The 120,845-nt window shown below is 45.9% G+C and overlaps 3 protein-coding genes, 1 long non-coding RNA gene and 1 pseudogene across 7 annotated transcripts; 2 read left to right on the plus strand and 3 right to left on the minus strand.

Annotated features, from left to right (window-relative positions):
* The first annotated feature begins 3,441 nt into the window (after positions 1-3,441).
* On the plus strand, positions 3,442-9,749 carry TOMM5 (translocase of outer mitochondrial membrane 5). The gene is made up of 2 exons (XM_044265326.1): positions 3,442-3,653; positions 7,594-9,749. The coding sequence occupies exons 1-2, from the start codon at positions 3,533-3,535 to the stop codon at positions 7,626-7,628; spliced, it is 156 nt and encodes a 51-aa protein (XP_044121261.1). The 5' UTR covers positions 3,442-3,532; the 3' UTR covers positions 7,629-9,749.
* A 10,840-nt stretch (positions 9,750-20,589) lies between these two features.
* On the plus strand, positions 20,590-78,731 carry FBXO10 (F-box protein 10). Of its 3 annotated transcripts, XM_044265327.1 has the most exons (12): positions 20,595-20,663; positions 23,479-23,597; positions 52,585-53,175; positions 56,100-56,933; positions 61,255-61,404; positions 63,662-63,798; positions 68,077-68,147; positions 69,885-70,037; positions 71,210-71,479; positions 73,191-73,504; positions 74,607-74,788; positions 77,139-78,731. In XM_044265327.1, exons 2-12 carry the CDS (start codon positions 23,523-23,525, stop codon positions 77,311-77,313), a joined length of 2,952 nt encoding a protein of 983 aa, XP_044121262.1. In that variant the 5' UTR covers positions 20,595-20,663; positions 23,479-23,522; the 3' UTR covers positions 77,314-78,731. The 3 variants fall into 3 exon arrangements, with proteins under 3 accessions (XP_044121263.1, XP_044121262.1, XP_044121264.1); XM_044265328.1 differs by lacking the exon at positions 23,479-23,597 and having other exon boundaries at positions 20,590-20,663; XM_044265329.1 differs by lacking the exon at positions 61,255-61,404.
* On the minus strand, positions 77,475-92,312 carry LOC122917452. The gene is made up of 3 exons (XR_006386394.1): positions 92,158-92,312; positions 79,215-79,288; positions 77,475-77,530 (listed from the first exon to the last, which is right to left on the minus strand). It is a non-coding gene; the product is annotated as an uncharacterized LOC122917452 (long non-coding RNA).
* A 3,426-nt stretch (positions 92,313-95,738) lies between these two features.
* On the minus strand, positions 95,739-111,926 carry POLR1E (RNA polymerase I subunit E). 2 transcript variants are annotated; one of them, XM_044265330.1, is made up of 12 exons: positions 111,764-111,926; positions 111,092-111,195; positions 109,425-109,501; positions 107,231-107,316; positions 106,526-106,584; positions 105,618-105,762; positions 102,541-102,648; positions 101,841-101,937; positions 99,526-99,659; positions 98,528-98,609; positions 97,643-97,774; positions 95,739-96,216 (listed from the first exon to the last, which is right to left on the minus strand). In XM_044265330.1, the coding sequence occupies exons 1-12, from the start codon at positions 111,837-111,839 to the stop codon at positions 96,057-96,059; spliced, it is 1,260 nt and encodes a 419-aa protein (XP_044121265.1). In that variant the 5' UTR covers positions 111,840-111,926; the 3' UTR covers positions 95,739-96,056. The 2 variants fall into 2 exon arrangements, with proteins under 2 accessions (XP_044121265.1, XP_044121266.1); XM_044265331.1 differs by lacking the exons at positions 109,425-109,501; positions 111,092-111,195; positions 111,764-111,926 and adding an exon at positions 106,986-107,011 and having other exon boundaries at positions 106,526-106,621; positions 107,212-107,269.
* A 4,798-nt stretch (positions 111,927-116,724) lies between these two features.
* On the minus strand, positions 116,725-116,813 carry LOC122917838 (annotated as a pseudogene).
* Positions 116,814-120,845: the final 4,032 nt, after the last annotated feature.

The following is a 120,845-nucleotide window of genomic DNA, read 5'->3' on the forward strand; positions in this document are numbered from 1 at the left end:
ATACTGTCTGGTAAGTCGAGGCAAAGGAAATAACTCCTAAATCTCTCCTGGGATCAAAGTGGAAAACAAGACAGGCTATGACATCAGCTACCATTTCCTCTATGATCAGACTGCAAATATCAATGTTAAATTATGTGTGCCTACTTTTCATTTTTGCCTTTCATGGCACAACCATAGGGAATCCGTTGCTTCTAACCTTTTAGCAAGGTGATGAAGGAAGAACAGGAAAGATGAACACATATTTTCAGCATTTTTGAGTTTCAAGTGATTTTAAAGATTAGACCCAATCCCCTCGTTATTCCAATGAGGAAAAAAAAAAAAAACGAAGAGTCCAGGCTGTGGCACAGCTCACCCCAGTGCTAACTTCCTGAAGTGTGTGATTCCCAGTTGCCACACCTAAATGGAGGGCCAGTGAACAATACCACCACCTACAGGTCGTAAAAGGAGGGGCACCCAACAAAGAAAGAAAGGAGCCTAAGCTCGTTTAATGAGTTTCCTCCATTACCGGTGGAGAAGCCACGCAAGGGGAGGACGGTTGATCGGGATGAACATTTCTGGAGCAGAAAGAGTTCACCGGGACGCCTGGGTGGCTCAGTTGGTTGGACGACTGCCTTCGGCTCAGGGCGTGATCCTGGAGTCCCGGGATCGAGTCCCGCATCAGGCTCCCAGCTCCATGGGGAGTCTGCTTCGCTCTCTGACCTTCTCCTCGCTCGTGCTCTCTCTCACTGTCTCTCTCTCTCTCAAATAAATAAATAAAATCTTTAAAAAAAAAGAAAGAGTTCACCCTCCCAGATTGTATCCAGAATCAGTTCCTCACCTCAACACCGACTTCTCCTTATTTCTATCCGCTACCTTCCTGTCTCTCTACAGGTAGGCTGGCAAGCACCACACCTTTCAAAGAAAATTGTTAGGAGAAAAATGTTGACCTTTAACAGGTCAGTTATTTGCCCCCCATCACCTGTCCAGTCAACAAGTGCTGCTTTATACAACATTGGATGAATGAAGTCCAAGTGCTAAAAATTGGATCTTTTTACCAAGATAAATGATTTTTTTGTGAATTTCTCCCCTCATTGGTTCCCTGTGAATGCAAGCAAGTTACTCAAAAGCATCTCAGTAAAGAAAAAAACAGCAGTTCTATATGAGAACTGTTTATCTAAACTTTGTCAGCATCGGGATCTTGGTTACTGGAATCACTTAAGAACTCATTCCTTTCCATTTTGCCTCACTGTTCAGGTGGATGAGATATGCCTTATGGTTACATTCTTCCTACTGCTGGCTACATGCTGGCTGTTTCGATGTCTGATCACACTTGATCATATTTTGACATCCACACACTCCAGACCAAAATGCCCTAGATGACACAATTAGAATTCAAAATGCTTAGACTGCTAGAACTGAACCGGACTTTCAAGAGCATTTAATCAGGGGCACCTGGGTGGCTCAGTCATTACAGCTGCCTTCAGCTCAGGTCATGATCTCAGGGTCCTGGGATGGAGCCCCACATTGGGCTCCCTGCCCTGCGGGAAGCCCGCTTCTCCCTCTCCCACTCCCTCTGCTTCTGTTCCCTCTCTCACCATGTCTCTCTGTGTCAAATAAATAAATAAAACCATTTTTTAAAAAGTGCATTTAATCATGTCTTCTCCCTTTATGACTAAAGAAATGGAGTTGTACTGGAACAGAGATGCATCCCTGGTCACATGGCTTGAGAATGGCAGTGCCAAATCTGAAAGCTATGTCTCCAGTCTTCCTGTCCAGGTTCTTTCCATGGCCCCTGCTGCCTTCCAGTGTCAGTGCAGTACTCTCCAAGTGTTGAATAGAGGATGCTCCTTGGGAACAGCCCATTCCATTCCAGAGCTGCTTCTAGTATTCCACTGCATGAATTATAGATAGAAGAGATTACCAAAGCCTGAATAAGCAGATGAGTTCTCTTTCTTGCCCCAACGTCTTGCATTCTGTCAGTTAGGAAGGTGGGCAGCAGTACTTTAGTTATCAGTTATTGCAGTAAATGACTGTTCTAAGTCATCCAAACCCACTGTTGCTATGCAGTATGTAGTCAGGAAGGCACATTCTGGGTTTTGCTTCTTGTTTTTTAGAGAGTGGGAGAAGGGAGGTGGGTAGAAGAGAAGGGAGAGAGAGAATCTCAAGCAGGTTCCAGGCCCAGCATGGAACTGAAGGCAGGGCTTAATCCAGCAACATCGAAATCATGATCTGAGCCAAAATCAACAGTCGGACACACTTAACTGGCTGAGCCACCCAGACGCCCAGGTACATTCTGGTCTTGAATTATGTGAGCAATTCAGTCATCTGGTTTGTGTCTAAAAATTCTATATGGCTAGTTGGCGTGCAAAATTTGGAGCTGCACTGTTTTGATGATTCTGTGACCGGAAATCTGATTGTACTAAACCTCTACCTCTTGACTCCAGTGATGCCCATCCAGGCAGGCACTAATGGTTAAAAGACTAACAGAGGAGCAGTGGCGTGCAGGGGAAAGAGAGTGCATCTTGGCATTATAATTATCTGCATTAGAACCCTGCCTCTGCCCATCACTAGCAGAATGACTGTAAGCAGTACACTTGGTTTCTCAGCCCCCTCTCATCTGTAAAATGCTGAAAGGAGCTCAACTTGTTTTTTAGATACTGTATTACTGGGCCTATCTATAAGGATCGGTTAATGCCAGAAATGAGAATACAATAATAATATGGAGTTTAAAACTTTCTTATGTCTGGGTCCCACAAATCTAAATACAAAGCCCTACCGTAGGGGTGCCTGGCTGGCTCGGTCAGTATATGAGACTCTTGATCTCAGGGTCCTGAGTTCAAGCCCCAGGTAGGGCATAGAGTATATATGTGTGTATATATATTTATATAAATTAGAATGGGGATGACAATAACATTAAAAAAAAAAACCTACTGCATATAATCACAAGCAAGTTTCATCATCTTCATCCTTTTGTGTTAACTTTTGGAAAATTTTCAAACATGTTCAAAATAAAAAGACTAGGATAATTAAAATGATATATTAGTCAACAGTTTAAGCAATTTTCAACACTTTGGTAATACCGTTTCATTTCCCTTCCTCAACACTTTTTTCCCCCTAAGGTATTTTAAAGTATATTTGGGCAAGTTGTTTTAAAGCTCTCTGTGTTTCAGCTTTGTCATCTAGGAAATGAAGGTTTGAATATCTAACTCGTGCACAGAACGGTAGCTATTGTTATTTATGGTGTTGTCTTCGAGCATCACCCCGTCCAAGGCGTAAAAGCATTTTGCAGCTACCGCGCCCTGCTCAAGACAAAGCTTACTCAGCAACAGCCTGGAGGAACCGGAGTCCTGCGTGGCTGAGACTACGACGCCCCCTTCAGGCAGCCCGCTGCAGAACCTCTGGGACGAATGAGGATTGTCCCTCGCAGCTCCCCGTCGCCGCGCGCGAAAACGACGGGCGGGAACAGGAAATGGGATGGGGCCGGTTCCGGGTGCCTGGCAGCCTCTGAGGAGAGCGGAGCGTGGCAACTGGAAGCCGGGGAGGCAAAGCTGAGATGTTCCGGATCGAGGGCCTTGCGCCGAAGTTGGACCCCGAGGAGATGAAACGGAAGATGCGCGAGGATGTGCTCTCGTCCATACGGAACTTCCTCATCTATGTGGCCCTGCTGCGAGTCAGTGAGTGTCCTTCTAGGCTGCGGTCAGGAGACCCGCGGGGAGCTCGCGGACGCCACCCACCCAACTCTGGTTCTCTGGGGGCCCGCGAGCTGAGCTAGTTGAGTCGTCGCGGGGAGAGTGGGAGATGGGGATCGAGATCAGCGGGCGCAGGCGCGACTTAGGGTCTGCGGGTCAGGGTCAGAAGTACACGCGGTGGCCGGGACTGCGAGGGTGATCATCCCGCCTCGCCCTGCGGTAAGACCGTTTGAATTAAAAGAGCCTCAGGGTTTATTATCCCCTCCCCTGCACTCCCCTCGGCTTCCCTCCCGAGCAGCTCCCCCGTTTTGCCGCCCGAAGCTGAGAGCTAGAGTAGAGAAATGGCTGGCTCAAGGTCATTCAGCGATTCAGTGAATGTTCTTGGTATGGAATCCAGAGCTCTTAATACCAAGTTTCCTTCCTTCAGTGCTGATCCCTCTGAAATGCAAGGTTTGCCTCTTTTGCTTACTTGTACAGAGGGTGAAGTAAATAGTTGTTTCTTACCTTTTTTTTTTTTTTTTTGAAGGAATGAGAAGAAAAGTAGGAGGCTGTAGGATTAATAATAATAGCTGAAGGTTTATTTGAATTTACGTTTGGCAGAAGCTTATTTGCGTTAGCTGGTCTTGACGGTAACGCTTTGAGGGAGGCCGGGCTTAGCATTCTGTATTTTTTTTTTTTGCGAATGAGAATTCACCTTTCAAAGGGGGTCTTAACACAAAATATCAGCGTTTAAAGGGACACTGAATATTAGAGAGGGGTGCAGCTTTGTAGGTCACTTCTGTAGTTTTACTGATACAAATCTCAGAAGTGACTGTACCCCAGTCCCCGATTCTCCGTTCAGTACTCTTTTCATTGCACCTTGCAGTGTATTACTGACAAGTCTGGGTGGAGAGGCAGGGATGGTCGAAATAAAGGAAGGCCATACCAAGGTCATCCCGTAGAAGGCTCAAATTGGGCCTAGGCCAGAGCTCACTGAAGCCTGGTACCCCGTCCCTGACTATGGTATTACCCTGCGTCCCCAGGAGAGGGAGCCCTGCTGAACAGAAACACCAATCCTCCTTCAATGGCTTTTTGCAACTCCCAGCTTACTTTCTCCTCTTCCTTTTTTGTTGACTTAGCTGCCAGTAAAATATTTACTTTTTTCCAATCTTTGTACCTGATATGAATTGATTTTCTTAAAAAAAATAAAAACCAAACATACAGAATACTGTCCCACATTACCACTTTTAAAATGACGATATAATTCACATAGTATACAGTTCACCAGTTTAAAGTGTACAGTTCAACCTAAGTGTCTCTTGATAAGTGGGAAAAGAAGATGCGGTGTGTATATACAATGGAATATTACTTAGGCATAAAAATCTTGCCATTTGCAACAACATGGATGAACCTATAGGCTATTAAGCTGAGTGAAATAAGTCAGAGAGAGATGAATACCATATGATTCCACTTATATATGGAATCTTCAAAAACAAAATAGAAACAGAGTGATAACCAGACAACAGACTGGTGATTGCCAGTGGGGAGTAGAGTGGGTGATATTGAAATAGGGGAAAAGGTTTAAAAGGTACAGACTTCCAGTTGTGAGAGAAATAAGTCATGAGTGCAATGTGCAGCATAGAGAATATAGACAATACTGTATTAACTTTGTGTGGTAGCTAAACTTACTGTGGGGATCGTTTTAAAAATATTGAATCCCTAGGACATATACCTGAAACTAGTAGGATACTGTATGTCAATTATACTTTATTTAAAAGAAGAAAAATTTTAAAAATGAAGAGCATGTGATTTAGTGATTCTTAGTATAGTCAGAGTTAATGCATTTTAGAACATTCTCTTTACCTACAAAGTGGACACCAAGCCCATTAGCTGTCATTCCCCATTTTCCCCTTCATTTTCCCTTGGCAACCACTAATCTACTTTTTCTTTATGGATTTGCCTATTCTGGACATTTCATGTAAAAGGAATTGTAGAATATATGACCTTCTCTGTCTGGCTTGTTTCACTTTGCATTATGTTTTCAAGGTTCATCCATACTGTACCATGTGTCAGTATTTCCTTTTTATTGCCAAGTAATTCCATTGTGTGGATGTGCCACATTTTGTTTATCCATTCATTTGATGGGTGTTACCGTTTTTCATCTGATAAGAATTAGAAATATCTGGACATACTTCTGCTTTGTCAGCTTTCAGCAGATCTCAGTATCTTCAGTTCAATGTCAACAGTATGTTTCATTGCTTTAGTATGTGTATTGAGAAAGGGGATCCTTCTGGCAGCTTTTTTGGTCTCGGCCCCTTTTATTATCTAATTTTTAAAATTGTGGTAAACTACATGGAACAAAATTTATCTTAACTATTTTAAGTGTACAGTTCGGTGGTATTAAATACATTTGTAATGTTGTACAACCATCACCACCATCCATCTCCAGAGCGCTTTATCTTGTAACACGAAACTTTATGATTTTGACATCTCTTAAGGCTCTCATGGAAGTAAAATCAAATAGTACTTGTCTTTTTGTAACTGGCTTGTTTCACTTTGCATAGGGTCCTGAGGTTCATCCATGTCATAGCATATGTCAGAATCTCCTTCGTTTTTAAGGCTGAATAATATTCCATCGCATACCACATTTTGCTTATCCATTCATCCATCTTTGGATCCGGATTGTTTCTACATTTTAGCTACTGTGAATAATGCTGCTATAACATGAATATGCAGGTACCTCTATTTTTTATTTTTTGAGGACCCACCATGCTGTGATCCATAGCAGCTGTACCATTTTACATTCCCACTAGCAGTGCACCAGGGTTCCAGTTTTTCCACATTCTTTCCAACAGTTTGTTAGTAGCCATCCTAATGGATGTTAGGTGGTATCTCATTGTAGTTTTAATTTGCATTATCTTAGTGATTAGTGATAGCACTTTCAAACAGACAGTAATAACACTTCATTAGATCCCTATGACAATATTTTTGTTTTCTAGCCATTTGTTTGTACCCTACTAGATCCTTATAAGAACTAAAGTAGGCCTGTATCATAATGTGATTTGGATTGCATAAGTGATACATAGCTAATTAGTGGGTGAACCAAAATCTGTGTCTAGCTCTTCTGCTTCCCCAGTGCAGCGCTGTTTTCTCCCACCCTCTGCTTTTCTCAAATATGTGGGTTTTTCTTTCTTTTTTTTTAATTTTTTAATAAACATATAATGTATTATTAGCCCCAGGGGTACAGGTCTGTGAATTGCCAGGCTTACACACTTCACAGCACTCACCATAGCACATACCATCCCCAGTGTCCATGACCCCACCACCCTCTCCTGATCCCCCTCCCCCCGGCAACCCTCAGTTTGTTTTGTGAGATTATGGGTTTTTCTTTTTAATTATTTATTTGAGGGGCAGGATGCAGAAGGAGAGGGAGAGAGAATCCCAAGCATACTCTGCTGAGCAGGGAGCGTGATGCAGGGCTCAATCTCATGACCCTGAGCTCATGACCTGAGCTGAAATCAGGAGTTGGACATTCTACTGACCTGAACCCAGGCACCCCTTAAATATGTTTAAAAAGGTGAAAAAATGCCAGTTTGTTTCTCCTAGCATTTTGTTTCTTTGACAGTTAAATCACCCAAAGTAAAAAATATGATCTCTTGAAGGAGGATTGAATTTACTCTTAGTGGTCCTAAGAGAGAGAACTACCTAAAGGAAAGATTGTATATGGTGTAAGAATGAACCTTAGAATAGTCAGAGTTTCATGACACTGGAAAGACAGTGAGTCTCTTTTGCTAAGTTATGCAGGGAGAGGCTTGGCCGTAATTTGGAGTCATTTTAAAAATGTAGTGAACTAAACCTGTAAGACACCCCCCCCCCGTCTTATAAATTCCGTAATGTAAACTTATAGGCTAATAGATCTGAAATTCTGGGTTTATTTTTCTTTCAGCACCTTTTATCCTAAAGAAATTGGACAGCATATGAAGATGGGCACCACATGTGAATGCATGATATGAGGAACCCAGTTACAATTTCTACTCCTATCTACAAATGAATAGGCCCAGAAATGTGTAAGAGACTCTTGGATTGAATGGACATAAAAATTCTACTTGTTAAGAACAAGTTCGGCTCTGGTGACTGACCTTCATAGCTAAAATTTAAAACTACTTGGGAAGTAAAGACATCTTGGGTCATAATACACCCTTATGCCTGTGATGTTCAGCCTCTGTGAATGTTGATATAATTGTAAGTAATGTCAAAGTCCATTTTCTAGCAAGTATTAATTATAAGGGAATTATGTGTACAATAGCACTGTCTTGTTAGTCATTTCTGTTTACCTTTTTACTTCTGTCTGGAGTATGTATGTTGAAGAATTCCTTATGATTAGTTTTGTTTTACAGAAACCAGCACACAGCCCCAACAACACTTGAGCACAGGACTATCAGTCTATATTTTTAATTAAAGTAGCGACTAAGGAAAAAATTGGGATTTTATTTCTCTTAACCTGCTTTTTGCTGCAGACCTCTTTAATATTATAATTATTACCAACTACATTAAATTGAGTTCCTCTTGTTTTGGACTGAAGGATTGACTGACATTATTTTATTGTTAAGCAGTCTTTGTGAAGGGCGGCATTGCTCCGTGATGCTGGGAATCCATCTGTACCACCACCAAAGGAAAAAGTGCTGTTTTATGTCCATTCTCTAAGTTTATTGGGGGAAGAGGACAGTCCTTAACATTCTTCCTGGATACAACTGCAGTCACCTCTTTTTAGCTAATTGTATCGGTATTTACCTTCACGTCTCTGAATAGCATGATTGTATTGTTACAGTATGATTTTATGATTTTTCTTTTTAGACATTGCCTACTGATTTCTCCATGTGTGGAGGGATTAGGACTCTTTCCTTACCTACGTCATTCTTACTGTTTTTCATTTCTTCTTCCTTCCGATGTACTTAGTGTGCTTTTGTGTGAATCAATTTCATGATGACTCTAAATGCTGTTTGTTTTCTTTTCCTGTACATAGTTTTGTTTTTCCTTGGCTTCGTTTTCTATAAGCTTAAACTAAATCAACTAGACCCTTTGCCATATATCTAAATTGATCACAGTGTTCAGTTTCACTAGGCCTCCTGTTTCATCTTGGCAAATAAGTCTTTCCTGGAGCTTTCTGACCTGTCCCAGTTTGGACTGTGGTCTCCTATGCCTTAGGTGTAGTGCTGTGTTCTGTGATCTCCACTGACCGGCCATTCCAGGAATTCCTTTTCCTCTTCTCTCATGTTGGATCTCTTTTTTTCTGCATCTTGTTTACTTTATCTCACATCCGGAATGCATTTGAGTCTCTGTATTGAGTACAGTACCTCTGCCCATAACTGCCTAGCATCCCCAATCCAGAGAACCCTCTATTTTACCCTTTTCAGAAAATAAATGTCTGATTTGGGGAGGGAGGTGGGCAAAAGAGGCTGCTTAGTTAGCAACATAGAGTTGCAGAGAGCATTATGAATACTTAAATCTTCCACCAGTCCTTATTGTAGTGTCTACCCCTTTGCTCCTACTTCCAAAAGTAGTGGAAGACGCCAGTTCCTGAACCTTATAGGGATTCTCTGATGTAAGTTGGGTTGTTTGCTTTTCTACTGCTGACTCAAGATGTTTTCTTGGAGCTACCATGTTAATTAATTGTCCATCTGCTTTCCCGCTTCTAGCTTTTTGCTGCTATTGTCTCCTTTCTTTTCCCATTCTTTTAGATTTATGCCTTAAGACAAAAATCTTTGCTGTCATTTAACGGAATTTCAGGAGGCAGTGGAAGCAGATGATCTACCATCTTTACCCAAATAGCATGTATTTTTACCCTGTGATGCTGTATTTCATTTTGGTAATTTTATATTCATTCCTGTCCTAAGGAGGTTTGTTATATAGCACCATGGTCACAGTTACTGGCTCTAAAGACAAGCAGATGTGATTTTGTGTCTTGATTCCAACATGTAGGAGATGAATGACTTTCAGCAACTGAACCTCTGTATCTTATTTTCTTCACCTGTAAAATTAGCGTGGGGGGAACATTTATCTACTTCAGAATGTGTAAGGATAAAGTAAAAGAATACAAGTGGAGCCATGAGTGCAGTGCCTGACATTTGGTAAATGCTATTTATTGTGGGTTTTTTTTTAAGATCTTATTTATTTATTTGACAGATTATAAGTAGGCAGAGAGGCAGGCAGAGACAGAGAGAGGGGGAAACAGGCTCCCCGCTGAGCAGAGAGCCCAATGTGGGGCTCGAACCCAGGACCCTGGGATCATGACCTGAGCCGAAGGCAGAAGCTTTAACACACTGAGCCACCCAGGCTCCCCAAATGCTGTTAATTGTTAATGGTTAGTGTTGGGTAGAAGGTGATTAGAAGTGATTTGTGCTAGCATTCACTGCATTAGTAGGTTTCATTTATATTTTCAGATGTTGTGAGATAGCATGTTAATATTCTAACTGTATACAGACTTCAACATTAGCAAACACTTAAACTCACTAATAATTGTTAATTTTACAGATGAGGAGTTTGAGACTCTGGAAGATTTGGTAGCTGATAAATAGTAGCTGTCCAAGATTTAGGGGCTTTTAATTTTTTATGTATTGTATCCTATCTTTAAGTGCTTTTCTTGGGTTATATGATTGTTATCCTGGATTCTAGCATATGTTCAGGCTAGAATAAGGGAAAATGTGATGGTGCAGTTTTTATTGCTGAGTTTTTAAAATTCAGGAGGGGGGTGTCTAATACTTGTAATAAACAATTTGGACACAGTACATCAGAAAACATTTGGCCATGTGTATATATTTGGTTTGAATGTGTAATGTGAAATAGTAAAGAACCATAGCAGATTTGAGGTTTGTAAACTTAAAATGGAGCATAGAAAGAAATGCAGATAATTGAGAAAATGCTAACCCACAAACAGGTTTTGTAGAGGGGTCTGATCGTAGAATCTTGCTCCTTAATTAGGTTAGTGTTCTTCCTGTTGCCACTGAGTTTCATTTTTTTTTTTTTTAAGATTTTATTTATTTATTTGAGTGAGAGAGAGATCACAAGTAGTCAGAGAGGCAGGTGGGGATGGGGGGGCCGCAGGCTCCCTGCTGAGCAGAGAGCCCAATTCTGGGCTCGATCCCAGTTCCCTCAGATAATGACCTGAGCCGAAGGCAGAGGCTTAATGCACTGAGCCACACAAGCACCCTGAGTTTCATTTTTTAAACTGCTTAATCATTGTTCTTTGAAGTTCTTCGGAGAAGTAAGCTAGCATTTCAGTTACAGTATATTCAGTAGTTTACAGCTGGGCAAACTTGGGCCTAGATTTCGAAGGAAGAACAAGTGTAGGAACGTGAACGTTTAGGGATGCCTGGGTGTCTCACTTGGGTGTCTGTCTTCAGTGCAGGTCATGATCCCATGGTCCTGGGATCGAGTTCTGCTTCAGGCTCCTTGCTTGGCGGGGAGCCTGCTTCTCCTTCTGCCTGCTCGTCTGCTGCTCCCTCTCCTAGTGTGTGCTTGCTCGCTCTCTTTCTCTCTCTGTCTGAAAAATAAATAAAATCCTTTAAAAAAAACTTTTAAAAAAAGCAGGGGGAATGTGAACTTCCCCCCTCCTTTGCTCAACTAAGCATATCTCTTTACCTATAAGATCAGGCACCAGAGTGTTGTAGATAGGACAGCTAGACATTTTGACCTTCTGTGAAAGGTCAGATGGTAAACACTACAGACTTTGTGAGCTCTGCGCTCTGTCAACTCTTTTTGCAGTGTGAAGGCAGCCATAAAAATATGTAAACCAGTGCAGCTTTGCACTGTCAGCAGCCAAAACTCTTAGTTGCTGGGGGAATGAGTACCTTTGTCCTAAAGCTGAGATCTGGGTCATTTACCACAACATCCACTGTAGTCTTTTTGAATCCTCACCCCTCCCCACTTACCAAGCCATTCTCTGCTGTCTTTCATAGTTAAATGCCTCAGTAAAGTGGTTTATTTTCATATCCTTTCTCTGGTGATCTCTTGAACCCAATCCCAATAGGTTTACATCCCCAGTGATCCTCTGAAACTGCTCTTGTCAAGGTTAACACTGACCTGTCTCACTCTGTCTGTAGCACACAACACACTGGCCTTGCAGACCTTCCAGAACACTAGTTTCCTCACTTTTCCTCTCTCCCCCCTTTCTATCCCACTTATCCTCTCTTCTTCAGATTCTTTTGTAGGACCTCTTTATGTCTAACATAAAGGACCCTAGGCTTCATTCCTCAGAATTCTTTCTTTCTCTCTCTCTCTTTTTTTTTTAAACTGTATCTCCTGCTTAAAATTCTCTAATGGCTTCCTATCTCACTTAGAGGAAAAGCCACAATCGTTCTGGGTGTCCACAGGTTCTGTACAATCTGGTCCTCATTGTATCTCTAAAATCGTCTTTAATGACTCTTCCCTCCTTCACTGCATTCCAGCTACACTGGCCTTGCTTCCTCAAACAAACTAGACATGCTGCCTCTGGGCCTTTGCACTGTTTTCTCTGTCTGGAATGCTCTTCCCTTAGATTTTCAAGTGTCTCACTTCCTCTCTTTCAGGTCTCTGCTTAATGGCATTTTTTTCAGTGAGAACTTTCCCAACTCCTTTATAAGTTACAGGATGTTTCATCTTACGAAAATCCAGCAAGTTGTATACTTAAGATATGTGATTTTTCCATAGTCACTATTTCAAAAACTTTTTATTTATTTATTTATTTATTTATTAAGATTTTATTTATTTATTTGTTAGATTGAGAGAGAGAGAGAGAGAGCGAGTACAAGCACAGGCAGACAGAGGCAGAGGGAGAAGCAGGCTCCCTGCCAAGCAAGGAGCCCAATGCGGGACTCGATCCCAGGACCCTGAGATCATGACCTGAGCTGAAGGCAGCTGCTTAACCCACTGAGCCACCCAGGCGTCCCAAAAAAACTTTTTTTTAAATTATAACCTCTCCAGGAATGCGTAGCCCCTCCTTTATTTTTCTTAGTGGCACTTAACATATTTTTCCTTATTTATTTTGTTAGTTATCTGTCTCCCTTCATTTAATATATGTTTGTTGAGGATAGGGATTTCATCGGTTATGTTCACTGTAGTATCTTAGTACCTAGAAGACCGCCTGGCACCTCATAGGCACTCTATGTTCTTTAAATAATAGAATTAGAGTGGAGAAGTTTTTAAGTAGCTATGGGAAGTGTGAGAGCAAGCTAACAAGAAAGAGCTAAACTTGTCAGATGAGATTAGTACCCCAATTAAGATAGGGGATTATGCCTTTGCAGTGCCTGAATGTGGGCTTTTTGTCTAGCACTAATCTGCTGTCCAGAGCCAGGCGTGGAGAAGGTAGAGAGGTGGGTTCGTCCAGGTTTGGGGCTCGCCACATGGCTGAGGTGAAATGACAGGGTCAGGGAGGGATTGAAATAATGCACAAGAACATCTAAAGGGATCAGCAGGAAACGGTGGGAAGGAGCTGATGGACAGAAGAAAAATAGTGCTGCTGAGCTCAACTGCAGAAGTGGGAGTGGCAGAGCAGTAGCCCTAAAGCCCTCTGTATGCCCCAGATGTCTTTTCTCTACTTTCCATGGAGGTAAAGGGTCCTGTTCTGCAAAATAAGATCCATTCATTTTGTTTTTGTTTGTTTTCTGAAGGGAGAAATCTCACCAGTGTGTGGCTTTTCAGGCTGCTGGCACAAGAGATGGTATATTAGAGTTTGTTGGTTTCACGACTAAGTATGTATGGCATGGTCTGACTAGGACCACATCTGACATCTACCACAACTTACTCTCCCCCAATTTATATGTTCATTTAGGAGGAAAGAAAATCTCCAAGTGCAAATATGTTCATGATACGAGGAGACTGAAGACTAATTTTTATGGGACAGTGCGGAAACATGGAGACTCCTACTGCAGGTGTTACAGGAATGGGGAGTTTACAAGATGCTTTTCTTCGCAGAAATCAAATTGCATTGCCTGTGATCATTTGAGCTGATGGGAGAGAAGCAATACATAGATAATTTAAAATAATAAAAATATTGCAAAAATGGTTTAAGAAATGTGGTAGATAAGAATTAGAGCAGGGGGGACGCCTGGGTGGCTCAGTTGGTTAAGCAGCTGCCTTCAGCTCAGGTCATCATCCCAGCGTCCTGGGATCGAGTCCCACATCGGGCTCCTTGGTCAGCAGGGAGCCTGCTTCTCCCTCTGCCTGCCATTCTGTCTGCCTGTACTCGCTCTCTCTCCCTCTTTCTCTCTGACAAATAAATAAAATCTTAAAAAAAAAAAAAAAGAATTAGAGCAGGGGAATGTAGGAAATGATCAGATGAATTGCTCATCTTCATATTTGTAAAATTCAGCTTTTATGTAACTTCAGTATACTTCTGAGTACAACTTAATAGGCTTACTATTGCAACTTTACATCTGTTAAAATTTATACTCAATTTTCATAATAACCATTGTTTTCAAGCAAATAAGAATCTTCACTGAGCATGAAAGTGCAAATAAGATTTTAAGCCTACTGAATCTAAAAAGTTATTAATAAAATATTGTTACTAGCTTAGTGAAATAATGATTGCTATTAAAATGTTGAGGGAAAAGGCATTGAGTTCAACATCTTATTTTTCTTCTTTATGTTAGCCTACACTTCTCTTAGCAAGCACTCTTTTTTTTTTTAAAGATTTTATTTACTTATTTATTTGTCAGGAAGAGAAAGAGAGAAAGCACACAAGCAGGCAGAGAGGCAGGCTACCTGTGGAGCAAGGAACCCAATGCGGGATTGGATCCCAGGATCCTGGGATCGTGACCTGAGCCGAAGGCAGCGGCTTAACCCACTGAGCCACCCAGGTGTCCCAGCAAACACTCTTAACTAAACTTTTTAAGTTTTAAACTTTTTAAACTTTTTAAATATTATTTATTTCCTTCTTCCTGATTTGTGTCTAAAAAAGATGGTAAAGTAACACATTTTTAATACTTGTGTGTTGGGACTCTTAAGGTAAATGTCTTCCTGTTCATGAGGAACTGATCTGTTCACGTGCAGTTTTAAGAGTAAATGTGTGCCGGGTGTCAGATACCTGGGAATCAAAGGATGCATACTAAGAATGTTTGGAAGGATTTTCATACACAGGTACCTCTTGGTGGTGGGCTTCCTGCCACAGGAGAGGCTGAAGTATAACAGGAAAGAACACTGGTAGTGAGTATGTTCTGTAAGGCAATGCCAGGCATTGTGTACAAAGGTGCTTTCCAAAACAAGCTCCATACCAAATCACATGGGAAGCTTAAAAAAAAAAAATCTACTGAATTAGAATTGGCTGTGGATGGAGCCCAGGAATCTATTTTTTTAAAAGCATTCAGGTGATTTCATTGGTCCAGGATCTGCTTTGGGTAACACATAAGTGAGTTGACCTTAAGGCCTCTTCCAATTCTGAAATTCTGGACTGATTTAGGAATAAGAGTCAAAAGTGAAAACAAAAACAATTTTAGGTTGCATTTGTAAATGACAACATTAAGGTCTCCAGATGTGACAGAAGCTTCAAGAGTTGCCAGCTTGCCAGAGTCGAGTTTGGTAGAGTACTAGAGATGACTAGAAAGCCTGCCAGGAGAGAAGCGGTTGAAAGAATTCTAGGTATTTAGCCTTGAGAAGACCTAACGGGGAGTCTGATTGCTGTTCTTTTAAACGAAAAGTGTATTGTCAAAAGACTTGTTTGGGCAGGCAGATTAGGATAAAGGTTTGGAAACTAAGAAGGATTCTTTCTCGAAGTCCCTAACAGCTACTGTGACCAAGGTGGGCTGGGTCACAGACAGGACTCTTCATTGGAAGCGAGTAAGAATCTGAACGTGGGTACTCTATAGCAGGAATTGCCACTATGGGGAAAAGGTTTCTGTTGTCTTTTTCTCTCTTCCTGAAAGACTACTTGAATACAAGTGCTATCTCACGTTTTTCTGTCCCACATAGAATCTTTACAAAGAAGGGGCTGAATAAATGACTGCTGGATTGGAGGTGGAAAAATTAGGAGCTTGGGGTGCCTGGGTGGCTCAGTGGGTTAAGCCGCTGCCTTCGGCTCAGGTCATGATCTCAGGGTCCTGGGATCGAGTCCCGCATCAGGCTCTCTGCTCAGCAGGGAGCCTGCTTCCCTCTCTCTCTCTGCCTGCCTCTCCATCTATTTGTGATTTCTCTCTGTCAAATAAATAAAATCTTAAAAAAAAAAAATTAGGAGCTTTCTGGGCAATACCTCTTGTATAGGCCTCAGAAAAATAATTCCCATTCTGTTTGGTGGAGGTGTTCGCATTTACAGATTTTATTCAGTGACTACAGAGGAGCAGGCAGGCACTGGTTGCTGAGTGATGAAGAAGGGAATTCAGTCATGGTACATGTCCTTAAGAAGCTTACAGTCTATCAGGGGAAGCAGACATTACCTAATTTCATCAATAATTGCATATTTTATAAACTGCTGCAGGCTGATGCGGCGGTAATTGTGAGAACTTGAAATAGGGGAGCCCTGACCTGTTGGGCTGGGGAGGAGGCCGGGAGTGCTCCCTGAGGAAGTGATTCATCAAGTAAGATTGGATGACTAGCAATTGGCCAGATAAAAGAATGGGGAGACTTTGAAAAAGTATTAAAGCCTGTTTAAGGAAGAAAGAAGGCCAGTGTGACCCAAGTGTGTTGAGCATAGAGGAGTCAGAAAACCTGCAGTCCTTTCAGAAACTCCTGTTTATTTTATTCTCACACTTTAGTCTTAAGAGAGAGATCACACCCTGACATCTGCTGGCTAATGTATATACTGCAGTTGCAAATTACACCAGAACAACCATCATTAACCTATTTTCTTGAAGTCTACAGTAAGAAATGAAAATAAAGCACCACGTCTTTTCCCTGTTCTGCATTATGCACATCGCATAGGAGACAACACAGTTGGTGACTTACAGTCTACTTGCATGAACTCAGTATTACGGATACACAAAGGTGGTGCCACTTGCCTTGTACAAGTTCACGAACACATAGAAATCACGTATATAAAAGTTGAATAGACTTGTTACTGAGATGAAAAAACATTACAAAATCACTTTGTCTTATAAACCCACTATCTGATGAAATGGTTTATGAAACATTCTCAAACTGTTATCTTCACAAATAAAACACAGCTGGCTTTAATGCAGTAAGCATTCTAAGGCTAAAGATGGGCTTTAAGCGTGTCTGATAATTTTCATTTTTTTCCCAGCCACATTAGTAATAGTATGTTCATTTTCCACTTACATCTATAAAGGACAAAAAACGCAAAAAAAAAAAAAAAACAATATTACATAAGCAGCTCTATTGACAATGATACTGCTGCATTTCAAACTTGTGCTGGCAGCTGGCTCACCACGCAGTCGTTTGAAATGTCCATTAATCAACTGGCATTAAAAAGGATAAACTTGGTGGGCGCCTGGGTGGCTCAGTGGGTTAAGCAGGTGCCTTTGGCTCAGGTCATGATCTCAGGGTCCTGGGATCGAGTCCCGCATCAGGCTCTCTGCTCAGTAGGGAGCCTGCTTCCTCCTCTCTCTCTTTCTCTGCCCGCCTCTCTGCCTACTTGTGATCTCTGTCAAATAAATAAATAAAATCTTTAAAAAAAAAAAAAAAAGGATAAACTTGGTGAACAAAGGGTGATTGAACAATATCAGTATGTAAGGTAAAAAAACCGGGTTGTTGGAGGGTAAGATTTATGTGTTAGGAAGGAGCACTAGCATCAGGAGTTAAAAGTCCTAGGTAATAGCTTCAGTTCTGCTCTTAATTATATGACTATATGAGTCAGATTTTTTTTTTTTAAACTTGAAACACCCAAATCCAGTTCAGGTAGATTTGGAGAGAAAAAGAACTCAATGAAAGGATTATAGATATTTAGCATCATCAGGAGGCCTGGAGAATCGGGCTCAGAGACTAGGCACCTGGAACATCACCCATGGTTACTTGGTCACTCAACACAGTCTGGTGCAGTGAAGATGCCACCATCTTTGCTGAGGATTAGCTGCCACCACCTAACCAAAGCCACAGGCCCAGAACCCTGCAGTTTTACGACAACCAGTGCTGCTGTAAGAACTTCATCTTGCTGTGTTTGCCATGCTTACCAAAGAGAATTATGCCAGGTCTCCACTTTGCTGTCTCTGGCACCCCATTCATAGTCCAGGGAATATTTGTAGTGTCAGGGTCACATGGAGAGGCAGAGAAAATACCTGGGTCTCAGCCTTTATAGTGAAAGGCATGCTCTGATTCCTACCCAGCAAGCTTGAAGATGGGGAATTCCCAAATGTAGGGAGTTCAGATAACCGGGCGTCCGAAAAGGAGGATACATCTACTACATTGACCCTGGACAAATCACACAGCCTTACTTTTATGTAAAGTCAGGTCAGTGAAGTTGACATGGCTGAGGAAATGCTATATGTTTACCTATTCATTTTACAATAATTACCAACTATGCTGGGCTGCAAAGGTGAACACATCCTCTCTAGTCTTACGGAGAGAGAAGTCAGGAGACCAGCAAGTGGGAGGACAGAGGCATACACAAAAGAGGTGCAGGCAGAAAGAAGGGAGAGCCCAACTGCAGTTTGCAAATGATGTTCTTTTATTTAAGTACTTCAATTTAAAATCATTTTCCACATTACAAGTGAGTCTTGTGCCATTAATGGTGGACAGCACACTCTTGGGGAGAGCTGCTCTTGCACTCTTGAAGGGCTTAGCTGTTCTATAGAAACACCAAAACAATGTTAGCTGGCACAAATGCAGAAAGTCAGGCTTTTTGATTGCTTATTGACATATATCTAGGCTGCCAGTTTCATACAATGGGACAGTTTTCAAAGGATTAAATGTGTCATAGCTTCGCCAGTCATCAATAAGATAAATCATCCAGCTCACCGTAGCAGGAACCACCCCTGTTCTGATCTGACCCAAGTCAGAGTGCTCTTTCTACTCTATCTGGCTACTATGTGTACAGCTTTGTATCTTTGCTCAAAAGAAATTGTTGGCTTTAGGTTTAGGGTGTTCTTTTTGTTTGTTTCAATTTATAAAGGAAAGCGGCTGCATGGTCACTTAGACCTCATCCAGAATCTGTAATACCAAATTCATCATGTGGTAATAACAGATGGAACACATTTTTATAAAATACATTCTATAGAACCAGGAGAGAGATCAATGGGACCAAAGAGTCAGCTCAGTCCAGTGCAAAAATTTTGTTTTCACAGGATTCTCAAGTTAGATTTCTATAGCTAACATTCTCTTACGAAATCCAGGGGTCTATGGGGAGCCTGGGTGGCTCAGTCCATTAAGTATTTGACTCTTTTGATATTAGCTTGGGTCGTGATTTCAGGGCCATCAGTTCAAGCCCTGCGTTAAAAAATTAATTAAAATCCAAGGGTCTATATCCAACTGCTTGTTTGATCACTTCATTTTGGTGATCCAGGTATCTTACATTTAACAAATGCAAAATTGATTTCTGGATCTCCCACCTCCAAATATGTTCCCCTTACTGTAGTTAACCATTTCAGTAAATAGCAGCTCCATGGGCCCACATCAAACCGGTTTGATTCTACCTCAAAAAAAGTATCTCAAATCCATTTCTCTATCTTCACTACCAATACCCCAGTCCAGGTCTTAACCCTGCTTCCGCTCTTTTGTCTATTATCCACACAGTAGCTGGCAGTTTTTAAAAAAAAGTTATCAAACCCCTCTCCACCACTTCAATGGCTTCCTTTTACATAAAATTTTTAAATCCTTATCATGGCCTACTAAGTGCTGCATGATCTGGCACCTACCTACTTCAACTTCAATTACAGTGTTCTCTTAATACAATAAGCTTCAGATAAACTGGACATCTTCAATTTACCCAAAAAGCAATCTTCTTTCCTCTGCCCTGCCTTGCCTTACTCACCCCTCACCCCCCCCACCCCCCACTAAAAACCTTCACTCAGGCTTTCTGTGCCTCTTTTCCATCTGGCTCACTCCTTAACCTTCCTCTGAGAAATCTTTCCTGACCAACCTCATCTTGCCCCATAATTTAAAATCAGGGTTCCTTTGGTGAACTTAGCATTTTAAATACACTTTTTAAAAATGATAGTGATTAATGACTACCTTATCCACTCAAGAACTCAAGAATTAATTTTAGGAGGACAGGAACCATAGAATCATTCATTTCTGTGCCCATAATAATCAACACTGGCACCAAAAACTAACACCTGTGCAACATTTACTGTGTGCCAGGCATTGCGTTAAACACTATACAAATAATTTATTTTTTAAAGATTTTTTAAATTTATTCATGAGAGAGGCAGAAGCAGCCCCCCCACTCCGCCCCGCAGAGCAGGGAGCCCAAGTGGACTGGATCCCAGGACCCTGGGATTATGACCTGAGCAGAAGGGAGACGCTTAACCGACAGAACAACCAGGCGCCCCACATATAATAATTTAATATAAACTCCCAATAGATTGCCTGGCCTACAGCAGGCGGTCAGTTTGTTGAATGTGCTCCTGCGTGCACACCCACGAGTTGCTCACCACCTCCTGGGGCAGCCCATTACCCTGACAGATAACTGGTGACTGGAAGAGTCTTCTTGGTATTGACCCCCGCATACCTCCCTGCAAATTCCGCCCACTGATTCTATTTCTGCCCTTCTGGGGCCACGCACGCACTGGAAGCCGTAACCGTCCTTTCCACAAGCTCGACTTGGCAGCATCCGAAGCGTCTCCCTGGCGTCTCCCTCTCGCTCCCCTCCCCGCCCCCTCCCTGCAGAGACTCCGGGTTCCTCCTTCCCTCTGAGGTGGTCTGGGAGCGTCGCCCCGGCCGCCCGCCCCGGCTCCCGGCATCCCCCGCCTCGCGCGTCACGTGACGGCGCCCGCCCGCAAGAGCCCCGCAGCTGTCCGCCCCCGGGCGGGGCTCGCGGCGCCTCCGCCCGCCTCCTGGCCGCGCGCCGCAGTCCTCGCGTCTCCGCTCGGCTGCGCTTCGGCTCCCTCTCTCGCGGCCCCGTACGGTTGTGGGCGAGCGCCCCGGAGAGCCCCCGGAGAGGTAAGCGGCGGTCGGCTACCGGAGGCTGACGGCGAAGTTATTCCGCTCGCGTCCGCGGGATGCCCGGGGCCCCGAGCAGGGGGCGGCCTGGGCTCCTGGAGGCTGCCTGTGGGGGGGACGTGGGGCGCTTTCAGAGGCGACTCGCCGAAGAGGCGCCTCTCGGTCCTGGCGGAGGCTGAGCACCTGGCTCTGGTGGGACCGGGAGAGGGTGCCCTCAGGTTGCCCGCGGCCCGGCGCTCCCGCACTCTCCTGGCACCTGGAGCCTCTGCCGCGCCGGTGGAGAGCTGTGCCTCGTTTTCCCAGCCCGTAAAACGAGCCGGCCAGGAAAGTGGAGCTCCGCGGTTGCCTTCAGCCTTGAGGTTTTACGAGTGTGCAAGTGAAGTCACAGAGGAGGAAGCAGTTTTCTGGGGGTGGGAAGAGCCTTCGCCCAGAAAGGCAGGGGCATCTGGGGCCGGGCACCTATTAAGCGTCCTGTGTATTCTGTGCAAATCGCAAGTCTCTGAGTCTGTTTCTCCAGGTGGTAACACCTGGAGAGTGTTAACACCTGCCTTGCCTCCCTCATCAGACTACACTGGAGTTCAAGGGGGAAAGCCATTTGAAGAGCCGAACTCTGAAGTCAGTTAGACCTGAGTTCAAGTCCTAGTTCTGCCACTTGCCAGCTGTGTGACCTTGAGCCACACAAAACCCTCATCTGTTAAAAGTAGATAATAATAGTACTTAGCTCATGAGGTTGCTGTGAGGTTCACTGCAAAGGGCTTAGCACAGTGTCTGGCACCAAAGTGCTCAATTATTCATATACTGTTCAATTTATTTGGTAAGCTAGAGAGAGCTTCACACGAGGGGTGTTTAGAATAATCACACTGTAGTTTGTATATATTTAGTCCTAAAAAGAGTACTGTTTGGGTTCCGCACAAAAGAGGCCAAGTGGGATCGTTTTCCCTTTTCTCTTTTTGGGCCCCCTTTGCCTTCTCATTTACAACTGGCATGTGAACCTGTTGTTCCTACCAAATGAGTCAGGCAGGATGGGAACATTCATGTACTGGAGCAGATGGGTATCGGATTCCCTCTGAGGGGAAAGAAAAGTGCCAGGCATGTGCTGCCACCAAGAAAAGCACAGTACAGTGATTGACTGTTCAAGTAGGAAGACGCCTGGGAAACTGTCTAATCCAGCTGTCTCATTTTGCACATGGAGAAACTGGACCCAGAATGAGGACAGGACTTGAATTCTCAGTGCTGGACAGAATGTTGGCACTGGGTGGTAGAAAGAACACATACTGTTAACCAGACTCTGTGCTTTCCTTATTTCTTTGTTAATTCATTTATTCAGCAAGTATTTATGGAGACCTACTGTGTGCTTGTACACCTACTAGGAGCAAGAGGAGAAATCTATTTATCTCCCTCTGCTGGTTCTCAGTACATTTTATAATAATAATAAGTTCTGTCTCCCAGTGAGCTTTCCTCTTAGCAGCTGGCCCCAAGGGACAGAACCACACAGAGAGGTCTGAATTATTTCATGATCAGTCACGGAGGTCCCTGAGCCCTTGTTGAAGCCTCTAGAAACTGAAGAAAATGCTGCTTTGTCAGGGATTTTTAGAAAAGGATTTCCTTCTGGCCTGGAGTACTTGGATTTCTTTGTCTTTCTGGTTTCAGGCCTCTTATTGTTTTTAGATTTCTGAAAAGAGCCACCCTCGCCACACTGCCTTCGTTTTGGTTTCCATGGTTATCAGATGAATTGTTTTTATGATAGCACAAGTAGCTGTTAAGTAATACATGGTCAAGCAGTCCCCAGTTCACTATGGATTTCTGTTTCTGGTGGTGGTCCTCTGTTCTTTGGGTTGTTTTTTTTTTTTTTTTTTCTTCAGTGCAGTGCATTCATACTATTCCTTCCTTCTTTTCCCCTCCTTCATTCTTTCCTTTAACAAACATATATATATTCATGCCATAGCCAAGAGGAGTGGGGCCAAGTAGAAACAGATAAAGACAAAGACCCTGGTTTAGGGAACTCGGAATCTTTGGAGGGATAGTCAGGGCATTACCATCTGCAAGAGCAGATCCGAGCTTCTGATAAAGGTGCAGACAAGGATCCAGGGAGAGCACTCAGAGGTGGGAGGGCGGGTCCTGGGCAACCAAGAAGACATCACATAGTAGGCGCCCCTGGGTGGCTCAATCAGTTAAGTGTCTGCCTCTTCATTTCTGCTCAGGTCTTGATCTCAGGGTCGTAAGTTCAAGCCCCACGTTGGGGTCCATGCTGGGCATGGAGACTACTTTTAGAAAAAGAGAGAAGATATCACATGTTAAGATGTTCTTCAAGAAAGATGTAAAAGAAACAAGTTCCCTTTACATGTCTCAGTCACATAGTAATAATAGACGGTAGGAGAAGCATATGTTCTTTCAGTTTGCCTTAATGAATGAACCTTAAGTCACCTATCATGGGCTTTTAAATGACTGCTAATTTCTCTCAGTACCCTCCTTCTGTTAGCTTAGGGTGATGTATTACTTTCCTACTCATAAACATGGTGTTGTGTGTATAAACGTAGATAGTAGAGACATTTGATTAAGATTTTGTCAATTTCAGATGTTTAACCTGTATGTCTCATTTCACCAGTTGGGTCTAATGTAGTCAGAGTCTTCTTTACTTTTCCAAGTAATCTCCGAAGTCCTTTAACGCCCTCTTTGGTGAGAATTCCAGTGTCTCCCACTTCCAAGCTCCCCTGGGGCTTAAACAATCCAAAGAAGTCAATCTGACTTCCACTCTCCAAAGGAGAGAGAACTCCAGGGTCTGGGCAGTCCACCCACATTGTTATTTCTGACACAGCTACATGGTATCACTATTGAAGAGCTATCCTGCACGCTCCAAGGATGTGCGGTCTCTGCTGCTCAGCGCCCTTATTGGACCAGGTTCCTGCCAGCTTGATCCCATGCTTGGATTCCAAGGTTAGAGCTTTTATAGTTTGTGCTCCCATGCTTAGCCATTTTCCCCTAAAGCACCGCACTCTGGGCAGTGTGTTGAGCTTGTCCTCCAGTGAGTACTCTTTGGGGGGATTTGGGGGTCTTTTGTGCTAGTAGCCTTGGTCAGGGTCACTGCAGACCCCTCAGGAGATTACCCTATTGTCAAACCTTTCATCAGGGTTTGGAGGCTCAGTCCATCCCCGACCCTAACCCAAGGCATTTTGGCAAATTTGTTCTACTTCCTCTCCAGGATTCTGCCTACCAAGAATTCTCAAATGGCAGATAGCTACCCTAGAACTTTGGATGCCTATTCAGCTTTTCATATAGAAGAAGGATCCTCTGGTGTCTCTTGGCAAAGCACATATCTGTTCCCAGGAGACTTTCTCCACCCCTAATCCCAAGAAAAGGAGACACTATTGCAAATTTAAATGGCATGTACTCTGTTAGGGATATAGGGCTAGGTTTTAATTTTAAAATGAAATTCCCTCAACTTTTTTAAGAATCAAACAATAGTTGGTATGTGTATTTCATTGTCTTTATTTATTTGATATAGTGCTGGACAGTTGGAGCATGAGCTGGAGCATGAGCCGCCGCCACCCCCCACCCCACCCCACTCCCCCATCCCCCCTCCCCACAGCTCAAGTCGGGGGAGGGGCAGATGGAGAAGTAGACTTCCCCCTGAGCAGGGAAGCCTGACACAAGGCTATCCCAGGAACCCGGAATCATGACCCGAGCCACCGAGCCGCCCCCTCATTGTCTTTAATTTAAACTTTCAAAAAATGAGGTATAACAGTGCATGCAAAGACACCTCACAAATGGTTGCATAGTTTAACAATTCTAAGAGAAATATACGTGGAACCACCACCATGCCAAGAAGTGGAGCATTGCCAGTATTCAGTAGCAACCCTCCTTCCCAGAAGCCACTACCTTGACTTACATGATAATCATTTGTTTCTCTTTGTAGTTTTGTCACCTATATTTGCATCCCTAAAGAGTATAATTTTACTAGTTTCTTTTTTTAACTTCATACATAGAATCAGACTGTGTGCGCTTTGTGTTGGCTTTCTTTTGCTTTGTGTGCTGCATCCATGAGGTTACCATGCTTATTTTCATTGCTGTTTCATGATATATGTCACAATATACTTATTTGTCCCATAGTTTACAGATACTTGTGTTGCTTATAGCTTCTGACTACCAAGAACAGAACAGCAGAGAACATCCTTAGACATTTTCTGTTGTCTTTGTGAAACTTCTGTAGGTAATAAGTGTCGGAGTGGAATTGCTTTGCTAGATAATGCCAGTTTTCTGAGTGATTGTAACCATTTACTCTCCTACCAGCAGTATGTCAGAGTTCCAGTTGCTTTCATCCTTGCAAATACTCAGTATTATCCATTTAAACTCTTCTCGTGGGTCTGTAGTAGCTTTTGTGATTTTACTTTTCTTTTCCTTGGTTACTACTAATGTTGGGCACTAATTGATTAATTGGATATCCTCTTTTCCCAAATTGCCTATTCAGTCTTTTGCCTGTTTATCAGCTTTTCTTATGGATTTGTTGGAGTTCTTTAGTCTAGTATAGTATAGTATAGTATAGTATAGTATTCTCTACATTCCATTGAGATACATTCTTTTTTGTTGTTGTTTAAGATTTTATTTATTTATTTGACAGAAAGAAACACAGCGAGAGAGGGAACACAAGCAGGGGGAGTGGGAGAGGGAGAAGCAGGCTTCCCACTGAGCAGACAGCCCTGATGCGGGGCGCAATCCCAGGACCATGAGATCACGACCTGAGCCGAAGGCAGGAAGGCAGTCGCTTAACGACTAAGCCACCCAGGTGTCCTGAGATACATTCTTTTCTTTTCACTCCACCCAGATACAGCTCCAGGATTCTGGTTGGTCACAATTTCTGGGAAAATTTACAAGAGGAAGGGTAGTGGAACAAACTACAATCCTGCTGCCACAGCCAGTGCAAAAAAATGTAACTACTGTTCATTACCTTCTTCATCTGCCATCTATTCTAGTTTCCTTTCTTTGTCCCTTTAATGTTCGGAGAGTGCAGTGATAAAGCCACCTGGTTCTGGAAGTTCGTTGTGTTTTGTTGTGTTATTTTTGATGACAGATTCAATATTTTTAATGGTTCTGATGGTTTTTAATTTCTTCTTTAGTTTTACTAAGTGATATTTTTCCAGGAGTTGGCCCCTTTAAAGGTTTCACATTTATTTATATAAAATTGTTTGTAATATTCCTTGTTATTAAGTCTGCGACATCTGTAGTGATGTGCCCCTTTTCGTTAGTTTCATTTTTACGTTTTCTCCCTTTTACTCTTCCTTAGTTTCAGTAGCATTTCCTTTCACCGAAACAACTTTTGTCTTCATTGATATTCTCTATAGTAAGCTGGTTTTCTATTTCATTAAGATCTGCTCTTTTATTTTTTTCATTCTACTTTTCTTAAAAATATTTTTATTTTTATTTATTTTTAAGATATTATTTATTTAGGAGCACCTGAGTGGCTCAGCGGGCTGGGCCTCTGCCTTCGGTTCAGGTTATAATTCCAGGCACCAGGGATCGAGCCTCACATTGGGCTCCCTGCTCAGTGGGGGCTCTGCTTCTCCCTCTCCCTCTGCCCCTCCTCCCTGTGTTCCCTCTCTGTCTCACTCTCTCAAATAAATAAAGTATTTATTATATAAATTATAATTTATTTATTTACTTATTTGAGAGAGTGAGCAAGAGAGAAAGCAGGAGCAGGGGAGCAGTAGGTCCAAAGAGAAGCAAGCCCCCTGCTGAGCAGGGAGCCTGTTGTGTGGCTCCATCCCAGGACCATGGGGTCATGACCTGAGCTGAGGACTTATTAATTAACCCACCAGGCCACCCAGGTGCCCTTCATTTGTATCCTTTTGATTCTTTCCATTTAAGGCTACACATTTTCGGGGCGCCTAGGTGGCTCAGTAAAGCCTCGGCCTTCAGCTCAGGTCATGATCCCAGAGTCCTGGGATGGAGCCCCGAATCTGGCTCTCTGCTCAGTGGGGGGAGCCTGCTTCCCTTCCTCTCTCTGCCTGCCTCTTTGCCTACTTGTGATCTCTATCTATCAAATAAATAAATAATCTTAAAAAAAAAAAAAAGGCTACACATTTTCCTGCAAACACTGCTTAGTAGGTGCTCATAAGTTTTGATATGTGGTATTTTAGCCATTTATTTCTAAATATTTTCTAATTTCCATTGTGATTTCCTCTTTGACTCAGAGTATCTTAGAAGTGTGTTTAATTTTCAAACATATGAGTATTTCCTAGTTATCTTTTATTATGGTCCATGAGCTTGTTCTATATAATTTTAATCCTTTGAAATTTGTTGAAATTTTTATTAAGGCTTTGTTTATGGTCCATTTTTATAAATGTTGCATGTGTGCTTGAAAATAATGTGACTTCTGCAGTTACTGGATTCAGTGTTCTGTATCCCATTTGGTCAGATTTATTAATTCACATCTTCTGGGTTTATTTTTGCCTATTCTAGCTATTACAAAGAGAAATGTGTTAAAATATCCTAAGTTTATGAATTTCCTTATTTCACCTTCTGTTTTTTTGCTATCTTTGAGCCATATTAAGTGTATACAAATATAAACTTGTTATATTTTCCTGGTGAATTAACCTTTTATCATTATAAGGTTGCCCTTTTCATCTCTAAAGAATGGTGGATTTTTTTTGTTTGGTTGGTTGATTAAGGAGTTGGGGGAGGCCTTAAACTCTATTTTATCTGATACCAATGTGACTACACCGTTCGTTTTTGGTTAATCTATGCTAGGTATCTTTTCTCCCATCCTTTCAGTTTTATTCTTTTTGTGCTGTGTGTTTTAAATATGTCTTTTATAAATAGCATGTGAATTTTGCTTTTTTTTTTTTTAAAGATTTTATTTATTTGACAGACAGAGATCACAAGTAGGCAGAGAGGCAGGCAGGGGTGGGGGGGAAGCAGGCTCCTTGCTGAGCAGAGAGCCCCATATGGAGCTCGATTCCAGGACCTCAGGATCATGACCTGAGCTGAAGGCAGAGACTTTAACCCACTGAGCCACCCAGGCACCCCGCGTTTTGCTTTTTTATCACCTGTTTTTAATCTCTTCATTGGAAAATTTGGTCCTTATTAATGCCACCACTGATGTACTTAGGGTTAAGTTTGCCTTAATATTTTATCCTTTGAATATATTTGTCTTGCTAGTACTCCATTTTGCTTTAGCTTTTCCCTCCTTTTGGAATATTTTTAGTCATTTGCTCTTTTCCCTTCTAGTTTGGATATTATGCACTTGCTCTTCTTGAATAGTTACCTTTGAAATTTTAATTTAGCCGAAGTTGATAAGTTATGGATAAATATGTTATGGATAAATATAAGTTATGGATAAATAAATATTAAATAAATAAATAAATTTATGGATAAATAAATATGGATAAATATCCACCCTTCTTTTGGATAGTATGGGACCTTAGACCACTTGATCTCTTATTTTTTCCATCCTGCTTGGTGGTAGACTAGTTGTAACACAGTGTGTTAGCTTTGATTAGAGTCAGTTAAGGACCAACAGACAGAATAAATGTAATGGGGGAGGAAAAAGGTGAGAGAACGAAGAATTTGAGAAAACAATATGATTTTGTCAGGACTCTTGGTTGCAAGTAATCACCTTATTAGACTCTCTGGACTTTAAAAAGAAAATCTGTTTGCTTATAAAACTACACAGTGGGGCGCCTGGGTGGCTCAGTAGGTTGGGCCTCTGCCTTCAGCTCGGGTCATGGTCTCGGGGTCCTGGGATTGAGACCCGAGTTGGGCTCTCTGCTCAGCAGGGAGCCTGCTTCCCCCTCTCTCTCTGCCTGCCTCTTTGCCTCCTTGTGATCTCTCTGTCTGTCAAATAAATAAATAAAATCTTTAAAAAATAAAACTGCGTAGTGGATCCAAGGGTTCAAAAAATCTTTTTAGGATTTTTTAAGAGTATCTCCCTCTCTGTCTCTCTCAGTCATTCAGCCTTGCGTGTCTTAATTCCTTCATTCCTCAAATGAACGCTTCCAGGTTGTCCTCACCACTGGCAGGACTGATGGGGTCTTCTGATTCTGCTTTGGGTCAAGTATGAGATAGAGAGTTGAGGCACTATATATGATAGTCCCACCTCTAAATGGACTAACTGGAGTGGGAGCAGAGTTCCTCTGAGGAACCAGAAGAGGAAAGGTGTGCTGGACAGACAAAAATAATAGCTACCTCAGTCCACTGTGCCGAGTAGTGACTTGGAAGAGTAACACACAGAAAGAAAAGGGTGTGATTAGAATTAACTCAGTTAATCTGTACAAGAAAAAGGGAGAAGACATCACCTCTTCATGAGCCCATTGATAGGGAAGGAGGAATCTGGCCAGGCAATTCCTTCACCCACCAACCAATGCCAATGGCAGTGCTTTGTCATTGTTTGTGGTCCACAGTAGCAGAGAAAAGGGAGAGCTAGTGTGGGCTGTCTAGTATGTGGGCGTGTATTCAGCATGTCAGCTGTGGTGCTGGCTATTCCCACGGGCCTTTCTCAGAGCAGCTTCTACTTCCACAACTCCTGTTCATGTCAGTCCCACAAAACCATGTTTCTCCCATAAGATCTTGCTCTATTCCTACTCCCTAGTCAGAATTTCATGGGCCAGAGCCGAATGTCAGACCCAAGAACGGCCAATTCATAGGCTTACCAACGACCTGTGATATGAACTACTGGAAAACAAAGATGCATGTTTGTAGAAATTTGAACTGGGGATTGTGGAAGAGCGCTTAACTACAGAAATTCAGGCTGAAATGATATGTAAAGTCAGGCTTTTGAAAAGTTCTGGCTAGCTGGTGTTATGCGGAAACAGAAGCACTGAGAAAGAGAAAAGTGTTTATAGACTCCAGGTAAAAGGAGAATGGAGCTGACCCATGAGGGATGGCTGAGTCATGTGATGAGCCCCCACAGGCAACCCCATGGGGCTGCTGTGGATCCAAATCTTTTTTTTTTTTTTTTTTAAAGATTTTATTTATTTATTTGAGAGAGAGAGACAGTGAGAGAGAGCATGAGCGAGGAGAAGGTCAGAGAGCGAAGCAGACTCCCCATGGAGCTGGGAGCCCGATGCGGGACTCGATCCCGGGACTCCAGGATCACGCCCCGAGCCGAAGGCAGTCGTCCAACCAACTGCGCCTCTGGAAGATCCAACCCTACTGTGATCCTATTCCATAATATCCTCACTAGCCCACATAGGTTTATATGCTAAGCCCTTCCTTTGCACTTGCTGAGATCAGAAGACTCACTAGAACAGATATTCAGAACTTGGGGGCAGTTCCCACGTGGGTGAATTTCTGTTACTGCCAATGACTGCTCTGAAAAGAAATCTCACTCTTCTTGTCATTGGATGGTCAGCAGCTACAAAACTTGTCGGCTTGAGGACAATAAATAATACACCCACTGCTTGGCCGGCTGTCAGTGTCTGCATTGTTGGCCATGGAGCAGGGCAGTGGGCTTGGCAGTGAGCTCCTTTCCCTCTGTGGTCTCCTTGTTCCTTACCTCACAACAGAAAACCCTAAATTATTGCCTATAATTAATTTTTTTTCTGAGATATTGGAGGTTTGGTTCAAATGCATTACAATGAAAGAAAGGAACTTAGGGACAGGAAAAGGTCTTAGGAGAGAAGAAATTCATCACCATGTATTGTGTGTTTACTGCGTGTCAGGCACGATGTTAAGTGATTTCCATCCATTCTCTCATTTCAGTCTCACAACAACTCCCTAAGGTATTATTATCCCCACTTTTATAGATAAGCTCAGACACAGGATGGTCTGACTCCATTCAATGTGTAATTTTGGGTGTAAAATAACAATCACTTGGTGTGGAATTGCCTCAAGCTGAGAGCAATTAAGGAGAAATATGAGAGCCGTGTGTGGTGGCGTGGGAGTCAGGAGGTAGTGGGAAAGGTTCTGATCAGGTGTTCTCTCCACAGACCAGGCCTGGGAGGAGCCCCAGCAATCTCATGCACTAATGCATAATTGCAGGATTAAATTCATCCTTATTTCATGATCTGTGAGTTTATGTGTCTGTGTGGTGAGGTTAGAAGGTCCTCCTCCATCATTTCACAAGTTTAGGAACCCCAGAAGCTCAGGAAGGGAGCTAGGAGGGAGGCTGCTGCAGCAGAAAGAACAGAGGCTCCACACTCAGTCCAGGTGAGGAAACATAGCTTACTAACTCAATAAAAGGAGTAACTTTATTCCTGGAATTGGGGATAAGAAGACTCCTGCCTCTTACATTGCTGTAATTGCTCACTGAGATGACCTATAAGAGGTACTTGACATTTAGTAAGCCCTCAACACACCATTCCCTGCCCTCTCCAGGTCACCCAGTTGATGAGAATCTGGACTAAAACCCAGGTTTTGGAATTCCCAGCCTAGTGCACTCTATAGGTAAACTACCATGAATGGTCCGGGTGTTGAAGGAGGGAGAGAGAGCCCTCACTGCTCCCGACCACACTCGGCACTAAACATGCATCAGAACACAGGCTTCTGGTCTAGGCCATCAAATTTTAAAGCTAAAATAAGAAACAGCTGGTTATTTTTCAGGCTGAGGAGGGCTGAGCCTTAAAGAAATTATGAAAAGCCCAGCTGAGATTTTGTCATTTTCAAAGTTTTAAATTTTGTCTCATTTCCAATAGTATGTGTATAGGTATGTATACAGGGTTCTTTCTTTCTTTCTTTTTAAGATTTATTTATTTGACAGATCACAAGTAGGCAGAGGCAGCAGAGAGAGGGGGAAACAGGCTCCCTGCTGAGCAGAGAGCCCGACTCGGGGTTCGATCCCAGGACCCCGGGATCATGACCCAAGCTGAAGGCAGAGGCTTTAACCACTGAGCCACCCAGGTGCCCCCAGGGCTCTTTCTTGATTTACAGTAATTTATTCTGTGCACTTTCAAAATAAAATCCACAAAACTTGAGAGACATTTATTTTGATTTGAAGAAAGATCTAAAATTAACCTGTTACAGTTGCTTCATTAATTCAGTTTGTAGTAATTTACACTGGTGTTTAGTGTGCTTCATAACATGGGAGGTTGTATTTTTTTTTCCCCCTTCATCAATAGATAGAGGGTTTTTTTTTTTTTTAAGATTTTATTTGTTTATATGACAGAGGGAGACACAGCAAGAAAGGGAACACAAACAGGGGAAAAGGGAAAGGGAGAAGCAGGCTTCGGGCTGAGCAGGGAGCCAGATGCGGGGCTTGATCCCAGGATGCTGGGATCATGACTTGAGCCAAAGGCAGATGCTTAATGACCGAGCCACCCAAGTGCCCCTCTAGATCGGGTTCTGAGCTGTTCTAGAATCTCCCCTACCCCCCCCCTTTTTTTTTAAATTAAAATTCCTGCCACTTTGATACTGATGTGGCCTCCCATAAGTAGGATGTACGTGTATTTTCTTTAGTAAACAATGAAGAACATGGCAGCTAATTGTATAATGTACACAGCAGAGTTATGAAGTGCCCCGCCCTCAAGATTACCCAGTGAGGGAGAGGCAGAACCCAGACTAAAAGCCTGCTGAATCCCTTTCATCTGAGTCCTCTCAGATAACGGATAGGGCCTTTTTATACTGGGATTCAAGGCAGTTCCCCCTGCCTGCAAAATTAACGAGAGCTCTGTGAATCAATCCAGCTGGCCTTTCTTCCTGACCCTTTCAAACTCCTGGAGCTGCTGCCAGACTGAGCTTCTTACTGTGTCCTCAGCCTGGCTAGAGGTTTCTTACCCTGCGACTTTGCTGACACTCTCCTCTGTCTGCAGTCCCCTTTCCTGGATTCTCTGCATGCCCCAGCCCCACCCATATCTCTTGAGAGGCTGGCTTGTCCAGGAAGCTTGGGTTAATGGTTAAAAAACCTAGTCTTTGGTGGGGGCACCTGGGTGGCTCAGTGGGTCGAATCCTCTGCCTTCAGCTCGGGTTGTGGTCCTAGGGTTCTGGGATGGAGCCCCACATCGGGCTCTCTGCTCAGCGGGGAGCCTGCTTCCCTTCCTTCCCTCTCTTTGCCTGCCTCTCTGCCTACTTGTGATCTCTGTCAAATAAATAAATAAAATCTTTAAAAACAAACAAAAAACTAGTCTTTGGGGTCAGACCTGGTTCACAGGGGGGTTCTTTTGTTTTCTAGCAGAGTGATTTGGGGTGAGTCATTTGCCACATTAGTTTCTCCCAGACTTAGTTTCTTCATTTGTAAAATGAAGACAGGGATACTTTAGATCGGTGCTTTTCAAACATACAGACACACAAGATCCCTGGTGATCTTGTTAAAATGTCAATTCTGATCCACTGGGTATGGGGTGGTGCCCAAGAACTGATTTTCTAACCAGCTCCTTGGTCCTAGGAACAGCACTCTGAGTTGCAAAGCTTTGTGGAGGGATTTTGAGAGAATAGAATGAAATTATGCATGAAAAGTGCTCAATATGGTGTCTTTCAGATATTTGTGCTGAGTAAGTGGTAGCTGCTGCTAGTTTTGTTGTCTTCTATTACTATGGGCCGATTTCCCTACCTGGAGGTGCCATTTATAGTCTTTAAACAAAGGCTTTCCCTCTTATGGAACTCCTGAGCACTTTTTCACTTAAAGATATATTATGATTTGGGGACTCTGGGGAAGTAGAGATAGATTTGTCTCCTACCAGACTTGAGGATAGGGTCTTCATCTTATTCCTGATTCCCTTACAGTGTGGACAACATACTCAGGTTTCTTTTTTTATTCCACAGGGATCTTTGTCACAGTACAAATTCAGTGGCTAATGGATTAAACAGTCTCAGCTATTCTAATATACCAAATAGTGATGATGATGATGAAGATGATGATTCATTCCTTTGATAAATGTTTATGGAACACCTACCATGGACAAGGCAGAGTTCTACACATAATACAAAGCAATGATAGGAAGTTTCTGCTTTTCGGGCCTTCTCGTGGAGCCAGACAATAAATAAAGAAAAAAACATTATTTATAGAAAGATAAGCTCCTTGAGGGCAGGGAATGTGTATAATTCATCACCATGAATTTCCTCATAGTCACTGTACATCTGCACACACTGTCTCACGAGTCACATGGGCAGTCCTTGTAACTGGGCACTTCTGCATGTCCCTCCCACACGCCGCACAAACCCACCCACACAAACCCAAGTGAACTGTGGAGATGTCACTAGATGTCATCTAGTAGTTTTAGAGGTTTTAGTCCTGACCCTACCTTGCCTGCGCATCATGATGCTCAGCAGACTGGCCGGCAGACCCATTCTCTTGAAAGCAGTGGGAGCCTAGACAGCAGAACAAAGCAAAGCTTCTCTTCCAGTGCCTGCTGTTGACCAGAGTCCTGCACGCTTCTGTAAGCGTATTCACTCCTTATTTCTCCTTTGCAGAGTCCTTTTCCATTACATGCCCTTTAGATGTTAGCCTGGCAAGGACTCGGTCATCAGACTTCTCTCTCTTTCTCTCTAGTGAGCTCATCCCATCACATGACTTCAAATGTCATTCAGGTCTCTCTTCAAAAGTCACTTCCTGGGGTGCCTGGGTGGCTCAGTGGGTTAAGCCACTGCCTTCGGCTCAGGTCATGATCTCAGAGTCCTGGGATCGAGTCCCGCATCGGGCTCTCTGCTCAGCAGGGAGCCTGCTTCTCTCTCTCTCTCTCTCTCTGCCTGCCTCTCCATCTACTTGTGATTTCTCTCTGTCAAATAAATAAATAAAATCTTTATAAAAAAAAAAAGTCACTTCCTCAGGGGCCTGTTCCTTGACAACTGTATCTAAAATGGCACACACACGCATGCCCCTTAGTCTGCTTTATTTTCTCCTCATAGCATTTGTTACTGTTTTTTAAATTTATTGTCTATGTCTAAAGGTAGGGCTTCAACTTGTTTACTGCTTGTCAGTGCTTAGAACAATGCCTAATGAGACAGTGAGCAATATATGAATCTTCGTTGAATAAGTGATTTTCTTTGGAAATTCTTAAAATGCTCATGAAGTGTAGGACAGCCGTCATGAGCCTGTTTACAGATGAGGACAGAGGTTCGGAAAGATTAAAGGATTTGCTCAAGTCACAACACTGGGAAGCAGTAGAGCTTGCTTGTTGAGAGCCAAGTCTTATGGGGCTCACATCCCAAGAGGGTACACTCTGCCCCACCCGCTGAGGCTGGGGGCACCCGGTGACTCAGAGAGTTAGGAGGATGTCACATAGAAGCCCCGAGTTCTCACACTCTTGGGAACACGCAAAGGGAACAACTGGAGGCTTACCTCAGGCCTTGTTCCCTCCCATCCCAAACAAGTTCCCACTGTTGTTTCTCCAGCTCTTTCCAGGCTCACACTCCAGGTGCACAAGCCCTAGGGGACATTCGTTACTTTTAATTCCATAGCTCAGAGGCCCCACTGGCAAAAAGGAAGGGCAAAACTTGAATACATTTTTTTTAACTGTTACCTGGTTATAGAAATCCCTGTTGCTGCATGGATCCCCACGGATTAGTGTAAAGGTACAGTAAATAAAGCCAATGGAACAATAGGGAGTGTGACAGTTGAATAAAAGGAAATCCTCTTTGAGTTCAGAGCGGGTATTCGGGGTAGAATTATCAGCCTCATTTTAGATTCAGCCTGTGGGGTGCTGCTAGAGTTGGGGACATGGCCAAGTTTAGAGGAAGGCATGTGCTGAAGGGTGGGAAATCCTCTGCTGGCATATCTTCCTTCCCTTGACAGGCCTGCTGCAAGACCCATAGCTTTAACTGTGGGGTGGGCTTCTTGGAATCCTAAGAAAACTGAAGCTCCAGTAGTTTCCATGCCAGGCAGCTTTGCCCCAAATCCTCTGGAGGCCCTCACATAATCCTGAAAGAAAGAAACCATCATTTAGTATTCGCTAAGTTGTAAATTTCTGCTATCACTGTTCTATCCGACCTACCTTTCATGGATGGATCTCCTTGAACTAGAGCTCTGATCAGGCCACTCTTCTCCTGAGGAACCTATAGTAGACAGAGTACAAGCTTCCAGGTGTGGCATCCAAGGCCTATACCAACATGCAACATGTATAAGAGAGCAGAATTCCAGTGGCTCCAGGGGAACAGAACTGAGACCACCTGAAGGAGTAACTAAGAGCTAGGTTTTGGCTCAGTCTTGGGAAGTTCACTAAAAGTAGCTTCAGACAAACCATGGAATGGGCATCTCAGGGTATCTGGGAGCTTCCTACTAGTGCCGTTCAGAGTTTCACATGCTCTATCTGTCAGGAAGGCCTTGGTTATATTGTGGTAACAGTCCCTAAATTCTCAGTGTCTTAACCCAAAACAGAGGATTATGTTTTATGCATGATGTGTGTCTGTTTCAGGTTAGCATGGGGATGCTGGTTGTCCTCCCAGAGTAGCCATGGTCTCAAATGTTGCCAGTTGTGCTGCCCGAGAAAAAACAGAACTCCGGATGATCTTGCATAGGCAGTTAAGTCTCTAGTCTGGAAGTAGCACACACCCCTTCTGCTCAAAACTCATTGATTAATACTAGCTATGTGGCCCACCCAACCTCTGGAGGGGCCAGTGCGATCCTATCAGTAATCCAGGAGGGGAAACTGGGACTAGTTGGTAAAAAGCACTAATTCCCAACACAGTGGACCTTGGATCTCCTCATGGTTGCAGAAATCCTCTGGGGTAGTATCAGGGTCTCCAATTTATATATGAGGAAACGGAAGCTCAGGGCATTAAGTGACTTGCTCAAGATCTTCTACAACATGGTCCAGATCTTCTGACTTTGTGATGATACAGGGAGGGCCATATCACCGAGAGGGGTGAAAGCTGAGGAGATATGTTTATTGAGGGTGCTGTGTCAAAGTGGGGAATGGGGGCCCTTTTTATACAGTCACCAGGGACCTTGGTAAGCATGCAGATAATTGGTTTTACCCCAGAGACTCTCATTCTGGAGATCTGAAGTCTGGCTAGGAACAGGCCCTGAGTGATTCTGAGGTAGAGGACCAAGAGCCATGTCTTAAGAACCACTGTTAGGGGAAGTCTTTCCAAGTCTGGTTTAAAAATGTTCTTTCCTCTTGAGCTCTATAAGCTGCAGTAGTGCTCAATTCTTGCTCTCCCAGGTTGTCCATCTCCTATCAAGCTTTTCTCATCCCAGTACCCCCACACTCCATAAGGGCTATATTTGCAAAATAAATGAACTCAGGAATAAAAGGGATTTTTATTCTTTAATTTTTTTATTCACAGTGGAACTTAAGAATTTCTACATGAAAATTTTTTTTTAAATTTTAAAATTTTTTAAAAATTTTAAAAAGGTAGAGAGGCAGGGAGAGAAAGAGAAGGGGAAGCAGGCTTCCTGCTCAGCAGAGAGCCTGATGTGGGACTCAATCCCAGGACCCTGAGATCATGACCTGAGCCGAAGGTAGAGGCCCAACCCACTGAGCCACCCAGGCGCCCCTACATGAAAATTTCTTTATGGATGCAGGAAACTTGAATAGAGAGGGAAGGTCCTTAAAACTGGGTTTATATAGTTAATTAATTATACTGACATATAATGTAATATTTGTTTCAGGGGTACAGGTCTGTGAATCATTAGTCTTAGACAATTCACAACACTCACCATAGCACATACCCTCCCCAGTGTCCCTTACCCAGCCACCCTATCCCTCCCCGCAATCCCCCAGCAACCCTCAGTTTGTTTCCTGAGATTGAGAGTCTTTTCTGGTTTGTCTCCCTCCCTGGTCCCATCTTGTTTCATTTTTTCCCTCCCTAATCCCCATGACCCCCCGCCCTGCTTCTCAAATTCCTCATATCAGGGAGATCATATGCTAATTGTCTTTCTCTGACTGACTTACTTCACTTAGTATAATGCCCTCTATTCCATTCACGTCATTGCAAATGGCAAGATTTCGGGTGGTGGGGTGGGTGATGGCTGCATAGTATTCCATTGCATGTGTGTGACCACATCTTCTTTATCCATTCATCTGTTGATGGACATCTAGGTTCTTTCCATAGTTTGGCTATTGTGGACATTGCTGCTTTAAACATTGGGGTGCACATGCTCCTTCGGATCACTACATTTGTATCTTTAAGGTAAATACCCAGTAGTGTGATTGCTGGGTCATAGGGTAGCTCTATTTTCAACTTTTTGAGGAAGCTCCATACTGTTTCCCACAGTGGCTGCACCAGCTTGCATTCCCACCAACAGTATAGGAAGGATCCCCCTTCTCCACATCCTTGCCAACACCTGTCATTTATTGACTGGTTAATTTTAGCCATTCTCATTGGTGTGAGGTGATATCTCACTGTGGTCTTGATTTGTATTTCCCTGATGCCGAGTTATGTTGAGCACTTTTTCTTGTGTCTGTTGACCATCTGGATGTCTTCTTTGCAGAAATGTCTGTTCATGTCTTCTGCCCGTTTCTTGATTAGATTATTTGGTCTCGGGGTGTTGAGTTTGATAAGTTCTTTATAGATTTTGGATACTAGCCCTTTGGATACTAGCCAAATGATATGTCACTTGCAAATATCTTTTCCCATTCTGTTAGTTCTCTTTTGGTTTTGTTGACTGTTTCCTTTGCTTTGCAAAAGCTTTTGATCTTGATGAAGTCCCAATAGTTGATTTTTGCCCTTGCTTCCCTTGCCTGTGGCTATATTTCTGTTGCTGCGGCTGATGTCGAAGTCGCTGCTCCTCAAGGATTTTGATGGATTCCTGTTTCACATTGAGGTCTTTCATCCATTTTGAGTTTATTTCTGTGTGTGGTGTAAGGAAATGGTCCAGTTTCATTCTTCTGCATGTGGGCTGTTCAATTTTCCCAACACCATTTGTTTTTTTTCCATTGGACATTCTTTCCTGCTTTGTCAAAGATTAGTTGACCATAGAGTTGAGGGTCCATTTCTGGGCTCTCTATTCTGTTTCATTGATCTATGTGTCTGTTTTTGTGCCAGTACCATACTGTCTTGATGATGACAGCTTTGTAATAGAGCTTGAAGTCTGGAATTGTGATGCCACTAACTTTGGCTTTCTTTTTCTACATCCTTCTGGCTAGTCAGGATCTTCTCTGGTTCCATATAAATTTTAGGATTATTTGTTCCATTTCTTTGAAAAAAGTTGATGGTATTTTGATAGGAATTGGATTAAACATGTAGATTGCTCTAGGTAGCACAGACATTTTCATGATATTCTTCCAATCCATGAGCATGGAACATTTTCCCATTTCTTTGTGTCTTCCTCAATTCCTTTCATGAGTACTTTATAGTTTAATGAGTACAGATTCTTTGCCTCTTTGGTTAGATTTATTCCTAGGTATTTTATGGTTGTGGGTGTAATTATAAATGGGATCAGCTCCTTAATTTCTCTTTCTTCTGTCTTGCTGTTGGTGTATGGAAATGCAACTGATTCCTGTGCATTGATTTTCTATCTTGACACTTTACTGAATTCCTGTATGAGTTCTAGCAGTTTTGGAGTGGAGCCTTTTGGGTTTTCCATTTAAAGTATCATATCATCTGCAAAGAGTGAGAGTTCGACTTCTTCTTTGCCTTTTCGGATGCCTTTTATTTCTTTTTGTTGTCTGATTGCTGAGGCTGGGACTTCTAGTACTATTGAACAGCAGTGGTGATAGTGGACATACTGCCTTGTTCCTGCTTTAGGGGAAAAGCTCTCAGTTTTTCCCTGTTGAGAATGATACTCACTGTGGGTTTTTCATAGATGGCTTTGATGATAATGAGGTATGTACTCTCTTTCCCTACACTGTGAAGAGTTTTGATCAAGAAAGGATGCTGTATTTTGTCAAATGCTTTTTCAGCATCTACTGAGAGTATCATATGGTTCTTGTTCTTTCTTTTATTAATGTGTTTGATCACATTGATTGATTGGCGGATGTTGAGCCAAACTTGCAGCCCAGGAATAAATCCCTCTTGGTCATGGTGAATAATCATTTTAATGTACTGTTGGATCCTGTTGGCTAGTATTTTGGTGAGAATTTTTGCATCCATGTTCATCAAGGATATTACAATGTAATTCTCCTTTTTGATGGGGTCTTTATCTGGTCTTGGGATCAAGGTAATGCTGGCCTCATAAAAGGTAATGCTGGCCTCATTTAGAAGTTTTCCTTCTATTTCTAGTTTTTGGAACAGTTTAAGGAGAAGAGGTATCAATTCTTCTTTAAATGTTTGGTAAAATTCCCCTGGGAAGCTCTCTGGCCCTGGGCTCTTGTTTTTTTTGATTCTAGATTTTTAATGACTGCTTTAATCTCCTTAATGGTTATGGGTCTGTTCAGGTTTTTTATTTCTTCCTGGTTGAGTTTTGGTAGTTTATATGACTCTAGGATTGCTTCCATTTCTTCCAGATTGTCAAATTTGCTGGTGTATAGTTCTTCCTAATATGTTCTTATAGTTGTTTGTTGTTGGTTGTGATCTCTCCTCTTTCATTCATGATTTTATTAATTTGGGTCCTTTCTCTTTTCTTTTTGATAAATCTGGCCAGGAGCTTATCAATCTTATTATTTCAAAGAGCCAGTTCCTAGTTTTGTTGATTTGTTCTATTGTTCTTTTGGCTTCTATTTCATTGACTTCTGCTCTCATCTTTATTATTTCTCTTCTGCTGAGTTTAGGCTTTCTTTGCTGTTCTTTCTCCAGCTCCTTTAGGTATAGAGTTGGGTCGTGTACTTGAGGCCTTTCTTGTTTCTTGAGGAAGGCTTGTATTGCTATATATTTTCCTTTCAGGACTGCCTTTGCTATATCCCAAAGATTTTGAACAGTTGTGTTTTCATTTCCATTTATTTCTATGAATTTTTTAAATTCTTCTTTCATTTCCTGTTTGACCCATTCATTCTTAGTAGGATGCTCTTTCGTCTTCATGTATTTGAGTTCTTTCCAACTTTCCTCTTGTGATTGAGTTGTAGTTTCAGAGCATTGTGGTCTGAAAATATGCAGGGAATGATCCCAGTCTTTTGGTACTGGTTGAGACCTGGTTTGTGACCCAGGATGTGATCTGTTCTGGAGAATGTTCCCTGTGCACTGGAGAAGAATGTGTATTCTGTTGCTTTGGGATCAAATGTTCTGAATATATCTGTGATGTCAGTCTGGTCCTGTGTGTTATTTAAAGCCTTTTATTTCATAGATGATCTGTCCATTTTCAGTGAGGGGGTGTTACTATTATTGTATTATTGTTGATGTGTTTCTTTGATTTTTTTTTATTAATTGGTTTATATAATTGGCTGCCCTCATGTTAGGGGCAAAAATATTTAATATTGTTAGATCTTGTTGGACAGACCCTTTAAGTATGATATATAGTGTTCTTCCTTATCTCTTATTATGGTCTTTGGCTTAAAAATCTAATTTATCTGATATAAGGATTGCCACCCCAGCTTGCTTTTGATGTCCACTAGCATGATAAATTGTTTTCCACCCCCTCACTTTAAATCTGGAGGTGTCTTTGGGTCTAAAAATGAGTTTCTTGTAGACAGCATATCACTGGGTCTTTTTTTATTTTTTATCCCTTCTGATACCCTGTATCTTTTGATTGGGGCATTTAGCTCATTTACATTCGGGTAACTATTGAAAGATATTAATTTAGTACCATTGCATTGCCTGTAAGGTGACTGTTACTGTATATTGTCTCTGTTCCTTTCTGGTGTGTTACTTTTAGGCTCTTTCTTTCCTTAGAGGACTCCTTTCACTATATCCTGTAGGGGTGGTTTGTGTTTGCAAATTCATTTAGTTTCTGCTTGTCCTGGAAGCTTTTTATCTCTCCTTCTATTTTCAAAGACAGTCTAGCTGGATAGTATTCTTGGCTGCATGTTTTTCTCGTTTAGTGCTCTGAATGTATCATGCCATTCTGGCCTGTTGGGTCTCTGTGGATAGGTTTGCTGCCAATCTAATATTTCTACCATTGTATGTTACAGACTCTTGTCCTGAGCTGCTTTCAAGATTTTCCCTTTGTCACTGAGACTTATAAGTTTTACTATTAGATGATGGGTTGTGGACCTATTTTTATTGATTTTGAGGGGGCATTCTCTGTGTCTCCTGGATTTTGATGCTTGTTTCCTTCACCAAATTAGGGTAATCCTCTGCTATAATTTGCTCTAATATACCTTCTTCCCCCCTCTCTTTCTTTTTCTTCTGAGATCCCAATTATTCTAATATTATTTCATCTTATGGTATCACTTATCTCTCAAATTATCCCCTTGTCTCTCTCTTGCTCAGCTTCTTTATTCTCCATCATTTAGTCTTCTATATCACTAATTCTCTCTTCTGCCTCATTTATCGTAGCAGTAAGAGCCTCCATTTTCCATCACACCTCATTAATAGCTTTTTAAATATCAACTTGGTTAGATTTTTGTTCTTTTATTTCTCCAGAAAGGGGTCTTTTTTCTGCTGAAGGGGATTCTCTAGTATTTTCCATGCTTTTTTTTGAGCCCAGATAGCACCTTGGTAATCATCATTCTGAACTCTAGTTTTGACATATCACTAATGTCCGTATTGATTAGGTCCCTAGCCGTTGGTACTATCTCTTGGTGTTTTCTTGTTTGTTTGTTTGTTTTTGGGTTTTTCTGTGGTGAGTTTTTCTGCCTTGTCATTTTATCCAGATAAGAATAGATGAATGAGAGAACAAAATACTAAAAAGGTAACAGTGAGCCCAGAAAAATATACACTAACCAAATCCAAAGAGAACCAATACCAGAGAGAGAAGAAAGGGGGAAGAAAAAGAAAAAAAAAAAGAAAAACAATATATATTTTAGACTGGTGAATAGAACAGAGCCACACACTTGATTTTGAGTGTATTTTGGTCTGTTAGAAGAAACTACCTCCCAAAATTTTAAAGAAAGAAAAATTTATGTATATACAAAAATAAGGGTAAACATGATGAAGGAATGGAATATGACTGTAAAGATGAAAAGTTAAAAAGATCCTTAAAAAGGAATTGATAAGAAGTTGGTTGAAAAAAGAGAAAAAAATGTGATCAGGCTGGAGACTAAAACAAAGCCATGTGCTATATTTCAGGAATATTTTGATCTATTAGAAGAATCTGTATCTCAAATTTTTAAAGAAAAAAATACCTATATCTATACAAAAATAAGATTAAGTACAGTGAAGGGATAAAATATGACTATAACAATGAAAAATTTTTAAAAAGATATTGATAAGATAAAATAATTTAAAAACATTAAAATAGGAAAGAGGAAGATTTTTTAAAAATAGAATAAGAAAAAGAAAACAAAATTTAAAAAATTTAACTTTGAAAAACTAAAGAATCAGGGCACCTGGGTGGCTCAGTGGGTTAAAGCCTCTGCCTTCGACTCAGGTCATGATCCCGAGGTCCTGGGATGGAGCCCCGCATCGGGCTTTCTGCTCAGCGGGGAGCCTACTTCCTCCTCTCTCTCTCTCTCTCTCTGCCTACTTGTGATCCCTCTCTGTCAAATAAATAAATAAAATCTTAAAAAAAAAAAAAAGAAAAGAAAAACTAAAGAATCATGGGGGAAAAGCCATGAATTCTATGTGTTGCTTTCCCCTAACTCTGGAGTTCCTCACCTCTCATTGATTGGTGAACTTGGTCTTGTGTGGATATTCTTGCTAATCTTCTGGGGGAGGGTCCTCTTGCCCCATGATTCTCAAATGTCTTTGCAGGAGGCAGAATTGCACCGCCCTTGCCAGGGGCCAGGCTAAGTAATCTGCTTGGGTTCATTCTCGAGAGCTTTTTTCCTGAATGCTTTCTGTAGAGCTTTGGAGGACAGGAATGAAAATGGTGGCCTCCAAATCTCCCACCCCACAGGAACCGAGAGCTCGGGGCCCCACCCCTAAGTGCACCCTCAGAGAAAAGCAGTCAGTCACTCCTGTTTCCCTGATCTCTGGCTGCACTCCATGCTCACCTGGCCTGTGACCAAGCGTTTCTATCTCTGGTGCACAGCCCTGTTTGGAGTCTCCAAACCTAGCAGATTCCCCCACGCACTCCTGTGCCGCTCCTCCTGGAGGAGAAGGAGGGGGTCTCTCTGGATCTGCCACTTGTGGGGTCCCTGCTCGAAGAGTAGTGGCTTGACTATGCCTCAGATCATGGTTTAAGGTAACCCCGAGCTGAGAGACCCTCCTTGGCTCAGTCTCTGTAGCCGGCCTCCCTGCTCCGATGCCTGGGAGCTCTGCCACACTCAGACACCCCTGGTCTTTTTGTGACCCCATAGGTCCTGAGACCACATTGTCCCCATGAGGGCTCCGCCCCCAGGTTAGCCTCTGGAACAACATCCCTCACTTCTAAAAGCTCCGATTTTGTGTTTTGCAGCTCTCTAACTTGCCAGGAGCCTACCCCTTCCCCCAACATTCTATCTTCTCATATATTGCCTCGGAATCACTTCTCCATCCGTCCTACCTTCCAGAAAGTGGCCAATTTTCTGTTCGTAGAATTGCTGCTCTTCTTTTCTATCTCCTATTGAGTTTGTAGGTGTTCAGAATGGTTTGATAACTATCTAGCTGAACTCCTGAGACCTAATAATATTTAGGTCTCCTACTCCTCCACCACCTTGCCAAGTACTATTGCTCAACTGATTTTTGACAAAAGTGCAAAAGCAATTCAATGGAGAAAGGATAGGCTTTTCTACAAATGGTGCTGGGACTGTTGGACAACCATAAGCCCCCCAAAATGAACTTCAAACTAAGCCTTGCACCTTAATCAAAAATTAACTGTGTGGCCACAGTTAACATGACCACATTAACATGTGGTCACAGACCTGCATATAAAATTATAAAACTTAAAGAAAAAAACAAAGGAGAAATTCTTCAGGATCTAGAATGAGATAGAGTTCTTAGACTTGACACCAGAAGTACAATTCATGAAAGGAAAAGTGTCAGAAATGTAGTGCTAGTTTGGTGCTAGCATAAGGATTAACAAATCAATCCATTGAATAAATCACCCAGAAATAGACCCACACTACTGTCATTCGATTTTGAACAAAGGCACCAAAGCAACCCAACTGGGGAGAGGAGATTCTTTTCCACAAATGGTGCTGGAATAACTTAATTTCAACCACTGCTTCATACCATAACAAAAATTAAATCATGATGGAACATAGATCAAAAGATAAAAGTTAAAACACAACACGTTTAGAAGAAAATATAGAATATCTTCACAATAAGGGAATTAGCAAAACCTTCTCGGTTAAAAGGGCTCAGTCATTTGAAAAAGGTGAGTTAGACTTCAGCAATGTTTAAAACTTCTCATCAAAAGACACCACCAAGGAAATGAAAAGATAAGCTACAGACTGGGAGAAAATATTCACAGAACATATATTTGGCAAAGGATGTATTAGAAAGTCCTATATCGGGGACGCCTGGGTGGCTCAGTTGGTTAAGCAGCTGCCTTCGGCTCAGGTCATGATCCCAGCGTCCTGGGATCGAGTCCCATATCGGGCTCCTTGCTCGGCAGGGAGCCTGCTTCTCCCTCTGTCTCTGCCTGCCATTCTGTCTGCCTGTGCTTGCTCTCGCTCCTTCTCTCTCTCTAACAAATAAATAAAATCTTTAAAAAAAAAAAAAAAAAAAGAAAGTCCTATATCGAATAGTAAAAAGATTACCTAATTTAAAAAAAAATAGAAGATGTGAACACACTCAAAGGGAAATTGAAATATATGTGCACAAAGCATTTGTGTAAGAATACTCTTAGCAGCAGTATTCATAATAGCCCCAAACTGGAAACAGTTCAGTCTTCTGTCTGTAGGAGAATTGATTTTTAAACCTGCAATATATCAATATAGTATACAATGAAATAATTGCTCAGCAATAAAAAGGGATGAACTACTGATACATGGAACAAAATAGATGACTCTCAGAAAGTTAATACTAAGTGAAGGAAGCCTTAGCACAAAAGAATAAGTACTGCATGTTTCCATTTATATGAAATTCTGGAACAAACAAAACTAATGTATGCTGGAAAATTCACAACAGTGTTTGCCCCTTGGGATTTGGGGTAGGAATTGACAGAAAAGTCATGAGGGAATATTCTGGGGTGATGGTAATATCCTATTTTTTTTTAAGATTTTATTTATTTATTTGATAGACAGAAATCACAAGTAGGCAGAGAGGCAGGCAGAGAGAGAGAGGAGGAGGAAGCAGGCTCTCACTGAGCAGAGAGCCCGATGCGGGGCTTGATCCCAGGACCCTGAGATCATGACCTGCACTGAAAGCAGAGGCTTAACCCTCTGAGCCACCCAGGCACCCCTATTTTTTATATGGGTTGGAGTTACACGTGTGAATGCCTTTGTTGAGATTCTGCAGATGCACACTGTGGCATGTCTGTACCATGGAATGCTCCTCAGCTTTATAAAGAAAAGGACTAGTGATGTCCACAACTTGAATGAATCTCTAAGGAACTATGCTGAGCGAAAAAAAAAAAGCCAGTCCCAAGAGATTATGTACTGTATGATTCCATTTATGTGACATCTTGGAAGTGACAGTGTTTTAGAAATGGAAGACAGGAGATGCCTGGGTGGCTCAGTTGATTTAGCAGCTGCCTTTGGCTTAGGTCATGGTCGAGGGTCCTTGGGATCGAGTCCTGCATCAGGCTCCCTGCCCAACAGGGAGCCTGCTTTTCTCTCTGCCTCTGCCTGCCACTCTGCCTGCTTGTGCTTTCTCTCTCTGACAAATTAATAAATAAGATCCTTTTTTAAAAAAAAACATTTTATTTATTTATTTGACAGAGATCACAAGTAGGCAGAGAGTCAGTCAGAGAGAGGAGGAAGCAGGCTCCCTGCTGAGCAGAGAACCCGATGCAGGACTCGATCCCAGGACCCTGAGATCATGACCTGAGCCGAAGGCAGAGGCTTAACCCACTGAGCAACCCAGGCGCCCCTAAGATCTTTTTAAAAAAAGAAAAGAAATGGAAGACAGATTAGTGGTTGTAAAGGATTAAGAACAGGGAAGAGGAGAGGCACCTGGGTGGCCCTTCTAGAGTAGAAGTGTCAGCTTCTAGAGTAGCTGACAAAATTCAGTCGGTTAAGCATCTGCCTTCGGCTCAGGTCATGATCCCAGGGTCCTGGGATAGAGCCCCGTATCTAGCTCCCAACAACATGGGAATCCTGTTATCCCTCTCCCACTCCCCCTACTTGTGTTCCTTCTCTCACTATGTCTGTCTCTGTCAAATAATACAAATAAATAAAATCTTTTAAAAAAATAAAAGTAAAGAACAGGGAAGAGGCATCAGGATGGTAGGTGTGGTTATAAAAGAGTAATGTGATGGATCTTGTGGTATCAGGGCTTTTTAGTGCCTTGACTGTGGTAGTGGATACCCAAATCTACACAGGTGATAAAATTGTATAGAATGTAATGCAAACGGACACAAATGACTCCAAGTGAAACTGCAGAAATCCAAATAAGGTCGTAGGTTGTCTCAATGTCACTGTGCTGGTTGTGATTGTAGTTTTGGAAAGTGTTGCCACTGTGGGCAACTGAGAAAGTATATAAGAGATCTCTCTATATTATTTCTTATAACTGCATATGAATCTGTAATTATCTATAATTACCTCAATAAAAATTTCAATTAAAAATATTTCTTAGAGGGACACCTGAGTAGGGCGTCTGCCTTCAGTTGGTTAAACATCTGCCTTCAGCTCAGGTCATGATCTCAGGGTCCCAGGATGGAGTCCCCACATAAGGCTCCCTGCTAAGCAGGGAGCCCTCTTCTCCTTCTCCCTCTGCCTTCCACTCCCCCTCATTGTACTTTCTCTGTCTCTCTGACAAATAATAAATAAAACCTTAAATTTTTTTTTTTTCTTAGAGAAATGTCTAATACCATGTCTGGGGAGGAAATGTAAAACCTGAGCCAGGAGCATCTTGACATACCACATGGCAAGGAAGCTATCAGAGATTACTGAGGTTGTGTCAAAATGAGTGAGGAACCAAACTGAGGCCAAAGATGTCTCAGTTTGAGCTTCAGTATGATATAGCAGTTTTAAAGACTTTAAACCTGTAAAATGGGTTTTTTTTTTTTTAAAGATTTTATTTATTTATTTAAGAGAGAGACAATGAGAGAGAACATGAGCGAGGAGAATGTCAGAGGGAGAAGCAGACTCCTCATGGAGCTGGGAGCCTGATATGGGACTCGATCCTGGGACTCCAGGATCATGACCTGAGCTGAAGGCAGTCGTCCAACCAACTGAGCCACCCAGGCGCCCCTGTAAAATGGGTTTAAATCCATGAATTCATCATAATAGTTTAAACACACAGAGATTGATTACCTTCAAAGAATAATGGATGCATGGAACCAATTCATTGTCTTGACACCTGGAAAATGAAAGAGGCCTTTCCTAAGGGTACAGTACGGTGGGGTAACCAAATGGTATTTGAGGAGAAGCATCTCCTAATATAATTGCTTCACCAAAGAAATCAACCAAATGATACAGTTAGAATTCTCACCGTTTTGTTACCTCCAGGGAATTCATGGATCTAGGTATTGAGCATCAGTGGACACCTAACATCAAAAAAAAGAACAGCCAGACTTACGGACATTTGATGATAAGAACATGCAATACCACTTGTACCCTTGCTAAAGGGATTGCACCGGAGTCTGATCAAGCCTCTGGATCCATCTGCCAATGTGCAGAAAATACAGAAGCCAGGGCAACAAGGTGAACTCCCCCATGAGAAAGCATGCAGTCAGCAAAATTAAGACGGAGAGTGGTCAGATGGTTGAGCTTCCAACAGGCAACTTGAAAAGAAAGGGATGGAAGGGGACCCTGTGGGTGGAATGAGAACCAAACACATATTGAACTAAAAACCTGAGGACAAAAGTAAAACTCTAGAGACTAAAGATGTATACTTAGGTGGTGAAACCACAAAGACCTAAGGAAGTGATACTATGGAATCAGGAGTATGTTTACCTTTGTGGGGAGAACTGGAATGGGGCACACGGGGAAGCTTCTAGAGTAGCTGACAAAATTCTGTTTTCTGATTTCGGTAGTGGTTAGCAGGATGTTTCCCTCATAAAACCAATCACTATACAAATCACCATGTACTCTTTTTGATTCACACTTTAAGAAGGCTGTGGTAGAACTATTCTCAGGTAGCTGTGGGAGGCCAAAAGTGGCGCTTGATGTCTGAGGAGAGAGGATGAAGAAAGGCCCTGTGAGCAAGGTGCTGTTGGGAGAGTAATGGTAGGTGGGATGAAGATTAGTGATGAAACTAGAGAAATAGACCAGCTCATAGCTGTCGTCTGTGCTAGCTTTTATCCTGGAAGCCATGGGGAGCTATTGAGGAATTCTAGGCTGACAAGTGGCGTACCCATATTTACATTTGAGAAAGCTTGCATATGAGAAAGGCTGGATGTGAAGTGGATTGGATGGAGGAGGCAGGACTAGTTGCAGGGAGACTGGCTGAGAATCCAAACCAAAGACGGTGAGGCCAGCAACAACTCTGTGACAGAGAAAGGAGAGAGGAAAGGACTAATTTGAGAGTGCTTAAGGAGGTGGAAACACACAATGTGAGAGAATATCTGGGAGAGAGCAGGAGAGAAGTAGAGAAGAAATCAGGGAGGTTTCCCTAGTTACTGACTGGGGTGGCAAGGTGGAAGGGATGGTCCCATTTACTGGGATATGTAGAGCAGGCCTGGAGAGATGATAATCTATACTATTTTGTAAATTGAGATACAGTTTACATACAATAAGATGCACAGAACAGAAGCATGCAGTCCAGTGAGTTTTTTTCACATATTTGCATTTGTGTGACTAACACAGCAGTGAAGATGTAAACATTTCCTTCACTCCCGAAGTTTCCATGTGACCCCTTGAAGTGCTGTTCCCGTTTTTCTCAGCGTAGATGATTTTGTCTGTTTTTGAACTTCACCTGTATGGGAATCATACAATATGTTGTCTTCTGCAACTGGTTTCTTTTGCTTAACATTATTGTTGTGGCTTAGCTGTCTGTTATATATGTCAGTAGTTCATCCCCTTTTACTGCCGAATAATGTAGCATTGCATGCGTATACCATGCTTTATTTATCCGCTCTTCTGGCGATGGACATTTGGGTGGTTTCACATTTTTTGTTTGCTTTTCTATTAAGAATAAAGCCTCTGTAAACATTCTCATATAAACCATTGTGTAGATGTCCATTTTCATTTATCTTGGGTAAATACCTAGGAGTGGAATCACCTAGGAGTGGGTCATAGCATAGGTGTGTGTTTAATTGCAGAAGAAGCTACTGAACAGTTTTCTAAAGTGATTGTAGTGTTTTATGCTCCTACCAGCAATGTATGAGAATTCTGGGTGTTTCACATCTCGGTGCTTTGATGCTTTCAGTGTTCTTCGTTTCAGCCATTGTAGTGAGTGTGACACACATCCCTCTTGTTATGGTTTTGATACAAATCAGGTAATGAATACTAATGATCTTGAACATCTCTTGAACTTGTTGCCTGCTTGTTTTCTTTTTGTGTGTGTGTGAGGTTTCTGTTCAAACCTTTGCCTATTTTTTGTTGGATTTTTTAAATTTTTTGTTGGATTTTTTAAATTAGGGTTTCTTGATACATTCTGAATATGAGTCCTCTGTCCTGTATGTACATTGCAAAGATTTACTCCCATTCTTTCAAATGCCTTTTCATTTTCTTAATGGTATCTTTTGATGAGCAGAAAATTTTAATTTTGAGAGACCAATTCATTATTTTTTGTCTTTTATGATCAGTACCTCTCGTGTTCTCAGAAATCTTTGCCTATCCTGAGGTTGCATATTTTCTTGGGTTTTCTTTTTTTTTTTTCTTTTTTTAAGATTCATTTATTTATTTTAGAGAGAGTTTGTGTCTTCCCGGGGAAGGGGAGGGGCAGAGGGAAAGGGAGAATCTCAAGCAGACTCCCTGCTGGGCATAGAGTCTGATCTGGGGCTCGATCCCACAAGTTTTCTCTGAAAAAACCTGAAAAGGTATGGCTAAAGAAGGAGGTGAAGAACGGGAGACACGGGTATCACGGAGACTGCTGTGACTAAAGCAGTGTTCGTGTGAGGAAGTCACAGCTACCAGAAGCCCAGCCTTTGTTCTGTGATGTTTACCAGTCCAGAACAAGGCTTTTCTTCAGCACTGTCAAGGACTTTGGAAAGTCTTACTAGGTGATCATTATAGAGAAACCTACATACCCAGGCCCTAATACTAATCTGTAGAGTTAAAGCCAGACCTGTTACAATGAAGCTCAGAATTCTTGTAGACATAGTCACACATTTGTGCTTCCAGCCTTCCTGAGCCTAGACAGCTGACAGGTATGATCATCATGTTCATAAAACGGAGAGGAAAACCAAGGCCTTTTTGAGGTTAACAACTTGATTACAGTCTGTTGTGAAGTCTGCCTATTTCCAAGTTTAGTTCCTACTTGTCTAGAGACTTTATAGGGTTTCATACTTGGAAGTTGCTCTAGGTCATCTAACACAGTCCCCTTGTGTTTAGGTGGGGAAATGGACACTCATAAATTAGAGGGGCTTTGGCTAGGTTTAAATAACAGGAATTCAAAGAAGCCAACTTGAGCAAAAAGAATTTATCACAAGAATACAGAGCTAGCTGATGGAATTCAAAAGGCAAAGCTAAAGCTGAGTTTTGGGCAGAGGCTGGAGCCATGACCTGGAGTGCTGAAGAGAAACTGGGATGCCCCTGGTTTCTGCCCTTTTCTCTGTTACTGACTCTGATTCATTCTTCTCTCAATGTAGACTAACTTCTTCTGCCCCACCCCCTCTCTCACCCTGGCAGAGAGAATGGTCACTAGCAACTTTTCCTGAGTTTATAGCTTGGGAAAGAAGTCATTCATTCTCTTCTATTCAGGAAAGAAGACAACCTCATTCTTTTTTCTTTTTTTTTAAGATTCTATTTATTTATTTGACAGAGAGAGGGACAGCGAGAGCAGGAACACAATCAGGGGGATTGGGAGAGGGAGAAGCAGGCCTCTGCTTCAAGGAACTTGATGCAGGGCTCAATCCCAGGACTCTGGGATCATGCCCTGAGCTGAAGGCACTGAACTATTGAGCCATCCAGGTGCCCCAGAAGTTGACTTGATTCTAAAATTGCAACTCCTATTCCCCTGGAGATCTCAGTGGCCCATTTGGAGCCAACCAGAGTCCAGCTATTTGCTGCCAAGGGTCTGGGGTATAGTATTCTACAGACATAGCCCAGGGAGCCCTGCATCTCCAAATATGTGGGGTGAATTGTTGGTTGGGAGGGGGAGGGAGCAAGGGGGCAGATGGCTGGGCAGCCAGTAGGGTAGGTGTTTAAGACAGTAGGGTTGCATCAGTATCTAATAGCAGAGCCAAGACCAAAACCCACAGCCTGTGATCCAGCATCAGTCTTTCCTAAGGCTGCCTTACATGGGAGGCAGTGGAAATTTTTTTTTTTTTTTTGACAGTGGAAATTATTTGATCTGGTAACAGGAGAGGCAGACAGATGGACATTCACTGCTCAGTTCTTATTCCTATTGGTGTGAAGAAATAGAGATCCCTTCCTTGAGAGTCTAGGAAATCCAGAGCTCTAGGACTGTAACAGCCAAAGGTGGGTTCCCTCTGTATTAGTCCAAAATCTTAGTGACGAGTTACAGAAACCCAAATCAAACCAGCTTAAGCAAAAAAGGGTATTTATTAGAAGGTCATTAGATACCTCAGAATTGAAGAAAGAACTGAAGATTCCAGGGCAGCTTCAGGAATCTGGAATCTGTACCACCAGATCTTGTGATTTGTGTTCACTTGTGATCACATTTTTCTTTCTCCTTTTCACTTTTCATCTTTCATCTCCTCATTTCTACTTGGCTCTAGTACCACAAAGTTTTCTCCACAAGTGGGGAACATGGCTGACAGCAGGTCAGGGTCATACCTACAGAGTGTCTGGCCAAGAGAAAAGAGAGTCTTCCCTGCTCGCTCCAGCTAGAAAAATCCCAGGGGAGAATTCCATTTGAGGGGCTATGACCGGCTAAGCCTTTTTCCCTTGCGTACCCTTGGGATCAGGAGAAGGCAGGGAATATTTTAAGAAAGAGAGCTGTAAGCAGGGTCAGCAAAAACCTCTGTTGTTTTGTGTCTGTCTCCCAGGTGACCATGGAGGCCGGCGGCCTCCCCCTGGAGCTGTGGCGCATGATCCTAGCCTACTTGCACCTGCCCGACCTGGGCCGCTGCAGCCTGGTGTGCAGGGCCTGGTATGAGCTGATCCTCAGTCTCGACAGCACCCGCTGGCGGCAGCTATGTCTGGGATGCACCGAATGCCGCCACCCCAACTGGCCCAATCAGCCTGACGTGGAGCCCGAGTCTTGGAGGGAGGCCTTCAAGCAGCATTACCTTGCCTCCAAGACCTGGACCAAGAACGCCTTGGACTTGGAGTCCTCCGTCTGCTTTTCTCTGTTTCGCCGGAGGAGGGAACGCCGTACCCTGAGCGTTGGGCCAGGCCATGAGTTTGACAGCCTGGGCAGCGCCTTGGCCATGGCCAGCCTGTATGACCGAATCGTGCTGTTTCCAGGTGTGTACGAAGAGCAGGGTGAAATCATCTTGAAGGTGCCTGTGGAGATCATAGGGCACGGCAAGCTGGGAGAAGTGGCCCTCCTTGCCAGCATCGATCAGCACTGCTCCACCACACGCCTGTGCAACCTTGTCTTCATGCCGGCCTGGTTCTCCCCCTTCATGTTTAAGGTGGGTGCCCGCATCCAGATGGGTGGCCTCTCTGGGCCTGACTTGGGCCTCTTCACATGGGTTTATGACCCCATTTTTTTTGGAATTGAGGGTTTTGTTATTGTTCCTATAACGCACTCCTCTGAGTTCTGCACCAGATGAGAAATGGGTAAGGGATCAGTAATGATCAACATTCTGCTTTATTTTTGGCAAAACTGTATTAAAAAATAAGCCAAGGACTCAAGACCCAAACTGCTTTGTACTTCTTTCCTTCCACACTGGACGAACTGGCTCCGTGGGTAGAGTAGCTAGGTGGGAAATCCAGGTCCTCGAGTGGGCCACATGGTGACAGGAAGCAGAGAACACTTCATGCCCAGAGACGGCCAAAACCAGGGGAGGCTATGCAGGACCAGTGACCTTTAGCCCGTTGGCCCCACGGGCTGAAGGAAGGTTAGGGAAGGTCAGACTTCTACCAGGGGTGACTGGGGAGAGGGTCAGGAAGTACCAGCCTACACTTATCTTCTAGGAACACAGAGCATAGCTGTATTCAAAGCCAAGTATGTATTGACATGTGGGTAGATCCCAGCAGAATAGTCTACAGCTTTACATTGACTGGAAACATTATAGCATCTGGACTTCTAACCTGTTGTAATAAGTATATTGCCACTATGACTACCAGTCACAACACATGGTCTCTCGGGTTAGTAATCATCATATGACCGCGGTGCACTTACCATGTGCCTGATGTCTGCTTTCTAGCCATGAGAGAGAGGGGTCGTGCCATCTGGTTTTCTAGATGAGCAAACTGAGGGTCAGCACAACTAAGTGACATACCCGGATCTCAGACTTAGTAAGGGACAGAACTAGGACCCAAGCCTATACTCAAAATCTAGGTGACTTTCCATCTGTGACCTCTATTGTTCCCCACAACAAACAGTGGTGGTAGACAGTACACTTGGTATCCCCATTTTACTGATCAGAGGCACTAAAGCTCAGAGACGCTAAGTAACTTTCTCAGGTGGATAATTAGTGAGGTTAGGACTCAAATTCTAAGTACTTTTGAAATTAACATAATGCTGGGTTCCTTGGAAACTTAAAAGCCTGTTTTTTAGGCCTAGAATGTTCAGAAGGACTGATGAACAACTCCTGCGCTGGTCTGCAGACCCTGAAGAAGAGTTTGATTCAAGACCCTTCGATTTTCCTACGACATTCACTCTTAGAGGAATATGTTTGGTTCAGCCTCTCCTTCTCCCTCAGAAGCACAGTCGCAGATGCTCGGGGTTGGGGCCTGGCATACAGTAGTGCTCCGTCCGTGATCATCTTTTAACTGAAAACAGGACAAGGGGCTAGGATGACCTTGCCTGTAGAACTCAAAGGCCAGGGTAATTTCACAGCGGTTTTCAGGGACTTCTGAGGAAAACCCCAGCAATGGCTCTGCATCTCCAGAGAGCTGGTGTTCATCTACAAAGAGGACCCAGTAAGAGGAAAATGGATTTAAATTGCAGCAGGAAAAAATTAAGTCAGCCATAAGGAAGCTTATAGGGGTTGAGATGAGTAAGTTCTGGGCCAAGCTCTCCAGGGTGCTCACTGCTAGAGAATGTAAAAATGGTTCAGGGGCGGATGAGTCTGGATTACTCAGTGGGATAAGAAAACACTCCCTCATTTTATGGTTCATATCCTTCTGATGGAATTTAGGGTGAAATCTGGAAACAGTTCTTTTTCAGGAATATAGAGTAACTGGGCTTCTCAGCCAGGCTTGGGAGCTAAGGGGCCCGGCTGAGTGGTGCGTGGGATTCAGCACCTCCCCACTTCAGCGGAGCCTCTGCTCTTTGTGTCCCTGACCCCAGGTCCCGGTAGCTAATATTCGGTCACCCGGCTCTCTTCCTCACTCTGTGTTAGCCGCCAAGCCCCATATTACATACAAACAGCCTCAGAGAGATGAAGTCCTATCCGAAGTAACACACTTGAAAGAAGCCGAGCTAGGAGTTCTCCTGTGCAGCCAGACTCCAGAGCCCGTCTTACCTACTGCTCAGTACTGCCCGGCTGTGGCAGCACACTTTGTCCCCATCTTTAGGGACACAGCCTGCTTCCTTTGTTCTGCCCCTCCCCCATACACATATGGGCCAATTGCCACACAGGCAGGACTTATTAACCTGGGCTGGGCTTCCGCACCTGCCTGCCCCAGCCCAGGTAGGACTCAGCCCCTTGTTGTCTGTCTCCTATCAGCTCTCAGGCTTCTTCTTGGCCCTGTCCTGAGTTCAGATGCCCAGCTGGTGTTCTGTGGGGTGCTGCAGGACTGAAAGAGGGTGGTGAAGGGAAGCTGTGCTGAAGAGGTGAGACCTGGTGAGGCCCCTCACGATCTCACACTTTCTTCGTGTAACCAAGACACCAAACCGGGACTCCCTCGCCCTTCATGGGACACAGGAAAGTTGCACTCAATTCCAGCCAGTTCCTGTCCTTCCTGATCTCCCTTGAGTGATGTTTGCTCTGCTGGTTCACCTCCTGTGTGACCGTGTTGACTCCATCTCACCCAGCATCCCTCTGAGCATTCAGCTTCTTCCCTCGTCCCCATCTTCACCCCTCAAAGCTTATATTCTCACTAGACACTAACTGAATATTGGGGGAATTTACCTGAGACTTGAGTGAGGTCTTTAGGAAGGGCCCTGTTGCAGAGCGTGAACTTTCCTGCCTTTATTTATTTCCAGTCCCTCTGGGATTGGAAGGAGGGAAAAACAGGCAACTCCTAATTCTCCTCCCTCTGATTCAGAGTGGCTTCCTGTCCCTGTCCCTTTATGCCGGGGCTGACACATGCCCTTAGGGAGGAGGAGAACAGGATCAGCCAGATGAATGGCCTCTCCAGGCTCCACCCTCCTTAAAGCACAGAGTACTGACTAACAAAACAGTTCTTACCCTGTTTCATCTGCTTTCTCTTTTCTGTTCCTCAGACAACCTCAGGTCATGTCCAGTTTGACAACTGCAACTTTGAGAATGGGCACATCCAGGTCCATGGCCCAGGTACCTGCCAAGTGAAGTTTTGCACCTTCAAAAACACCCATGTTTTCCTGCACAACGTGCCTCTGTGTGTCCTGGAAAACTGTGAATTTGTGGGCAGTGAAAACAACTCTGTGACTGTTGAGGGCCACCCATCTGCAGACAAGAACTGGGCCTACAAGTATCTAGTAGGGCTTATCAAGTCCTCCCCCAGCATACTCCCCACAGAGGACTCGGACTCTTTAATGTCCCTAGACCTGGAGAGCAGGGACCAGGCTTGGAGTCCAAGGACCTGTGACATTGTCATTGAGGGCAGCCAAAGCCCGACCAGCCCAGCTTCTACCTCCCCAAAGCCAGGCTCCAAGGCTGGCTCACAGGAGGCAGAGGTGGGCAGTGATGGGGAAAGGGTGGCCCAGACTCCAGACAGCAGCGATGGAGGCCTGAGTCCTAGTGGTGAGGATGAGGACGAGGACCAGCTCACATACAGACTGTCCTACCAAGTGCAGGGCCCACGCCCTGTACTGGGGGGCTCCTTTCTCGGCCCACCACTTCCAGGGGCATCCATTCAGCTGCCCAGCTGCCTCGTGCTGAACTCACTGCAGCAGGAGCTGCAGAAGGACAAGGAGGCCATGGCACTGGCCAGCTCTGTGCAGGGCTGCCTCATCCGCAAGTGCCTCTTCCGGGACGGAAAGGGAGGCGTCTTCGTTTGCTCCTATGGCCGAGCCAAGATGGAAGGGAACGTCTTCCGGAACCTGACTTATGCAGTGCGGTGTATACATAACAGCAAGGTGCCATCCTAAGGTTTACTGTACAGACCGTGAGGCCTTCCTGGGTCACTAGGAATATGATTTTGATTAATAAGAGAAGGTTCTTGTGGCTATACAGAGGAAGGCTTTGGTGGGGCTGTTTCGCATTTTTTTTTTTTAAGATTTTATTTATTTGTTTATTTATTTGACAGGCAGAGATCAAGGAGGCAGAGAGGCAGGCAGAGAGAGAGAGAGGGAAGCAGGCTCCCTGCTGAGCAGAGAACCCCATGCGGGGCTCGATCCCAGGACCCCGAGATCATGACCTGAGCCGAAGGCAGAGGCTTAACCCACTGAGCCACCCAGGCGTCCTGTTTTGCATTTTTTTAAGTCCTCTTCATTCTACAACACACTCCTACCTTCCATCCTGTTGCAGAGCGTGATAATTTTTGATTATCTTTTGATTTGGACAGAGCAGAAACTATTCTTCCCATTTTACAGAAAAGGAAACAGGCCCAGAGGGGAAATGTGACTCAGTCAGGGTCACATAGCAAGTTGGTGGCAGAATTGGAACTAGAACCCAGGTCTTCCAGCTCCTTTCACTATGTCATGATGCTTCTCAAACGTGTCCTCAAGGCCTCGTAGAAGGAACAAGGACTCTTGAGCCTGGATGAGAGAAAATTGAGGGGCACATGATCACGGGCTTTGATCTGCACTGGAGAAGCTTCCCAGAGAGGTATCCGAGCTTTGTAGGATGAGTAGAGGACGGCTGAGGACGATAGTGTGCATGGGGCGAGAGGATGAGGAGTGAGGGCATTCCAGGCAGCCAGAACGTTCTGTGCTGGGGCCTGGGTGTGCGGCTGTATGCTGAGGATGAAGGAGTGGTTGAAAATGAGGCAGGGGAGGTGAGCAGAACCACCTTGCCCCGGGCCTGGAAAGCCCATTTGAGAGGCACTGGGACTCGATGCTGAGAGCGGTCCGTGCTGCCGCTGGTGCCGTCATGATCCTGCGGGCTCTTTGGAGTGCTGCAGGACAGTCGACACAGGAACGGCTTCTGCAAGGAAAGGCATGGCCTTTTACAAGAAAGCCTGGTCTAGCCCCTGGGTTTGAGTCTTACCTCTCCACTGACTCACCACGAGCATCACCATCCTCTTCAGTAAAATGGAGAGAAGCCTCCCAGCCTTGCGTCTCTCGCTGGGGCATTGTGAGGGTCCAATGCCGTAATACTGGTGAAGCGCCTAGTAAGCTCCAGGGCGTTGGACGCGTGTCACAGGAGATCTCTGGCGGCTGGAGCGGCTAACAGCAATCACATTTCATTGCGTTTGCCCAGCCGCTTCCAAAGAGGATCTGAGGAGGTGTTGCCCTGAAAGAACAGTGGAGTGCTACGTGGAAAATAAAGAGAACGGTCAGATCAGAGGACGGGTGACCATTTTGCCCTCAGGTACCACTATGATAGGATCTGGTCTGAGCCCCCAGAAGGGTCTTCCCTCTTACATAGTTACTAGGAGTGTGGCTTCCAAGTCAAATTCTGGCTCTGCCCCTTGTTAGCTGTGTGTCCTTCGGACGAACGGTACTATCTGCCTTCAAGGAGCGGCAGGGATTAACTGGGGTCACAGAAAGTGTTTCTGGCACAGAGCAAGTGCTCAACAGATGTTTTTGTTTATTTTTAAAAAGTGTTATTACAGTCCTGTGTGAGAGGTGCCGTGGGTGGCATAGGAGCCCAGCCTCAAGGAAAGGTTTCCTGGAGGAGCAGTGCCTGGGCAAGGTGAGGCTGTGAGACCGCGGAGGTGTGCCTGAAGGCCAGACGAAGGAAAGGACACCACACGTTCACGCAGCCGCAGCATGAGCTGAGGGCTGCTGCAGGAGACGGGGGAGCCAGCAGGGGTCAGCCAGCTCAGGCACTGACTTCTTGCCACAGAGACTGGAGTCTGCCGTGAAGGCAAGGGAAGCCCACAGGTTTTAGGCAGAGGAGAACTGTGGTCAGATCTGTATTTGGAAAGCTCATCTGTCAGCTTTCTGGGGGACGGAATGGAGGGGAACAAGACCGGGGGCAAGATCAGTGAGAGGCAGTGGAAAATTGTGGTCCAGAGATGGAGAGGAAGGGACAGGACATCCTGGAAAGGTGGAAACGAGGGTTTTAGGAGGGAGTGGTCAAAGGCATGAGGCCTAGGCTTCTGGCCTGTGTGGCAGAGGCAACAGCAGGAACATAGGAGGTTAGGGCATGGAGACAGAGATGCTGAGTTTGGGGCATTTCCAACATCTAGCAGAGATGCTGTCTGGTTACCTGGTTCTGGAGCTTTGGGGAGGGAAATGCCATGCCAGGCAGAATTGGGAGCAGATGGTAGTTGGGAGTCATCGAAAAGGAGAAGTGCAAAGTTATAGAGCCTTACTTGTAGCCTTTTTAAACTATTGTCTCCAGGGGCTTTTGGCAGGAATTGTGCAGCCTATAAATTCCTAGTGAGTTTCTAGAAAAGAACCTAAGAAACTGATATTCAGAATTTTTGACGAAAAATTCATGCATCTCTGGTTTAAGAGTAAGACTGGCAGAAAGAGCCCAGTTGCTTCGGGCACCAAAAAGAAACCTAATGTTTTTCTTGCTGTTTTGTGTGTCCTGTATAGAGACTGAGGTCAGTAGCACTTATATGTGGAGATGAACATACCTCTTCTTTTGCCAGGCCTTCAGAGGACCAGGTTTGGGGTCAGTCTAGTGAGGATTGCACTGGTTTATGTTTTGCTTTCATTATCCTCCGCCTGCCATAGGCTTCATGTTCTTCATCTTCTGCCAGTTTGCCAGGAGGCTTTGCTCTGCTCCTCAGAGAGGGCCGCCTCCGTGGCCTTGCCCTCCCGCAGCAGACTGCTTTCAGTTGTGGCTCGGCGCCAGCGGTAGGCTTGCTGTCCTGTACCGCTGTGCTCTGTCTAGTGAGTCTTGGAAGTAGCTATCTCACCCCCAGCGTGAAGGGGGCCTCTAATAATAAGGGCTGAGGTGGGGTTTTTTTCTTTCCCTTCTTTGAGAGTAGCAGGGCTTGGTGCCCTTCCTCCAGCCGCTTCAGCCTTGTTGCACAGGAAGGTTGGGGAGAAAACTCCAAGGGGGGCTTAGTGCTCTTTCCACAGTGGCTGTGCTAGCTTTCCCCATGCCTGCACCATGAGGGAGGCTGTCCCCAGTCTTTCCCCGTGAGCACCTAGCAAGACCCCTTGGAGAAGTAAACAGACCTACCTACTCGGAGAGTGTCCGCACCCTCACTCTAGTTCACACTTGGTCTAGTTCGCTAAGACGCGTGGCTGGATTCTTACTGGTTCCTGGGGCATCTGCATCTGCGAAGGTGAGCACGGGCTCACAGCTCATCTCCCGGGAGGGGCCTGTGGTCCTTGGATTTCAGGCTCGTTGGTTGTCCTGCCACCTCAGTTCTCTGATGGTTTCCAGAAAGTATGTGCTGTTGTACATTATCTGATTCTATTCTTGGAAGTGTGGGAGCAGTGAATGCTCTACCGTCTTTCTCTATCCTAAAGAGAAGGCTTCTCTTGAATCACACTTCCGTTCTACTTTATCTCTCCCAGTCTTTTATTCTAGTGTAATCTATCGTTAGTAGCACACGGTTTATCCTAATGTAATATATTTTTACTATGAATACACAGTTGCTTAAAATAATACAAATTCTGAATTTTTAATATGCTTATTAAATAGGGCAAGAAAATGTAAGTGGCAGTACATGCCCTTAAATGAGCTGTATGCTGGGTTGTGGTACTTTATTTAAGGGAGGCCTCCCTGTACCAATACTCCTAATGTCCCGTAGTTTGGAGTATCGGTGGTTTCTCCACCCCTGGATCATACACCCAAGAAAGCTTCAGAGGGGACAAGAGTAGGACTCTGTCTTACAGAGTGGAAGAGAAGGTAGGAGGTTATTGATGGTGCTTTCTCAGGCACGTGAGTTTCAGCAAAGACACATGTGGGAACTTGATTCCATTCATTGTAGCTGTGCCCTTGGAAACTGGGGAGATCTTCGTGTAACCCCAATCCACATAGAGTTTGAAGACCACCAAATGCCATCTTCTCTGAGGGCCCCTTCCATCCCATCATTCAGTTATTCTGCTTGCAAGTTGTGAATACAGGGCACAGGCCAACCTTCAGTCCAGGTTTTCCTAAAAAACAAACAAGCATACAGCTCCATGGTTGGTAAGGAGCCTGCCGGGCAAAGCCAAGCAGGGCACAGAGCTCACTCTGCTCCTGGGAGCACACAAGGTGGGAAGAGGCAGTCCTTGCCTGCAGGCAGAACAGCAGATGGTAAGAAAAGGACTCAAGTGTTCCCCAAGTGGTTTTTTTTAAAAAACCTGTGACAAGAAAACAAATGGCTTTCTCATTTCTGCTTAGATCGTCATGCTCAGGAATGACATTCACCGCTGCCGAGCGTCAGGCATCTTTCTTCGCTTGGAGGGCGGAGGCTTGATCGCTGGGAACAACATTTACCACAATGCGGAGGCAGGCGTAGACATCCGGAAAAAGTCCAACCCACTCATACTGGTACTCCTCTCTGTCTTCATGCTCTTTTCAGAGTGGCGCTTGGTTCTCCAACCCTTTCTAAGATTATTTAAATAAATGTTGCCATCTTGAGCTTATTTATTTTTAAAGACTTAGAGCGCAAAAGGGGCGAGGGTCAGAGGGGGGGATGCAGACTCCCCACTGAGCAGCGAGCGCAGGGAGCCTGATGCTGGGATTCTGGAACCATGACCTGAGCCGAAGGCAGATGCTCAACTGACTGAGCCACCTGGTGCCCCGCTATCTTGAATTTATATTGCTTCCTCTTTGCAAGTGGCTCCTACCTTTTTCTCTATGTGTCCTTGTGACTCTGTGCCTCGCTCTTTCTGTATTAGGGATGGCTTTGAATGTGTCACTTCCCTTCAGTCTCCTTGTCAGTAAGAAACAGGACTGGGTAGACAGGGAAATTTCACAGAGCACATTCTCAGCCCTGATAGGCTCTGGTTGGCTTTGAGTTTGATGAAAATAAAGATATATCTGCCCCACCAGACACCTGGATCAAAAGTCAAGCACCAAGTTAGGTCATTCTTCATTATAAGAAGGACATTTAAGATAACTTAGTTCTGAAGATTCTTTGTTTCATGGGTACTTTGAGGTCATGTGAGTTTGATTTTACACCATCGCGAAAGCCACTTAAGATGGTAGAATATGGGGCCAGTGATAGGAGAGGACAGCCCCTTTTTCTACTCTGGGCTTCCCTGAGAGACACATTTCCTAGGAACTAGAAGATGTGTCCGACTTCTCATGGGCTTGAAAAAATAATAGCCACCCTATGCGTAGTGCTTATTGTTTGCCATATACTGCTCTAACCACTTTGTATATATTTACTTATTTATGGCTTAATCTTTTCACAACCCCTTGTGGTAGAATTGCTGTTATCCCCACCTTACAGATGAAGATACTGAGGCACAAAGAGACTAAGGATGTTGCCCCAAATCATACAACGAATGACAGAGCTGACAGTCGGTCTGACTCAGGGCCTATGTTCTTGACCCATTGTATCAGACTGCCCTTGCAAAATGCAGATGAAGGAAATTCCTAACTATATTTAAAGACATGCCTGGCCAGTGTCCTCTTTCAGCCCCTCCTCTCACTGCGCTTCTGCGGTGCAGCTGCACAGCCTTGGCTGAGGAAATTATTGCCACTGTTGCCAGAGAGATGAGAGGAGCTTGCCTCCTAGGGACAGAGGGGACAGGCGGGTTTAGCCGGGGGAAGGGGGCGTTCTGTTTCTGTCCTGGCTTCGAGAAAGAGAAAGGGTGTGGGGGATGGAAATGCCACTGCTTACGCTTCCCTCTCTGAGCTTTCCAACCCTGTGAGGGAGTTCTGTTAGACAGTGGTTGCCTGGGTTGAGTCTGCCAAATCCTTCAGGAGAAAATCTGGAAAGTGAGTAAGAATAGGAGAGCTTACGGTGTGGAACATTTTCAAGCAAGCTAGAACTATGTTTTTGTGAAATCATTTTGGAAGAGAAACCGCTAACTTCCTGGTTTAAGTACAGGACTGTATTTAGGCTGTAAATTAGCAGAGTGAAAGCATTTTGTTATCATTTTTTACGATCTAAAATTTTGTCCCTGTGCAGAAGCAGGTAACTGGGAAGCTAAGTTTCATATCTGGCTCTGCTGCACACTGTGTGACCCCGGGCCTGCTTCCCCATTCGTACAAAGAGATATTTGAAATAAATCTAAGGGTCTTTGTAGTGCATACACCTTCTGTGATCTCATGCCCCGTGGAACAGTCAGCTTCCCAGAGCTGCACCGTTCCACAGGCTCCCTGAATGGGAAGTGAGGCATAGGAGCCAAAGGGCTCTCTCTCCCCTTTCCTTGAAGGTGGCCCACTTGGGATGACACATGGCTAACATTGTCATGTAGTGGGGTGCTCCCTTCCCTGAGAGGTGGGCTCCCTGGCCCCGGGGTGGTCCAGGCTGGCCAGATGATAGGAGGAGGAGATGCTGGTGGAGGGTACTCTGGAGGCTCAGCAGCGTTCAGTGGCATACTTTGCAGGTGCAGAGCAAGAGGCTGGGTAGTGAAGGCACCTGTGTCCAGATTGTCCCTTACAGCTGTGCGTTGTGCAGGGGCCAGCAGCATGGTCCGTTCACTTAGTCCCATGCTAACAAGGGGTCTTCAGTGGCGCTGTCCTCTCTGTAGTATGTATTCACCCTGGCCCAGCTGAGGGGCGGCGGTTGGGCACTCAGCTTCTTGCCGACTTGTCTGATCTGTCTTCTGTGCTGTCTCGTGTTCCCTTGCAGTGTAACCAGATCCACCACGGCCTTCGTTCTGGCATTGTCGTCCTCGGCAATGGGAAAGGTATCATCCGGAACAATCAAATCTTTTCAAATAAGGAGGCTGGCATTTATATCCTGTACCATGGAAATCCAGTCGTGAGGTATGTGTGCTGTACCTGGGCCATCCCCACCCGTGGTCCCTTCTTTCCTCTCTGATCTCTCTCTTTCCTGCTCCCTGGCTTTCCTCCATTTGAAAACATTTCTGTTTATGAACATGGCTGTCTAGGAGAACAAGCAAAGACCAGACCCCACCCTCATCCCACTGTAGTAACGCAAGTGCTTTCATTTGCGTTTCCTTCCAGTTCATGGTGTAGCCATTCCATTCAGCAGACATTACTGAGCACCTCTGATAATGGTAATGAAGGTGCCCCCCTCCCCCGGAGCTTACTCTAGCGTGGGGGACACGTGGGCCCAGACATAACTCTTAGAGATGGCGTAAAGTTTTGAGCTTTCAGACTGACAAGTCTGTTGGGTTGAAAGTGGCCACCTAGGATGTTCTGTTAAGATCTGGCCTCCGCACAGAAGCATGCTGTGACCAGCGGGGCGAGCTGTAGGCGCGAGGGGCAGGGGCACCACCGGCACCAGGGAGCTGCCATCCCAGCTCTCCTATGCGGCAGACTGTGACAGATGCTATCAAGGGAATCCTTCTACCTGGGGATGTGGGATGACCTCGTTTCCAGGAGTGCATGAGTGTTGGACTCTGACATCTGGGTAGCACATGGACCGTCCCGGAAATGGGGAGTGGACATTCCTACTAAAGGAAACCGCACAAACAAAGGCAGCAGAGACCAGATTCAGGGCTTAGCTAACCGTCCACCGTGGCTTGAGAACACGTCTGACACGACGTGTTAGGTCTTGTTTTAGGAAAATAACTGGCTCAGGTGTGTGGCAAATATATTCTGAAGTGGGTTTTTTTCCCCTTGATTATTCCATATGCATTCTTCCATATTGTTGTGTGGGCTCCATCAGTTTTAGAAAGAAAAACATTCCACTGTTTTGACATTCCATTATTTTTTGGACCAGTGCTAGTACTGTTAGGCAGCTGTTTTCACCACTGTTACAGCAGCTTCTGAAAACAGTTAGTGGTCCCAGAGCCCTTTTTCCATCTTTGCATGTGTATGTGTATGTGTTTGTCCGTGTGTTATTCCTTTAACACACATTTAAGTGTTTACTCTCTATGTAAGGGGACAGTGACGTAGTGTGTAAGAACAGCCTCTGCTCCATAGAATTTAGACTCATGCTGAAGATAAACGTACAAATAACCAGGAGGGGAGAGTTACCAAAACGGGTGCTTCACTAGGCCTTCGTGTAAGTACCAGAGGAACCCGGCACAGTTCCAGCTAGGCGAGTCAGGGAAGGGCATGAGGGGAGCTGACACTGAGCTGTGGGTAAGTCGGATTTTGTGGCCAGGGAGATGGTATTCTGGGCCCAGTGGCCTTGAAATTCAGCGTGTGTCCTGGAAAAATGGGAACAAATGTGTGTCTTCCACAAGATGCCAGGGCGGGTGAGTAGATCAGTCTACAAAGCAGGCTTCTCCTGGAACACAGAACCTCAGATATCGAGTAGGATATGCAGCATAATGGCTTTCCAGATCATCCATCTCCTGATCCGTGGAGCCTATGAACATGGTAAAAGAGAGGTTGCAAATGTGTTCATCAAGGACCTTGAAATCAGGAGCGTGTCGTGGATTATCCAGGTGGGCCCAGCGTAATCCTCAGGATCCTTAGAGGGAAGCAGGAGAATGAGCTGGTAGGAGGAGGTGGGACAACAGAAGCAGAAGTCAGAGGGATGAGGCTAGAGGCCAAGAAAGCTGGGAAAGACGAGAAATGGATTCCCCTAGACCTTCCAGAAGGAACACACATCTGCTGACAACTTGATTTAGCCCTGTAGGACCCATTTTGGACTTCTGACCTCCTAAACAAGAAGGTAATAAATCGGTGTTGTTTTAAGACACTGCGTTTGTGGTAATTGGTTATAGCAGCCCTATACCAATCTGGGGGGTTTGGACTTGACCTTGTGGGTGCTGGTAACAGTTGAAGAATTTTGAGTAAGGACTGGTTACAGTCAGATTGGTGTCCTGGTTTTTCAGACAGAATCTGTGTGAGGGGCGCCTGGCTGGCGGGGTGGTGGGAGAGTGTGATCTCAGTCTTGCAGCTGTGAGCTCCAGCCCCACCCTGGGTATAGAGAACACTTAAAAGTAAAAATGAGGGGCGCCTGGGTGGCACAGTGGGTCATGTATCTGCATGTATCTGTCATGATCTCAGGATCCTGGGATCGAGTCCCGCATCGGGCTCTCTGCTCGGTGGGGAGCCTGCTTCCTCCTCTCTCTCTCTGCCTACTTGTGATCTCTCTCTGTCAAATAAATAAATAAAATCTTTAAAAAAAACAAAAACAAAAAAAATTTTAAAAAAGTAAAAATGAGATCTTTTAAAAAATAACAGCAACAACAACAGAATCTTTTTGAGAGAATACGTTTGTTTTTTTGTGATAGAGGGTGGGGGTCTGGGGGAGGGTGCAGAATCAAGTTTGAGATCCCTGAAGTGGCATGGATAAGGCATACCACAGGAGTTTCTTTGCCTGCGAGAGTTGTGTTACCTCTTGTGTTTCTCTTTTTGCTTTGGCTGCAAGGAAGCTCAGGGCTCAGAAGGGCTCATCCTTAGTAAATACCCCTTCCTTGGTTCTTAGAACAATCATCTGTCCCCTTTTCCTAAACGTTTTCTGATACCTCTTTTATCTTTATTTTGTCCTCCCTGTGTACACACACATACCTGTTTCTCCAAGTGGCCATGGGGTCTTTCTGAAGGTAAGTGAGAGTTACAGTGAGAACCCACCGCCCATGCATTTGCTTCTAAGGCACAGCTTGCAGAAATATGGATGAGGCATGCCCTACCCTAGGGACAGTCTCTGACCATGAATTCCAGAAGCCCACAGTAACCATCTGCTGATTGAATTGTAACCAGATCAAAGTACACTCCAGATCTAAGGGCAAAAATGGCAATGTTTTTAACAGAGGATTTCACTTGTTCAACTCAAATGCATGGTGTGGGCACAGTTGACATTTGGCTTACCCAGCATCAACATAATTTGCTGGGTTTTTTTCCCAAGGACATAAACCATTTAGATTCTGCCCTCAGAAATGGAAAGCTTAGCTAAATCTTGCTCCGTGAAGTTCTGTGGGGTTCCAGGCCCTGTATCAGGCTCTAAAGAGCCAGGTGAATTCTTGGACCTAAATCCAGCCACATGAGGGGAGTTGGGAGGGTTGCCTCCCAAGACAGGAGGCAGGTACCCTTCCAGGAAGAAAGGAGGTCACAGCATTCCTGTCAGTAAAAATAACAAAGAGCAAATATGTGTTCTCCGGGGATAACTCAACTGTGCTGATGTCTGGGTGTGACTGGCCTTGTTTTAATAGGAAACTCAAGTTGCAGAGACTGGGAAGCAGTGCATGTCCTTCAGATGCTCGGGTTTTTCATTCACAAGGCCTTTCCGTGGCAGTGAGGGCTGTGCGTTTCTCTGAATAGAAGCGTGTTTTCCTGTATCTTCCTCATGTGGCTAACCCAGCCCATGAGGTTTCATGTTGGTTACACATTTTTTTTTAAATTTTCGCACATTGTCCAGTATTGTTAAAATCCCATTTTTTAAAATTCTGCTTTTCTTCTTTTAAGGCATGTCATCATTTTATGTTGTCATTTGGTGCATAGAGGTGATGGTTAAGGTAACGGAAAAGGTCACGAGTAGCTGTTGGATACAAACAGAATATGGTAGGGTCACTATACGCAGAGAACAGATTCCGGCTTTGGACACAAATCATGCCCAGAGAAGCTTAACACAGTCTCCTAGGAATTCTTGACACTACCACGACTTGTCGCCTGTGCACCACAATGACCTGTGTTTCAACTGGTGTTTGTATGTGAGCGATAGTCAGGAGAGGCCACAGAAATGTGAATATCATTGTGCTTGTATGGCCTAGTTGTAGGTTTAGTTCTGGATCAGATTGTCTCTAGAATAACTGACAATTTTTTAAATGCCTGGCTTTTAGGACTTGAGAAAGTGCTTTATGCCCCTGTGGACTTGAGTCATCTGGGGAAAGCCACAAAAGAAAGAAGTCACCTTAGGGTTGCCTGGGTGGCTCAGTCAGTTAAGCCTCTGCTTTCGGCTCAGATCATGATCCCAGTGGGATCAAGTCCCGCATTACGCTCTCTGCTCAGCGGGAGCCTGCTTCTCCCTCTCCCTCTGCCTGCCACTCTGCCTACTTGTGCTCTCTCTCTGTCAATCAAATAAATAAAACCTTTAATAAAAAAGAGAGAGAAGTCACCTTGGGCAGGCATTGGATTTGACACATGACATCGGTCTGGCCTTACTCTCTTCTTCTTCCATTTTAGCGGGAACCACATTTTCAAGGGCCGTGCAGCTGGCATAGCAGTGAATGAGAACGGCAAAGGCCTCATCACAGGTAGGAGTGGGAACTGCCTAGAGCTGTAGCCAGCTGAGCAACCAGCAGCCAAGCCAACATCCCTGACCTTGCCCCCAGCCAGTCCTTCTCCTTGACAGACTGGCCGCCGCCTCTGGCTAGTGAATGAGCACTCTGGGACGCTGGCCCCATGCACTGGCCCCACTTGTCCCAGGGAGGGGGAGTCTGTCTGCTCTTTGCCAGGCCCAATGCTTACAGATCTCCCTGGATGGCTCACATAACACTGTCAGAAATACTTAGGACACACAGACCGAACCCTTCTTCTTGTCTTTTCTATGGACTTGTGCCTGCTCTGGAACCCCAGCCCCTTTTCCCTGCTGCCGGGCTAACTCCTCCCATCCTTCAGGTCTCAGCCTAAATGTCCCTTCCTCAGGGAAGCCTGCCCTGCCCTCCCGTTGCGCACACACTCACTGTACCCAGCAGGCATGCTCTGTAGGACATCTTGCTTTCTTTGTGGTCTGTGTAAGGTCAGTCTCCTCTCCTGTAAGGCAGCAAATTCTCTATGACCAGGATCAGGTCTATGCGGTACATGACCGTAGGTTCTGCACAGAGCATAGGCATACCTGGGGCATGAGAGACTGGTCCAGTGAATCCCTCTGACTGCACCCACATGTCCTTCATTCATCAGACATTCATTGAGCACACACTGTATGCAGGAGCTGGGGATACAGCAATGAACAAAACAATCTGTGAAACTGCTGCCTTTGGGTTCCTGCTGTCAGGAACTGATATTTTAGGAGGGGAAAACAAAACCACACACAGACACACACAAAAGAAACATATCTGGGTGATAAGTGCTTTAGAGATTAAATCTCTATATAATTAACTTTATATATTTACATAAATCTATGTTATATATATTTTATTATTTATAAATATATAATATGTAAACTATATATAATTTATTGAAATTAATTAAAATAAGGTGATGTGGGTATTTAAGATTGTGGGCAGGCCTGACCTGAGAAGGTGACATGTAAGCCAGACCTGAGTGATGGGACAAAGCCTGGGGAGAGAATCAGAATTCCATGCAGGGCTGCCTGTGGAACACCATCAGCACACCTGGGGAGCAGGGAGATCGCTCGTGTGACTGGGTATGGTGAAGGGGGCAAGGGGTGGGATGGGGTCACAGAGGCAGGAAGGGACCAGTCACACAGGGTCTCCTGGGCCATTGCACTCCAGTCCCAAGAGCCTGAGAGTCTGCCCAGCCATCATGCCAGAGGCATCAAGGTCCCAGCACAAGTCCCCCGACTTGTGACTCCCAGAGAAGTGGTATATGAGGAGAGGAGAGGAAAGCTGTGGTCAGTCCAGAGCTGAGACTGAGAAGGACCAGCTTGTGCCTCCCCAGGCTGGTGGGGGAAATGGCTGGAGTCTGCCTCAGCCCTCCCAGAAACAGCCCCCAGGACAGGCAACCCTGCCTGGCCTTGGTCCAGGGACTCTAAAGCCAGTTTATTTTTAGTCATTGGTCCTGAAGGCCACTAGATACAGTGGAACCTAAAGATATAAGAGAGCACAAGATAGTTACAGACCTTGCCCTTGAGGAAAGCCCATAGTGCTTGGGTCCCTGAAAAGTCACACACCAGGCAAGATTCAGAGTGGTGACTTCTGACAGTGCAGCCTGGGTGTCCTGGTTCAGAAGGTCCTTTCTCTCAGCTGTCCCAGTCTTCCTGGCCAGTGTGGGTGGCGCTTGGTCTTGATCTCTCTTCTGCCTCTCCATAGAAAACGTCATCCGTGAGAACCAGTGGGGAGGCGTAGACATTCGCCGCGGAGGAGTCCCAGTCCTCAGGAGCAACCTCATCTGCTTTGGCTACTCAGATGGTGTGGTCGTGGGGGATGAAGGCAAAGGACTGATAGAAGGAAACACCATCTATGGTGAGGCACGTTCCAGGGGGGTGGGGTCCGGGGTCCGGCCCAGACAGGGAGAGAGGAAGCCCAGGTTCCATCTCTAGCTGGTGGATCCTGAGAAAGTCACTGCCTGTCCCTGGGCCTCAAAGACGCCCTGAAGGACAGTGTCAGTCTCAGGCCACAGACACACAGCCCCTCTCAGAATGCAGAAGCCTCTCCTAAGCCCCCTTGTGACGCATGGGGTCAGCCAAGCAGGGAGCTTCATCTTGATTTAAAATAGCAAAAGGTGGGGGTTGTGTGAGGACAGGGCCATGTAGGCTCTGACACATGGGCATCTACCTCTTACCCTTTGTTCTGCTCCCGAGAACTAAAAATCTAATCGGAGAACTAGGATAGCCCTGGAAAGGAAACTGTTCTCACTCATGCTGTGCCTTTGAGCAGACCTTACTCTCTGGACTGCATCTCTCATAGTCACGAGAGCTAACGTGGGTTCTCAGCTAGGTGCTTTAGCTGCACATTCCGTTGTCATGACTGCCTGCTGAGGTAGATACGGTTATTAACTCCATTTTAAAGATGAGGAAACCGAGACACAGGAGGTTCGGTAACCCACTCAAGGTGACGCAGCTAGGAAGGGGTACGGCTGGGACTCAGACAGAGGCCACCTCCGTCTCTCTGTAGGACAGGGTTGTGCTGGATGAACTCTGAGGACCCTTTGGTGCTGTCCCTCTGGGTTTGTGTCTTCCAGCCTGGACGTGTGGCCCACACAGTTCTCAGAGCACTTTTTTGTTTTTTTTTTTAAGATTTTGTTTATTTATTTGACAGCGATCACAAGTAGGCAGAGAGGCAGGCAAAGCGGGGTGGGGGGAGCAGGCTCCCTGCTGAGCAGAGGGCCCAATATGGGGCTCAATCCCAGGACCCTGGGATTATGACCTGAGCTGAAGGCAGAGGCTTTAACCCACTGAGCCACCCAGGTGCCCCAAGCACTTTTAAACCCTATGGAAGCATCCTGGTTGTGAAACTGACCTGATTGTTATCCCTCTTGTATGAAGGAAAGGCCTCCAGCCATAAAGAAGCTTGTCTGAGGCCATTAGCACATCAGGGCCTCTGTCTCCCAGGCCAATACTTCCCCCCTCGGGGAGACACTGGGTGCTGCCTCTCTGCGGCTCAGTGTCCGTGACCAGCTCCTTTCCCTGTCCCAGCTAATAAGGGCTGTGGCGTGTGGATGATGTCATCCAGCCTGCCCCACGTCACCAGCAACCACGTCAGCTACAACGGCCTGTACGGAGTGGCAGTGTTTAGCCAGAAGGACGGTTCTGGGGAGTTGCCTGGAGGGCACGGGGCGCAGGAGAACTTCAGCGAGGACGGAGATGCCGTCCTTTGGGAGACGGAGCTGGAGAAGGATGAAGACCCGCTGCGCCGCCCGGTCACCACAGCTCTTGTTGAGTCTAACAGTATTAATCACAATGGAGGTGAGTGCCTGCCCGCTCCAGAGCCTTCCGTGCTCCCACCGCCTGCCTCAGGAGGCACTCTTCTCGCTTTGTGGCCCACTTTCAGCCACTCCCCCAGCCCTCGGGACTTCATCTTCCCTGAACTTAAATCCATTTTGTCCTGCCCCCAGCCCCACTAACTCATGCTGTTTCTCTTCCCTGAAATTCCCTTTCCCCTTATCCACACATCCCAGAGAACTTGAAGTTCAAAGCCCACTCTGAATGAGCCCTCTGTCCTGACCCTCATCTCTCTCCCTTACTCTCATCCCGCTGGCACTTACAGGGCCTGGGATGGGATCTGTTTCTGTGGCTGTTTCATCAACGTGGACAGGCTATGAATGTGAGACAAGGAGCCAAATCCCACTCCTGTTAGCACCCCTGCCCCACCAAATCCCACACCCGGCATCATGTTTCTAATCCATTCTGAGATACATTATCCACATTTTAACATCTAAGGACATGCATTTGTAGTTGATGGCATATCATGGTTTAATTGTTGATTTTTCTTTCTTATGTCAAGAATACGTGTGTTTTAAATCCACTGGTTATCTTAAACTGGATAAAAACTGATAAATACTCAGTGTTTATTGAATTGAGAAGCACATGAAGTTGATCTAAGTCCAGGGTTCCCAAACCTGGCTGACCGTCAGGACCACTGTGGCGGCTGATGGAGGCAGTCTTGTTAAAAGGAGGCTCCTGGGCACAGGCGAGCTCTCACCCTGGGACTAGCAGAGGGCAAGGAGAGTGGGAGCCAACCAAAAGTGAGTTCTGTCCCCTCCCAGTTCAGGGCTTTCTCCATGTGGCCCTGCTGTCTGTAGGACAGGCAAAGCCACATAAATTCACAGATCCTTGATTTATGTTCACCCTTCCCACCAGGCCAGGAGAAGCAGCAGGCATGTGGCACCAAGAGGCTGGAGCTTGCAGACTCCCGGCCCACTGTGGCCCCTGTTGGCCTCTGCCCACCCTCCTCCCTGCACTGCTGGTGTCTCTTGCTCTTGTGGTGGGCAGATGTCACCACTGGGGGGTCCTCTCCTCATCATCCCCAGGTCCTCCTGCCCTGCTATCTCTTCCTGACCCCAAGTCATGTGGCTCTACACCTGCTGAGTTTTATACTTTTTTCTAAAAGTATGTAGTGTCTCTAAATATATACAACCCCAAACGCTATTTTCTTTCCAAAATTTCTAACATATTTTAGATATTTAGCTTGTAAATTTTTCTATTCAAAAATTACAGAATTTCCCTTGTGAAGGAAATGTCCCAAAACAATAGAGAGGCTTAGAAAAACTGAGCAACTGTCCAGCTGGTAGCTCTGTGTGGAGGTGGAATGGGCAGGTGTAACAGGTAGTGTGCACCTTGTCACAGGAGGTATGCACAGCAGTAAGATGGTGACAGGGGACACATGTGAGCAGGGAAGGAGAGCCTGGGTCTTGTGAGCCCCTGAGCTCAGGGAGTCTTTTGTCACCTTTCCCTGTTTACTGAGCACTTAGTTCAGAAGGAACAGAGCTTCCTTGATGTTCCTGGGTTTCCGCCTACTCAGTTTGTCTACATCTTGAAAGATGGAACTCCCAAGGGCTGGTTCTGAGTGTGGGTGCCTCTTCTTCCTCACCTCTCTCCCAGGGTGCACAATTGCATGGAGGTTTTTCCTGACTGGTGTTGTCAGGGCTGACCCTACTCCCAACCCCTCTACCCGTAGCCTCAGGCCTCTACGTCCAGAGCAGTGAGGCGCTGCACGTCCTCACCAACGTGATCCATGCTAATGGGGACAGAGGTATCACGGTGGCCCAGAGCAGCCAGCTCACCCGTGTAGCCAACAACAGCATCTCCTGCAACCGCCAGAGTGGGGTCAAGGTCGAGGCCCAGTGCAAGGTGGAGCTCCGGGGCAATGGTATCTATGACAACAGAGGCCATGGCATCATCACCAAGGGTGACAGCAGCATCGTCATCGAAAATGACATCATTGGCAACCGGGGCAGTGGGCTGCAGCTCTTGCCGAGGTCCGACACGAAGGTGTGTATGTGTACGTGTGTCTGACTCATGGTGGCCGCACAGGGCTCAACCCTAGGACAGTCCTCACACTCTGTCCACTGAGAAGCCCGAAGCATTCGGTACCATCAGGGACATCCTTCCTCCTGCCCAGACACAAGTGAGACTTCCCACGGGAGGGGGCAGGTGGACTGAGCCCTGAAGGAGGGACAGGAACTACCAGCCAAGAGCTGGGGTGTGGGTGCCACTGGGGGCATCTTGTGGTCTCCAGGTCAAGCTTAGAGCTCTTTCAGCCCTCCCACTCACAGAACTGCCTCTCACAGGACTGAGTATACAGTAGGTGCTTAATGAGGAGAGCCTGTGTGCACACTATTCCCTGTATATCCTGCATACCCTTCTCCCCTTCTCTCCTCAGTCCTGCACCTGGGCTATCACTTCCTTCAGGAAGCTTCCCTTAATTCCCCCAGGCTGTCTGAAGTACCCCTTTTCTGGACATCAGGGGTGCTTATGCTCACCCCCACCTCACAGAGCACTTCCCACAATGCTTTGCACCTGCTCTTCTGCCTATCTGTCTCCCCCAGAATTGTCTGCAAAGCACTGCGCTGGGTCCTAGGGTTTCAGTGTTGAGCCGGACTGACTCAGTCCCTGCATTCGTGAAATTACCATCCCAAAGCCTTTTTTTTTTTTTTTTTTTTTGGCTCTGCAGCTTCTTGAGTAGTGACTTGGGCAAGGAGGAAAGAATTCCTTGGCTCTACATCTGAAAACTGTGGAAACAGAGGAAGAGGGGTTGGGGGAGACACGCTGTGGCCTCAGGTTGCCAATGGTTCTTGCCTCTGGTACAACCTCCCCTCTGTGCCAGGCCTTTGCATGTTGTTCCTTCTTCCTGGAACAGCTGTCCCCTGCTCTGCATCTGGTAAGCTCCGACAGCTTACCTGTTATCCCCTTCAGGCAGCCTTCCCTGATTCTCCCCACTTGGATCTCGATCGCCATTCCCTGAGCTCCCATGGCGCAGTGCTGCCCGAGCATGCTCTTACCACTCTGTTTTAGAACTGCTGTTGCCCTTACCTGGCCCCCTCACCAGTCAGGGAGTCCCCAAGGTATGACAAGCTCTGATGGTCTCTCCCAGGTAATCAAGAACCGGATCCATTCGTTCCGGGCCTACGGCATTGCAGTGCGGGGCCGCGCCAAGGCCCTGGTGCAGGAGAACATCATCTTCCAGGGAAAGACCAGCAAGACCATCTTTCAGCAGATCTCCAACAACAGGGAATGTGTCCTGCAAAACAACAAGTTCTTGGTGTTCAAGAAAAAGTAAGTGTCTGCCGTCTGCCGACACCCATCTCCCAGCACCACAGTGAGGTCACGGGAGGAGCCAGGCCCCGTGACTGTGGCGGCTCCTGCTCCCCTCAGTCCCGCCAGCTCTCAGCCCTGGTCGGGTTATTCAGGCCGGTGCTGAGGCCCCGCACCCGCCTCCCTGGGAGGGAAGAGGCTTTAAGAGTCCGGGGTGTGGGGGTGCAGATCTCAGCTCCGCCGGTCACTGGCTGTGGAACCTTGGGCAAATTACTCGGCACCTGGAGCCTTTTTTTTTTTTTTTTTAAAGATTTTATTTATTTATTTGACAGAGATCACAAGTAGGCAGAGAGGCAGGCAGAGAGAGAGAGAGGAGGAAGCAGGCTCCCTGCAGAGCAGACAGCCCGATGTGGGGCTTGATCCCAGGACCCTGGGATCATGACCTGAACTGAAGGCAGCGGCTTAACCCACTGAGCCACCCAGGCGCCCCGGCACCTGGAGCCTTAATAAAATCCAGTTATGGGGCGCCTGGGTGGCTCAGTGGGTTAAAGCCTCTACCTTTGCTCAGGTTGTGGTCCCAGGGTCCTGGGATTGAGCCCCGCATCAGGCTCTCTGCCTGCCTCTCCGCCTACTTGTGATCTCTGTCAAATGAATAAATAAAATCTTTAAAAAAAAAAAAAAAGAAATCCAGTTAGCGATGTCTGCAGTGTAGCACCAAATTGAGAGAAACTCAGGTCACATGACCTAACAGCCAGAGGTAGTCCCGAAATGTTAACTGCTGTCACTTATTTTTAATACCTCTGCCTCCGTGTAGCACAGTGGCTTCACACTCTTCTGCCCTAATCTTCCTTGTCCTTCCCTGCCCCCATTTCAGTGACCTCACCATCCCTCCACTCTGTTCTGGCAGCAAAACCTCTGCGACCAACTTCTCCCTAACATCTCAGTTCAGTCAGTCAGTTACTAGGTCCCCTCCTCTTCCCAACTGCCATCACCCCTGTTCCCGTCTCAGCACCCATCACCCTGACCCTGTGGCCCTGCTGCCAGGGTGCTGTCGCACTGGTCTATGGGTGGACCGTGTTCTGCTTGCTTCGCTGCCGTGCTGGTTCAGAAGGCAGCCATTGCTGTAGGCCTCACTCCTGCACTCTGATGGCCCTGGCCTGCCGCGCCAGCTTCCTGCCTTGTGTCCCTGGCCCGCCTCCGCGGGCTGTCCTATGCATCCTACCAGGTTATTCTGTCTGTCAGCTCTGGTCCTGCCACGTCCATGGTCAGAATCCTCTGATGGAGCCCCTTTTTCTCTGTTCCTTTTTTAATTATACACTTTCTGTAAAAATAGTTTTTGAGGAAACATCATATATGTATGTTTTATATATTCTTAACTTATGACGTAGGAAAAAAATAGAAATTCTAATCTTTTTTACCTACATCCCAGCAGATCATATTGCAGACTCCTTGAGGTCTGCTTCCTCCTGCCCCTTTGGGGACCCCAGGATACAGAAAGCGCAGAGCTGTCAGCTGGCCATTATCCCCCAGGCACTGTTGGGCCCTAATTTTTCTTTCCAGGCTTCCTGGCTGCGGCCACACTCCAATGCCAGCAGCTCCTGGAGCATACCTGCAGACTTCTTGCTCACCCACAGCAGCCAGCTTCCAGCTCTCCATGCCTTTACAGTCCTGCTCATTGCAAATCGTCATAAAAATGCACAGAAGGCATGGTCACTGGCTAAAGCAAATACGATATGGTGTTCAGAGGTCGTTCCTTGTAACTCAGATGACAGGAAGCCCTGAGCAAAGCTTTCCCCGACCCTTCATAATCTCCATAAGAACTTGGGGGACTGGAAACTCACCAGCTTCTGTCCCCTGTAGATTTATAGGCTCCAGAATGCCATGGAAAAAAAAATCATACAGAATGTGGTCTTTCTGGTCTGGCTTCTCTCACTTACCCTAGTGTACCTGACATGTGCCTATGGTGTCACATGTCACTCTGTTTGTTGCCAAGTGGCATTCCATTACGTGGATGTACCACACCATTTATCTGCTCACCAGCTGAAGTTTTGGGTGATTAGGAATAAAGCTTCTGTATATATGCATGTCATACATTTGGGCAGGGGGTTGGTATGAAAAAGAAGTCACTGACGTTCTGTACGTCCTGACAGAGATGGGGAAATTCAGGCTTCTAGAGGGAACTGCTCCAAGCTTTTGTGCAGAATTGCAAGTATAGCTGGAACTAGAATCCAGGACTTTTGTCTCTTAGTGTCACACGTGTCCCACCACCTACACCTGGATCCAGTGATCCTGAACCAGAGGTGAAACTGTGTGGGGCATTGAGCAAACGCCCCAGGCCCTCAGTTCATGGACTGTCCTTTTGCACCTCCAGGTCTGACACGTGGCGCCTGGTGAACCCACCGGCACGGCCTCACCTTGAGAGCTCTCTCCGAGGCCCCTCTGCAGCCCACAGTGGGCAGAAGGGGACAGCCATGGCGACTAGGATCACAGCCCGCGTGGAAGGTGGTTACCACAGCAACCGCAGCGTCTTCTGCACCATTCTGTAAGGACGGGAACCGCGGAGTGGAGCGGCTGGAGGGCTGTCCAGACTCCCAGAGCAGCAACCCCGTGCCCTGTGCTCGGGCTCCGATGGGTGTTCGGCTGAGCTGAGAGGTAAAGGCAACGTTGGCATGGAAGAAGCAGCATCTGAGGGGCTCTGGGCCCCGTCTCGGTCCTCCTACTCAGCGTAGCCCAGAGAAAACAGGCTTTCAGACTTCCTGGGGACTGAGAAAAAGATACAGATTGGTGGGCTTCCTGTCACTTGAGCTCTCATAGAGGTGATGAAGGTTTGGGGAAAATTGATACTAAAGCTTCGGTCTGGTCTTTCTGTGTGACTGACAGGGAAGTGTGGTTTTACACACCGAACCCTGACTCGAGTCAGGGAAGAGCAGATTGACTCCTGAGGGAGGAGGTGAGCCTAGTGAGGTGGAAGGAGCCCCAGAATTGTCCCCTTTCCCAGGCCTCTCTTGATCTGTGCTGGGCCACACCCTCCCAGCTGACTGCAGAGGCTGCGGGAGTTGAGTTTGGTTCCCTTCAACTTGAACTGTGATGGGGAGGGAGCCTCTCTGGAAGAGCTGCCCCAGGGATGACAAGGGACACGCTGAAAACACAGGCTTCCTTTGAGCCTCCCAGGCACTGCGCTGGGCGGGGCGGGGACGCAGGAGACTCCACTCTGCCCTCAGGGAGCTCCCACACTCGGGGATGCTGGCTCGGGGCTTGCTGTGCAAGGGTTCGGGTCCTGCGCACACCTTCACCGGCTGCCCCTCTTGGCCCCACACTGGTGGAGATGAAGGTGCCCGGGGCCCCTTGTCTGTATCCGTGTTCTCACATGGGTAACTGTCTGCCTTTACTGACCCCACTACGGTTCCCCACTCTGTGCCTTGGCCCACACACTGTCCTCTTCTTGGCATGCTCTTCTCGCCGTCTGCACATGTCACGTCCTGCCTAGTCTTTGAGCTTTAGCGGAGACATGACCTCCACAGAGCTCCCCTCCCTGCAGTGACCATGCTCTTCCCCGCTGAGGCTCTGTTGCCCTTTCTCTGCCCTCCTCTCAGGTACTGAGCACTTTCTGCCTTGCTTCGGGGTTTTCTAAGTCCATCCCTGTCCCACCTACCTGCCTGTAAACTCCCAGAGAGTAGGATCAGGGTTCCCAGTCCAGGGTTGGGGTAGGGTCAGTAGCCTGAGTCAGATGGGCTTTACTGAACCATACTGTGAATGTGGGAGGGTTCCAGAGCCAGGTGGGCTCAGAAGGCACCTGCCTGAGGACGGGGACTGACTGCAGGACTGGCTCAGAGGGAACAACCCCCCTCCCACTCGGCCTTTCATGCAGGGCCTTCACCAGCCTGCTGGGGGCACTGTTGTGCACCTTGCCAGTGGCTTCGCAGGCTGGTTCTGCCAGGCCCTCGGTGCTGCTCTCCTGGGTGGGGTGGGGGGTGGGGGTGGCTGGAGGGAGCCAGAAGCACTGGCTTCCCCCTGAGGACTGTGGGCACACGAGCACCGACCCCCGCACTGTCCCAGCACGGTCCTTTGCACTTCTCTGGTGGCCCCAATGTGAGTCGCTGTACAAAATGCTGCCTTTGTTATTTTGTAATGACTCTTCTGTGAACTTACGCTTATGAAAATCTCTGCAACCAAAATAAAGTTCTATATTTTAAAAGAAACCCTCTCGGGGACTTTTCTTGGTCTGGGTACGTGCTAGAGTTCCTGGGCGGCTGGGTGCAGGCACCTGCTCGGCCTTCCCGAGGCGCTGCTCCTGTGGCTGAAGGAGACAGAGGCCCACAGTCTCCTGTCCCTTCAGCTCGTGCCCACGCTTCTGGGTACCAGGATCTGGATGGCCACGTGTCAGGGATGGCACTGCAGCACCCCCCACCCCCGCCGTGGACTGTGTGGAGATGAGCAGAAACAGTACCTGGAGGAGAGGACTTGACAGTGTACAGAACGTTCTGAGATCATGAACTCTTTTTTCCCGTATCTGCATGCCACCTAAGGGAAAAGGGGTACTTAATATTTTTCTTCAAATCTTCTTTTTAAATTGTTTTTTAGAAGAATTTTGGATTTACAGAACAAGTGAGCAGACAGGTAGTACAGAGTCCCCGTATTACCCTCCCCCACCCTCCATTTCCCCGCTTTACCATCTTACAGTCTCGTGTGGTGTCTGTCAAAATCAACCGATATGGACTCGTTATTACCTGAAGTTAAAGTACTTGTTCCCTAATGTCCTTTGCCCATCCAGGATCCTAGCCAAGAATTTCTTCGCTGAACTAAAATGTTTACATCACTATTAAATGCAAAGTTTAATAATGCACACATAAAACAAACTATTAAAATGAAAATATAATGCCACAAGCAAATAAACCTTTGTGGAGGGCGACTGCCTTCAGCTCCAGTCATGATCCTGGAGTTTCGGGATCGAGTCCAGCATCAGGCTCCCAGCTCCGCGGGGAGTCTGCTCCTCCTTCTGACCTTCTCTTTCATGCTCTCTCTCACTCTCTCTCAATAAGTAAGTAAAATCTTAACAGAAACCTGGCAAGCCAGAAAGGGCTGGCAAGACATATTCAGGGCACTAAGTGAGAAGAACATGCAGCCAAGAATACTTCACCCAGCAAGGCTGACATTCAAAATGGATGGAGATGTAACGAGCTTCCAAGACTGGCAAGGTTTAAAAGAGTAGGTGACCACCAACTCGGCACTACAAGAAATATTAAGGCGGGGGAGTTCTATAAAAGAAGGAAGAACCCAAGAGTGACCAAGGACAAAGATTTACAGAGACAATCTATAGAACAAGGACTTCACAGGCAACATGACACCAGTAAAAACTTCTCTTTCTATCACTCTCACCGTGAACAGCCTAAATGCTCCCATGAAACGGCACAGGGTCACAGACTGGATAAAACGACAGGACCCGTCCATATGCTGTCTACAAGAGACCCATTTGGAACCTAAAGTTACATCCAAACTGAAAGTAAAGGGATGGAGAAGCATCTTTCATGTCAACAGGCCTCAAAAGAAAGCTGGGGTAGTGATTGTCATATCAGACAAACTAGATTTTAAGCTAAAGACTATAGTCAGAGATACAGAAGGACACTACATCATTCTTAAAGGGACTATCCACCAAGAAGATCTAACAATTGTAAACAATGGGAGCCCCCGACTACATAAGCCAACTGTTAATCAAAATAAAGAGTCATATTGATATGAATACGTTAATTATAGGAGATCTTAACACATCAGTAACATCATCCAAGCAGAAAATCAATCTATAAGTAAATAAAGTCTTTAAAAAAAAGAAAAAAAAAAAACCTGCATGGAAACCAGACATTTGGGGGAAATATGCTAGTGCAGTTTATCCTAACCAGCAAAGCCTCGTGTATTTTGATGCATTGAAATATCAAATATCGGGGCACCTGGGTGGCTCACTTGGGTTAAAACCTCTGCCTTCAGCTCAGGTCATGATCTCAGGGTCCTGGGATCAAGCCCCACATTGGACTCTCTGCTCAGCGGGGAGCCTGCTTCCCCCTCTCTCTGCCTGCCTCTCTGCCTACTTGTGATCTCTGTCTGTCAAATAAATAAATAAAATCTTTAGAAAAAAAATCAAGTATCAACAGCATGCCAAATGCTGACTGGGTGAGGTCATTGCCCTATTTTTTACAGAAGGAACTAAGGCTCTGAATGGTAATGCTTGTCAAGGCCCAGCAGGTAAAGGTTCACTGCCAAATGTTCAGAGCTTGTAGGCAGGAGAGGGGTGGGTAGGGCTGTTAGCTAAAGCTTTGGCAACAAAAAAAAAGAACAGCAGAGACACGCATGGTGCCATCTCCTCCCAAGTGATGTGGTGGTGAGACACCCATCCTTGCTCTTCCTGGGGCAGGGGGTGGGGAGAGCAGTGTGGGAGCGAGCCTGCCCTGCAGCCGCCTGCACGAGTGGGCGGGGCTAGCCATCCCACATAGCGGCCCACACCTGCCCGAGAACCTGTTCTAATTTTTTTGTCCCCTCAAGTGAGCCAAACTCTATCTCCCTGGCTAAACCCTACCCATATTTCAGGATCTTACTTCATTATCAGTCCATTCCTGATCCCTTCAAATCTCGGTAGTCCCCCTCTCCCTATGTTACCCCATGATGGCACTGAACCCTACATACTGCAAAAATCGGTTGATTTGTCTGATCCCCTACCCCATGCCCTGTGAAATCAAGCCCTATTGATCCTCTACGCCCAGCACAGACCAAGACTCACTAAATGTTGGATATGTGGGTAGATGGATGAATGAATGGAGGGATGGATGAAGAAATAAACCCACCCCCACTCCCAGCATCTCTACCTTCTGGAGCCTCTGGAGGACCGTCTTCCCTGTGTGACAACCCTCTAAAGATTTGCAGACAGCAGCCGTATGCCTGCTGGGGCTGCCCTGCTCCCGGCCTCCTCTTGTATGTGCCACTTTGCAGACCATCGCACCACCCTGGTCACTGCTCGAGACCCACTCCAGTGCTCTGGCTGTGTCTGGGAGAGCCCAAAGGCAGAGTGGAGGAGTCCTGTCCTGCATCTCAGGATGGATCTCCCAGCTCTCTGGGTAGCAATTACAGATCTGAAGATAGGATTCTCCAAGGGTACTGTGTTTCCCTGGGTCATCTGCTTTCAGACTACAGTAGTAAGGGTCCCCCTCCACTGGGTTGTCACAGGTGAAGGCTTAACCCTGGCCCAGCACCCAGTAGGTCTCAGCTGCCCCCCACACACACACCCAAACCGCTTCAACTGTGGCTTCCCTGGCCTTTCCTGCTGTCCAATTAGGCCCAAACATTGATGCCTACTGGTGTGAGTGTACGAGCACAGCAAAGAGCAACACAGCTTTGTCCAGGTCTCCAAATCCTGTTGAGGCCCCTACCCTAGTGGCCTGAGGAGGTCCTGAGTACAGGGAGTGGTGGACAGGGTGTGGCCAGACTAGACACAAGCCAGCATTGTGTCTTAGAATAGCACATGACCCTACCAGGTCCTCAGCAGCCTGGGGCCCATTCCTTCCAACACAAAGAAAGCCTCCTCTCCAAATGGTACCTCATAGTAGGCTCCTATGGGCCCTGACAGACCTGTTCCAGCCCTAAGCAGTTTCTCCCGATTCGAACATGCTCATCCCATTAGCTCTTTCTCCCTTGTCAAGAATTTTGCAAGGTGCAGTTACGGCCGTGGGGCTCCAGAACCAACCCACTGTGATTAGCATCGTTTTTAAGTGAAGTTGAGCCTAGCATGGCCCCCCTGGTGCAGTCTCAGCAACTCACAACACAGCCATCAGCATCTGCTTTGAACACTATGCTTGCCTGAGCACGGCTAAAGATCCCGTCTAATTGTCAGGATGGTGTTTCACTTCCTGGTTTTGGCCCATCGTTTGTGGTATCTTCTCGGCCTCCTTGGCTAAAAGGCTGATTCCAGGGTTACAGCAGGAAAAGTACAGGATGGCTGGAATATCTTGGGCCAGAAAGGAGGAACCCTCAAAATGATGGGTATACAGGAGCTAGTTTGAAGGAACTAAGAATGGCCAAGTGTGGTACAGTCTAAACATCAAACTAAATAATAGTACCAACGTTCATAGACTAAAATGAGAATCTAAGTCTATTCTGATCACTGAATGAACAAAAACTATTTTAATAGGAGAGAAAAGAGGGTTTCCTCTGCATAAGAGAAAATAATTTTGCAACCATCCTGGTAATTGATTCACCAAGAATCTTCAATGGAGGCTAAAACTCAGGGTGACTTCATGATGAAGAGAACATAACCTAACCAAGTCACAAAAGTTCACACCACAAGTACAGGACAAACAGCACGTGCCTCTACAGGGACACCACGCCCCTGGAACACAGCAGCATGTCTAGTTTTCCTGCCAAAAATGTACATCCTGAATCTAAACGCAAGGAAACCCCAGACAAACCCAATTTGAGGGACACCCCACACGATGTGGGGTCACACTAACTGACCTTAGTCTTCAAAACATCAAGGTTGCAACTGTTTTCTAATCAGGACATTATGTAAAAATAAAAGTTTTTTTTTTAATTTTTTAAAAAGATTTTATTTATTTATTTGACAGAGAGAGATCACAAGCAGGCAAGAGGCAGGCAGAGAGAGAGGAAGGGAAGCAGGTTCCCGCTGAGCAGAGAGCCAGATGCGGGACTCGATCCCAGGACCCTGAGATCATGACCCGAGCCGAAGGCAGCGGCTTAATCCACTAAGCCACCCAGGCTCCCCAAAATAAGTTTTTAAAAGGGGACACTTTGTTTTTGTTTTTTTTATATTTTATTTATTTGACACAGAGAGAGAGATCACAAGTAGGCAGAGAGGCAGGCAGAGAGAGAGGGGGAAGCAGGCTCCCTGCTGAGCAGAGAACCGGATACAGGACTCGATCTCAGGACCCTGAGACCATGACCTGAGCTGAAGGCAGAGGCTTAACCCACTGAGCCACCCAGGCGCCCTTGTTTTTGTTTTTTAAGATTTTGTTTATTTATGTGACACAGAGAGATACAGCGAGAAAGGGAACACAAGCAGGGGGAGTGGGAGAGGGAGAAGCAGGTTTCTCACTGAGCAGGGAGCCTGATGCAGGGCTTGATCCCAGGATTCTGGGATCATGACCTGAGCTGAAGTCAGATGCTTAATGACTGAGCCACCCAGGAATCCCTAAAGGGGACACTTTGAAGAATTTTATCTAATTAGCTCTTTCCAAGTCAGGGCCCCTGTAAATGTGTTATATATAACTTCTCTGACCTCATCACTGTTAACAGCATCAACCCCTGAGAACACCCCCTGCATTTGGCAAGGCCCCCTGCGGTGGGCCCACACGAGGATATATTTGCCATCCTAGACATTTGCCCATCAGTCCCACACCTCTGTGGGAGCGACCGAAGACAGGCTGCCTCCCCACCGGCACAGAGGTGGTTCAGACTCCTGCTCACACGCTATGATGCCATCATTCCTAGAAATTAAGTCTCACGGTGTCACACCCATCAGAATCCACAAGTATTCACGGAAACACATTCTGCCCTATGAGCCCACCAGGAGTTCTCTTCCCGGAGACAGATCAGGATATTCTCTTTTCCGATGCACACATACTTGATTTTCACCCCCACTTAAAGGAAAACAGGGTATTTCGATCTCCTGCTCATACCTCTGTTGGAGGGAGACAAAGGATGTATTGATGCCCCTACCCAGGATCAGACACAAATGACACACATCAGAGCAGAGCCTGGAAAACACATGCAGGAGGCATGACCTCGGCTCGGAAGCAGCACACTAACCAATCCCAGAGCACAAAGAAATTCAAAGACGACCTGTCCCGAATGAGTTATTCCAAGACTCGTCTCCACCAAGTCTTCTTTCACGGTGGGCCCAGCTGCTGTGTGAACTTCCTCCCGTTGCATTTTCGCAAAGAACTGAATTTTCTCTTCCCTTGGGTCCTGGTTCTGGCTCCCCAGTGCTACAGAGCACAGACCTCGGCCACTCCCACTGCCTCAAAAGCACCCTGAAGATGTCACTTTGAGTGCTGACCCTGTACCTGTCTCTCCAGGCTCATTCCTGCTCCTCACAGCATCCCTCCAGACACAGACTTCCCTGTCGCCCCAGTGGCAGGTAAGGTTCACTGCCATCAGTGACAGTCAGTGTTCACTGCCATTTCCTGAGGGGCCCTTCCTGTCACTAGAGGCTGGGGAGCCACACTGATTACCAGAGTGCCTTGCTTAGGGTTCTAGGTACAAATCGGGTTCCTACCTACGTACACAGTCAAGCCTTGAACAACCTGGGTCTGAGCTGCACGGGTCCACTCATATATATTTTTTTTTTCAATAAATACAGTGCAATATTTTAAATGTGCTTTAATATGATTTTCATGATAACATTTTTTCTCTTGCTTACTTTACTGTAACAGTACGCTACATAATACATACATTGTGTGTTCACAAGATATGTGTCATTCAGCTGTTTGGGCTTCGGGTCAACAGTAGGATATGAGAAGTTTGGGAGGGGCCGGCTTTAGACTGCACAGGGGGTGGGCACCCCAAACTCCCACGTTGTTCAAAGGTCAGGTGTATAGTCACGTGACCAGATGAACCTCAAACACGTAGTCTAAGTGAAAGAAGCCACACAGAGGGCCACATTGTGTGTGATTCTGTTCACATGAAACATCTAGGCAAGTCCACCGGGACAGAACACAGATGACTGGCTGCCGGGGACTCAGGGGAGGACGGAATAGGGTGTTTCTGCTTGACGGGTACAGGGTTTGCTTTGGGGTGATGAGAAAGTTCAGGAACCAGATCGCAGTGATGGTGGCACAACGTTGTGAACGAACTTCATGCCCCTGAATGGCGCATTCTTAAATGGTTTTTTAAAGGTAAAGTTTATGTGTATCTATTTTACCAAAAGAATACGTGACCAACCCATGCCAAACACAGCCAAGACAGCCAAAAGATCCACCCTGAAAGGGGCCACACACCTGGCGACTGGGACTCTGGTGATAACAGCTGTCCCCTGCTGCCGCACGGCCACAGAGAATCGGGGAAGGCTCGATCCCAGGGAGGGCCTTTCCAGCTCAGACACCAGCAGATCCCACAGTCTTTGGTGTGCCCTTGACATTCAGTATGAACTTCTTTCCCTCCCCGTAGACTTGTCGGTTTTTGCAAACGCCCTCCTCTGGTTCAGAAAAAGTCTCTTGACAACCACCTGCACGTAAATCACAAAAAAGTGGAGCGTAAACTCCAAGCCCAGACTTGTTTTTCACTATCCACCGAGTCATCAAACATCCTTACACGCCAACCAATGCTGAGTAGCTTCTGAGCGCGTTTGAGAGCGCAGGCCCCCAAATCGAAACCCACAGCAAGTACACTGCCCGGGAAATTCAGACCCAGGGCGCCCACCGCTGCTCCAAGGAAGGCAGGATCCCAAATCCGTCAGCTGACACACGGTGCAGCCAGAAACAGAACTGCTTCCAGAGCTGGGCCCCACCCGATCCACAGAGCTCCAGCCTCTGCGACCTGCGACATGGGGCTCTGTCCTGGCTGGAGAGGTCCCTCATCCTCCCACAGACCTGGCTCTGGCCGTGGACTGGGGGCCCCAGGCTCAGCAAGTCTAGTCCTGAGACTTCAGATTCCCGTCTGCAGCATCTGCACAGCCAGTCAAGGGATCGGGTCCCAAATCTACGCCTTTCCTTCGACTCATCCAGCACCGCCTGCGGCTGGCCTCATGCTGGCCGCAGTCGAGGAGACAGGTTCATCAGATAGTCCCCACTGTGACAGAGCCCATGAGACTCCCAGATAAGTAACTCCTAGCCAGGACCAGGCAGGTGGGGGGGCCCACGAAACAAGGACATCTAGAATGTTCTGGGGAACCTACGGAACAGCTCCTGCCCACCAGTGGGATGGAGTGTGTCCTGCCCATCACCACCCAGGGCTTGGGAATGGCTGATGGCTGTCACACAGCCCAGAGCACCAGGTGCCACCTGCCCCTCAGGATCCCGTGTGAGGGTTCAACAGGCCACTCTGGCGGGCTTAATTAAGCCCTAATTAAACATTCTGCCCAGAACCCTCTTCTCTCTCCTGTACAACTGCCCACCTTAGAGCAAACCACACAGGAAACCACATCAGCTGTTGGGCGACGGCAGCCATTGGCAGCAGTGCCGACGACGGTCAGTGAGTGCCACCCCGGCTCTGAAACCACAGAGCCCAGAAACCAGAGAGCAGCCCTCAGGAAGCCTTCTGCCTTCTGGCCCTTCCGACACAGGGAAGTGCACATTTGGGGTCACCCCTCTCTCAAAAGACAGGGAAACTGCCGTGGCTGGAATTCTGCCAAAGGAAGGGAGGAAAAGCCGAGGCCACAGGAGCTCAGTGAGGCACCATCTTGAAGGACGAGAAACTAAACACTGACTACAGAGAATGGGTAAGTCACCGCTCATCCTGGGGGATGACGTGCCAAAAAACGTCAAGAAACTGTAAAACATTCCAGAAACAGCAGTTACTTTAATGTCAGGTGTGAACCACAGGCGAAAAGGCCACCTCTATGCTCTGGGTACAACTGTAAAGTGACGCTGGGCAGAGCAGGCAGGAGACGTAAAACAACTTTGATCTGGATGCTGGCTATGGGCAGTAACGACTCATTTTCTTTAAAATCTTCGTTATTACTATTTGCACACAATGGCACCTGTCTTAGGATCAGAGGGTCTCTAAGAAGGGAATCAAAGCCCCAAGGACAGAACACAGGCTCCCAGGGGAATGGCATCGGGTGAGCCCACGCCCACCAGCAGCCCTGCCCTTCCCCTTCTACCCCCTCCTCTCCCCTCTGCAGACCTGGAAGGGGTCGAAGGTCTGCACCTGGGCTCCATGCTCCGTCTGGCAGAGCGCTGTGAGGTCTGATCGGTTCTCCTGGGATGGCCACAAACCAGCCCACCTTGGGGCGCCTCTGTGGCACTGACATCAGAACAGGATGAACATGTTCATGCAGTTCCCCAGCCCGGAACCAGGGCATTGTTGGTCTGAGAGCCTCTGTACTATCTCTCCAAACCCAGCCACTCTACAGCCCCTGCTGCTGTGACCCCCCGCCCCCCACATCTGCCGCATTTCCACTTCTGCCACCTCTGCTGCCATCACACGCATTCGGGCTCTTACGTGGTCTCTTACGTGGTCTCTTACATGGGTCACGGAGCACGTGCTCTCCCTGCTTCTGTCTTGTTCTCCTGCCAAACCATTTCCACACCACAGTGCAATCTCTTTTTAAGATTTATTTATTTCAGGTGTGCCTAGGTGGCTCAGTGGGTTAAAGCCTCTGCCTTCTGCTCAGGTCATGATCCCAGGGTCTTGGGATGGAGCCCCCGTATCAGGCTCTCTGCTCAGCAGGGAGCCTACTTCCTCCTCTCTCTGCCTGCCTCTCTGCCCACTTATGATCTCTGTCAAATAAATATATGAAATCCTTTAAAAAAAGATATATTTATTTCAGAGAGAGAGCGAGAGCAAGCGAGCATGAATGAGGGAGGGGCAGAGGAAGAGAGAGAAAGAATCCTCGGGCAGACTGAGAAGGAGCCTGACTCGGGACTAGAACCCAGGACCCTGAGATTATGACCTGAACCTAAACCAAGAGGTGGCTACTTTAACCAATGAAGCCACCCAGGTGTCCCACACAATTTTTCTAAGATGCAATTCTGCCGCTGCCTCAAACCCTATGACGTCACCCCGTAACTTTTAGGATAACTGATTAGGGTCTGCAGTGCAACTCTGGAGCCAGTCCTGCTGGCTCAGATCGCCACTCTCTCACTTACTAGATCTATTCCTCAACCCCTTGGTACCTCAGTCTTCCCAGGGGGGAATAAGCTTGTTGTGAGGCCTGAGTTAATGCATGGAAACCACTTACAACAGTGCCTGGTGAGAAGGATTCTCTAAATGGTAGCAACTATTTTCATAGATTGGTGCTTTTTTTTTTTTTTAAAGATTTTATTTATCATTTATTTGACAGACAGCGATAACAAGTAGGCAGAGAGGCAGGAAGAGGAGAGGAAGGGAAGCAGGCTCGCTGCCGAGCAGAGAGCCCGATTCAGGGCTCGATCCCAGGACCCTGGGATCATGACCCGAGTTGAAGGCAGAGGCTTTAACCCACTGAGCCACCCAGGTGCCCCCAGATTGGTGCTTTTTTAGAGACCTTCAAGGCTGCCCCACTCGGCTCTCCAGCCTCTTTACTGTCCTCCAGCTCCCTGAGCTCCACCTCCCAGGGAGCTCCAGCCCCATGGACCCTCTTCCCTCTTGTTCTTGCCACTGAGGCTTTGCTCATGTCGCTGTCATTGCCAGGAAGCTCTTGCCTCCACGGCTTGTCTGCTTGTCCATAGTTTCCCTCTCTCAAAACTATCTTCGACTATTTATGTATGTCGCTTGCGGGAATGGAACATCCTTGCAAGCAGGGCCTGGGGGGTCTGAGTCACCAGGAGTCTTCAGTATTTAATCGATGTTTCATGAATACTGGCTCAAAGACTGAAACCAACCAAGCAGGCCTGCCAAAGCCCAGGCCGCAGAAATACCGCCCTTCTGAAACTGACAACAGAGTCTTCTCTACACGACAAATACTAGAAATCACGGCACATCTGTAACTTCACCACACGTCTGTAACTTCACGACATCCCAGTTTGCTACAACTATTCCCACTGGAGCCACCACCAAAAGAAGGGCAGATCCTTGGGAAATGAGCGAGGTTCAGGTGCTTTGACAAAATCAGTCCACAACTGAGAGGGAAAACAGCTTTGGAGGCAGAGGAGGAAGGAGCAAGAGCGAGCTACATTGCAGGTGCTTGCTGTTTAGATTTTATGTGACCTGACATTACCAGGTCATTACTGAGTAAAATGAATACAAACACTTTTTCTTTGAAAGAAATGTTAGAAACGAAAAACAAGGAAGGATGGAGTTAGTTCTGGAAGTTTCTATAAAGCCCTTCCATTCTTGCAGATTCCTCATTATGGAGTTAGAACTGTGTTCCCCTGGACAATAATCTAGGCCCTGGAAGTTTATATCAAAATCTAATGACCACCATAAGAAAAGCAATTACCTCCTAATTAAACATTAAGATGATGGTTCGATATATCAACATACTGCTGCAAAACAGTTACAAAATAAAAACAAAGCCTCCCCACTTCCCCTTCACCTCCTAACTCATACTCTGATGGCAGATTAATGTTACTAAAAGCGCAGCTCTGCTCATACCTTGCTCTCATTCAAAACCCTTCAATGGCTCCCCATTGCCTTCAGGATAAAGAACAAACTCTTAAGTGTGTGTTTGAAGATCCTCCTTTTGGCACTGACCTACTTGAATAGCCTCATTTCCATCGAATCACCTTCAAATAACCCCTGGTCCCAACAAAATGTACTGAGAGCCCCTGGCATGCCTTTATCTTTTCCCACCTCTGCCCAGAATGTCCTTTACCCACCCCCAAACTCCCCATGTCAAACCCCCGCCTCCCTGTGAGACTCACTCCAATGCTACTTCCTCCATGAAGTCTTCCATGATGCCGTCCTCCACCACACCTGCCCACCATCTCTAGGCTTCCACTTTTCACTACAGGTGATTCTCATGTATTTATCCCCAGCTGGCTTGTCTTACCGCTATTTCTGAACATACTCTCTACCTCCTGGTAAACTCTAAACCCAAATACATTCTCCCCTCACACCAAACATATGTCATGCAAACGGAAGGCACTAAAGTAACAAATGGCAGAAAACAGTACAATATGGTCAGCAGCAGCCAGATTTATCAGGGTGCTTAGAGGGCTAGCAAGTAGGAAACATACGAACTCCATCCAGTGTTTGGGACGTTTGGTCAACAAACCTGTTTCTACTGAAATCTCCTATTTACTATCATTATTTACCCACAGATCTTTCACTCCTGCGGGGTGTGTGTGGGTGAGCGTGTGCTTGTGGGTTGTGCAGAAGGAAGAAAACAGAGGGGATGAAGGGGAACGATCAGCAAAAACTGGCAGCAGCAAAAAAACAAACAACAACAACAAAAAAACTGGCAGCAGCAAGAGAGAAGCTCCTTCTTCAGTGAGGACAGCGCAAAATCTACAAGAGCCCCCCACGTCCCTGCACTACTGTCAAACACCTCGGCGGAGGAGGTGGCGGGGTTAAGTCCTTCCAGGTGGGGGTTCTGACTTTACCAAGGAGCTGAGGAGCTTGTTACAACACAGATGGGCCCCAGGCCTGGAGTTTCTGTGTCTGTAGGTTGGGATGGGGCTCAGCTTTTGCATGTCTACCAAGCTCCAGGTAATGCTGATCAGGACCACACTTTAAAGATCCTCGTTCTAGGTGGGCAAATGAATCCAGGTTAGAGGACCAACTATGGTACAAGACACAGGCATTTCTAAAGCTAAATAACTCATTTTTAATCAGATTAAGGCACATGGAAAAGCAAAATCATAACGTGATTTTTCATTTTCACTTGTAATTCAGACACTAAATCCTATAGGGTAGACTGGAGAGTCACGGACAAGGGAGTTAGGAGACCAGGGTTCGAGTCCTGATTCTGTCACTGGTTATGGGTAACCATGAGCACTCCTTACCCTCTCAGAACATCACTGCCCCACCAAAACCTCAAGAGAGTCTCAGTCTGAACGATGTCCAGGGCCAGGTCTTACAACCTATGATTTCATCATTTTGAAACCCTGTTGGCAATTTAGTTCTAAAACTGAGTATTATGCATTTCTATAAAAAATGCTCAAAGATACCACAATTTGGAAACTGAAAACATGAGAAATAATTAAGTAAAGCTGGAGAAGATAATTGCAATAAATTGTTGCAATTATGAAAACTGAAGGAACCTTCACTTAAACAGGTTTCACAGAATAAGAGCTCAAGAATATACCATGGAAACAGATTTTAAAATATATAGGAAAAATACTACAGTTAGTAATATTACTCGCCCATGAAACCAATGAAATCTTGCCCTTCGCAATGATGTGGATGGAGCTACAGAGTATGGGCTAAGTGAAATAAATCAGATAAAGACAAATACTATAATTCTATTCATATTTAAGAATTAAAGAAGTTTAAGTATTAAAGGAACAAAACAAATAAGCAAAGAAAAAAAAAGAAAACAAGAACAGACTCTTAATTATAGACCACAAAATGATGGTTTCCAGAGAGGGTGGAGGGATGGTGACACAGGTGACGGGGATTAAGGAGGGCACAGGGTGCTGAAGGGAAGTGCTGAGTCACTCGATTGCACACCTGAAACTCATACAGCACTGTATGGTGACTGGAATCACAAACTTAATTTTTAAAACGCTACAATTTTTAAAAGCCCAGCTCCCTTACTGAGAATAATCTACAGAAAGCAGGATGTGTTCCAGAAGGAGAACACAACTTACCAGTGGAGCAGAGCTGAGGGGAATCGTCCAAGGAGAGAAATCAGCCGCTGCTCTTCCTGGCGCTGGCACCTCCCCTCTTCCCCATGCTGCTCCTGGACCGCCCAGCGGGTTCTTTTTAAAGAGAAAAAGCCCCTTCTGGGAGATCATAGCCACAAGGTGAGTATCCAATGAGCCCAAGCTTGTCAATGAGCCCAAGTAAAGCAAATCGCCGGGTCACATGGCCAGGTCGGACGTTCCCCCAGTGGCCCGGCACCTACTCTGCCGCGGATCCTGGGCAGCCCCAACCGTGCCCCCCACGGGGGTCTGGCTTCTCCCCCTTCAGCAGCACAGCCCCAGAAGCCCTCCAGATGCCACTCTCATCTCCCCACCTCGGCCACCTGAACCGGCCCAGGGAGGAGAGCCTACACGTCGCTGACAGCAACCTGGCTGCCACTGGACCACGGGCCACAGAGAACGTGACACCCGAGGTGTCCCGAGGCAGCCACGGGCCCCTGCGAGGCTGCAGCGCTGAGTCTGCACCGGCCGGTCTGGTCTGCCGGGTCTGAGTGAACAGCTCGGCATTAAGTCGATAAGCCTCCCGCGGAGGTAGGTCACCCTCAAACACATTATCCCCCCTCAACAGATGGGGGAATGACACCACGAGAAGATTAAATGACCTGCCCGGCCTCGCACAACCTGCCGCAGGTGGAGCACGTGGCGGTCCCAGCCTGGAGCTGGCTCAGGAATGGAGAAGACTCTGGAGAGAGAGCCCTCCCAGCAGGAGGAGGCCTTGAACAACAGAGGTCCATGAAGATCGAGAAGGTCGAGAAGACCTCCCGTCTCTCTTTTCTCCTGTTTCTCCAGATGCTGTGGAGAGAATGACCTTCAACCACCAAGGATGGGTTGGAATGGGATGTGGGTGCTGAGAGGACAGACCAGGCCTGTAGGCCACCAGGAGCCTTGGGGATTGGCACCAGAGGAGGGGGCAGGCCCAGCGGGGTTCCTTCGTTGCCCCTGGTCCTCTGCACCTCCCCCACCCCACCAGTTTCACTCCTTTGTCCAATGAGTACTTGCATATCTAATGGGGGCAAGTCACTGAGAGAGACACAATGATGGACCGGACCGTCTCTGGTCGTCATGAATGTCCATGAGCAGCAGGAAACCACTAAAATACCAAGGAGAGGGGCACCTGGGTGGCTCAGTGGGTTAAAGCCTCTGCCTTCGGCTCGGGTTATGATCCCGGGGTCCTGGAATCAAGCCCCGCATCAGGCTCTCTGCCTGGCAGGAAGCCTGCTTACTCCTCTCTCTCTGCCTACTTGTGAGAACTGTCAAATCAATAAATAAAATCTTAAAAAAAAAAATACCAAGGAGAGATTAGTAAGGGCCACAGCAGAGGAGCTGGCCATATTTGGTGTTGGAGCTCACATCCGGCTGTGGATACAGTGGGGTGGTGTCAGGGCAGGCTTTGTGGGCAGGGGATAGGCCATGAAGGATAGGACAGGGACACCAGCAGGGCTGGGGAGAAGGGCACAGATAAGTGCACATAAGTGGAGAAAGCACAAGGCGACCCTGAAGACCAGGAAGAGGAATGTGGGAGACCAAAGGTTGAGGGACTTAGGGTGGGACCAGCAGGTAGAAGCCCTATCACTAAAGGCCTAAAGCATGGGAATAAGGAGATTAAACTTCTCCTCCAATGACAGTGCTCAGCATTGCACCTTGCTCACAATAGACCCTCATTAATGCCATGAAGCAAAATGTAGGAAGGCAAGTTCATGTGTGTGAAATGTACAACTGTAGAAGAATATTATATTGACCCCAAATGTCTCGAATCTTCTCAGTCAGTGTCTAGTCAGAACCACTCCTGACTTCAGCTCCACTATCTGAAGCGTTTGCTACGTTCTGCCCCCAAAGGAGACCATAACACGCCATCAGCTTCTCACCCAAGAACACTGAAAGAACACTGAAAATTAACGATGAGGTAATGTCTGCACTGCTCTGAGATCTTTGGAGATGTGTGGCAAAAGGCATCACTATTATCAATATTTAAAGAGACTCTACCCAGCTCTCATCTCTTTTTCTGCAGACTGTTATGTCTCCAGGATAAGGTGATGCCAGATTGGCCTCCACATAAGCCTTTCTAACAGACAGTGCCCGATGCACGTGCCTCTCCCTGAGCCCCTTACCTGGGGCTGATGGGGACCCTCGATCCCAATGATGCCAGGCTGGTTTCTAACCTGTTACCCGGGGTTGCCAGAGCACAGGGGTGAAACCAGGCAGAAGAGCAAGACAGATTTTGGAAGGTGGTCTTCCTCAGGATCCCATTTTTTAAGCACTCAAGAGAGTCCCGTGAAGACTTCAAGGGGGGTCACTTTAGCAAAACCTACATCCTACACCAGTTAACATTTTTAGGTCTGACGCAGTGCCCAAGAGAGGAAGAAGTAAGAATACCTCTAAGGGCTCAATTACAAATGGAGTAGAAAGAATAACTTCAAAAGTTCAGGAGAGAAAAAAAAAATCTATTTCCTTCCCCCAAAATTTTCACGTCTAGAAATACACTCACACGAAGGGACCCAAGACCACTCTTCCTTATGAAAACACTACCTGTCTGGTATTTGCAAGATAAACGATGCGCCCATCTTGCTCTCAATGCCCTGACACTACAACAATTTCCTCCAGTAGCTTCTCTCTTCTTCTTAAATAAACCTCATTTACTCCTGCGAATTACAGAAGTAACACATGCACCTGGTAGAAAATCATGAAATTACGGCTGACTCTTGAACAGCATGGGCCCACTGAACAAGTGAAGTTTTTTTCCTATAAATAAAAGCACTGTATTTTCCTACCATCTTCTTTTTTCTATCTTACTTTAAGAACACAGGATGTAATCCATGTAAAATTCAAAGTATGTGTTAACTGTTTACCAAAGTTGGGGGTGGGGGTGTCAAAACGACACACGGATCGACTCTGCAAGGGGATGGCGCCCCTCACCCTGGGTTGTTCGACAGTCAAATGTTCACAGGAGGAGGAAGCAAGATGGAGACCAGCTTCCCGGTCTTTGGGCTGTTTGTGCTGAGCAGCCCAGGAGTGGAAATGGGGTGCTGAAAGTAGGGGAGGTTGCCCTCAGCACTGTGGGGCCCAGTCACCAGCCCCAGGAGGCCCAGCGGCAGTGTGGGGGAACAGTGGGTGTCCACACCCGCCTGAAGGAGTAGCTGCAGCTGTGCACCCTCAAACCTCACAGCTCCAGAGGCCGCCGCCTGACTCCCACATGCACAGCCTTTCATAATCCTATAGCTTTCTGTCCACACATTAAACCCCCTTTGAAGGAGAGCTAGAACAATGTGTTTTCCATCCTTCGCTCCGATTCATCTCTCTCAGGAAGGAGCTTTCAGAGCTGCCCCCGGCCCTCTGTGTGGCCTGAGCCAGGCAGAGCGACCGAAGAGGCTGATCACATCCTCTGATTTGGCTCCACTTCTGACGGCAGCCTCAAGATCATGGGGCCCCTCTGGCAGCCCCGCGGCGGGGTGGCCCATGCTTAGCTACTAATGCCTAAGGCCTCTTCCCAGTCCAGCTGGGCTGTAACCTCCTCACTATGCACTCCAGGGGCCCTTCACATTTCTCTTTATTAACATTATCCATTAGATGTGCCCCAGGGTGCAGCCTGTAAGATCTACCGACTCTGACCTCCCCAGGCCCCACCCTCCCACGGGAACCGGCTGCCATTCACAATCACAGCCGCACCAAAGAGAGGTCAAGTCCAACAGGGCCATCACTGTACACAGCACAACTTGAGATGCTGCCTTCTGGCTTCATACCCACGCCAAGGCAAGGCTTCTTTTTCTTCTCATTTTAAAAATAAAAATGGAAATGAATAGAAGTAGTGGCTGTGAGTGGCCAAAATGCTCCGTGCAGAAAGCAAGCGTCTAGGTGATTCTCCTCCGCTTGGACTGGCGTTCCGAGGTCTGGGCTGGAGGCAGTGGGATGGACAGGGTGCCCATTTTGTGATCCTCCTCCCTGCCAGCTGCTAGAGACACCCTTCTTTTAGAGATCTTCAGTCTCATGGCTTTCGCGATTTCCATCATCCTAAGGAACAAACACAGAACAAATGGGGGAGAACGTCCTCAGGTCTGCTCAGGGAGGCTTGACAGGAGGGAGCAGCACATCACGCTCCTGGCCACGAAGAATCCCCAACGTGGCCCCCAGAGCAAAGCAGAGAAGGAAACAAGATCCAGAGTCATCAGAAAGACAATTTCTTTTTTTTTTTTTTTTAATAATTATTTTTTGAAAGATTTTATTTATTTATTTGACAGACAGAGATCACAAGCAGGCAGAGAGGCAGGCAGAGAGAGAGGGGGAAGCAGGCTCCCTGCTGAGCAGAGAGCCCGATGTGGGGCTCGATCCCAGAACCCTGAGATCATGACCTGAGCCGAAGGCAGAGGTTTAACCCACTGAGCCACCCAGGCGCCCCAGAAAGACAATTTCAATGTGATATCTTGTCATTAGAAAATATCCATATATGTGATGGAAAACCAGGCTATCCTGACACCATTAACAACTCTGTTTACTTCTGATAACCAGGACCGAGCATTTGCTAGAATTCTGGTAGAGCTTTTACAGGCTCCAAGTACCTTTTTTCTCTTTTATTTTCAAACTCACTGCCTGTGAGAATGCCTTCTATGGACAGCCCTCAGGAGAATCCCACCAGGGACTGCTACAAGAGTCCAGACAGAGGTGTTCTCAGAGGCTCTCCTGGAACACCGGCAGCCTTGGATGCCAGATGCCCCGAAACCACCGACAGAGGCCAACATACCCGCAGTTCATGATCCTGGAAGTTCGGCCTCCTACTCAGTCTGAATTCCTCCTGGCAGGGCTGGAAAGGGCCCAAAACCACAACTCTGCCAACTCTCCCAGGACCCTCCCAGTCTGTCCCTGCCGCTCAGCAGGGCTGCCGGGTCACAGAAGCTGTGTGTCCCTGGCAAATGGCAGCCCCACTGTGCTTCCCACACTGCGCCTGGCAGCCCCTTCCATCTGACTCAGAGAAAGTTCTTTTTGCTAAGCTGAGATTGGGTTCTCTTACAACGCCCAGCCCTGGGCTCCACACCTTGGACCATACAGTCCTCCTCTCCCCAGAGACAGTAATTCAGAGACTGCTTGTGTATACAGGGACAGAATGCTATGGGAAGCCTCAGGCCTGAAGACCAACTATTCCCCTTCTTGGCTGTGTGAGCCTGGGAAAGTCACTCACTTCTCTAATTGAGGGTTTTCCCGTTGTTTTGTAGGGAAATCACTGAGATCATCACAAACTTAACACTACACCTCACAAGACAAGGCTTACTCCAAAATGTCTGGTTGCTCATCTGTTTACTCACTCGGGCACTGACAACTGTCCCCTGGTCCCAAATCCTGTCCATACTACATATCCCCAGTTCCCTCGATGGCACATCCTGCTTTCCGGTAGTACTAGAAATACATCAAGCCCCCACAGGGATTGTAATTCCCTGCCACTCACCTTCTCTCACTGAGCTTCAAGTCTCTCTGTAACACTGTCAAGTCAATCTGGAAGTTGCTTATGTGCAAGGCAAGTATGATGACATATGCAGTGATCTTTGCCTTCATAGAATCTGAAATCAAGTTCCGCAGGCTGCAAAGGCAGTGGCAGTAAAGGAGAGACACTGCGTAAGATGATTATTCTGAGAGCAAAATAAAAACACCCAAGCCTGTTCTCATCTTGGGGAGAAGAAAAGAAAGTTGAGCACCATTCGAGGTCCTGTCATGGTGCCCACGCCGTCACACACAGTGGAGCAGTGAGGCAACCCCAGCATCCCCTCCAGGTGGGACAAAGAAAGCCACATGTATACTTTCCCCAGGCAGAGTTAGAGTCTCGCAGTGATAAGGACCCTCAGAGCCTGACCCCACTGCTCAGCTAGGCTGCTGGGAAAACAGTCATCCCAAACCCATTTGCTGATGTTTCCAAGCACACTCAGAGCAGGAAACACATTCCGAGCCAAAGGCAGGAAAGAGCGCCAGATATGCTGCTCTGGGTCCTTTCCCCAAACTCATCACACTGGCCTGTGCTTTTCTGCTCCACTGCCTTCCCATGGAACACCGGTTCTGTGGGGTATGAGGAAGGATTCCTCGAAAGAAGTCTCCATGGCAGGACTTCCTAGAGCTGCTAACGGGAACTTCTCCAAGGGGCACAAAGCATGTAATATGTAGGGTTTCCTCAACTACTTTGACCCCCGGCCCCTGCAAATGGCCATGAGTGCTCCCCCCAGCAGTGTCTGTGGCATGGAAGCCAATCCATGCTCTACTGCCCCTGCCCAACCCCTCCCGCCTGCTTTCTCCTCTACAGGCAGAAGCCCCGGAAGTCAAGCCCCGGAAATCAAGCACTGACCTGCCATTGTTGTAGGTCAAGCAGGTGAAGTGCTTCAGCAGTTTGCTGTTGATGATGTGGGGGACTCCAGGTCCCAGGGCACCTGCAACACAAAGGTGAGTTTGTGCGTTTCCAAACCCTCGTACCACACCTCCTCCGTGAGCTGGGACAAGAGAACAAAAGCTGCGCCACCACAAGGAACAGAACCCTGTGGGAAGAGAAGCAGGGGCCCGTGAACCAGGACAGCCACCTGCCAATGCAAATGTGCTCAGGGTACTTCAGCCTGCAGGCCGCCTGCACCTGAGAGACATCTGTGACGGGGCAGCGGTGAGAAGGAGGAACAGACTCTGATGAGGCCTGAAGTCACAGAATTCATAAGATGCAACACAGACTGTGGCAAAAGCCCAGGGAGAGGGAAAGAACGGCGACTGGAATGTGCAAATGAGCAACAACCAAGTACCGACAACGTATAGACTCTTGGGAGCTCCAGCACTGTAACGAGACGGCACCAACTTGGGCCTGAAACCACAGGTGGTTTTCCAACTCCGGGGAGATAGGATTGTGCCCCCCCCCAACACCTGCTGTGGCCCTCATTGTAGGTGACACAGACCACCAGAGGGAAATGGACTCTCTTCTCTCTCAGTCGGAAATTAGCTGACACAACACAGCCCTGCCACCGGCCTTCATGTGAACAAAGCCGATTTTTCTCCCCACAGGATTGACATTTGTCCAACCGTCTCTTAAAATTTTCATTTGATTTGACTGGATACTATACTTTGGCCAATGCAGAAGAAAGAGCAGTCAATGTTAGCTCTGAACACTCGTACAACCCAGCCTGCCCCCACTTTCAGATGAGGAAAGAGCCGGGGCAATCGTCTCGGCATGCTGGTGGCACCCACGGGAACCCGTTACACAGAAGTAAAGATCTGCACAAGCACAGGCATTTTCTTCTCTCATCAGAGCCGGTCTAAGAGACAAGTCCTCAGGCTGGAAATAACTAGAATAAAATGTCTACTTACTTTTCCGCTTAATCACTTTCTGTGCCCGAAATTTGATGAGCGCGTCCAGAAACCATATGCATCGGGCCTGGCGGTCTCGGCTCTCCTCATCTGATGGCAAAGACTTCAACGCTTCTATGACAAAGGAGCAGTGACTAAAAGAAGGGCGGGGGGGGGCAAGGGAGGAAATTAAGACCAGCCATCAGGAGCCACTCCTGCTCTCACAATGAAAACATCGGGCATCTGCCACAGCTGATACACAACACTCGAGGAAGGGCCATCCTGCTAATGCTCCTTGTAACATGGCGAGCACAGGGCTAGGGCACTAAAGGGCTAGACAATAAATATTCCAGCCTCTGTGGGCACTATGGTCTCTACTGCATCTACTCAGAGCTGCCCCTGTAGTGCAAGAGCAGCCATTAATCATACACAAATGAATGGCCACGGCTGTGTTCCAATAAAACTTGATTCGTAGGCAGCAGAACAGACTTGGCACAGTCCGCCAACACAGTCGACTGCCAGACAGTCCGCCCCATCCTGATGTTGTGCTCGGGGGCCCAAGCTCTTGAGTTAGACTGCCCGTGTTTGAACCCCCTCTCTGCCATTTAGTGGCTTAGACAAGTCTCTATATTCTATACATCTCTGTACACCATCTCTGCCTAAAAATTTAGGATAAAGATAGTAGCCTCCTCCTAGGATTGTTTGGTGCATTGAATGAGACAATGCAAGGAGAGTGTTGAGAACAGTACTTGGCACATGTAAGAGCTCCTTCAGTGTTAGCCGTTATTTTTATGTACTGTTCCACCACCGGGAGGATCCTGGACTCAGAGGTCAGAAGGCTCTTGAGGGTCATCCTACAGCAGCCTCACTTCACAGATAAGAAAACTGAGGCTCTGAGAGGGACGATCACGCAGTACCTCCGGCAGAGCTCAGGGACTCTGTTCCCCAGACTCTCACCCGAGAGCTCATTCCTGCACCTGCTGTGCAGCCACAGTTACACGAAGACAACCAAGAACCAGGAATAAGCTTCTCTACGCATGTATCTTTGGAACAAAAACCAAAAAAAGCACTCTTGAAAACTTGGGAACCAACTCGGTTGACAATTTTTCATTTTATCAAGATGAAATTATTAAAAGAAAAGAACTCAAGGGCGCCTGGGTGGCTCAGTGGGTTAAGCCGCTGCCTTCGGCTCGGGTCATGATCTCAGGGTCCTGGGATTGAGTCCCGCATCGGGCTCTCTGCTCAGCAGGGAGCCTGCTTTCTCCTCTCTCTCTCTGCCTGCCTCTCTGCCTACTTGTGATCTCTCTCTGTCAAATAAATAAATAAAATCTTAAAAAAAAAAAAAAAAGAACTCAAAAAGTAAGAAAATTCCACTGTCATTGTAAAAGAAAAGCTGCTCGAAGGACCAAAGGAGACAGGGGAGATAATCTGAGTATTTTAAAATACACACTACTTAAATTAGTTAACTTTTTAAAAAGATTTATTTATTTCTTTTAGAGTGCGAGCACACACACAAGCGGGGAAGGGCAGAGGGAGAGAGAGGGAAAGCAGCAGACTCCCTGGTAAGTGCAGGGTTGGAAGCGGGGGCTTGATCTCAGGACCCTGAGATCGTGACCTGAGCTGAAATCAAGAGTCAGATCCTTAGCCAACTGAGCCATCAGGGTGCCCCCATAAATTTGATTTTATGTATAAAGTGTATAAAGTGACTTGTGTATAAAGTGACTTTATGGGGCGTCTGGGTAGCTCAGTGGGTTAAAGCCTCTGCCTTTGGCTCAGGTCATGATCTTAGGGTCCTGGGATTGAGCCCCACATTGCGCTCTCTGCTCAGAGGGGAGCCTGCTTCCTCCTCTATCTCTCTGCCTGCTTCTCTGCCTATTTGTGATCTCTGTCAAATAAATAAATAAAATCTTTAAAAAAAAAAAGTTTAAAAAGTTTTTTTAAAAAAGTGACTTTATGTATGAAGTGTCCACTGGCACCTAGTCACAGGTTGGCACCTGGGCCCTGCCAGGGACAATCACTGTCAACATAACACTGGGGACACCAGGCCAGCTCTGGCTCCAAGCCCCACACCACAATGCCTCACCACCCTCTGCTCAGCCAAAGGCCCCATGCACTCAGAAACTACCTCTCTCCTCCATGAATGCCACCCACAGCTTTGGGACAGAGGCCCGAAACATTTTCAAGAAAACACTGGCTCATTCATGTTCAAATGTTGAAAAGACATACACCCCTACCAATGGACATCCCTAAAGGTCCGCTTCATGTCTGACTACTGTCGTGTTCTGACATCACTGCCTCAGACACTCCATCTACCCCAGGGCAGGGGAGGAGGGTACCTGTTCTCTTCAACCATCTTCAGTATTTCCTCTGAGGAGACATTCCTGAAAGCTTCGGAGGGGCTCTGAAGAGCTTCATACTCCGCAGTGGACAGAACTAGTGACAGGTCAAGAACATAATCTGACCAAAAAGGAAACATCTAACGAGCTTGCTCACCTCAGAGTGGCCCCATGTTAAAGATGGGAAAGTTGAGGCCCAGATTGGGGAAGACCACACAGTATGAGGGGGCTGAGCGCAGGGAATCGGTTCTGCAGACTCCTAGCCCAGAGTCCATTCCCTGCTGGGGCTTTTCTGCCTCCTCAGCTGATTACAAAGCCACTGCAGTTATTTTCCCTCTGACTAGACCGACCAGTAGGAAAATTCTATGCTCTACCTTTTACAGATCCGTTTGCCCTAGACCTAGGGCTGACGTGAAAGTCTTATTTTGACCACCCACAGAGAGGGCCCCCCCACCATCTGCCAAGGCTGAGCTTGAGGGTATCTGGCACTTTGCTAAGGAATGGGCTGGACTCCCAGGGGCTGAGGGCCGGTCCCACAGCTGGTGAGGAAGCCTAGCTGGCTTCCCAGCAATGGCGCCAGGGCGAGTACTTCTGTGAGCGTGATGGGACCAGCAACGTCCTCAGAGAGCCTGTCTGCCCACTCACGTGTGCGCCTCTCAACTTGGGAAATAAAGCAGCATTTCTACTGCAACAAGGATACGGTCTTCAAACTTATATACGTCTTCAGGCTTGGCGGCATCAGCGTGGCAGGGAGGAAGATAGAGGGAGTCATCCTGCAGGTCGTCACGGATGGCGTCCTTGACCAGAGCTTTTCAATAAAGGAAGAGATGGTGCTGGTATCATGCTGTTTGGGTTCAGGCTCCCCAGTACTCTATAACTCATGTACTCAAGATTAATTGGCCCAGAAACTCCCAATCGGGATGCTTCTGCCAATGCGGCTTGACCAGGCAGACATCCACTCATAACACAAACCAAACCAGGCCCTGGAGAAGGCACACGCAGCACGGCTCCCCTCAAGCAGCCTGCACAGTAGCTGGGAGGGACAGGTGAGCTAATAAATATTTACAATATAAGAGAAGCTAAAAGTGAGGAAGAGAGCCATCCATGGCTTAATGACCAGAAAACTCCACAAATTGTGAGTAAAAACGAAAAATCAGAATATAAAACTGTGAATGACCCTATAAGAAAAACCACGTAAGGATTAAGTAAGCTAGGGTGCCTGGGTGGCTCATTCAGTTAAGCATCTGACTTCAGCCTGGCTCATAATCCCAGGGTCCTAGGATTGGGCCTCATATCGGGCTCCCTGCTCAGCAAGAAGCCTGCTTCTCTCTGCCTGCTGCTTCCCCTGCTTGTGCTGTCCCTCTCTCTCTAATAAATAAATGAAATTGTTAAAAAAAAAAAAAAGAATTATAGGGGCACCTGTGTGGCTCAGTCATTGAGTGCCTGCCTTCAGCTCTGGTCATGGTCCCAGGGGCCTGAGATCGAGCCCCATACTGGGCTCCCTGCTTGGCAGGAAGCCTGCTTCACCCTCTCCCACTCCCCTTGCTTATGTTCCCTCTCTCATTGTTGTCTCTGTCAAATAAATTTAAAAATTTTAAGAAAGAAAAAAACTGTATTAAAAAAAGAATTAAGCAAGTCCATATAAACATGGACAGAGAGGAATACAGGAACATTCTAATAGTTCATCTGGTAAAATGATGGGAAATGAGTGAATTCTTTTTTTCTTTTTAAGATGTGTTTTTTTAAAAAGATTTTATTCATTTATTTGACAGAGAGAGAGATCACAAATAGAGAGGCAGGCAGAGAGAGGGGGAAGCAGGCTCCCTGCTGAGCAGAGAGCCCGATGTGGGGCTCCATCCCAGGACCCTGAGATCATGACCTGAGCCGAAAGCGGAGGCTTAACCCACTGAGCCACTTAGGCACCCCACAGGTTTTTTTTTTATTTAAAGATTTTATCTGTTTATTTGACATAGACAACAGCGAGAGAGGGAACAAAAGCAGGGAGAGTGGGAGAGGGCGAAGCAGGCTTCCCATGGAGCAGGGAGACGGATGCTGGGCTCAATCCCAGGACTCTGGGATCATGACCCAAGGTGATGGCAGATGCCCAATGACTGAGCTACCCAGGTGCCCCTGTTTTTATTTTATTTTATTTATTTGGGAGACAGAGCACAGGTAGGGGGAAGGGCAGAGGGAGAGGGAGAAGCAGACTCCCCACTGAGCAGGGGCTCGATACAAGGATCATGGGGTCATGGCCTGGGCCTAAATCATGAGTCCGATGCTCAACCAACTGAGCCACCCAGGTGCCCCTTTTTCTTTTCTTTTTAAATGTCCTTTGACAGCTGAGAGTCAACTGAACAAAAAAATTCAAAAGTTTATTTATGCTTTCAAATAAATGGAGACACATAATTCTATGTTCCAGATAAGAAAATATAATATTATAAAGAAGATGTTGATTCTCTCCATTTTATTCTCAATGGAATTTTGAGGCAATTTGACAAAGTAATTCTTAAGATCACCTGGGAAAAAAAGGCATGCTACTCAAACCAATGTTTGTCAAAAATAAGGAGGGATGGAGGAATTTGTCCCATCAGAAAACAAGCTGGAAGATGAGGCTACTGAAATCCAGAGCCTGGTGCTGCCCTAGGAACAGAAAGGACAACTGAACAGAACAGACAGAATGTGCTCAAGTGAGAAGGATGACTTTTTAAATCATCTACAAAAAAAAGATGGAGCTGAGGACAGCTGGCTAATCCTTTGGAAAATATAAAATTAGGTCTGTACCATATGCCAAAAAAAACTTCATTAAGATTTAAATGTTAGAAAAAGTAAAATTGTGAAAATACTGAAAGAAAACATAGGGAAATATTTATATAATCTCAGGGTTTAAAAAGATTGTCTAAAAACTACTAAAATTCCATTTTATTTTATTTTTAGGTAGGCTCCTCGCCCAGCATAGAGCCTAACACAGGGCTTGAACTCACAACCCTGAGATCAAGACCTGAGCTGAGATCAAGAGTCATCCACTTAACCAAATGAATCACCCAGGCACCCCTAAAATCCCGTTTTACTTTACTTATTTTTTTAAAGGTTTTATTTATTTATTTGACAGAGAGAGATCACAAGTAGGCAGAGAGTCAGGCAGAGAGAGAGGGGGAAGTAGGCTCCCTGCTGAGCAGAGAGCCCGATTCAGGGCTCGCTCCCAGGACGAGATCATGATCTGAGCCGAAGGCAGAGGCCTAACCACTGAACCACCCAGGTGCCCCTAAAATCCCATTTAGTAGAAAAATTGCTCTTATGTAAACTTTCTCTTATGTTCTTACAATGCATCTGAGCAATATATACATTTTTAAATAATATAATTAAATGCTCAAGCTGCTCATGAGTTTAGGAATAGAAAAAGATCCGCTGATCCCATAGTGAAGCACGGTCTCAGTTCATCATCCTCACACCAGTTTTCTTGCCCCAGACCTCCCTGTAACCACCCTGAGACTGAGGTCTTCTCCCTCTGCACCCCGCCAACTGGAACCCTGGCTCCCAAGACACAGTGCGCACACACCCGTCCCTGCACTGGTCTCCTCTACCTGACTGTGACCTCCCTACAGGCAGACGTGTCTTACTATATCCAGAGTCTGTTTCCCAAGGAGGCGCGCAGGGAGAGGCAGGAAGGAATCCAGCCCTGATGCCCGTTATTTCCATCTGTGGGGCAGGTAAAAGATCTCAAGAGAAGAGGAAGCAGCCTCTGTGAGCAGACTCTTATCCCGAGTCCCAGCTGCTTACCAGTCACACCCTTTGCATCAATAATATTCTCCGCAGCTTTAGCGACTGCACAGTTGAGAGATTCACTGCCGACTTTGTTCATTCTTCTGGAGTTCAAAGCCCGCTTCTGTTTGGTGGTTCCAAAGGCTTCGATACAAGAATCCATCTGTGCAGCGACAAATCTGGTTTGTCTGGGGACAGGCTGGGCACTACTGCTCCTAGCTGTGTGACTGTGGGGAAACTCTCCACCTTTCTTAGCCAGGACTCCCTCACCTGTGAACTGGGGGGACTCATACCTTTCTATCACAAAGGCTTGTATTAACAGAACTGAGTACTTGCTTTGTAAACTGTCATGGGCTATTTATAAATCAATGGTGTCCATTTGCACGGTGAAAGCCTGGACTAGACTGAGGATTGGTAAATTCCACGCACAGCCTACCATCTTCCAGCCCTACACTCACAGCAGATGTTGCTTATCACTCACTCTCTCCCACTGAGCCTGAGGACAGTCTCACGTCCTTCTCAACACAGCGCTCCAGGCAGTGCTGAAGCCTCAACTGACTTGCCATCTGGGGTGAGATCACCCACGCTGTAAATCCTGAAGTTTACTTTATTTTAATGTGAGAGCTTCCAGGCTACAACCAGTATTTTCTGCAACTTGCATTAAATCCAAAATCAAGTGTTACACTACACCTATGTCAGCCCAGTGACCCAGTTCTGAACACCGGCATGAAGCTGTGTCTAGCTTTCCCCGACGGAAGGACAGCGCTCCGTGAGGCCGAGAGGTCTCTGCAGGTAGACTGTCTGGGGAACCACAGACCCAATGAGCTGGGAGCAGCCCTCTGCTCAGCCAGCTCATTTTGCACGGAGAAACACGGTCCTAGAAGGAACGTGTTTCAGCTCCCATGTCTCAGTTCTGTCACACTTACCTTTTCTCTAAAACTTTTGGTCTGACTCTCTTGTGTCAATTCACTCTCAATTGATTCATCTGTCAAAACACAAAACAAGCAAAAACAGAGAGGGGGATAAAAAGCAAGCTGTAAGAACCACAGATTATAACAGTGATTAATATTTATTTCAGGGTGAATCTAAGAAAAATGGATATCTTTACTGCAGGATTTCCCAGAGTTTAACATGATGGATTCTGTGAACATTTAGTCTGTGCCTTTAGTATACAGTTAGAGGATATGGACAATAAATTAAGGAGTCAAATGAAAGGTCATCTAATCCAACCTCTTCGTTTTACAAATAAGGAAAAAGCCTCCCAATGAAATGATGTGTATATCATTGAAGAGGTAAGCAGATGCACACATCAGAGAAAGCCACGTGTAAGGGGTCATTGCATCACAGCAGTCAAAAGAAAAGTGCTTTAGGAGATCAAGAATGAGATTGCTTCCAGAAGACTATTTTCTGATCTCAAATCTGTAAATGCTGTACAGACAGGACCTGTGACTATTTTGCGATGTCTCCAACCCCTAACTTGTGCCTGGAGCATAGTAAGCCACCAGTAAATATTTGCAGGAAGGCACCCTTTAAAAAATAACTACAAAATATGTTTTACAAATCAAAAACTAACTCATTTAACAAACCTAAAACATGCAGTGTTTTTGTGAGCCTTCATGACTGGGCCCTACCTGAAAACAGTGGCTGCATGTTGAACAACTCAGCATCATACACCTCCATCTGGCCAGAAGTCTTGTTCAGAATTCCCACAAAGTGCCTGAATAAAGTAGAAATAATATCAATGACAATCGGTTATTCAAACATACTGCTTATACAACTTCCTTTTTCCTATTTAAAAGTTCTCATTGGTCCTTCTGCCCCAATCAATACACTTGAGGAACACACCACTTGCTGCTGAGGAACAGTAATCCCCTACAGCAGCAATTCGTAGCATGAGAGGGAAAGGAGAGAATGAATGAGGGAGCTCACGAGGTGGTTCTGGAAGGAAAAAGAGGGGAAAAAAAAAAAGCTCCGAGGTGATTCCGGTAGTCAATTACACTTGGGCTCACTGCTGTAGTGGGAAACCCTTTGGGGTTTCTAAATATAAGAATCTAGAATTACACTAACATTTATTGCACACATAAATTTTATGGAGGAAAAGACAAGTAAAACTTTGGGAATTATGGGGAGACAAGTCTGAACTAAAGAATCTTTGGAAAGACATGATGTGGTGTTAAAACAGTTTTAAGTATATACAAATTAATCTGACTTCTATCAGGGTGGTTCCATGGGGGCTTTGAAAGGGTCTGTTTTGTGGTTCACTGCTGGGTACTATCAGAGGGACACTGTCTGCGTTACACCAGTGCCTGACAGTCACAGGCTGCTGGGGTGGACAATCATCACTGCACCGATGGGGAGCCTGGGGCTTAGGGAAGGCAGAGTTGCCCAAAGCAGGTGATCAGTGGCAGAGCTGTATGGAAACCCTGAAGCCTTTGACACTACCAGATCCTTTTCCTGTTAGTTCCATCAGAAACTTCTGGCAAGCTTTGGCCGCCTTTTGGGAACCAAACAGTTATAAAGAATATTTCAAAGTGATGAAGGTGATCAAAAGGTACTTTCAGTTCAAAATAAATAAGGGGATGTAATTAACAATACTGTATTTAACAATATTATATAATATATATATATTTATTATATATGAATGAATAATATCATATATGTGAAAGTTAACAATATTACATATGTGAAAGTTGCTAAGAGAATAAATCTTAAAAGTTCTCATCATAAGAAAAAATAGTCTCTGTGTGGTAATGGATAACTGCTTATTGTGATGACCAGTGTGCAACATATATGAATAACTAATGGTTATGCTGTACACCTGAAAATAATGTCATGTTATGTCTCAATTAAAATGTTTATTATTCAGAATTTTTTTAAGTAATCTCTGCTCTCAGGGCGCCTGGGTGGCTCAGTGGGTTAAAGCCTCTGCCTTTGGCTCGGGTCATGATCCCAGGGTACTGGGATCGAGCCCCGTGTCAGGCTCTCTGCTCAACGGGGAGCCTGTATCCTCGTCTCTCTCTTCTCTGCCTGCCTCTCTGCCTACTTGTGATCTCTGTCTGTCAAATAAATAAATAAAATCTTTTAAAAAAATAATAACAATCTCTGCTCCCAATGTGGGACTCAAACTCACAGCCCTGAGATCAAGAGTTGGAAGCTCACACTGACTGAGCCAGGCAGGCACCCCTAAAAAATTATCTTTTTTTTTTTTAAGATTTTTTTTTTTTTTAAGATTTTATTTATTTATTTATTTGACAGAGAGAGATTACAAGTAGGCAGAGAGGCAGGCAGAGAGAGAGAGGAGGAAGCAGGCTCCCTGCAGAGAGCCCGATGCGGGACTCGATCCCAGGACCCTGAGATCATGACCTGAGCTGAAGGCAGCGGCTTAACCCACTGAGCCACCCAGGCGCCCTAAGATTTTTTTTTTATTTGACAGAGAGATCACAAGTAGGCAGAGGGGCAAGCAGAGAGAAGGGGGGAAGCAGGCTCCCCGCTGAGCAGAGAGCCTGATGTGGGGCTCGTTACCAGGACCCTGAGATCATGACCCAAGCCAAAGGCAGAGGCCCAACCCACTGACCCACCCAGGTGCCCCCTAAAAATTATCTTAAAGAAAACTACAAATAAATGAGATTTTAGGAAATCTTACAAATGTAACTCATTTTTTCTTTTCAGGCATGTCCGCATGCTGGTGTGAAGGCCCCTGATTCTGGGAACACAGGACATGGTAAACCTCTCCAGATTTCCCCCACTGCCCCTAAAATAAAGACCAAAACCAGCAGTGCCAGGCTCACCATCACTCTCCTCCCCTTCTCCCATCCCTTCCCCTACCTGCACAGAGTGTTGCACTTGAGAGCTCCAGTCCCAAAATTGTTTCCTACATAGGACAGTCTGTCTGTTTCAGCAGCCTAAAATGAAAAGGGAAAAAGCACCACTAGAACCAATGTCGAAACGTATTACGCATCTTGTCCCATCTTCCCACATTTGCAAAAGCTTTAGAATCCAAACCAAAGTGGATTAGAACTAGAGAGCCTGGGTGGCTCAGTGGGTTAAAGCCTCTGATTCGGCTCGGGTCATGATCCCAGGGTCCTAGGATCAAGCCCCGCATCGGGCTCTCTGCTCAGCTGGGAGCCTGCTTCCTCCTCTCTCTCTGTCTGTCTCTCTGCCTACTTGTGATCTCTCTCCGTCAAATAAATAAATAAAATCTTTAAAAAAACAAAACAAACAAACAAAAAACCTAGAGAGCCTCTGGGAGATGATCCAGCCCTGCTATCCAAGTGAATCTGGGGCATCTCTTGGAGGCAAGAGGACTTTTGAAAGGGAAGGCCCAGATAATGCTGGGTTCTAGCAGGTCTTAAAAGTTCTTGGGAGAGCTGCACCTCAGGCCTTAGGAGAGAGGTCCTCAGCTCCCAGCACTTAGAGGTTTGCAATAAAACAGTTCTGTCAGGGCGCCTGGGTGGTTCAGAGGGTTAAAGTCTCTGCCTTCGGCTCAGGTCATGATCCCAGGGTCCTGGGATCGAGCCCGATATCGGGCTCTCTGCTTGGCAGGGAGCCTGCTTCCTCCCCTCTCTCTCTCTGCCTGCCTCTCTGCCACTTGTGATCTCTGTCTGTCAAATAAATAAATATTTAAAACAAAACAAAACAAAAAAAGCGGTTCTGTCAACTACCTCCTGGACCCAAAGTCCAAGCCCTTCCTGAACTTCTTCGCCCATCTCTCCCATGACTGCTCCCATCCACGCTGGCTGCACTACGCCAACTGGCGATTCACACCTCAATCACAGCCAAGCTTTCCTGCTTCCCTGTGTTTATCCTTGCTACTCTCTTCACTTGGACTGCGAAACCTCAGCTGTCAAACCGTCCTCCATCCTTCAGAGCTCAGCTCTGCCGCGCCCTCCCCCAGGAAGGCCTCCTGGAAAGCGGAGACTTCTCCAAACTCACTTTCCCTCCCTCAGCTCTTGGCTTGTCTGCTTGTATGAGTTGTTGAGCTTAAAACCAGTTCTCACCTCTCTAAAGCAGCCATTTTGAACCCAGCAAATCCCCTTGGGGGGCATCTGGGAACGTGTGACATTCTAGGTGTCACAAAGAAGAGGGGCTGAACATCCTGTGAGGCACCAGTCTGGCCCACAATAGAGTATTCTCTCGGTCAGAAGGACAACAGTGCTGAGGCTGAGAAACCCTGCTCTAGAGTAAGAGCTCCCCCGGAGTGTGGCCAGGCGCGATTCAGCGGGTTCCCTTTGCACCTTACAGCACCGGGCCACAGTGGGGGCTCAATAAAAGCTGGCTGAACGAACAAATCAAGGAAAGGGCACCACTTCACCAAAAGTATGTAACTGAATGGAGCCTGTCCCATACCCCAACCCGCTGGGGACTCACAGGAGTCTTCAAAGGCTCATCTGCTATCCCTCCACTCCCCTCCCTCCCTCCTGCATCCATCCACACCCAGGGCCCTCTGGGCCAAGACCAGCCCAGGGGAGACAGCTGGCTACTGCAGCACTTACCAGGATGCGCTGACTCTTCTTCCTGGGGTTTGTGGAGTCGCTGCTCTTGTACAAAGTAAAACGCATGTTGCCTGGATTCTGCAACTTCCCATTGGAGAACTGGACTGTAAGATTGCAGCCCAAGAATGAGATGAGAGTAGATGGACCCACGGTATATGGTGGGGAGGAGCTGGGCTGTTTATTGGGAGGGAGTGACTGAAGGAATGGGAATGGTAAGGAGGTCCAGGTCCTGACCTAAACAGGGACTGAAGGAGGTCCTGGTGCAGCTGGGAAGACGTGATGGGGAGGTGAAGCCAGTGCTGCCAAAGGGCTGCGACGGACGGAAGGAAATAACTAGAGGAATGGAGCTGAGGCCTAGCCCAGACCTAGAGAGACAGGGAAATCTCTGTCTGGGGGAGAAGGAAGCTGGGCAGGTGCGAGTGGGTGACGGGGTGACTAGTACAGCCCTGGGGAGGAGGGTGTCTGGGATGTCCTCATCCAGCTGGGAGGTGGTGACAGAAAGCTGGTGGGATGACAAAGGAGCCCTGGCCAAGTCCCAAGGAGTGGAGGAGACTGGAGGGGGTCTTGGCGCAGCTGGGAAAGGGGCACGACAGAGGCAGGAGGCCTGTAGAGGCATCCAGACCCAAAGGGAGGGAGTTCTGGGGAACTCTGCTCCGGCTCCGCAGTCTTTACCCAATACTGCTCTCTGGCTCTCGTCGGGATTCCCACAGTACAGCCACCTCGCACTCGGCAACACCTCAGTCGCCATCTCGCCAGTTCCGACGCCGCGAGTTTAGACAGACCCGGCCCGGGGCCTGTCAGCCCTCCACGCGCTGTGGCGGAACGGCGAGGCGGAAGAGGCGTGGCCTCATCAGCCCCGCCCTGCGTGTGCGGAGACGGCGTGGCCCCGCCCCACCCGACACCGCCCTTTTCCCTCCTCCCCAGAGCACGGAGGCGTGCCATCTCCGCCCACTCTTCGCCCCGCCCCTCCGCTGGGAGAGGCGGTGGGGGCCCGGGTTCTCTCCTCCGCTCTCGTCTCTGATACGCCGCAGCTCGCCTGTGCAGAAAGGGTTGTGTGACATCAGGGCAGTTACGACAGCAGAAAGGCCAAAGCAGGACCTTAGAACGTGGACTCAAAGCAGGGTATTTTTGAAGGACAAGAGCTCAGGTCCTTTCATCTCTGCTACCCACATTGTCTTCTTTCAGGACTCAACAAACGACGTCACCAGTTGTCCCAATAAAGTTTTTACAGCAGAAAGAACCTTTGTACCTTGCCCTTATTTTCTGGGCAGATACTTCAAAACTAGATAAAGACCCTGTTCATCACACTACCAACTTACTCATTTATTTATATCAGTCTAGACTTGTAGATTCCCATTTTATTCAACAGATTAGAATCTGCTACTATCATTTATTTTCAAGTTCAAGTTTTATCAGATTGAGCCGGTGGGAACCCCATTAAGTTGGCTTCTGGGTACTTTTAGCATGTCCACATCCTTTTTTTGAACAAGTCCTTACTTTCTGGCACAAGGTATTTCCACTGGTCTTGGAGTTTCCCTGTCCCAACCCTTGAATCACCCGTTTCTCCAAGGAATTCTGGTTTCTTTTGGTAGGGAGTGGTATTTTTAAAAAATATTTTATTTATTTGACACAGAGAGAGAGATCACAAGTAGGCAGAGCAGCAGACAAAGAGGGGGAAGCAGGCTCCCTGCCAAGCAGAGAGCCTGATGCAGGGCTCAATCCCAGCACCCCGAGATCATGACCTGAGCTGAAGACAGAGGCTTGACCCACTGAGCCACTCAGGTGGCCCAGGGAATGGTATTTTAAAAAACCAAGATCTGTGCAATAGGTAGGAACTGCTTTGGGGATGTCACGGCTCCTAGGCTTGAATGAACTGAATTAGGGAATATAGATAAGTAAGCACACTTTTACAACTAGCAGTGATTAATTTATAAATTTAGGATGTCTAAACCCATGTATTTCTAAAATTTAGGATTTCTAAATCCATATTGAAAGCCCTGAGATCATACTGACCTCTAATTCCAACTGAGCACCACAGGGTTTATTCTGATTTTCCTTCCTCCCATATTTGTAACTTCCTGAGAAACCTGGTTTCCATTAGCCTTAATATGCTTATCTGATGATATATGAATACACTTATTTGATCAGTCCTCCTGCAAGTAATACATCCCCCATCACTACCACCACCACCATCACCTGACATGGAGGCCCAGTAGCCCATTCAGGCTCGAACACTTTAAACCAAGCCCAGGCTTCTGCATGGATACTGTGTTAGTTTAGAGTTCTCCAGAGGAGTGGAACCAGTAGAAGATCTATATCTGTCTATATATTTAGAAACACACAGAGAGAGTTTTGTTGAGTAATTGGCTCACACAATTATGAAGGATGAGAGGTTCCACAATTTGCCATGTGTACACTGGTAGGAGAGCTGCTGGTGTAAGTCCAAAGGCCTGAGAACTAGGGAAACCAATGGTGGAACTTCAAGCCCAATGACCAGAGAAGATGAGATGTCCCAACTCACAGATAGAGCAAGAAAAAAATGGGAAAACTCCTTCCTCCACCTTTTGTCTATTCAGGACCTCAAGGGAATGGATCATCCTCACCTACATTGCTAAGGGCAGTCTACTTTACTGAGTCCACTAACTAAATTAAATGCTAATTAGAATGCTAATCTCATCCAGAAATGCCATCATAAACACACACAGAAATAATGTTTAATCTAACTGGCACCTAGAAGCCAGTCAAGTTGACACATGAAACTGACCGTCACAGATGCTCCCTCCTTACTCTGCTCAGACTCTGATAACCCTCACCAGGGTGTCCCCCTGCCCAGATGCCCTTCTCACTCTCTTAGGCTCAGACAGTTTGTACCAGGCCACACTTTCCACATGGATAACCTGCTCGTCTTGCTTGGGCTGTACCACCTCTGCTCTCGATCACTGCAGACTCCCCTATTTCTCTGAGTGGAAAGCTACTTTGCTTGACCCCCTAAATGGCTTTTGGATTGAGTTTCCAGAAAAGAAAAGGAAAAAGGGGGAGGTGGGAAATGAGCTTAATTGCCTAATTATTTCCTTGTCTCCCCTACTGGAGACAGACTTACTTGAAGTTAACAATTAACAAGTTGGGAGTTAAGCAATAAGCTCATTTACGGGTTGTTTTGTTTTAAAGATTTATTTATTTATCTGAGAGAGAAAGCGAGAGCACACAAGTGAGAGGGGCAGGGAAAGGGAGAGAGAATCTCAAGTAAACTCTGTGCTGAGGACAGAGCCAGACATGGGGCTCAATCCCATGACCCTGAGATCAGGACACTGAGATCACAACCTCAGCCAAAACCAAGAATCAGATGTCCAACCGTGTCACCCAGGCACCCTGATTTATGGTTTTCTTTACTGCTGCATCTCCAGCTCCTGGAGCAGTGCCTGGTACATAAGTAGATCCTCAATAAATGTTGAATGAATGAGTGACAGGGCAAGTAATGAATCTGAATCATCACTAATCTTAGGAACCTCGGGACTGGAGCTCCAAGATGCTTACTAATGGTGCTTAAAATTAACTGGCATTGTTTTTACACAGAGTAGATTCTCTCTAAATGTTGATTGGTGGCATGAAAACATTAACAGTTAAGTCAAAGTTAAAAGGTTACTTATAAGGAATCCACCATAGTTGAGAGGTATCCTGCCCCCTCCTGATACAGGAGCATACATATGTATAGCCCTGCTACTCAAAGTGTGGCTCCTTGGCCAGCAGCAGCAATGTTATCTGGGAACTCATGAGCAGTGTGGAATCTCCAGCCCTACCAGATCTTCTGAGTCAGAATCTTCACTTAACAAGATCGCCGGGTGATTAGTGTGCACTGTTGTAAAAGACTATTTCCCTCTAGGCATATCTTTACCAGTCAGATGAAGTCTGTGAAAGTCCTCAGAATTGGCCGCTTTTATCGCTAGGTGGAAGAATGAAGAAAGCACCCATGGATTGAGAGCAAAGACTCCTAGAATTACAGTTAATTAAGAATTCAAAGTGACAGGGGCGCCTGGGCGGCTCAGTGGGTTAAGCCGCTGCCTTCGGCTCAGGTCATGATCTCAGGGTCCTGGGATCGAGTCCCGCATCGGGCTCTCTGCTCAGCAGGGAGCCTGCTTCCTCCTCTCTCTCTGTCTGCCTCTCTGTCTACTGTGATCTCTCTCTGTCAAATAAAAAAAAAAAAAAAAAAAAAAAAGAATTCAAAGTGACAGCACCTCTATTTGGGGAAGACAGTGTTAATGGCAGGGTGACTGGGAAGGGGACTATAGTATGCCCCTATGTTGTTTAATTATTTAAAAATGATTCAAAACACGTGTACACCATATATGTATAAATGCATGTGTATATAACTGAGATGAGGCAGGGCGAAGGGAGCCCTACTCTGGCAGTGACCAAAATGTGAAAAACTACAAAAGCCCCTTCTAAATTAGAATCAGGGATAATCACAGGTGACATTTACCATAAAATGTTTGTTTATAAGCCTAGTTTGGAAATTCAGAGACTTCTGGAATTCTCTCTTAGCTTCATTTTTCAGGCGGGGGAACAATGTTTAGAAAGGAAATAAAAGAATAAGGCCGGGGGCTGGGTGCGGTGGTCGTGGGAGGCTGTCTTTTCCTTGGGTTATATCTCCACCTGCTGGCCGTTCAGGATATGGCTACAGAGGACCTGAAAACGCTTGCCACAACTTACTGTGTTCTCTCTAGGTGATGAACTTTTTAAGCATAAAATTGTCTTGCTTTTTTGGAGGTCGTCCTTTGGAAGGAGTCCTAGGATTTAAATTAATAGATACTAGAGCAAGGGCATTTAAAAAAAAATCCTCAAGACTGTTCTTGTGATGATGAGCAGTGGGTGTCATGTGAAGGTATTGAAATCACTATATCGTACACCTGAAACTAATATAACGCTGTATGTTAACAATACTGGAATTTAAAGAAAAACCTTAAAAAAATAAAGAAATGAAAACAAATTAAGAACATCAGAAATAGTAAATGTTTTAATAAATGTAAAATATTACCTTCTTCATTTTGTTAAGCTATAAATAATTAAGACAAAATTAAAAAAAATCCTTAATACACACTGTCAAATTTTCCTCCAATCATTTTTCAGATCTTTTAAAATCTTCATCAAGGCACTTTGGGAGATGATAATGAAAATACACCATTCTTGCCCTTAGGACTTAATTACCTAGGAGGAACACAAAAATGGAAAGAAAAGCATACTCAACGGTGGGTGCTATTAAAAGTCTTTGGAACTTCTCTTTCTAGTTCTGTCAGTTTTATTGCCTTTCTTATGAAGTTTTGTTCCTAGTATCATATTCATTCTTGTTATCTCTTTTTGATGAATTAACCCTTTTTTTAAAAAAAAGATTTTATTTGACAGAGAGAGACACAGTGAGAGAGGGAACACAAGCAGGGGGAGTGGGAGTGGGAGAAACAGATTTCCTGCTGAGCAGGGAGCCCGGTGGTGCGGGGCTTGATCCCAGGACTCTGGGATCATGACCTGAGCCAAACGCAGATGCTTAACGACTGAACCATCCAGGCACCCCAAATTAACCCTTTTATCATTTGAATTGTCCTGCTTTATCTCTTATATCTTGTCCTAGAGTCCACTATAGCTGCATTAATATAATCATTCCAGCTTTAATTAGCAATAATCGCGCCTCGGATAAACCTCATTGGCTACGATACTGCCACTGCGCAAAGCTTCATTCCAGCTTTAATATATTTAAAATCATTTATATAATCACTCAAAAATCATTAATATAATCACTATAAATATATAAATATAAATATTCATAATATAAATCACATTTAAATTATATTTAAATATCATTAATATAATTTAAAATCATTAATATAATCACTCCAAAAAGACTTAAAATCTTTTTAAAAAAAGATTTTATTTATTTGAGAGAGAGAGAGCATGAGCTGGGGGAAGGGCAAAGAGAGGGAGAAACAGACTCCCCACTGAGCGTGGAGACCCATGTGGGGATCCACCCCAGCGCCCTCATATCAGGACCTGAGCTGAAGTCAGACACTTAACAGACTGAGCCACCCAGGCGCTGCCATCATAAACATTTCTAAGTGCAGTTCAGTGGTATTAAACAGCCATTACGGTGTGCAACCATCACCACCATCCACCTTCACAGCTCTTTTCATCTTGAAAAACTGAAAGTCTATACCCATTGAACAGTAATTCTCCAACTGACTTTCCTCCCAAATCCTGGCAAACACCATTCTAACTTTTCATTTCTATTATTTTGACCATTCTAATTACCCCATATAAGTGGAATCAATCATACAGTATTTGTCTTTTTTTTTTTAAGATTTTCATTTATTTATTTGACACACAGAGAGAGATCACAAGTAGGCAGAGAGGCAGGCAGAGAGAGAGGGGAAGCAGGCTCCCAGCTGAGCAAAGAGCCTGATGTGGGGCTCGATCTCAGTATCCTGAGACCACGATCCAAGCCGAAGGCAGAGGCTCAACCCACTGAGCAACCCAGGCGCCCTAGTATTTGTCTTCTTGTAACAGTTTTATTTTGCTTAGCATAATGTTCTCCAGGTTCATCCATGTTGTAGCACAAGTCAGAATTTCCTTCCTTTTCAAAGCCAAATAATATTCTATTGCATGTATATACCACATTTTGCTTATCTATTCATCCATTGGGCTCCTCTCATGATTTAGCTATTATGAATAATGCTGCTATGAATATGGGTGTACAAATATCTCTGTAAGACAGTTTTCAGTTCTTTGGGGATATATATCCAGAAGCAGAATTGCTGGAACATATGGTAATTTCTATTTTTAATTTTCCAAGAACTGCACTACTGTTTTCCATATTGGCTGCAGCAATTTATCTTCTTACCAGTAGGGTGCAAGGGTTCCAGTTTTCCACATCCTCACATGTTATTTTTTATTTTTTGGACAGTAGCCAATGGGTATGGGTATGAAGTGGTATCTCATAGCATTGTTTTGCATTTCTCTAATAAGCAGAGATGTTGAGCATCTTTTCATGTGCTTATTGGCCATTTGTGTATCTTCTTTGGAGAAATGTTTATTGAAGTCTTTTGCCCACCTTCGAATTGTGTTTTTTGTTTTGTTTTGGGTGGTTGAGTTTTACTTCTCTGTATTCCAGACATTAGTCCTTTATCAGATATATGATTTGCAAATATTTTCTCCCATTCTGTGGGTTGCCTGTATATTCTGTTGATAGAGTGTTCAGTGCACCACATTTTTAAATTTTTCATTAAGATCAATTGTCTAATTTTTTGTTTTGTGGTCTGGGTCCCTGGTGTTATATCCAAAATATTGTTGACAAAATCCAAGGTCATGAGGCTTTTGTCCTATTCCTATGTTTTTCTATTGGTAGTTTTGTAGTTTTAGGTCTTATATTTAAGTCTTAGATCAATTTTGAGTTAATTTTTTTAAAGGCTTTATTTATTTATTTGACAGAGAGAAAGAGCACAAGCAGGGGGAGCGGCAGGCAGAGGGAGAGGGAGAAGTAGGCTCCCTGCAGGAACCCCGAAGCGGGTCTCAATCCCAGAACCCTGGGGACATGACCTGAAGAGATAGAGCCACAAAGGCATCCCACTAGTTATAGGTCTACTCAGACTTTTCTATTTTTCTTTTTTAAAAGATTTTACTTATTTATCTGCCACAGAGAGAGAGATCACAAGTAGGCAGAAAGGCAGGCAGAGAGGGGGGAAACAGGCTCCCCGCTGAGCAGGAAGCCCAATTAAGGGCTCAATCCCAGGACCCTGAGATCATGACTGAGCTGAAGGCAGAGGCTTAATCCTCTGAGCCATCCAGGTGCCCCTGGACTTTTCTATTTCTTTGTGATTTAGTCTTGGCAGGTTTTGTATTTCTAGGAATTTGTCCATTTCATCTAGGTTATCTCTCTCTGTTGCTCTTGCTCTATCTTGGATAAATAAAATCTTTAAAAATAATAATAAAATCTACTGAGACTTAACTTGTAGCCTAACAAATGTTTTATCCTGGAAAATGTCCCAGGTGCACTTGAGAAGAATGTGTGTGTGTGTTTGTTGGGTAGAGTGTTCTGGACATGTCTATTAGACGTGGTTGGTTAATTGTGTTAAGTCTTCTATTTCCTTATTTCTGTCTCACTGTCCTATCCATTATTGAGAAAGGGATACTGTAATCTTTAACTATTATTGTAGAACTGTTTCTCCTTCCAATTTTGCCAGTTTTTGCTTCAAATCCCCTGGAAGTTGCTCCAGCTGGAGAGCTTGCAACAATGGAGGAGGGGAATTATGGTACAACAACAGGTGCCCGTCTCTTCTTCTGCACCTCTGTATCAAAAGCAGCAATCAGTGATGCCAAATATTTGGAGGGCAGAGTCCTCTTTTGCCCATCTGGGTTCCCACAAGCTGATGCAAGGGTCTCCAGGAACCAGTGCACAGTGCCCGACATGTGACTGAGGGGAGAGGGATGGGTAGCTTCTACTGTGCTAAGAGCCAAAACTGACCAAAACTGACTGCAATTTATTATCCAAACCTTACCCTAGAGGTTGCCTTCAATAGATTCCAGAGTTCCAAAATAGTTACATCAGACAGATTCTGCAGTGCAATTACTGTCTGGGTGAGGAAACAGATTCTTGGTGCTTCCTTCCCTGTCATCTTCTCAGAATCCATTCTTCAAGTTCCTTTTTTTTTCTTATAAAATAATGCATTATGAAATATATTTGTAATTGTTAGGGCTATAGCTGTCTTATAAATTTTTTCCAGAATTTTCATAGCTAATCTTCCTTATGAGTCTTCCCTTATGATCTCAGAATCAAGTGTCTACTTTCAAAAAGAATCTTGATACTTCCATTGAAAAAATTGTATCTTAATTTAAAAAATATATTGTCAATGATTTAAAAACCAGAACAACCTGAAATTCCTGGATTTCACGAATACTATTAAAATAATAAAGATTATTATAAAAATTAAATTAATACAGGGTGCTTGGGTCGCTCAGTCAGTTAAGCATCTGACTCTTGATTTCAGCTCAGGTCTTGATCTCAGGCTTGTGAGTTTGAGCCCACCACAGACCCCACTTAAGAAAAAAATTAAATCAGGGCCCATGGGAAATGTCAGCCTTGGGCTCAGGTCTTGATCTAGGGGTCCTGGGATCAAGTCCTGCTCCCTGCTCAGCAGGGAGCCTGCTTCTCCCTCTCCCTCTGCAGCTCTCCCTGCCTGTGCTCTCTCGTTTTCTCTGTGTGTCTAAAAAAATAAATAAATAAATCTTTAAAAAATTAAATTAATATAGAAGTATATAAGGACTAAGAATTAAACACTTAAACATTTCCTTATCACTTCCTCCTTCGCTGAGGTAACTACTGTGAACAGTGACTGAATCCTTGATACTCAGCCGTATCTTTACAAACTTTTATGTGTACCTCCACAGGCAGGTTTTTATTAATTTTGTTTTATATGTATTGGGATCATTAGAGACGAAGGAGCAATAAATATGTATAGATCAATTTTCTGTAATCCTCTGTAGATGCACACTCAGATTGTTTTCTTTTTCCTTCTACCAACAGCTGTGATCAAAAACCTCTTGTATATATTTCCACATTTGTATATTTCAGAATACATTTCTAGAAGGAATTGCTAGCTAAAAGGAAATGAACGCATATTTTAAATTTTGAGAGATACTACCAATCTTCAATTAGAACATCAATGATACTCCCACCAACAACATAGCAGGGGCCTTTTCACGCTTTCCTAAATTA

The sequence above is a fragment of the Neovison vison genome, chromosome 9 (assembly GCF_020171115.1).
Source record: "Neovison vison isolate M4711 chromosome 9, ASM_NN_V1, whole genome shotgun sequence".
Lineage (NCBI taxonomy): Eukaryota > Metazoa > Chordata > Mammalia > Carnivora > Mustelidae > Neogale > Neogale vison.

What these genes read in the sequence shown, in the direction of transcription:
- FBXO10 (XM_044265327.1), top strand. Translation starts at nt 23,523, where the DNA reads ATGTGCGGTCTCTGCTGCTCAGCGCCCTTATTGGACCAGGTTCCTGCC. An exon ending in CATGGAAATCCAGTCGTGAG is followed by an intron (nt 63,799 to 68,076) that starts GTATGTGTGCTG and finishes CTTCCATTTTAG; the next exon opens with CGGGAACCACATTTTCAAGG. An exon ending in CAGTATTAATCACAATGGAG is followed by an intron (nt 71,480 to 73,190) that starts GTGAGTGCCTGC and finishes CTCTACCCGTAG; the next exon opens with CCTCAGGCCTCTACGTCCAG.
- TOMM5 (XM_044265326.1), top strand. Translation starts at nt 3,533, where the DNA reads ATGTTCCGGATCGAGGGCCTTGCGCCGAAGTTGGACCCCGAGGAGATG. An exon ending in TGTGGCCCTGCTGCGAGTCA is followed by an intron (nt 3,654 to 7,593) that starts GTGAGTGTCCTT and finishes TTTTTCTTTCAG; the next exon opens with CACCTTTTATCCTAAAGAAA.
- POLR1E (XM_044265330.1), bottom strand. Translation starts at nt 111,839, where the DNA reads ATGGCGACTGAGGTGTTGCCGAGTGCGAGGTGGCTGTACTGTGGGAAT. An exon ending in AGAAGAGTCAGCGCATCCTG is followed by an intron (nt 109,502 to 111,091) that starts GTAAGTGCTGCA and finishes TTTTCATTTTAG; the next exon opens with GCTGCTGAAACAGACAGACT. An exon ending in TGATGCAAAGGGTGTGACTG is followed by an intron (nt 102,649 to 105,617) that starts GTAAGCAGCTGG and finishes TTTATTGAAAAG; the next exon opens with CTCTGGTCAAGGACGCCATC.